Consider the following 144179-nt stretch of genomic DNA (forward strand, 5'->3'; position numbering starts at 1 on the left):
GGGAGAAAACTAGGACAGATTAGAGGGAGATGACTCTTCCGAGACCTTCGAGGAGGAAAGCATGAAATTGGCAGTTCACCCTGCTCACTATTAAACCTGTGTGGACAGTCCCCCACCCCCATGCTGTGCAGGCCCCGTGGAGGGCACGTAATACATGCTATCTGATTGAATCAGCTGGTTATAAAGTAGGTGTGGCCGGTCCATTTCACAGATGAGGAAACTGAGCTTCAGAGAGGCTGAGTTCCACCCTAAGCCCCTCAGCTGCCAGGATGAACATGTGGGGTTCAAGCCCATGTTTTTCTGCCTTCAAGCCCAGACTTTTCCACTACATAACACACTCTGCTAGGTTCAAAGAAGTAAGGACTTGAAGAGTCCTCTGCCTGCTGGCATTAGAAAAGAAAAAATCAATTATGGTCCTTTCCAGCTGCAAAAATATCTATCCCTCAAAGTGTGGAAACCTGGTTTTACATCGGCTCCATTTCCCCTGATACCTACCAGGCTGATCTTTCAGGAGCTCGATTCATCCAGAAAGTTAACCCATGTTTCTGATTATCATCCTCTTTACAACATCCCTGTGGGTGTCAAGTCGAATGAGAAGAAACCTTGAGAGAAAAAGGAAGAACAATGACTCCCGCCTTCTAGTTGAGAACCTGGGCTGCCCCCTCGGGTTGGGCGTGGGAAGCGACTCGGGGGCTGTGGAGAGAACCACGGGAAGATTTCAAAACAGAACTAATGCAGCCCAGGGGAGGCCACCTCAGAACAAACGCCCCTGGGAGGACTCCTCCCATCCAGCCTATGCAGACAGTGATGCAGATGGTCTTCTTCAGCCTGATTATGTGTGTGTGCTCCAATAAAATTTCATTTATGGACACCGAAATTTGAATTTCATTTCACTTTTTGCTGATTTTTTAAATTAATAGACAGTGATGCAGCCACGGTTACCATGTCAGAAGAGGCATCCACCAAAGTGCCGCAGTTGTGTATTTATGTGTGTGTGCTCCAATTAAATTTCATTTATGGACACCGAAATTTGAATTTCAGTTCCCTTTTTGCTGACTTAGGTTTACAGAAAAATTGAGCAGAGAGTACAGAGTTTCCATATATTCCCAACCACCCCACGGAGTTGCCCCTATTACTCACATCTTGTATTCCTGTGAAACATTCGTTACAACTGCTGAACCAATATGGATACATTAGTATTAATACACTTTGCATTAAGGCTCACTCTTGCTTACAGAGTCTATGGGCTCCGCCAACTGCATTATGACACACATCCACCATCACAAAACCACACAGAGTAGTTTCATTGCCCTAAAAATCCTGTGTGCTCTGCCTGTTCATCCTTTCCCACCCCAAGCCCTGACAACCACTGATCTTTTTACTGCCTCCAGGGTTTTGCTTTTTCCAGAATGTTACAGAGTTGGAATCACACAGTCTGCAACCCTTTCAGACTGGCTTCTTCCACTTAGCTATGTGCATTTAAGGTTCCTCCATGTCTTTTCATGACCTGAGAGATTTTTTTAATAGACTTTTTTCTTAAGAGCAGTGTTAGGATTACAGAAAAATAGATCAGAAAGTACAGAGAGTTCCCACAAACCCCCTCTCCCCACACATTCACAGTTTACAACTTGTATTAGTATGGTGTGTTTGTTGTAATTGATGAACCAATACTGATACATTATTATTAACTGAAGTCCACACTTTGACATTAGGGTTCACCAGGTTATGACAGATGTATATGGATGTGTGTCCATCATTAGCTCCTTTATTTTTATCACTGAGTAATCAATACTCCATGGTATGTTTTACCATAGTTTATCCATTCACTGATGAAGGACTTTTTGATTTGTTCCAATTTGGGGCAATTATGAATAAAAGTGCTAGAAATGTTTGTGTACATGTTTTTGTGTGGACCTAGTTTTCAATCCATTAGGAAAACACTTAGGAGCATGACTGCTGGATCATGTGGTGAAAACATGTTTCGCTTTGTAGAAATTGCAAACTGTCTCCAAAGCAGCTGTACCATTTTGCATCCCCACCAGCAACAAATGAGAGTTCCTGTTGGTCTACATCCTCGCCAGCACTTGGTGTTGTCCGTGTTTTAGATTCATCCATTCTAATGGTCTGGAGTGGTATCTCAGTGTTATTTTAAACCAAGTATATATTTTTTAAAAGCACAATGTTCAACTCCCTAAAGTAAAAAAGCAAGTTCTAATAAACTGCATAATAAACTGCCAGGATTTAGCCCATAATGGTCATTCTCAGAAATTCCAATCACACAAAAAGGCTACCTTGAGAGAGAGAAAAGAAATCTTTAAAACAATTAATTCCTATTGCTGAAGGCAAGGTTGGTATGACTTGGAACTTGAAATACACTGAGCTTGAAAAAGCCAAAGCAAAATTTGTCTGTTCATCGTTAATATACTAAGATGAACTTTCAAAGGCAGGAGGACACCCGAAGTTTAAAGATTAAAAAAAAAATGTCTTCTAGTGACCACTTGCCACATACAGGCATTTCCTCTGACATTCCTGGATTTGCTTTAACACAGTTCTCAGATTTAAACACTGTGCAGTCCTAAATTGCTTTGTACTATTTCTAAGACACCATAACTTGTGGAGAGGGAAGGGGAGGGAGGGCTGGGTTTTCCTTCTTCTATAGCTTGTCCAGATGTTCTCTAACACTTTTTATGGAAACTAGAGCACCAGAATAATGGGAAGAAAGATTTTACTGTATATTATTACACCTGCTATAGCTTGAATTTTCACAGTTAAAGATATTCTCTTATTATATTTATGTCAAAGCAGCATTTCACACCTGCATGTTGATATAATGGTTTTGATAAGTTCATTAACTCAACAAAGATTTGGGCAATAAAGTGCAAAAAAATTCTTGAAGAAAGAAGTAATTCAATTTCATATTTTTTTGCATCCACGTGAACTTGCCATATGAAACAACATAATCAAAAGTCACATAACACATCTACCTTGAAAAACTACTGGCACCTTAAATTTTTAAACAGCCCATTTTATGTTGCCATTCTTAATAGGCATGATATAACCCATATAAAACAAGTGCTTTATCCTCAACTCTGGATCTGCTGTTTATGGCAGCTCCTCAAAAGCCTTGGAAATAGTCCATGATGAGGTGGCAAAGATGCCTGAAAACTTTTCCAAACCAAATGGCAAAACATTTAAGAGAAGCATCAGAAAAGAATTTGCCAGGAATAAACCTAACATGTGGAATACCTTTTCTTTGCATTTTGAGGATGCATTTTTGGAGGATACATTCAAATACTTCTGTTTTTAACCACTGGCTACCTACAAGAACTGATGCTAGGTGTCCCCATATTTTATATGGCAACACCTCTAGTGTAAGAACCTTCAAGTAAAAGCTGAAACACCCACACTTCGGTAATGCTAAGAAAATTCTCCCCATTATTTTGCTGTCAACCTAAGCAGAGTGACTATGCATTCTGCTGAAAGCTTCTTTAAGGGGAGTTTTGGGGCTAGTAAAAGTAGAATATAGTCTAACTTATTTAAAATTTCCAGAGAGGGAATTTTGACCCAGAGCATATTTGATTACTATGCTGAATTGAGGTGTCTTTCCCAGGTCAACCACATACCCTCACTAATCATGTTGTGAAGTCTCCAGGACAGGATAGGTACAGATGTTTAACGTAATACAAGTAACTGGAAGATTTTTGTAATTCACTCGTTCCTTTTACACCCATAGCTTAATAAACATACTAATCCCATCCACACCAAAGATGGAAAATTTTCTAGCATATAGTTATGGGTTGAATTGTGTCCCTCCTTCCCAACAAAAACAAAACAAGATATATTGAAGCCCTAATACCCAGTACCTCAGAATGTGACTTATTTGGAACCAAGGTCTTTTCAGATGCAATAAGGTCACCTCACTGGAATCAACTGGTCAATGGAATAGGACGGGTCCCTAATCCAGTATGGCTGGAGTCCTTATAAGAGGGCGATGTGCAGACACAGGGAGAGCACATGACAACAGAGACAGATATTGGAGAGATTGAAAGATGCAGCTGAAAGCCAAGAAAGGCCAAGAATCAACACCACTACAAGAAGCTAGGAAAAGGGAAGGAAGAACTGTCCCCTACAGGCTTCAAAGGGAGCATGGTCCTGCCCACAGCTTTCAGACTTACAAATTTCAGACATCTGACCTCCAGATTTGTGAGACAATACATTTCTGTTGTTTTAAGCCACTCACCTTGTGGTAATTTGTGTGGCATCCTTACAAAACTAATGCACAGCATGATCAAGTGGGATTTCAGCATACACAAGACAACCAATGTGATACACCACATTAACAGAATCAAAGATAAAAATTATGTATTCATCTCAATAAATGCAGAAAAAAGCATTTGATAAAAACACAACAGGCTCACATGGTAAAACTCCTAGCAAACTGAGTACAGAAAGAACGTACCTCAACACAATAAAGGTCATATATGACAAACTCACAGCCAACATTATTCTCAATGGTGAAAGACTGAAAGCTTTTCCTGTAATGACAGAAGCAAGAAAAGGGTGCCCACCAACACCACTCCTATTCAACCTAGTACTGGAAGTCCTAGACAGAGCAATCAGGTAAGAAAAAGAAATAAGAGGTATCCAAGTAGGAAAGGAAGAAGTAAAAGTGACCTTGTTTGCAGATAACATGATCTTACATTTTAAAAATCTAAAGACTCCACCAAAAAAAAGTGCTAGAAGTAATCAGCTAATTCAGTAAAGTTGCAGGTTACAAAATCAACACATAGAAAACAGTTGTGAGGGACTTCCCTGGTGGCACAGTGGTTAAGAATCTGCCTGCCAATGCAGGGGACACAGGTTTGAGCCCTGGTCTGGGGAGATCCCACATGCCACAGAGCAGAGCAAGCCCATGCACCACAACTACTGAGCCTGCACTCTAGAGCCCATGAGCCACAACTACTGAGCCCACGTGCCACAGCTACTGAAGCCCACGCACCTAGAGTCCATGCTCTGCAACAACGTGCACCGCAACGAAGAGTAGCTCCCACTCACTACAACTAGAGAAAGCCCATGCGCAGCAATGAAGACCCAATGCAGCCAAAAATAAATAAATATATAAATTTATATTAAAAAAAGAAAACAGTTGCGATTCTACATACTAACAACAAAACACCTAAAAAAGAAATAAAGAAAACAATCCCATTCACAGTAGTATTAAAAACAATAAAATACTTAGTAATAAATTTAACCAAGGAGGTGAAAGATCTGTACACTGAAAACTATAAGACTGTGATAAAAGAAATTGAAAAAGACACAAATGGAAAGATATTCCATGTTCATGGTTTAGAATTAATATTGTTTAAATGTTCCTATTACCCAAAGCCATCTACAGAGTCAAAGCAATTCCTCTCAAAATTCCAATGATATTTTTCATGCAATATAAAAACTATCCTAAAATCTGTATGGAGCCACAAAAGACCCCCAAATGGCCAAAACAATTCTGGTAAAGCAGAACAAGGCTAGAGGCATCATACGTTCTGATTTCAAACTGTACTACAAAGCTGTAGTAATCAAAACAGCATGGTACTGGCATAAAAGTAGACACATAGACCAATGGAACAGAATTGGAAGCCCAGAAATAAACCCATGCATATACGGTCAACTAATACTTGACAAGACACCAAGTATACACAATGTGGAAAGGACAGTCTTGTCAATAAATGGCATTGGGAAAACTGGATAACCACATGCAGAAGAATGTGCACCACTCACAAAAATGAACCTGGAATGGATTAAGGACTTAAATTTAAGATATAAAACCACAAAACTTCTAGAAGAAAACAAAGAGGAAAAAGCTCCTTGTCATTGGTCTTGGCAGCAATTTCCTGGACATGACACCAAAAGCACAAGCAACAAAAGCAAAAATGAATAAGTGGGACTATATCAAACTAAAAAGCTTCTGCATATCAACAAAATGAAAAAGCAACCTACCAGATGGGAGAAAATATTTGCAAATCATAGATCTGATAAGGGCTTAATATCCAAAATATACAAAGAATTCATATAAATCAATAGCAAAAACCCAAACAACTCAATTAAAAAATCAGTGGAGGGCTTCCCTGGTGGTGCAGTGGTTAAGAATCTGCCTGCCAATGCAGGGGGCCCTGGTTCAAGCCCTGCTCCAGGAATATCCCACATGCCGTGGAGCAACTAAACCCGTGCACCACAACTACTGAGCTTGCGCTCTAGAGCCTACAAGCCACAACTACCAAGCCCGCATGCCACAACTACTGAAGACCAGGTGCCTAGAGCCCGTGCTCCGCAACAAAAGAAGCCACCGCAATGAGGAGCCTGTGCACCGCAATGAAGAGTAGCCCCTGCTCGCCACAACTAGAGAAAGTCCACGTGCAGCAACGAAGACCCAACACAGCCAAAATTAAACAAATAAATAAATAATTCTTTTTAAATCAGTGGACTAACTGATTTTCCAGAGAAGACATCCAAATGGCCAATAGTTATATGAAAAGGTGCTTGACATCACTAATCATTAGGGTAATGCAAAACCACAATGAGGTATTACCTCACACCAGTTAGAATCAAAAAGAACACAAATTACAAATGTTGGCGACGATGTGGAGAAAAGGGAACCCTAGTGCACTGTTGGTGGGAATGCAAGTTGGTACAGCCATTATGGAAACCAGTATGGTGGTTCCTCAAAAAAGTAAAAATAGAACTACCATATGATCCAGCAATCCTACTTCTGGGTATTTATCCAAAGGAGTTAAAAATCAGGATCTGCCAGAACCCCAGAGAAAATACCTCTGAAATCAGCACCACTTTGGCATAGTGTTGGGCCACTTCATAGAAAAGGGCTGACTTTTTTATATTCTATGTTTTTTTGAATCTGAAATGTATTGACAGGTCCATAAAAGCACATTGGTTTGTTATTTTTAATACAGCTGAACAACACAACATGTCTGGCCAAAATCGGCATTCACAGCAATTGAGGTTCACTGGTGCCATATATGCACAGCCAACAGCACTTCCCTAACTTTAGGCAGATCTTTATAACATCCTTCTAGAATTCTCTGTTCAACAAGAAGAGCAGGAGAGTCCTTCTTGGAGGTTTTATGAAGTTTTTTACCTTTATTACTTAATGCATCATTTTATACCACTTGGATATGGATGCTTTCGTAGGATAATCAGAATCCATGAGACAATGGTTTCAGACGTATCATTCATTAAAGAAAGCAATGACTTACATTGCATCATCTGTTTTCATTAAAACGTCTTAAAGAGGGATTCCCTGGTAGCGCAGTGGTTGAGAATCTGCCTGCCAATGCAGGGGGCACGGGTTCAAGCCCTGGTCTGGGAAGATCCCACATGCCGTGGAGCAACTGGGCCCATGAGCCACAACAACTGAGCCTGCGCATCTGGAGCCTGTGCTCCGCAACAAGAGAGGCCATGACGGTGAGAGGCCAGCGCACCGCAATGAAGAGCGGCCCCGGCTCGCCGCAACTAGAGAAAGCCCTCACACAGAAACGAAGACCCAACACAGCAAAAATTAATTAACTAATTAATTAAAACGTCTTAAGGAAATTGTTCTGCCTTAAAGGTTCTCTTTCTTGTTCATATGCAACCAAATCACCCCCTTCTTTTCCATGAGAAACCTTTTATTTTTCCAAGTTAAAGTTGGTGATTTTAATATTTAGTAATAGCCACAATCATTCTTTTTTATTTACCATATGCAGTTGGTAAGATTTTTATTTTACCATTTTTCTTTACATTTTATGATAATGTTCTCTTTTTTGTATGATAATGTCATAAGCCTTATTTTCCCTTCTGTTAGGTCTTGGTTATTCCCCCCAAAGGCTGATATTTTAAATGGAAACATTTAAAACTGAATGTTAGCAGAATGGTTATGTGGTCACATGCATATGTGGGAAAATAAGCCTACAGATAGTGTTAATATTATTCCTTGCAAATTAGGTCTAATGCAGCACATGCAGTAAGCAGCTTCCCTTCAGGGCTGAGCTAATTGTAAAACTGAGGCTAAAGTTTTAAAAAGGTAACAGGAGGGAAAGCAAATAACTAGGAATCAGTTTGTCAACTGCTGCTGCAGGGTTGACTTCTTAGCATCACCTGCATCTGACAAAGATAATGACAACTTAAGAATTATGCCCATGGTATGAGAGTCTAGTCTAAATTAACCTGACCAGTTTTTTTGTTGCTATTTGTTAACAAAGGTCCCAGACTGGTGTCTCTTGCAGACATTAGCTGATGTTGGCCCAAGGAATCAGTTAAACAGGTCCTTCAAGGTTATCTGGAGCCCAAGTGCAAGTTGAAAGAGACAGCTAGTTTAACTGAAGCCAGAGAATGGGGGTTACTGGGGGGATCAGTTTCAGGAAGGCAGGAAGTGGCAGTGAATCGAGCTTACTGGCTTGAGGAACAGCCTAAACTGTCAGTTCCTTGAGAGCAGGCACTGAGTAAGATTTCCCTTGTGTTTCCCACTTAATAACGCGTGCTGAAACCTTCTCTGTGCCTGAAATTCCCTCCCCCGTCTCTCAGCATCGCAGGGTCCACCCACCCTTCAGGCGTCAGCTCCAGTATCAGCTCCTAAGAGAGACCAACCCCGGCCAGGCCCTGCCCTAATGTCTACTGAGATGGCACGGCAGAGATGAGAGACTGACAAGGACAACCTGTAGGGGAGAAATGGACACGCCTTGCCCAGCGTGGCAGCCACGCCCCAATGAGGCCTACTTGACTTTGGGCTCAACCTGACCCCAGACCTACCCTTCTTCCCTCTGCGTTGTAAGACTCCTGCTCTCACATGGCTCATTGTTCTAATTACTCATGGTTCTCAGAAGCATCAAAACTGTTATCACAAAGTGAAGTAAAAGAAACTGGAGGAATTGGAAAGGGAATAATAAAGAAAAGAATAATAAAAGGGTACTTGGAAGTTATTATAATTGAATGAAATCTAAATGCACAAAAGACTGACCCACCTGGAATTCAAACAGTTTTAGGAGATCTTTGCAAGAAGTGATTATGTAAGTGGACAGAAAAGAGCAGGAATAGAGAGGAGGGGCCGCAGACTGCTACTCCCCCCGCTGAGAGATACAGTGAAAGAGCTGAGCTGGGCCTCTGTGAAGGTATTTTGTAAAGTCAATGCGTTATCATCACTTTTATAGACCACATTCAGATATAAAAGCACATACAAAGCCTTATGTAACTCCAAGGTCAGCTACAACCACCACATACATAATTTGACAAAGGCTTTTTTAAACTATAAATGCCTACTTTTGTGTTCTTTTCCTGAACTTTTATGGCTCACCAATAAAGGGATGTGTCATCATGATGTATTCTCTAATGAATCTGCCCTGTCTATTCAGGACTCTGAAAAGGGAAAATCGGGAGTGAGTGTAAATGTTTTCCTAGCCCTTATAAAAGTACAAAGTTAAAAAGGCCTGCTATCCTGTAATGGAAATATTCTACTTAATTGAAATCTCATTTTCAAATGACCCAACTGCAGAACAATCAACAATCACAGGCTTTATGTCCAAACGGGAGAGGAGAGGGGCACAGCTAACTTGCCCGTGGGTTAGAAGGGTTATATTTAAACAGTGAGGGCCAAACATATCTATACAATGGGCTCTGAGAAAAATATGCTGGGTATTTTTTTAATTGGGAATTTTGCTCCCAAATTTCCACAGAAAGCTTTTTCTTTTCTAATCTGATTATTCATTGCAGTTTGAGCCACTGCCAGGAAGAAGTCAGAGGATTGTAAAAATCTATGACATCACATCTGAAGCAACGTGACATACAGTCGGGGTCCCGGAGCCGCGCATCCCAGCATGAGCTGGGTAGGGGTGCAGGGGTCAGGAAGAGAGATGCACATAAGACACCAAGCTTGGGAGGTCCCCAAAGTGGGAGCAAGTATTGAGAACCACAATCACACCAAGTGTGGGCGACTGGAAGCCGGGTCAGTGATTTAACACTTCTGACAAAAAAAGTTTCCCACTCCTCCCAGACCCAGAAAGGCTGCTTTTCTTAATTAGGCCACAGACAACACGCAACTGCTTTGACCCCCTCCCTTTGCTGTGAACAGATGGCAAAATATTACAGTGTCCTGGATTTACAGGGATATATCCATTTGCATTATCTAGAAGTGATCTTTGGAACACTCAATTTTAAAAGAATAGTTCTTGAAACAACAAGGTCCTACTGTAGAGCCCAGGGAACTATATTCAATAGCCTGTGATAAACCACGATGGAAAAGAATATGAAAAAGAATGTATATATGTGTATACCTGACTCACTGTGCTGTACAGCAGAAATGAATACAACTTTGTAAAACAACTACACTTCAATAAAATTAATTTTTAAAAAAAGAACAGTTTTTGAAAACTGATATAACGAAAAGATGAGATGAAGGGGGATTAAAAGGTGAGAGTTTATAAAATTAGTTGCAACTTAGCATCATTTCAGTCTAATGAAATGCCTGAAAGCTTTAAGCTTTATTTTGTAATCTATAGGATATTCTCATACAATGAAAACAACTAAATGTACCAAGATTATTTTAAAAGTCTGCTTGTTTCCTTGTAAGAATCTTGAAGCTACTACATGTGAAAAACCCACGCACGACCAGCTGACTGCAGTGCCAGCAGTAACAGCATCACATCTTTATGCCTCTCCGGGTGCACTATAGGCAGTACTTTAGATCACCGTCATGGTAATTATCATTCCCATCGGAGGAAGTCACCCAGACAAGTGGCAAAGACAGCCAGTGAGGGAATCCGTCCCATAAACCGAGCACCCAACCCTGAACCCAGTACTTTTATTATCTACCACCTCACTAAGGTCAAGTTTTCTGAGGAAGAAAATTAATCTCCTTAAGAAAGGCAGTATTGCATGGTGGTTAAAAATATGGGCTTTGGAGGCAACAAACCTAAGTCCCAGGCCTTGCTCTGCCATATTCCAGCTGTGTGACTTTGGACCAGTAACCCATCTTCTCTGGGCTCGGTTTCACCATCTGTACAATGGACCTATGAGAGCCATTGTCATTATACACCAGTTTCTGGTCCCCCCCTCCACCGGCTCAACCTTCCCAGTGCACAGAAGGCTCGCCTCCTGGCCACCTGCAGCTGGATGGCGCTACATGACCAGTTCTGACCAATGAAATGTGAGCAGATATAGGCTCGTGCGGTCCAGGTGTGGAGAATGAAGAGCCCATGCACCCACGATGCCAAAGCCCCTCTGGTACCCAACCCTGGGCTGAGATGGCAGAGGCGTGTTGAGACCACGGAGTAATCTCACGTGGGGTTGTGACCGCAGCCCGACCCAACAGATCCTGGCTCAAGCATTCCTTGGGCCTCTTCTTGTGATGATCAAACGAAATGACAGAGGAAGTTCTTAACACAATGCCTTGTACAGTCACCAACCAATAAAAGCTGGCCCCCATCGATGTGACTGTACAGGGGCGAAACGTGAGAACTAGTATTCAATCTCAAGACACCTAATTTATAGTCCACTTATTCCCTCTACTAATGTTTACTGAGTCTCTACCATGTACCAGGCACTCTTCTGGGAGCTGAATATACCCCCCAAGAAATAAGCACATCGGGGTTTTTTTGGGGTTTTTTTTGCAGTACACGGGCCTCTCACCACTATGGTCTCTCCCGTTGCGGAGCACAGGCTCTGGATGCGCAGACTCAGCGGCCATGGCTCACGGGCCCAGCCGCTCCGCGGCATGTGGGATCTTCCCGGACTGGGACACGAACCCGCGTCCCCTGCATCGGCAGGCGGACTCTCAACCACTGCGCCACCAGGGAAGCCCCAATAAGCATATCTTTAAAAATCATCTAGAAACCCCTTTCTGAGGGAGTTTAGGTGCAACTTTTCATGAATATATACAGATATGTCCTAGTGACTTGGCAAAGAATGAAGCCCTGCCCTGGCAAAGCTCTGAGGTATTAGACCCAACAGGTCTCTTCCTAGAGAGACCACCTAGGAAGCTTCAAGGCCTCAACTTCCCCCAACGCCGCTGCCCCGCACAGAACTCACTGAGCCACACTGCCTGCTGAAGAGGACCTGATGGGAATGACTGAGGGTCCACAAGGATACAGCTCTGATTTCCTTCAAGGATATTCTAAGGAACAAACAGCTTGTTACATTAGCATCTCAGAGTGTATCCTACTGCACTTGCCAGGTATCAGCTCATTTTATGAAATATGTGAGCTGGATAGATAGATCCAGATAAATCTCCCAATATTTTAATCTTGTTTTCTCCTTGATTCTCAGAACTATACTTTTCTTTTTTTTTTTGCCATATGTGGGCCTCTCACTGTTGTGGCCTCTCCCGTTGCGGAGCACAGGCTCCGGATGCACAGGCTCAGTGGTCATGGCTCACGGGCCCAGCCGCTCCGCGGCATGTGGGATCTTCCCGGACTGGGGCACGAACCTGTGTCCCCTGCATCGGCAGGCAGACTCTCAACCACTGCGCCACCAGGGAAGCCCAAAACTATACTTTTCTTGAGTGGGAAATTCTCCAAAGACTCCCTGGAGTTCAGATGCTAGAATATTCCCGACTAAACATCCAACTGCTGCTGGACACGTTCTCAAAGTAAGAGCTTTGAGCTCCTGATACAGCCATGTTTTCATTTACTTAGAGAAAATGATTATATCTGATATACTTGCACTCAAAACTCAAAATTGGTCCCCCATGGCATCAACAAACAGCACTATTAACTGCAGGCAGACTCCTGTAGAATTTAACAGTGAGGCACTACTGCATTTCTCAGTAGTGATCAGTCACACTCAAATTTAATTTAAATTTCCAACAATTTTGCTTTAGAAGTTTTTGCATGAAATTTGGTCTTTGCCTGACTTGCCTGCTGTAAGTTCTATTAACCAAACTCGGCAGGGCCTTCCACTACTCTTGAATAATGCTACATTTGGAGGAAAAAAAAGATTATGAAACATCTAGCAAACACCTTCAATATTTCAGACAGTAAACTTAGGAGCTTAAGACTTAAAGGTTGGTTGTTTTTCCTTTCAGATTATCCAAAAGGCTGGATTCAATGCCTGAACAATCATATTTTCCAAGACACAGGAGACAAACCCTAAATTTGGTCCCAGCCGTGAGACTCAGGCTGCTCAAACCATGAAACCAGGTCTTACTGGTCCTCTGTCCCTTTCTTCGGCAACAATGGAAACTTCTGGAACAGAGGCAGAACTTATGTTATTATTCTAACTCATCTGTCTTAAGTCTTTCTTTCCCTGGGGTTTCCAGGTCTCTCAGGACATGGAATTTGCTCATGTTACCAATAACAGCGACCTGTTGACCCCGTCTGTCTCCTACCAACCATCTCACATCCTCAAGTCTCCTCCCAAGACCTTGCAAAAGTCTTCAAGCTCCTTCAGGACACCCGCAGCCTCCGCAGGGCTATTTCCTTGCCTGAGCTCCTAGACCCACACTCCTGTCCAATCCCCGGGGGCGTCTGAGCCTTCTCCAGTGATGTCATCCTTCAGTATCTGCAAGGGATTGGTTCTGGGACCCTCGTGGATACCAAAATCCAGGGATGCTCAAGTCCCTTATGTAAAATGATGTAGTATTTGCATATAACCTATACACATCCTCTCTTATACTTTAAATCATGTCCAGATTACTTCTAATACCTAATACAATGTAAACGCTATGTAAGTAGTTATAAATACAATGTAAATGCTATATAAATAGTTTCTGGCACACAGCAAATTCAAGTTTTGATGTTTGGAACTTTCTGGGACTTTTTTTTCTCAAATAGTTTCGATCTGCAGTTGGTTGATCCCTCAGATGCAGAACCCATGGGTATGGAAGGTCGACTGTAGATGGAAGTTAATTGGATCACATCAGGTTAACAAAATGCATTACTCTAGTTAAGAAGAAGTATATGAAATAGCACTGCTGGCAGGGTTTGGAGCATGGGGCAGACCTTGGGAGTCTGCTTGGAGCCCTGCAGACACGTCTGTGTGGACAGCTGCTGACCCCACCAGCCCTGCTTCAGGACACAGGTCATTAAAAAAAAGGTTCCTACAAGCAGACATGAGCCTTCAAAAAGAAGTACTTTACAAAAAATTTCACAACACTCAAGGCACTTTTTAAAATGTATAAAAACATTTTGAAAGGTAGGGAGAAAACGAAGAAAGAAACAAAACCTGTAGTCATTCACTCATATACTCAACTAAGATTACCTTAAATGCATTAAACAAACAAGCAAAAGCCTTCCGCCTACCTGTCTGTGTGCTGGTGGTTTGCTACAGATGCCCTCGGCAAACTTTATCTGTAAAGAGCAAGAGAGTAAATATTTTTGGCTTTGTGGGCCACAAAAGGTCTCTGTCAAATATTCTTCTTTGATTTTACAAGCTTTTTTTTTTTTTTTTTTTGCCATGCCATGCGGCATGCAGGATCTTAGTTCCCCAACCAGGGATTGAACCCGCGCCCCCTGCAGTGGAAGTGCAGAGTCTTAACCACTGGACCACAAGGGAGGCCCCTGATTTTACAAGCTTTTAAAAGTGTAAAAACCATGCCAGCTTGAGAGCCATGGGTGGGCAGCCTTTGGCCACCTTTAGCCATTTTCAGGCTGTAGTCACACAGTTCTGCCTTACACCATCTTTGGTGCTCAAACAGAGACGCATGATAACCATCTCTGAGATGATAAAGTTGTAGATTAAGCAAAGTACAGAAAAATGAGAAGCTTATGTTTAAAAGGAAAGTGCCTTTCTAGATAAGCACTAAAAGAGCTCAGTTCTGCCTAAATCATTTTTATTAGTTCTACATAATTCCAATTATAAATCCCAGGGCTGTTTGTGTTTCCTTTTGCTTTTCATTTTGTCTGTTTTTGCTCTAGGGTAGAAGTGGGGAGGTCAAGGGAGATAGAGGATAAAGAATTTGGCAAAATGATTCTTTGACTTTTTTTTTTTAATTAAAAGGTTAAAATAAGTAAATTCTGGAAAATAATTGTAAGAAGGAGAAATACAACCTCTCAAATAATAAAACATATTATAAATCTACAGTAATTAAAAGCATAATTTTAGACTAAAAATAGAGTGGCCATATGATCCTATAATTCCACTCCTGGGCATATATCCAGACAAAACTATAATTCAAATAAATACATGCACCCCTATGCTCACAGCAACACTATTCACAATAGCCAAGACATGGAAGCAACCTAAATGTCCATTGACAGAGGAATGGATAAAGAAGATGTGGTACATATATATAATGGAATACTACTCAGCCATAAAAAAAGAATGAAATAATGCCATTTGCAGCAACGTGGATGCAACTAGAGATTATCATACTAAGGGAAATAAGTCAGAAAGAGAAAGACAAATATCATATGATATCACTTATATGTGGAATCTAAAATATGACACAAATGAACTTATCCATGAAACAGAAACAGACTCACTGACAAAGAGAACAGACTTGTGGTTGCCAAGGGGGAGGGGGGTGGGAGAGGGATGGAGTGGGAATTTGGGATTAGCAGATGCAAACTATTACATAGAGAATGGATAAACAACAAGGTCCTACTGTATAGCACAGGGAACTATATTCAATATCCTGTGATAAACCGTAATGGAAAAGAATATGAAAAAGAATGTACATATATGTATAACTGAGTCACTATGTTATACAGCAGAAATTAATACAACTTTGCTATTCAAGTATACTTCAATAAAATAAATTTTTTAAGTATAATTTTTACTGTAAATAAGAAACAGATCAATAAAACAAAATGTCATAGAAACAGACTCTAAGAGATACAAAACATGAATACATGATTTAGTGCTGAAAAAATCTGTGGTGACACAATGGCTTATTCAACAAAATAACTGCTGGGTCAACTGATTACCTATTGGAGGAAATCAAGTTAGAAATATATACTCCAAAATAAATTCCAAGTAAATCACAACGTTTAAAAATTCCATTAGAGGAGCTGTGAAAAAAACAGTTAAATGTATTATCTCCTTTCTGTATGGGGAAAGACTTTCTAAAACTATGACAGAAATCACACGCACATAAAATATAAAATTGACTACTTAAACATTAAAATTAGTAAATTAAGGACTTCCCTGGTGGCGCAGTGGTTAAGAATCTGCCTGCCAATGCAGGGGACACGGGTTTGAGCCCTGGTCTGGGAAGATCCCACATGCAGCAGAGCAACTAAACCCGTGCACCGCAAATACTGAGCCTGTGAGCCACAACTACTGAAGCCCGCGGGCTGCAACAACAGAAGCCACCGCAGTGAGAAGCCCGTGAACCACAACAAAGAGTAGCCCCCGCTAGAAGCAACTAGAGAAAGCCCACGCGCAGCAACGAAGACCCAATGCAGCCAAAAATAAATAAAACTAGTAAATTAAATTAATAAATTTATTTTTACATAGTAAATTATATGTTCTACAATATATTATAAATTATATAGCAAGTTAACATTATAAATAAAAAATAATAAATTAAATGCATCTAAAATGTCAAAAAACTAAAAGCCAACAACTAATTAGGAAAATATTTTCAACAAATATAATGGAGAAAGGGTCCATAGCCTTAATACATAAAGATCCCTTATGAACTGTTAGGAATATTCTAGACTTCAACAGTTTAAAAAGTATTTTTTTAAAGAGTAGAAAAGTTTATATACAGATTTAAAATGTTTAACTTTGCTGGTAATCAAAGAAATGCAAATTGAAACACCATTAGTTTTTGCTTCTCAAATTAGCCAGGTCAGCACACAATGTCTGATGGGGGTAATGAGTCCAGGCTCCCACCCACTGCTGGCTGGATGGAAATTCACACTGGGAAATAATTTTGGTTTTTTTTACTGTTCGATTTTTTTTATTGAGGAGTAGTTGATTTACAATGTTGTGTTAATTTCTGCTGTACAGCAAAGTGATTTAGTTATATATACAATCTCTTTTTTAATATTCTTTTCCATTATGGTTTATCACAGGACACAGGGAATATAGTTCCCTGTGCTATACTGTACAGTAAGACCTTGTTGTTTATCCATCCCATATAAAATAGCTTATATCTGCTAACTCTGGGAAATAATTTGGCAAGCATTATACATCAAGTACCTTTAAAATGATCATATGTTTTGTCCTATTAATTTCACTTCGAAAAAACTCAATCTAAACAGAGCAGTCATAAATCTGGACAAAGCAGATGCACTAAAGTGTACATGGGAGCATTATTCATAAAATTAGGAACAATTTAAATGCCTACCACTGGGGAATGGTTAATAAGTGATGACATATACATACTATGAATATTATCTTGCCATTAAAATAGTGCTCATGAAGTTTTTAATGATGGAGAATTTATTATGATCTACTTTAAGTGAGAAAGGAGAATAAAAAATTGTGCATGTGTTGTGATCTCAGGTCTGATAAAACACACACACACACACACACAAGGACTGGAGCAAAATCCTGAAGTGGCCAAAAGAAAGTGAGAAAGTGAGATTATAGGTGGTTAATATTTTATTCTTTATATATCACTGCATTTTCTACATTTTCCCCAATTAATATATGTTAACTTCCTACTCACAAAATATACACTTTAAAGACTTTCCTCAACCCCTCAAGAAAAGATAGTAAGAAAGGCAATATTGATACTTACCAAGCCAAAACGTATTGGAAACCAGAATTACAAAACTAAAAAGTACCTCAGGCATCTAATCTAAAACTTTCACTGTAGGTTAAAACTCATTATAAGAATCTTATGGAACTGAGACATACCCTAAATTTATCAAGGTCTTACCCTAGCCTGCACTCAGCCCAATATTAATAATATTCCCATGGAAACATCAGCAGAATGTTTAGGCAAGACACGGGTCTAAGAGTTAAAAAGCCAGCACCGATAAAATGAAAGAATCCACGTAAAAATCCTTTAAGCATCAAAGTTTAATTCATTAAAAGGAAAATAATCAGTAACCTTGATTTTGATATTACTGATATTAGATGGTCAGGGCAACACGTGGTATTACTTTAGGCCTGCCCTCACAGTGCGGGAGGCTGGGAAACGGGATTCACCAGGTACTTGATTCTAACACAGTGAACAAGGGAAACGATGTACTGAGATTATTAATGAATCAAATAGGGAGCATGATGCAATAGTATTAATATACAAACTAAAACATCCTCTAATTAGGACACGGAGGCGCTAATCCAAAGGAAGATAACAAAAATTGTAGACAGCATTCAAGTACCAAGTTCATTTGGACAGAAAGGATGTACCGTGGTGGAAACAATGCAGGTTTTGGAGTCACACAGACAGGGCTGGAATCTCAGAGCATCCGCTGACAAGCTGTGTGCTCCTTGGCAAGATTCTTAACCTCTCAGAGCATCAGTTTCCTTGACCGTCAAGCACAGAGAGTAATGAACCTTGCAGGGTGGGTGTGAGGTTTGAGGTAATAGGTACCAGCCACCTGAATTGAAGCCCAGGTGCCCAGCCATGAATGGAACCCACTACCTACTCCATTAGGAAAGACCAGGGGCCACAGAGGCCACCCGTACCCGATGCTGGGGGTACTGCTTTCCGTTTCCTGGCCAACTTGTGGGCCCCAGGGAAAAGCCTTGCTTGGCGCTGGCAAGGGGGCAGGGGCGGGTAGGAAGGGAATGAGGGGCAGGCCCTGAGTGATTACACCGAGTCCAGGCGCTGACAGGCCCTGCTCCACCACAGCCCAACCCAGACTCCAGACAGCCTGGGACAGAACTGGGGCAAAAGGGACAGGAAAACAGCCAAAATAATCCCCAGGGAAGGAGCAAAATATAGTAAGCCTTATAATTAAAAGAAAAATAATAAGAAATAAATCAAGAATGAAAAAATCGACAAATCTCAATAAGCCTACTGAATACTTTAAAAGAGATGTTGATCACAAAGGAAGAAGAAAATTTCGCAGTGATGGGAAGAATTAATGAAGCCAAAAATCAATAGGAAGACAGAGAAAAATCCTGGAAATACAATGATGTGTAAAATAAGAATGCTGCCTGGTGTGCTTGAGGATCCTAAGGGAATTAGACATTGACCTTGCTAGGGGGCAGGGATGGGGAGGGAGAAGGAGAGAGAGAGAGCGAGACAAAGAGTGAGCGAGCTCCATTCATCACCACAAGCTGATGAAAGACCCTGAGTGCTACTGTTGATCACTGAAAAGTTGAAGGGCAATTCTGACAACCTGTCAATGAATTAAGGCCTCAGTTTTCAGAGAAGTAATAAAGATAATTAGAGGAGATACTGAAAACCATTAGCAACATTAAAATTACGGGTTGTGGGGCTTCCCTGGTGGCGCAGTGGTTGAGAGTCCGCCTACCGAGGCAGGGGACACGGGTTCGTGCCCCGGTCTGGGAAGATCCCACATGCTGCGGAGCGGCTGGGCCCATGAGCCATGGCCACTGGGCCTGCGCGTCCGGAGCCTGTGCTCCGCAACGGGAGAGGCCACAACAGTGAGAGGCCCGCGTACCGCAAAAAAAAAAAAAAAAATTACGGATTGTTGGACTAGGAGTAATAATGAGCCCCTATTTAGAAAAAACTTATTGTTTCAGACAAATGTGACAGCTCCTTACCTCAGTGTAGGCACTTCTCTTTTTAGATGGCAGGAGAGCACAGTGGATAAGGAAGTACCATATTCAGTGTGAAAAAGACCTGAGCATGAACCTCAGTTCTGTCCCCTTCTTAGTTTACACGTTAGTTTTTTTTTTTTTTTTACACGTTAGTTCATCTCTCCAAGCTTCAATATGTCATCTATCTCATTGGTGTTGGTGACAATTAACAATTAATTGACAAAAAGACTAGCACGTAGGAAGAGCCACATAAATGGTACGTACTGTGAAGTTTAACAGCATCTCTTGTGTTGAGCTGGATTCTCAAGAGGGGGGAAAAGACACGTTCCTCAAGTCAAGATCTTGTCGAGTCACTAAGAAGGGACGACAGCCATGCTGATGATGCTGATGATAACGCATCTGGTGTCCAACTCCTCGGGGAACACGTGTATTGTCCCCTTGGCCCCCCACAACAGGCAAGCATGGAGGGCTGTGATTCAGCCCACCACAAGTACATGGAGACCCCACTTGTCCATGGGCCAGTAAATCAGAGCAAACTTTCTGTGGCCCCGTGCGTGCCCCATAGGGGGCCTGAAAAACTACAGCAACCACGCGTGGGCATCACAGGCTGCCCTGAAGGTCATTTCCTGGATCTGCAACAGCAAGCGCATCCCCACCAGGTGGGGAGCGGTCAGCCGAAAGCCCACTGGGTACCACCTTGACGAGTTACGCCGTTCAACACTCTTCCCATCCAGCAGGTATTTCCTGAGCGATACCAGGGACTAGAAATGGCCACGCATTTACAAGCCTCTTGGGACATAACGTTATCATGTTTCTCCTCAGCTCACCTGAATATTCGAAAAGAACCTAGTGACCTGATTATCTGCTAAATGGATTAAAAATGTGTATTTCAGTGCTGATCATAATGCTTACCACAGACTAGTGTTATGTCCCAGGAGGGCAGTTATATTATGTACTCTGTGAAATTCAACGGCCGAATTATTTACAAAATGTAAAATAGATAAGAGGATTGCAAATATTTTGGATTGCTCAAAAATTACTAAGCGAAGGCCATACTTTTTGCCTACATCCTAAATAAAAGCTATACAGTCAGAACGGCTGACAGCAAGGGTTTGTATAATGAGATGTGTGAGGGACAGAAAGAGGCTCTCTATGTGCCAACCTCAGAAATGAAGGCACCTGGCAGAGCTGGGAAGCCGGGCGCTCCAAGGAGCCTTCAGAGGCCAGCACCACGCAAACTAGAACATGACGTACACTGTTGGAAACAATAAGGTATCTTGAATAAAGTATCTTGGAAAATGATGTGAATTTTCACAGCAGCAACCACATAACAACTGCTTTGTTTCAGTATCTCGAGAATAATTCAGGAATCAGTGAATATAATGAGTTTGTTTCAGGCTGTATGTCCCTCACCATACCACTATATCACTCCTTCAACATCTCAGAACAATTCTCTTCCCAAAAACCTGTTCCAAAAAATCCAGCAAACTTAATGAAATTTCCAAATACACATGGGTATTTTTATTACATATTCATGAACAAAACTGTATTTTTAAAACTTATTTTTAATTGAAGTATAGTTGATTTACAATGTTTGTTAGTTTCAGGTGTACAGCAAAGTGATTCCATTATACATATACATATATTCTTTTTCAGATTCTTTTCCCATATAGGTTATTACAGAATATTGAGTAGAGTTCCCTGTGCTATACAGTAGGTCCTTGTTGTTTATCTATCTTATATATAGTAGTGTGCAGTTAATCCCAGCCTCCTAATCTACACTCCCCACCTTTTCCCCTTTGGTAACCATAAATTTATTTTCTATGTCTGAGAGTCTGTTTCTGTTTTGCAAATAAGTTTGTGTCATTTTTTAAAGATTCTACATGTAAGTCATATCATATGATATTTGTCTCTCTCTCTCTCTGACTTAATATGATAATCTCTAGAATTTCAATTAACAAATTGAATGCAATATATTGAGTAATGATCATATAAACTTTAGAGCAGTAATTTTTATAGAACAGTCTGGCCTAATCTCTCTTTGAAAAAGCCACTGATAGAAATCATTTTCCTAGAATGATACAAAGATTTTCCTCCATAACAGACATCTCTGACTCTTATCATGAACAGACAGTTTTGCCAAACCATTCTGAACTCCAGACACTGAGACAGTGCAAAGAACTCCAAGCTCTCTGTGACGGGGGATGTCATCACCCAGATAAGGTCTCCACCCACTTCGAACTGTGCACGAGCTGATCCCGTGCCTTGCAGCCCCTCCCTCACGCTGCCTTTAAAACCCCTTTCTTGAAAGCCATTGGGGAGTTCGGGTCTTCTGAGCATGAGCTGCCCGTTCTCCTTGCTTGGTGCCCTGAAATAAACACTGTACTTTCCTTCACCACAACCCGGTGTCAGTAGATTGGCTTTACTGTGTGCCGGCAAGCGGACCCAAGTTTGGCTTGGTAACATTATGAAATTTTTCTGATGGAAACAATAAGGTATCTTGAATGAAGTATCTTGAAAAATGATGTGAATTTTCACAGCAGCAACCACATAACAAGCAGTATGGCTGCCTCCCAGGGACTGCAAACAAATCTGACTTCTCAAACCTCATGACTACGTGGAGGAAACAACCTCTGCTAAAAATCTGTCGTCAAGATCTAGCTCTCACATAGAACCTGCAGTGCAAATTCACAGTGCCTGGTGGCCCGGCAAACCTCAAGACAAAATTGTATTTTAGGGTGCTCCCAGGTTGGTGGGATCACCAAGAAATCTGATAGCAGCAAACAAATTCTCTGGAGGAACCCACCTTCAATCTAGACCTCAAAGAAGCCCCACATATAAGTTTTCAAAAAGACTGAATTCACACTTAAAAATCACAGATATACAGGAGGAAGAACCAGTGGAAACCACACATACAAAAAGATCAGCAAAGATTTCAAATATTAGAATTATCAAACACAAAACATAACACAATTATGTTTAAAGAAATAAAAGTAGCAACTGATAAGATGAATATGAAACAAGAAACTTAAAAAATAAGCAGGTTTTTTAAACTAAATAGAGCTTCTGGAAATAAAAGCATGTAAGATAAGTGACATTTAAAATGCAACAGATATATTTATTAGCAGACTAGACACGAATGAAGATACATCTTGAAGACAGAACTAAAGAAATTATTGAGAATGAAGCAGAGAAAGACAGATGGAAAACTGAAGGAGATATTAAAAGACATGAGGATGTTGAAGTTGTCTAACGAATCTAATCAGATTCCCATGAGAAAAGAGACTGGATCAGAGGCAGCAAATGAAGAGAATGGCCTAGAATTGATGAAAGACACCAATCCAAAGATTCAGAAGATCTAACAAATCCCAAACAAATTCATCGAAAGACCTCCTGACATATCACAGAGACACTAGAGAACACCAGAGACAAAAGGTCTTAAAAGCAGCCAGAATGAAAAGACAGATTACAGTTGTCTCTCAGTATCCAAGGAGGACTGGTTCCAGAACCACCCTGCAAATACCAAAATCCACGGATGCTCAAGTCCCTTACGTAAAATGGTGTAGTATTTGCATATAACCTATGCACATACTCCCGTATACTTTAAATCATTCCTAGATTACTTATAATACCTAATACAATGTAAAGGCTATGTAAATAGCTGTAAATACGATGTAGATACTATATAAATAGTTGCTGGCTTGTGACAAATTCAAGTTTTGCTTTTCAGAACTTTCTGGATTGTTTTTCAAATATTTTCAATCCAAAGTTGGTTGAATCATCAGATGTGGAATCCATAGATACGAAGGGCCAACTGTACCTTCAAAGGAACAACAACTAGCTGATTTCTCAAGAGCTACAATGCAAGTCAAAAATCAGTAGAATAATAATTTTAGTGTAATGACAGAAAATCAATGTCAGTCTAGCACCAGTACAGGTTGAGGAAGCAACTGAAGAACTAGAGCAAAAGAAATGTATCATGGAAAGAGTATTCTAGACAGAGGGGACAGAAAGTACAAAGTACAAAGGTCTGGAGATGGGCACATGATTGGAATGTTTGGAAAAAAGGCCAGTGTGATGGGGGCAGAGTAATTGAACAGGGCTGCCAGGAGATGAGGACAAAGGGGACACTGGGGGCACATTATATGGACCTATAAAGCTAATTTGAAGGATCTGAGCTTCTCCACTGGGAAAGTCAGTGGAGGGTCCAATTGACCACACTGGCTGAGCCCCATATTGTTGAGTATCCAGACATCGATCAGACAGCTTGATGCACAGAAGACTCAGACATCCAATGTGTGGTCCAAACAGCTGATTTTTAAGGCTCCTCTCAACCCTGAAATCTTATTCAGGCAGAACAATGATAGAGAAATTATGGTTTATTATTCAACCAATCATACTTTATTAAGATATATTTCAAGATGGGAACCACCAAGAAAAGTCAAGAGGAATTCCAAAATCCAAGCAAATTATCTGTGCAACCAGATTTTCAGCAGCCATGGTATTTAGCAAGCTTCAGCTCCTTCAAGGGAATTTTGAGGCTAAAAAGTAACACAGAGCGTTCACCTTCCAATCTGTAAACCTTGTGTTGAACAGGTCGGTGGGATGTAATAGTCAAAATCCAGTATCTGATGGCTAATTACATTTGTTGAAGTTGTGAATAACTAGCTTCATCTAAATGATGGAATCACTGATTCAGTTCTCACTGAGAAGGTAAAGCTTTTTCCAACTTGCATGTCTTTGTCTTAGGATGGTTTTGGCATTTTAATGCCCAGTGTACCTTTGGGGGACATATATATTCTGGGCAAGTTTATCAAGGCATCTCCCAGAAGAAGAGGGTGCAATGGTATTTCTTAAATTCATACTAAAAAGCAGAACTCTGTAACCCAAGCCCACTGTGTCCGTGTCTTCCATGATTTCCCATCTCTTTCTTTGACCCAATTATGTCATCATCCTTCAGGATGATGTCCTCCATACTCTCTGCATCAACCCCAAATGTGAATTCTCATCATCAATTCAAACCCTCCCACAAAGCCGACCACAAGTAATTGTGTGTTTCCAACAAAACTGAAGCCTCCTTGGGAGCAATTAGTCATATGAATCCCCCAGAACTTGTATCTCTGTACTGCTTCCAAAAGTGTTTATCTCTGTACTTCTTCCAAAAGGGTTTAAATTGAATCTGCCCAGAACCTATAAATTACCATGAAAGTGTTTTTCATCAGAATCAGATATCATCTTAAATTTTCATTTTCTTTTTTGCATAATAAGAGTATAGCACACATACCCTGTTAATTTCTACCTAGATTGTTACCTAAAGACTGGCTGATCATAAGTTTTGCTTAATATGTTACCTAGAACATTGTCTGCCGAGACCCCGAGCATCAGGGCAACCTGCTGCATGTCCCGCCAGCCACAAAGTACCCACCTCTTCTCCTGCCTGAAGAGACAGCAGCAAATTATGACAAAATAATAATGGCTGACATGTAGTGACTGCTCATCATATGCTAGACTCTGTCCTAAGTGCTTTCTAGGGAGTAATTCATTTACTACTTTAACAACATAAAGTAAGTACTACTATTGTTCCTGGCTTATAGATGGAGAAACTGAGGCAAAGATATGTTAAGTAACTTGCCCAGCCTCACAGCTAGGATGTGGCCAGACCTTGATGTAAACCTGGTAAGTCTGTTGGGCTCTGCAGGTAACATTTGTAACCACAATTTCATGTACACATGTATAAAGGGCACAGTGCACTATCCCCTACATCCTGCCACAGATCAGAGGAAGGAGGGAAAAAAAGAAGGGAGGAAGGAAGGAAGGGAGGGAGGGAGGGAGGGAGGGAGGGAAAAGATGAGAGGGTACAGCAGATTTCAGAGTGCAGTCTGGGGGTCAGACAGGCCTGAGTTACAGATCCGACTCTTTTAACCGTGTGACCTCCAGCCAATTACTCAATCTCCCTAAACCTTAATTTCCTCATCTGTAAACTGGGGATAATTATACCTTCTATCACTGCTGATGAGCGGGAGAAGCAGTGTTCAGCCCCATAATCTTTCTGTAACATGGTGCTGCCACACCCTCCAGAAGATTATAATGTTTCAAAACTGTGGGGAAGAGCAAAGCTTTCTGCTGCCAGCTGGTTGGGAGGCAACTGTACTGCCACCCAGAATCCCCTGGTCCCATTACATCCAAAAAGCCTGGGTTCTGAGTGAACCAGTGAGCCATCACACAGATACACTTCCCATCAAAGAAAGGCCATCCTTTTCCTTGTGAACAGCTCCATTAGCTAAGGGAGTGTTCTCAGAACCCACTTGCACATCACCCCCTATGTCAAAGGTGATGGCATCATAGCTGAGAATTACCAGCACCTGTCCAGAACAACCCACTCCCTCCTACACACAGCAAAACACAAGGTTCTTAAATACAGCATGCATCCCCAAAGGTTCCTAGACAGACGTCCTGCTAGGGGGGCGGGGCCTTTCAACCCTCCCACCCTGGATCTGCAAGAGCTCCCCCAGCAAAGGCCCTGGAACTGGCATGGCTCCGGTCAGACCACATGAAGATGACTCACCACCGGGGAGTACCTTGAGCTATCATCACCCAGCACAGGTCCTTGGCGGGATGCTGCAGAGACCTTTTATGGATTCACTATGCAGCAGCCAGCAAAGTTGTTTATTAAATGAAGGTTAAAAATCAAAATGAAAAGCTATCTAGAATCTGAAGTATGCACCAAACCAATATTGTCTGTGTGAAGGTTCTGGTTTCATGGCTTATACTTCTTTTTGAGACTTTTCAAATGTTCTGTAATACAGTATTATTATTGCTATAGAGATTTTTTTTTAAAGCAACACAGATAATATGTAGCCTGGATTGGAAGAGAGATAAGGATCTTCATTCCTGATCTATTTCATGACTGTCTGTGTTACTCTCCCTGTAAAAATAATGGGACAGACACTTAGAATATTCTGTTATTATGGGAGGGTCCGCTCTTCCCTTTTCATGAGCACTAAAGGGCAGGTATATCTTGACTTCTAACAGAAGTGCTGATGGATCTACCACCGACACACACAGTTATGGGTATCCCGCCACAGCCTCAATAAATTTCATGTGTGAACAGCATCTTTTCTTATGAGACTTACTTTGACCTAAGAGTGCCCTTTCATCCTAGTATGTCAAGATTTGGGGAACAAGCCCATATTCCACCTCAGCCATTCCCCTTCTTAATGTTCACTCTTCTGGATTCAGAGGTTAGATATCTTTAGATTCTCCCAACCAGCACTAACTCCTTTCCCACCCATCATTTAAAGCTGTCCCTCTGCATATTCACCAGCTCCTGCTCTTTATTGAAATTCAGTAACTAAAACAACTGCAACATAAATTTATGTTCCCAATACCCTCACTGATTTTAAAAATCAAAGTTAAAATGCTAAGGTGATGTTTCGGTTAAAAAAAGGTTTGCGTCGTCCAACCTAGGGGCAGGACAGGAATAAAGACACAGATGTAGAGAATGGACTTGAGGACACGGGGAGGGGGGAAGGGTAAGCTGGGACAAAGTGAGAGAGTGGCATGGACATATATACACTACCAAGTGTAAAACAGATAGCTAGTGGGAAGCAGCCGCATAGCACAGGGAGGTCAGCTCGGTGCTTTGTGACCACCTAGAGGGGTGGGATAGGGAGGGTGGGAGGGAGGGAGATGCAAGAGGGAGGGGATATGGGGAATATATACATACATATAGCTGATTCACTTTGTTATAAAGCAGAAACTAACACACCATTGTAAAGCAATTATACTCCAATAAAGATGTTAAAAAAAAGAGAGAGAGAGAGAAAGAAGTTAAACTTAAATAAAGAAGAAACCAGAGAAAGGATTATGGGAGAAATGCAGCTATGTTAATGATTATTTTTGACATGGGTAAACTTTTTTGTTTGTTTTTGATTACTTATTTAAATGTTACATATAGAGAAGTGCATAAATTACAAACATATAACTTGGTATAATTTCACAAAGTGAACACACCCATGCAACCATCATGGAGACTAGAAACCAAACATTACCTGCATCCCTGTAACTCTATCTTGTGCCTTCTTCCAGTCCCCAAGGGCAGCAGTTATCTTGCTCTGACACTATAGTTTAGTTTGCCTATTTTGAAACTTTAAATGAAGTAACACAGTGTATGCTTTTCTTAAATTTCTGGATGCTTTGTTTAATGTTATGATTGCGAGACTTATACACTGCTGCTTGTAGCTGTAGTTCTAGTTTGTTCTTTTTTTTTTTTTCTTTTGCTGTAAATATACGACACATTTATTATCAAATAAAAAGGTTTGCATCATCCAATAAGTGTATGCCATCTAAATAGTTAACAACCATATTACCAGTAAACAGATTTCCTCCTTACAAGAAAGCCTCCTATTATTCTATTTCCTCTTTCCTGATAGGAAACCTTTAAGTCCTGAAGTGGAACACAGCAGCTGGCCGCAAGCACGGAAAATCAGTCTGCTAGGAGGATGCTGAGGCTGCGGCGATAAACACATCAGAACAAGAGAGTTGTTGGTTTCACTCCTTTGGTGACAGGGGCCAAGCTGGTAACACCCTCATCTGGCTCTGTCGCCGCCAACTGCTGTGAGCCATGAGGAGACACAGCCCATCTGCTGTGGCCTCAGCAGAGCTGTCCTGGTCCCCCAACGCAGGGGGCCGCACTGTGCATCCAGCCGCTCTGAGCCTCCAGCTGCCCCCGGAGAGGAAACGCCTGTGCCTCAGCTCTCCCCCAACAGACACCCCCTGAAGGCAGAAACCCGGGCATCATCCGCTCACACAGTCAAGCACATCTTTAAGGGCAAAAGGGAAAGAAAAAACCTTCTAGTGCTACACACGCCTGGAACAGGATGCGAAGCACAGCGTTCAGGCCCCGTCTGTGTATCTACCGTGTTTCTCATCAATGACGATCGCTCTGCTTCTGCGATGCCTTGAATCCCCACCCCGGCCCCCGTACAGTTGGGAAAACACTTCCCATCAACATATTTCAAGACAACCACAGTCCTGACGATGGATTTTTCCATCTTCCGTGCCTTAGGGTCAGGTCTGCACTTACTGTATGTTTTTCATCTCCTACCATGGTTGAAGGCTAACATACTATGAAAACACTATGTGTTCTTTGGGTGATTATCTTCCTTTTAAAGCACTTCCCCAGCCCCAGAAAATCTAAAAGCCAAACATATTGAAAATCACTCACTGTAATGAAAGATTCCCAGAGCAAATCTTACATCTAAAACAACCAACGACAGAGCACCCCCAATCCGCCTTTCCTCCCAGGAAGAGGGGTCCCTCTAATGGGCCCCCTTCCAGACGGCGTGCATTCATGCTTTCGCGAGCTGGGAATAGACGGTCCTGGAGGCTGCAAAGAAGGCCTTATTCACATGCCAGGCATGCGTGGCCGGGATGGCAGTGCTTCCTTAAACCTCCATGGCTCAAAGCCTGGAGGAAGGTATAAAGAACGATTACTGACTGGGGGTGAGGGAGGGGAGTAGGGGACCGTGTACACATGTGTGAGACTTAAAGAGACGAGTGTATTACCTGAAACAACTTGGAGGAAACGTAATACTACGTTTCTCTGGGGCAAAAAGTGCCAATTCATTAAGAAGGAATATTAGGTATGAAGGCTGGTAAGAGCCAGGGAGATAATCCAGGCCCCCACCCTGCTTCGTCCAATTCTCTGTTGCTAATGTTTGAGTGACCCTGAACCCACCTTTAGATCTGGGTGTGAGCAGACAGCTGGCAATGTTAAGGCAACAGACAATGTCACTTTCTATACAAGACTAAAGAAGACAGGCTCCTCGTAACAGAGACTTTTCCAATTCCCAGCAGAGGGACCCGACCCCCCCGGAGAGGGCAGTCCACGGCCGGACGCCCCCCATCCCCAGGCCCTTGGGGTGCCCGTGCGGTGGCTCAGGCGAGGCCCTCAGAAACAGCAATTCTGCTCTCATTACCTCTTGGTATTGCTATACTCTCCCCAAATGTTCCTCAGCCTCACATTTTACACTGAAAACATTTTTCAAAGCTGTACATCGAGGAGTGGAATGAAGACGTTACTGGTTTTACAGGCTTGCTGAATAAAGAAATGGCATTTCTACTCAGCTTCAAGCTATCCTGATAGATAAATCTGGGACTTATAAAAATAAAAGAGAAACTTGTTTGCAAGAGTATTCCAGACTGAATTCTGTTATTGCGTTAGCCAAAAAAGTTCGTTTGGGTTTTTCCATAAGGTACTTGGCCAACACGATAAATACTGTGGTTCTTTCAGGCTTTTAACACAGTGTATAAAATAGTTACCAAATGTCTATTAATAGCCAGCTTGCCTCCTAAGATAATACACAGGAGCCAGAACTCAGAAGGAAGGACCAAGAAAAGGCAACTGTCTCAAAGGTCCTGAGGCTCCAAGTGGACTTTGGTGGAATAAATGCTCGTATTCACAGTCTGTGCTGAAATGTCTCCACACAGCGATGACTCACCAAGCCTCCTCCCGACGTGCAGCCCGGGGTGCCATGGGTCTCACCCCCCATCTCGCTGACGTGCAGCCTGGGGCAGAGCTGCAGTCCACCGAGGAGACTTCAATTGTGCCATCAGGACCAAGGTGGACGGTCGCCTCGGAAGACGTGATCCTGTGCCAATAACCTCCCAAAGGACGTGAATTTTCCCCAGAGTCAACACGTTGTGTAAGGGTGTGCGTTAGTTACACTGGGGATAACAGATAACTAAAAACATATTTTCCCGTCAAAGAGCACAGCTTCTATTCATTTCACCTTTAACATGGCAACGTCCAAGAGGCAACCCCTCCATCTCACCTCCCTGGATGAGGTCAAGGGCCCTCGTTCATCTAACCCCATCCCTGATGATGTGCCAGACTTCTTACCTCCATCTTTCTGGTCCAAGTTTCCTTTCTCTTTACAGTTCCCTCAGGACAGCTTTCACGTGGTTGGTCCATGTTTAGGTTATTTTAATTCCTTTTGGGGTCACTTCCTATTGTTTGTCTAGTTTAAATCCTGGCAACCTTAGAGATCATTCCCTACAGTGGTGTGAAACAGTAAGTAAAAGGAGGCAGTTCCATGTCCCCCTAAGACTCAAGGAATGAGGCAGACGTGCTGGACGCAGAGACCAGGACAACCCATCAGCGCCCCTCCCAGAGCCCCAGAGCCCACGTTACCAGCCTTCCCCAGTCAGACCACACAGTGTTAGTGCTGCTGGGGAATCAGAAGCATCCAACCCACCGGCCCCACTTTACAACTAAGGGACGGAGGCCCAGAGAAATGCAGTCACTTGCCCCAAGTCCCACGAAGAAAACACCACCTCTTTTACTTCCTTCTGTTCTAGTGTTAGCTACTTCACCCAAGGCATTTACTAACGTCTTCTCCTCCAAAGAAAATTTCTATTCTACCTTAGTACTTAAAACGTGAAGTGATCTCTTATATGTGGAATCTAAAAAAGAATACAAATGAACTTATTTACAAGACAGAAACAGACTCACAGACATAGAAAAACTTACCGTTACCAAGGGGGAAACAGTGGAGAGGGATAAAATAGAAGTTGGGGATTAACACATACATGCCACAATATATTAAACAGATAAACAACAAGGACCTACTGTATAGCACAGGGAACTATATTCAATATTGTAATAACCTATAATGGAAAAGAATCAGAAAAAATATATAAATATGTTTAACTGAATCATTTTGCTGTACACCTGAAACTAACACAATACTGTAAATTAACTATACTTCAATTTTTAAAAAACGTGATCTAAGTATCCCTTCACACAACAATGAAAGGAATAGGTCAGGACTCCCTATGAACAAGCAGGACCGAAGTTTGGACAGGTCGAGACCCTAAATCCAACACGACCACAAAACGACAGTCAGGAAACGGCATCTGCAACTCAAAACCTAATGTCTCTCCCTCCAATGAGGAGAACGTCCAGAAAGCAGAGATCGTTTGCTGCTTCGTGAGAGAGAATGTGAAATCATAGGCTGTAAATCACTCTAAGTTATACCAAAGAGAATGGAATGTAAGATTATACCAGGCACATATTTTCATTATGAGTATTAAATATTGGTAAGAAATTCAAAACCTTGAAAAAGCATTTGAAAAAAGTATTAAACTCTATGAAGATCATGAAATTGCCTTCAACTAAATATTTTAAAAGCAAACATAATTAAAGTACAGATTACCAACTCCTCTGAAGATAAGGATAGGATAGTTGAACAGAAGGAACTGTAAAAATTCAAATATGAGAAGAAGCTGGATTAAGAAAGTAAAATCCTGAGCAGCACACACCGTATCCTGTAACTTTTCCAACAGGAAAGAAAAAACTGGCTCCGAAGTGTAAAACACAGTCATCTCCACAGGGAAAAACAGTTTTGACAAGTATTTTTTTTCTATATTTTATTCAAAAATGCAAAAAAGGAAAAGTAAAAATCATACATAATCTCATCATTCTTTTAAAAGTATATAAAGTACGAAGTGACTATCTCCTCTCCCCAACTCCTCCAACCCCACCCTTGTCCCTGGAGCCACTTCAGGGATGCAGCTTGGGGCCAGATGCTCCTCAGCTTGTTTCTCTACACACAGAACCCTAGCTTCACACACACACACACACACACACACACACACACACACGCGCACGCGCGCATGTACACACAGCCCCAGCTCACACACACACACGTGTACACACAGCCCCAGCTCAGACACACACACACACACACACACACACACACACACAGCCCCAGCTCTGGTGCACACACACACACACGTGTACACACAGCCCCAGCTCAGACACACACACACACACACGTGTACACACAGCCCCAGCTCAGACGCACGCACACACAAACTTTACAAAAATAGGCAAACATTCCACATGAGTCTTCAATTCACTTTCTTTCTGAACATACTTCAGAATTTCAAAACTAAAAAAAAGTAAGTTGAATCTTTCTTTAAGTAAGACCAAAAAGAGGTAACTCATCACCTACTTGGTGAGTAAACTCAAATCCAAAGACTCCTAGCTATGTACTTCTAAACTGCAAATCTATTTTTTTTCTTTTATTCCTTTTCCCAAGTTTATTGAGAGATAATTCACATATAACATTGTGTAAGTTTAAGTTGTACAACATGATAATTTGATATATGTATATATATATATTGCAAAAGAATTACCACAATAATGTTACTTACTACATCCATCACCTCACAGCTCCTTTTCTTTGTGGTGAGAACTTTTTTTTTTAACATCTTTATTAGAGTATAATTGCTTTACAATGGTGTGTCAGTTTCTGCTTTATAACAAAGTGAATCAGTTATACATATGTCCCCATATCTCTTCCCTCTTGCATCTCCCTCCCTCCCACCCTCCCTATCCCACCCCTCTAGGTGGTCACAAAGCACAGAGCTGATCTCCCTGTGCTATGTGGCTGCTTCCCACTATCGATTTTACATTTGGTAGTGTATATATGTCCATGTCACTCTCTCACTTTGTCCCAGCTTACCCTTCCTCCTCCCCGTGTCCTTAAGTCCATTTTCTAGTAGGTCTGCATCTTTATTCCCATCTTGCCCCTAGGTTCTTCTGACTTTTTTTTTTTTTTTTAGATTCCATATATATGTGTTAGCATACGGTATTTGTTTTTCTCTTTCTGACTTACTCACTTTGTATGATAGACTCTAGGTCCACCCACCTCACTACAAATAACTCAGTTTCGTTCCTTTTTATGGCTGAGTAATATTCCATTGTATATATGTGACACATCTTCTTTATCCATTCATCTGTTGATGGACACTTAGGCTGCTTCCATGTCCTGGCTATTGTAAATAGAGCTGGCAGAAGACCTAAATAGACATTTCTCCAAAGAAGATATACAGATTGCCAACAAACACATGAAAGAATGCTCAACATCATTAATCATTAGAGAAGTGCAAATCAAAACTACAATGAGATATCATCTCACACCAGTCAGAATGGCCTTCATCAAAAAATCTACAAACAATAAATGCTGGAGAGGGTGTGGAGAAAAGGGAACCCTCTTGCACTGTTGGTGGGAATGTAAATTGATACAGCCACTATGGAGGTTCCTTAAAAAACTAAAAATAGAATTACCATATGACCCAGCAATCCGACTACTGGGCATATACCCTGAGAAAACCATAATTCAAAAATAGTCATGTAGCAAATCTATTTTTAAATGAGAAAATTATATAAATCATGTACGGTTAGGAATATACACTTTCAAAACCTTTTGAAATACTATGAAAAATAGTTTATGAATTTCCAGTGATCATGATTTGAATTCCTCCCCAAAATGTTTTTAAAAACTGTTACAGATGATCACTTATTGACTCCGAAACTAATTCTGCATAAAGCAATAGACAGAAATAGCATTAATATCAGAACACTCACTGCACATAGTGGTGTCAATCATATCGATAACTGTCACACGGTTTCTGATAAAGCATGCTTCTTAGAGACTAGGCACATGGAATCCATCCAAAAGTATTTTAATAATTTGGTATACAGCTTTGAGAAAATAATTTTTTTGGCTGTACCACACAGCTTGTGGGATCTTAGTTCCCCGACCAGGGATTGAACCCACGCCCTCAGCAGTGAAAGTGCGGAGTCCTGACCACTGGAACGCCAGGGAATTCCCTTGAGAAAATAATTTAACCATGTAAAATTTACCTCCATTTTCACAAAAGTAGTTGAGTAAACTTGCAAAGTCAAGCGCTAGTCCAATCCAGTAGCTGTGCAACCACAGAGGGAAAAAAACATGTTTCTGGAAGCAAACAACTTTCTCTTTGATTTTATGTCTGTTCACTTAATAAATTTCATTATGAGATGAAAGGCACTACCATAAATACGACAAATAGCAAAAGCACATGGTTCCTCTTCTATTTATCAAACCAAATGAAAACCGGAAACCTTTTCTTTCAAACCCCGTTTCTAATGTGGTCCCTTGGGAGGCTGAAAACAGAGCCTCCTACTCCAGCAGGAAGGGTCTCCCTGTGGTACCTGAATCCACCTGCCAGCTTCCTCTGCCAGCCCTCGCCTGCACATCCCTGCCCAGGAACCCACCATTCACCCGGTTCCTCCTCCCATCCCCTCTCAACTGTGTTACCTCCACCTGGAATCCTTTATTTCCCCATGTCTACGATCTCCCCCCTAACAAAAGTCATAATTCTGGGCCCATAATAATGCCCCTACTCCATGCAGGCGCACCTGTCCCCAGATCCCACACAATCTCTCCCTGCTTTAAGTGCCAACAGTATGTCTTTTCCCTTCGGCATCATTTATGCACTTAGAATCCCACCTCACAGGCTATTTTTCAGCTGACCTATACAATCCCCTTCATTGCTTACTGAATTACCTTATAAACAGTAGAATCTCAATAAACATTTACTGAATTGAATCATCAGTTATAGAATAAACTGCTTCCTAAAAATCAATCTGTAGTCCCTGAATAAAAACCACACAATTTTAACAGCGTAAGGTTACTGCAACCAAGTTACAGGGACTTTTCACTTTAGTTTATTAGCTTTTTAAATTATTCATAACAAACTGTCATTAACTATATATGTGCATACATACATTATGATGCCTTCTAAGGCACATGAGTCTCCGCCCCATTCTATTCTCATGCCGTGTCTGGAGGGTCGGAAAAGACACTTATTTTATATACGGGAAACCAAGGATCAACCAACAGTATGTGGTATCAACTTGGAGACCAGACTGTCTATGCCTTAGAGAAGGCAAGAGAAGTAGAAAATAGAAAACTTTTTCTCCAGCAGCCTGTCATTTGCTTGCAGAGAAAAGACAGCACAGAGACAAGCGTCCTGTATGTGCTTAGAGTATTTCTACGGTTGCTTCTTAAAGAGATTCCACGTGGCTCCCGACAATGGTAGCTCTGGCCTCTTTGGTTAATGTCGGTTGCAAATGAGGGTCTCCCAAAGGCCAGTGTGAGAGCCGTGAACTACGAATGGAGTTGAAATGGTGACCAGGAAAAATAGAACCTGTGAAGGAGAAAGCAGGGGGAGACGCAGAGGCAGCCCTGTGCATGGGGTGTGATGGGAAAAGGGGAAACGGAACAGCAGGGGCTTAAAACCCGACCACGGTGGTGCGCAGAAGCCAGGCCAGAGCCCAGGGGTCCTGAGATCCACGCAGACGATGCTTGCTACTCACAGCTAGAAGGCTCTGGTTCTGCCCCTTCAGTCATCCATTCAGCCATCCCCAGATAAACTAGGTAGGTCACACGAGGAATTCATTTGCAATAATATCTCTTTTAAGTTTTTTTCCCTCTACTTATAGAAGTAATCCAGGTTTATGACAGAAAATATGGAAAGTTCTGAAAAGTAAAAGGAAATAATAACAATCATCTTATTATAACCCCATTTCCTTCAACATTTATTCAACAATCACAATATTTATTAAGATCCACCATGTGCCAGACACATCAGAGAGCAAGATAGGAAAATATCCCTGCCCTCCTACAGCTTAAATCCTATCAGGAGAGAAAGACAATAAGCAGAAATGTGAAGAAGCAGGTTGTATAGGACGTTGGCAGGTGGTAAGCATGGAAAGGTCAAGAGCTGGGCAAGGTGGGCCCAGAGTACACCAGGCGGCCGGCCGCCCAGGGTGAAAACGACGGCTACCACGTTGAGATCATCCTGCTTTACAGGCTTCCTTGCCCACTTATCAGATGGTGGGTGTTTCCGCGTGCCATTACACATTCTTTTGCAAAATAATTTTTAATGACTGCAGAGAACTGCATCTCGCGAATGTACCGTAATTAATTTCACCATTCTGCTCTATGCAGCAATGAGATTTTCTTTCTTTAACTATCATAAATAATGCTTCTATTTCCTCGAGAAAAATGTAAAGAAGAGGAATTCCACAGGACAGAGGGTACTGCTGAGGCTCGTGGTACCCTGCCACTGCACAGGGCACAGCATCTTCAAGCCATACACTCAGACCCCTCGTCCTCTCTTTCCTTCAAGGTTCCTGCCACCCACACCTGACAACCTTTCCATCTATTCCCAGAAGAGCTCCGGCTTCTGCATTGCCCCACCAACAGCTGCTGTATATAAAGGAGAGGAACTCTCCCCTAGACGCCTACCTAGCGCCATGTCTGGTATGGAGCAGAGCATTCAATAAATACCTACTGGATTAATAAAGGCATAGAAAAATGAATGAGTACTCAAAAATCACTCTGGCTTTCAGACAGCCAGGAAGCTGCTTAGAAATTTCCCTCCCACTGAGGAGTGAGTCATATCTCAGACACATTCAGCACCTTCCTAACAGGGCTGTAAAGTATTTCCCGTAATGCCTTTCAGATATTGGAAATTGCCATACGACCTGGACAGCCAGGGAATACTATTAACCATCTAAATTAAACACTAAATAGCACACAGAGACTATGCAGAAAACATTGCCAATACCTCCCCTTTCTAGTTACTGAAAAATTACAATTACATACTACCTTACTCTTGAAACATAAATGAGAAGTATATCTTTTAATAGTTCATGAGCCACTATTCATCCTAAATGCCAACCATAGCATAATAAACTGCTACTCTCATCAAAAATAAACAACAAAAGACTTATACTATCACATAAAGAAAGAGGAAAAGCCTTAAAATGATGTGTATAAAAACTTGACAGGGCTTCCCTGGTGGCGCAGTGGTTGGGAGTCCGCCTGCCGATGCAGGGGACACGGGTTCGTGCCCCGGTCTGGGAGGATCCCACGTGCCGCGGAGCGGCTGGGCCCGTGAGCCATGGCCGCTGAGCCTGCGCGTCCGGAGCCTGTCCTCCGCGGCGGGAGAGGCCACAGCAGTGAGAGGCCCGCGTAACGCATAAAAAAAAGAAAAAAAAAACTTGACAAACAATTCAAAACAGACTCACAGACATAGAGAACATACTTGTGGTTGCCAAGGGGGAGACGGGGCTTGGGAGAGATGGATTCGAAGTTGGGGATTAGCAGATACAAACTATTATATAGAGAATGTATAAAGAACAAGGTCCTACTGTATAGCACAGGGAACTATGTTTAATATCCTGTAATAAACCATAATGGAAAAGAATATAAAAAAGAAAGTATATATATGTATAACTGAATCACTCTGCTGTACAGCAGAAATTAACACAACACTGTAAATCAACTATAGTCAAATAAAATTTTAAAAAATATAACTTGGCAAACAAGAAAATACAGAACTCAGAAAAGCAAGCAAAGAACAACAGCAGACATCAGTTCTTTTTCCCCTAAGCTGGTTCATTATGGGGCCATGTGACTGAGCAGTAACAGTCTCAATGTTGAGGGAACAGAAGACTCTGAGTTGTAAGTGCGATATTTCACTATGAGAAAAACATCCTTGAAATCCTCCTTCAAGTCCACTTTCAGAAGTTAGAAGTAAATCCAGAAAGCCATCTCAAAAGAGCTCCTAATTTATAATGTAGCCTTAGGAAAAATGAGAGGCAAATGTCCCCTTATACTCACCAGCAGTGAGAACACACACCCTGGGGTGACAACTTTCTGTGAATCACCCTCGTGGCCCTTCATCCACTTCACTGAAAATGGACTAGGAAGCAAAGAACAGAGGAGATATGGATTTCAGAGTCTTCTCTGGGTTTCTGGGTGTACGCATTTGAGCTCCATAACTACTGCACCATCACAACCCCCCGGCTGCGTCTCAGAGGTGCTGAACTCAATACAGGAGGGGAGGATTCTGGCCGCATCAGCAAGTGACTGTTTAAAGTTGCAGATAGGGGCTGCCTATCTGCATACGAGCTCTCAGTCTGTCATCATGTTCTTGGGACCTGGCCACAGCAGAACAAGATGCAGGATAATGAGGCCAAACTGGCTATGTGCAATGTGGCCAGGGCTGGCTTCCACACTGCTGTGTCCACCCCATCAGTCTTCAGATGCACTATGTATTCACATCTCTGATTCCAGTGGCTATCCTTAAAAAAATGGCCCAATGGGAACCAAGTACCCAGTCCAAGTGGGTAAGAGTCAAAATTCATTCATCTGCTTCCATCAGAGCACTGATGCTCTGCAGTCCATGGGTGGCCTTGTGATGCCAGCATCTTAGAACACATCACCATAACAACGTCTGCATCCTTCTCTTAATACAGTGTTTTTGGAAAAGATTGGAAAGTAACTCTACCAAATTCCTTTCTGTGAAGAAATACTCTGGCTACGTTGTTTGTCTTTTGGTTTGTTCATTCAACACATATTTCTTGACTATCAGTTTTGCAAGATGAAAAGAGCTATGGGGACAAACGGTGGTGATGACTGACCAGCATTACGAATGTGCTCAATACCACTGAACTGTACACTTCAAAATGGATAAGATGGTAAATTTTATGTTATATGTATTTCACCACAGTAAAGAAAAAGAAAAAAATGGGGGAAAAAAGCAAGCAGACTGTGGAAAGGAGTCAAAGTTGGAAAAGGGAACCCTGCAAAGGGTTATACCCCCCATTTCTCTCCCTCCCCTCGACCTTCCTTTGTCCCCAAGTGTGGACCCCTGTCACAGAGGTCCACAGTCTGATAAGTCACACGGAGGAAACCGTCTGTCTGGCTCTAGTGTGAGCGGGACCAAAGAGCAGAGACAGCTAGACAAGGGGGGTCCCCCGAATTCCACGTGTGAACCCATCCAAGCAACATATGTGTAGGACAGACTCAAAACAGAAAACAGAGACTTTGGAAAACTAAACTACATTGGAACCACCACTCAGAGAGGGTGAGACAGAACTTGTGTCCTAACCTAACCATGTCAACTACCTGCTAAAACAAAGAAACAGACAAAAAAACACCCTCCTGGATTACAACAGGACCCAGAGTTTACACACACAACATTCACAATGTTCAGGACCACACAAAATTACTCAGTGTACAAAGAACCAGGGAAATGTGACCTGTTCCCAAGGGAAAAGATGATCGGCAAATGGCGACCCAATTTGACCCAGATGTTAGCATTACCAAGCGAAAACTTTAAAGCAGCTACGAGAGCTGTGTTCCGTGAGGTAACCGCTCTTGAAATCAATGGAAAGTCAGGTGTTCCCCGCACAGAAACAGAAACAAGAGAAAAGAATCCAATGGAAATTACAGAACTGAAAGCCAGAAGACCTATAATCAAAAATTCATAGGGTCATCGCAATAGCAGAAGGGAGATGACAGAAGAAAAGTTTGTAAATTGAAGATCAACAGAAATTACCCAGTCTGAAGAACAGAGAGAACAAATATCGAACTAATAAACATACAGCATCATGAACCTGCGGGGCACTGTTAGAAGATCTGACACATGTTGTTGTCAAAGAAGGAGCAGATAATGAAAGTAAGACCAAAAATAAATATCTGAAGAAATAAAGTCAAGGAACTAGATGAGAACCTCTGTAAAGTAAGAGAAGAGGGGACCCCAAAACCGAGCCCAATGCTCAGACTCAAGAGGAAGAGAGACCATCAACACGAGGTAAAGGGGGGAAAAGACAGGACAGAGCTGGGAGGCTGGGCCCTGGGACCCAGGGAAGAAAACCAGAAAGTGAGGAGTTAAGGGTTGTATCAATGCTGTTGGTGGATCAAGTGTGACCAGGATTGGGAACCAACCATTGGACTAGACAATCAGAGTTATCAGTGACCTTGGTAAGACCTGTTTGGTAAGGTGATGGGGACAAAAGCCAAAATAATGAGGATGCAATGCAGGAAGGAAGAAAAGGGAGCGCAGATGATTCTTTTGAAAAGTCTTGCAGGAAAGGGGAGAAGGGTTCTACAGACAGAGTGGGTTCAAGAGAGTGTGTGTGTGTGTGTGTGTGTGTGTGTGTGTGTGTGTGTGTGTGTTTTAATATATTTATTTATTTATTTTTGGCTGTGTTGGGTCTTCGTTTCTGTGCACAGGCTTTCTCTAGTTGCGGCGAGCGGGGGCTACCTTTCACCGCAGTGCACGGGCTTCTCATTGTCGTGGCTTCTCTTGTTGTGGAGCATGGGCTCTAGACACGCAGGCTCAGTAGTTGTGGCTCACGGGCCCAGTTGCTCCGCGGCATGTGGGATCCTCCCAGACCAGGGCTCGAACCCTCGTCCCCTGCATTGGCAGGCAGATTCCCAACCACTGCGCCACCAGGGAAGCCCCAAGAGTGTGTTTTTTAAGATGGAAGATATTTCTGAATGCTGATGGGGCTGATCCAGCAAAGAGGGAAAAGTAATGACACAGAAGAGAAGGATCAACTTTAGAAGGACGTCCCTGAGTGAATGAGAGGGGATGGAACCCAGTACAAGGAGGACAGGCCTTAGAGAGGCACACGGGTAAGAGTGTGGGTGTTGCAGCAAGAAGGAATCAGGGTCTAAAAGTGCAGACGTGGTGGGTTGATAGTTTCAGCTGAAAGGACAGATTCACTGTCTCAAAGTGTTTCATCAGTGAAATAAGCAGCAAGATCTCCAGCTGATATTAAGGAAGGGTGGGAGATGTTGGAGGTTTGAGCAGCCAAAACGGTGTGAAAAAAGTCATTTTGGAGAGAGAGAGCATATCTGGACCAGGGAAAATCACAGTACAGAATTCAGCAGGGATGTAAGAAGGGTTCCTTTGTAGGGAAGGTTGAAAGTCACAGATGACTGGAATTTTCAAACTGTCTGAAAAACAACCCCACTAAATGCTTCCTCAGCCACATTATAAACCCTTCCCTAAGTCATTTCCTGGGGGACTAATCCCAAATGTTAGGCAATCACTTCAACCTTAACACCCAGCGTTCCGGGGCTCAGGCATGGCCAGGGGGTAGAAAGAGGTTTCTGCATATTTGCTTTGTGGCCTCAAGGAGACTGGCCGTTGGGAATGGACGTGAAACACTAACACATCACAACCTGATAAACGTCAGGAGAGAGAGAGGGAAACTCCAGACCGGGAACTCTTCAAATAACCAACAACAAAGCCAAAACTATCCTAGGAGGAGCTGCACAAAGGGTAGCTCAACTGAGAAAGTTCTGTCGCCTTTTGTCCTCATAGCTGAGCAGAAACTGCTAATGTCTGACATAATTGCAAAGCAAGCACCCAACAGGAAAGGTAAACAGGCTTGAAGAGTACCCCTCCACCCACAGATTATTAAGAAAAGGTCCAAGGCTAATGGTGAACAGGAAAAGGTCAAGAAAAATAAAAGCTGGAAGGACTCTGAGACAGCAGACAGGAATCAAAACCAGTTCCTGGAATGGAACAAATCAAAATCCTAACAACATAAAAAGGAAGAAATGCTGTACCTCTTGACCCACGAAGAAGAGCTCTCAGAATATGAAACAGATTCCTCTGGAGTGACAGGAAAGACCTTCAAATTCAGGAGGAGGCACCAGAAAGCACAGGAAACCCACTAAGGAGCAGATAGGAAGAGGCTCCCAGCAGTGACGGCACCCTTGGCTGCAGTGACCACAGGACAAGAAGAGAAAGCACACAGTCGGGGTCCTATTACTACAGGCAGGTGGTGCCAGGTCATCCCAATGTGTCACGATCCCTGTTTTATAGACGAGGAACAGCCTCACCATGTTACGCGATTGATACAAGAGGAAACAAATTTCACAAAGTTCGGAAAAACAGTAGTTATTATTCTACCTGCTAGAACTCTTAAAGGTAAGGAAATTCCAGATTGCCAGAAAGCCAGGAAAAACTTCCTGCAATTTAACTCCACGTGCAGATCAATGTCATTTTAAAGCAGGGACGGGACGAGGACACCAAGAATGTGGAGTGGATGAGCCTCGCGGCCACCTTTCAACTCTAAGAAGCTATGACTCTTGCTGCTTCTCTTCAAAGGTCCTCTCATTCTAACATAGTCACGAGTATGAAATCTGATGGGCACGCATGGAGCTGAGGGTCCTGGGTGCAAAGGGGGGTTCCCCTACACCCCCTCCCCACCCTGAGCTCCCTATCCCTGAACAGGTGCTATTACCCAAATCCCCCGGGAATCAAAACAGCACCCCTCCGTCCTGACAGGGGTGGGAGAGGGCAGCAAGGTGGGCTCCCAGTCCTGGCTCCAGACAAGGCTTTGTTGAGCTTTGTAGAAATCACTTCACACTCTCTGATCAAGGTTTCCTCGCCCGTAAGAACCAAGCAGATGGACTCAAATCACAGCCCTTCAGAGCTGAAAGGGCCCCCCATAACAGGTGAGATTGGATTGGGTGCACTTACTGATGTGAAAAGAGCATCTTTTACATCCAAAATTCTAAAAATAACAGCAGGGCTTCCCTGGTGGCGCAGTGGTTGAGAGTCCGCCTGCCGATGCAGGGGACACAGGTTTGTGCCCCGGTCCGGGAAGATCCCACAATAATGTTATTAGAATAGTTAGGTTTCCATGTCAACTGACCCAAGCCCAGTAACTTGCAGAATACCTGAATGCAGTGCCACCATAATAATGTCACCACTCACTGGGGTGCACGGGAAACTCTCCCACCTCCCCGCCAACCATCACTACCACTGTCACCGTCACCAAGCATCAGGGAGAAGGAAATTCTCAGGCATAAAAGGAACAGAAAATGAGAACAAAGTGGAAAGATGGGTACTGGGTGGGTGCCAGGGGCTGAGGCAAAAAGTGAGGACCAGACCAGCAGATCTGTAAGAGCAAAGGCAGGAGGAACCATTGTCCTGCTCCTCCACAGCCCGCCTACTGGCCCCTTTCATCACAGCAGACCCCCTTCCACCAACACCGAAGCCACATTCTAAGGGAGAACTGGGGACAGGGGCTGGGAAGGAGAGGGTCCAAGATGGCACCATGTCCACTGGGTCTGCATCAGAGGAGTCGTGAGTCTGTACGTGTATCGCCCACACCCAGAAGTCACAAAAGGGCATTTCTAATGTCACAGTTTGGCACGTCCCAGGGCTCACAGGCTTGGGGCACCTGGTCTCGTCCCCGCAGCACCTCGTCCGCTCCATCCACTCCTGCCATCTCCGTTCCCCGCCCCCGCTGTGCACTGTAAGCTGGGCAAGAGGCTGGGCACCAAGCCCAGAGGACCCCGCTCACAGCCCTCCAGCCGTGCCATGTCCACGAGGCAAGGCGCTCACAGGGCCCCCATCTTCCAGACCACACGAAGGTCCTGGGGCCGTCTCCCAAGGTCCGTTCTCCCAAGGGGGGACCACTCCACCATGTGCACAAGGAGGCTGTCTGCAGGAGAGCACACGGACAAGAGGGATATGAGGATTCTAACTTGAACCCGGCTGTCCAGGTCGTCATGAAGGTGTATTTATCAAGAGAGGAGGACAGGACTTGATTTACAGGGAGGTGACTGATGCCTCTGAGATCTGTGTTCAGACACACAGTACCTGAGCCTCCATCTGTGCTCCCGGCCCCGGCTCAGCCAATGTCGGGGGCGGGGCTGCCCCTCCTGCCCCACCCAGGCCACCGGGCAGTGTGCCCACGAGGTCAGATCAGGTTTGTAGTGAGCTGATCTCCTTTCTCAGGGCTCTTCTTAATTAGAAATAAAATGATTCCCAGTGCTCCCCCAACAGAAGGTTCCCCAAATTTCAATCCCACTGAGGACACTTCCCCTGCCACACACACACACACACACACACACAATCACAAAGATGACCTCTGTGGGCATCACAGCCCAGGGCTTGTTCCCCTGCAGTAGGACACTCGCCCACTCACTTACACGGGAGGTGCAAAGCCCACAGACTGTGTTGCTTCAACGTGAAACAACGTTCAAGGGTAACCCATCTACCCCACAGGTAAGTCATGGATGCGGGTCTCAGGTTACTCACCTCCGTGTCACTCAGCTGGGCCCCAGCAAAGCCTGAGCGCTGCCGCGGACCCCAGCTGCCCACCTCACATCCTGCTGCACAGGGAAGCGGTAACACCTGCTGCAGGGCCCCCACCCAACAGCAGGTGGCCCCCAGGTACACACAGTCTGGGGACTCCCTGCTACCTGCACTCACCCAGGGCTCGTCCAACAGGCAGAGCAGGCAGAAACAGGGGTCATCGACGTGCGTCATCAGACAGAACAGTCAGGGCAAGTGAGAAGCAGCCGTGTAGTATCAGGACCACGACCAAGTTCAATGTCAGCTCAGGATACGTGACCTGATCTGTGCTACAGCGGGATCTGTGTTGTGTGGGTCACACTTTGCCAGTCTCTCAGTGATTTCAAAAAATTCCACAAGTTCTGTGCATCCTAACCTTTGCCCTACTTTGCTCCATCACAATGGCTATGATCAGGAATCCTGCCCGATCAGGTCACCAGGATGAGGCCACCAGGCCCTGACCTCCTCTCACAGTACAGGGGCCAGTCATTATAGTGTTTCTGATGATTTTTTATTCATCAGAAACCACTCCAAAACTGGGTTTGATGAGGTGTCGAATTCTTCTGTAAAAAGCCTTTCTACATACCAACAACAGCCAGTTACAAAAGATTATGGGAGAGGGACATAAGATCCCCTTCAGAACAAAAATAAAAAATACTACCTAGAACTGGATATTAAAATTTTTCCAAAAAGACCACAAAAATAAAAAAAAAAACCCACACCAATCACAGAAAAAAGAAAATGGAATAAAGAGAAATATCACATTTCTGGAGAACATAATTTAATATCTTTAGAAATAATCTAAAATTAATCCAATCAAATCCCATCAGAATTTTTTTACTGGAGTTTGGCAAAAATGCTTCTGAACATCACTTGGAATAATAAAATATGTGAGAAGAGTCAAGAAACTTTTTTAAAAGAAAAGCTATTGAGGGGACAGGGCAAGACTCCACCCTCCGAATATAAAAATATATATACTAAAGTTCAACAGTTGAGGGAGTAATGGCCTAGAAATAAACAGGTGTATCAGTGAACAGAACAGAAAACCCAGAAACAGATCCAGGTATAAATAATAATTTAATATATGGTAAAAGTGGCATTTCAAATCACTGGGGCAGGGTGGATTAGTCAACAAATGGACTGAAGCACCTGGTGAAAACCTGGAAAAAATAATAAATTAGATCCTTACCCCTGAAACATTCACCAGATTAAACTAGATGTGACAAAGACAAAACATGAAACCATAAAATTCTGAGAAAATGCCAGCAAATACCTGTATCATCTTGGGGTGGGACAGGAACTGTTCCATCCCTGCTGGCTGACTCCCGGGGGCCCCAGGCTCGCAGCTCGGAAGAGGAGCCCCCTCCCCTGGCCACAGCCCTGGACCCAGGCTCTTCCCCTGCCCTGCTTCCCTCCCCTGGGCGGCCAATGAAGCGTAAGCAGCAGGACCCTCCCTCACAGTGGCCCCAGGGAGGGCAGAACAGCCACGTTCCAATCTGATCAAGAAGCCTTTTTAGTATAAGCTTTTCTGGCCAACTGCCCAAAGAGCCCAGAAGAAGAAAAGGGAGCTGAATTTCCAGAGCCCCGGTGATGTGTTGTGACTCCTCTTCTCGTTCTAAGTAAACATTCACTTTCGTATCTAACTCTGAATTCAAATTTTTATATTCTTTTTCTTAAAGAAAAACCGCATTGCACAAGCTTCAGTCCCTGAAAACCTGGACCCAGGGTGCCTCACACTTCCCTGCAGCACCGTGATCACAAGCACCTCGCTGCAGCAGGAGCACGGTTGGGAGGAGGTGCTTGATAAGAATTCATGAAGTAACTGCACGTTTATACCATGCAGTGTGCGGTTATGGTTAGAGCCCAGCCTTTGGAATCAGGCAGACTCCTCAGACGTTCAGTTCCTTTTCCTGTAAAATGGGGATTATAATAACTTGCCAGCTGGGAAGGCTGATGAGATCAGGTATGTAAAAACGCTAAGAACAGTACCTACTCTGTGGTGGTGAAATTTAACAGAAAGAAGGGCCAGAAAAACACATGTTAAGGTAGTCTGGCTTCTGAGCACACGCGTTTCCAGAACTGAAACGCTACTGTCCTATTATCTACTCCAGTCTGTGATTTTTACCCTTAGAAAGAAAAAGACTACCTAGAGGGAATACTCATTACTGTGTCCATTGCAAATGTAGATCATGAAGCAAAAAATCATTGCAATTTTTCAACTGCTGACACTTCCAGGCAATTTAGTCAAAAAAATGGAAAAGTGACTGAAGCAGACAGTATATGACCTACAGAGAAAAAAATCAGGTTTCTCATAAAACGTAATTACCCACAGTGGCCTACGGGACTACAAATAATTGGTTCCTTACATCTGTATAGCACTCTGCAGTTCACAATTTTTACCGTTTACAGAGCATTTTTACAAGAGTGATCAATCTCACAACTTCCCCTGAAGTAGGTGTTCATACCCCATTTTACAGATGACCACTTGACGCTCCGAGAAAAACAGCTCTCTGGCCAGGTCAGTGTTTGGTCCTGGGGCCCTCCGTGAGGGCTTCTAGACCCTCCCAGGTCTTCCTACGGGCTCTTCTGCTTCAGGGGGTGAGCTAGGAAGAGGTGGAGTTTGCTGGTGAGTTCTCTGAGGTGAGACTGAGGAGAAGAAGTTGTCACAAATTCCAGCGGAGGTCACCGGTGGGCCACGGCTTCCAGCAACGTGGGGTATTGATTCGTATTTATAATCTCTTTGGTCTATTGCAAAACAAAATGGCAGGCAAAGGGTCACGTCCTGAAGGGGAAGGAAAGAGGCCACCACAGCTGGTGAGCCGCCCCATAAACAATGCTTTTCTCCAGGCAGAATCCCTTTGTTCTACAGCAAAGACTTAGGGAGTGTCTATGGTGTGAGGCACGGTGCAGGATCCCTGCACTGAAAGAGGAAGTAAGTCATGTAGGTGGACAGGATGCCACATGACACTTGGCATAGGCTCCTTCCCTTCACCCTACAAACTCTCCCAGCCATGAAAAATGAAAAAATAGAAAAAGAAAAAGAAAAGGAAAGCTGTCCCGGCCCACATCACCATCTTCTTCAAACCTCGGCTAAGCACCGTGAGCGCACTGCCACACTTGCTGTCTGCATCGCCATTGTCATCCCATGGGTCCTGGTGGCCTCGCAGCCTGACTTCTGTCCCTTCCATCCCAACAGGATGGCCTCGCCCAGCTCACCTGGGCCCATGGCAATGCACACCTGAAGAACATTGCTCGGCAGTACCTGCTAGGCCCAGATTGAGTCCAGTCTGGCTGTGTGATCAGAGGAAGCCGGGCAGACTCTCCTGATCAATAAGCCATCAAAAGTCTTCCACTCGGTATTCACAATAGTCAAGACATGGAAGCAACCTAAATGTCCATCAACAGAGGAATGGACAAAGAAGATGTGGTACATGTTTACAATGGAATACTACTCAGCCATAAAGAAGAATGCAATAATGCCATTTGCAGCAACATGGATGGACCTAGAGATGATCATACTAAGTGAAGTAAGTCAGAAAGAGAAAGACAAATATATGGTATCATTTATACATGGAATCTAAAATACGACAGAAAAGAACTTATCTACGAAAGACAAACAGACCAGACTTGTGGTTGCCAAGGGGGAGGAGGCAGGTGGGGGAAGGAAGAATTGGGACTTTGGGGTGAGCAGATGCAAGCTATTATACACAGGGTGGATAAATGATAAGGTCCTACTGTAGAGCACAGAGAGCTATACTCAATATACTGTGATAAACAATAATAGAAAAGAATATGAAAAAAATATAGATAGGTATGACTGAACCACTTTGCTGTACATCAGAAATTAACACAACATTGCAAATCAACTATACTTCAATAAAAAAAATTTTTTTAAGTCTTCCATTTGGAAGCCACAGCTAAATGTTCACCAGAGGCTCCTGATAGGGGGTGGCCTTCCTCTTGTCAACAGGTACAGTCTGTGGTCCCCAACCCACAACGGAACACAGAAGTCATGCCCTGAGACTCCCAAGGTTGGCAGGAAGAGGACATCGCAGCTCACCACCTGGTTCCACCAGGATGATGGCTCCCAGAACCCAGCTCCCGTGGTACGAGAGAGCTCAGGCGCCCGCGGAGGGTCTCACAAGGAGAGGGACAAGTAGAGTCTTGGAAGAGGATTCTCCACCCCCTCCCCTCCCCCCTCCCATCCCCACCTCCCTCCTCTATCTCTCCCCTCCCCCTCCCATCCCCATCTCCCTCTTCCATCCCTCCCCTCCCCCTTCCCATCCCCATCTCCCTTCTCCATCCCTCCCCTCCCCCCATCCCCATCTCCCTCCTCCATCCCTCCCCTCCCCCTCCCATCCCCATCTCCCTCCTCCATCCCTCCCCTCCCCCCTCCCATCCCATCTCCCTCCTCCATCCCTCCCCTCCCTCCCCACTCCCATCCCCATCTCCCTCCTCCATCCCTCCCCTCCCCACTCCCATCCCCACCTCCCTCCTCCATCCCCTCCCCTCCCCCCTCCTTGAATGCATGACCAGCATGCCTTGCTTGGTGTGCAAGCCTCCCAGGGCAAGCTCTGCCCAAATCATCTGTTTGTGCGTAAATAATAAATGACTGTTGTTGTTTTGAGCTGCTATGTTTGAGGAAGGTTTGCTATGCGGCAATAAATAACATACACGGGACTGCAGAAAATTCTGCTTCTACTTAGAAATTCTAAATGAAAGATGGTGAGAATTTTCTATGTATTAAACACATTACATAAAGTACAATACTGTATTGTAGAGATAACTGGAAAACTGCATGTACAAACTTGTGAGAGTCTGAAGAAAACTGTGTTTTGAATAAAAGGTCACAAGCAGTTATTTTCTAATAGATTGCCTAATATTGATTAGCAATTAATACACGAATACTTTCGGAATTGATTTCTAAAGTAAGAGAAAATAAAATTTTCCATCTTTTCTTTCCAGAAGGCCACCATTAATTGCATTAATAGCCAAGTAAAGCTGTTTTAAACCTTTATCATCCAAATTAATTATCTACATTGTTATAAATTCATCCATTTTTCTAATCTAATCCAGGTCCTAGAACACTGATTTCTCTACTTTGGGTCTTAACTCGCTATTTCTGCACAGGAAACATGATGGAAGCTTCTGTGAATGTGATATACAGAACTATTACAAACAGCTCACATTTCTCCTAACTCAGAATTTGGTTACAGTTCCCCAAAATTAGAAAAGAGAAAACATATATAAAACAGCATTTTCCTTTATAAGCAAAGCCCACTTGTAATAAACTACATGAGATATTCAAATCTGCTTGAATAGAGCTGTTTAAAAATACATGGCTGGAATTCAGCATGCAGTTTGCAGGTGGAACAATAAAGACACTTGGAATTAATAATTCATACGTGATTTAAATCCGGCAGGGAAGGAGGTGGTGTGTCACGCACACTCTCACCCCCTTTATCCTTCATGCCCTATGTCTTCCCGTGGGCGGTTTTGCTCAGTGCCCGATTCGGGAAGTTTTGTATCCGAGATCAGGGATGAGAATTCACGACTCTGTGACTCTGTGAGGGTTACTGGGAATGGCCACAGCATCCATCCACGTGGGAGGCCGATTTTATTAAAAATATCCTCCTTTATTATGAAACAAAATGCCAGGCAACAGGCCACACCCCGAGGTAGAAGAAAAGAGGTCTGAGCGCGGTGGCGAATGTCCACACTGCAGGCTGTGGGACTGGGGCTGGGGGTTCCCAGTCCAGAGGTCAGCTGGTCATGCAGAGGGTCCCCCGACAAGGGCCGTGGAGTGGGGCTCCCAGGCCTCCCAGCCTCAGACAGCACAGCCAGCCTCAGTCAGCAGGGGCGTTTGTACCAAAAGTGAAAGTCCACTAACCAATCCAAACAGGACCCAGTGTTTTTAAAAATGTAACCCACGTAACCAACAAGGACGTACTATATAGCACAGGGAACTATACTCAACATTTTGTAATAACCTATAAGGGAAGAGAATCTGAAGGAGAATAGATATGTATAATGGAATCACTGTGCTGTACACCTGAAACTAACACAATATTGAAAGTCAACTGTACTTCAATTTAAAAAAAATGTAACTCATCAAATTCACTTTCACCACAGAATAAAATTTAAGAAAAAAACTCACTAGGGCTGTAAGACCAAACTACGAATGCCACAGGTGGCCACCGAGGGTGGCACCATCCAGTCCCGCAGCACCAAAGCCCTAACGATAGTCCAGGCCTGACCGTGGTCAAACCTGGGGACACCAGCAGCTGACACACACAAGGACCTCCCGCTACCGCCTCTCAGCCACATGGCCCTGAACTAGTGACGTGACCGCTCCCAGCCTCAGCTCTTCCACCGTAGGATGGACATAACAACACTACCCGTACTTGGTGAGGAACCGAGGCACTCGTGCTGTGGTTCTCAGAGGGCATCGGGACCAGCAGCGTCAGCATCATCTGGAAACCAGTGAGAAACACACATTCTGAGGCCCCACCCAGACCCGCTGAGTCAGAAACAGAGTGGGAGCCCGTTAGGTGGAGAAGCTGCCTGTATTTTAATAAGCCCTGTCGGTGATTCTGATTCACACTAAGGTCTGAGAACCGTGGCCCAGATGTTCTTTTTTTTTTTTTTTTAATTGAAGTACAGTTAATTTACAATGTGCTAGTTTTAAGTTAGTTTTACAGCAAAGGGATTCAGTTATACATATTTAAATACATTTTTTCAGATTTTTTTCCATTATAGGTTATTATAAGATATTGAGTAGAATTCCCTGTGCTGTACAGTAGGTCCTTGTTGTTTACCTATTTTATATGTAGTAGTGTGTATGTGCTCATCCCAAACTCCTAATTTCTGGCCCAGCTGTTCTTAAAGCACTTTGCACAGTGCCTGGTCTGTGTTAATAGTTCAATAAATGACAAGTATCACGGTTACAAAGAGCTGAACTCAGCTCACCTCATCCCTTCCCCAGAATGCAGGTGACACAAGGTTCTACTGACAGGTGTTCAATTTCTGTGACGAGGACAATGGGGATGCTGACAATGGTGACGGGATGATTAAAATGGCAACTGTTCTACCTAGAGCGGCTGGAAGGGGGACAGAGACTAGAAGACACCCTAGTTCACGGCTGGGAATTTATGTGACTAACTCAGAAAAGCGTTGGCTTTGCAGCCACCCAGGACAGAAAGGCATGAAAGGAGCCTTCTTCACAGAACTTTATTTTAGTTCTCACTGTCACAGAATTCTCCATCATTGATCCAGGGAGGTTTGGGGAGCCCTGGTTGAAGGCCAGCTACTGCGCCTTCATGCGGCGGTTGGAATCCTAAGAAGGCGTCACTGCCCGCACGCCTGGCTGAGCTCCCAGCAGGCTGGAGAAGCAGCGCTGTCTCCCACTGTGAGGGGCCCGATGCTCAGGCTCTGTCACCCTCGTGGAAGGCTTGCTCTGCTGCTCCTGCAGATGCACTGGGCAAGCACGGAACTTGCCAGGAGCGCGTCTCCCTCCAGCCCTGCCCCAGCCTTGGGCCTACTGCTGGTCACAGGCCTTCCCCTGGAAACCACCTTTTCCAGACTCACCTGTTGACTGGCTCCAGCTAGGGTGAGGTGCAAGGCTGGAGGACAGACGGGAGGAAGAGGCCAGAGTATGTCTTCTCTTTCCTCTCTCTGCTTTGCATGGTACCTCTAGCAGTGGCACCAGACAGACCTTCCCTCCATGGCCCCAGCTGCCTCTGTGAGCCTCCGTGGAGATCCAGCTCTTGGCCTCTGTTCCACCAGCCTCAGGGTGGCACTAGTTTCCTGCTATTGCCAATCTCTGGGTGACCACATCGCCCCCTATTCGGCTTTCAGGTCTTCCAAAGACCTATGTAGCTAAGTCCTTGCATTAAAGGGCTCCTATATGACTGCATGGGCCATGACTAATGTGGCCTCCTCTCACATCTTCAGCCTTGATCATGCCTTACCTGACACCTGTCCGACTGACTCAGCTCCCTAGCCAAGACTTTCCTCGGGACTATATTCTCCTGTGAGGAGTCCCTGTTCACACCTGGCTCTTCAGTTCTTATCTGTCTGTGATCATCCAGATTTGATACCAGCCTATGCAGCTGTGCCCTGACCAGAGCCCCAGCCCTGATCACTGAGACTGGATACCCACCTAACTCCAGTACCCTCGAGGACCAGCATGGGCCACCTGTCCCTCCTTGAACTCAGTAATTAAGTTAATACTCACACTGAGTTTCCCAATAAATATTTTACATTTTAAACTCTTTCCAGGAGCAACCATACACCATTAACTGATAGGTTAGTCAGGCAAAAGTAAATCTGTGACTTGAAATGACTGTCTAACTGGCCCCAAACTCACCTGATATTTTCACAACGTTCCACTTTCTTTTGGCTAGAAAGATACAGCAGATGTACAGACTAGAGTCAGAACACAGTGTTCCAGAAAATGAGGATGCATTTGGCAACTACCCACATAAGTGCAGTAAGTACAGTATTAGTGACTATCCTTGCTTGAGGCTTCTTGTTTTGTAAAGAGATCTGTCCCATTTCAAGTCTTGCGTTCCAAAAGAAATCACCGAATTATCCTTAATGGCCAAACTCTAAAAGCTCAACTCTCTTGATTAATTTCTCAAAAAGCTCAAAAGTGAAAAAAGCTAACCAAACAACTGCATGTGAGGAAGAACATGGTGGTGTTGATCTGGGATTGGAGCCAGGACTGGCAGACACAGTGACTTTCCTGGGCAGACAAGCACTATATTTATTCAAGTTGCACACTGCACTACAGCTTTTGGAAACATTCAGTTCATGTCTGTGAGAGCTTCTAGAATGGGAAAGGGTATGGGTTTCCTTAAATGTTAAGTAAACTACGAGAAGTGATCAACTACCTTAATATGTGCTTCTGAGCCCTTCTGTCCTTACTCAGCTATTCCCAGTTTGCCCGGAAGCTAATGCAGGCAGTTGTCTTAAGGGAAAGCACATTAATAAAAAGAAGAAAAAGAACAGGCACAGATTTACAGGTTATGTTCTAAATTGATCGACTGCACAAATGCACAAGGCCCCCAAGAGTTTATGCCATGCTGCCTGTGCAAAGACACGGGGGCACTGTGTCTGCAAAATAGCCACGGCCCCTCCCATTCGACAAGCCCGGGAGACCCCACCTGAGAGCCCCTGGGCCAACACAAGGCCCCCACCTCGCTGTATTTGGATGCCAAGAGCCTAGTATTTTAACATCACCTAACATTGTGAATGAGGATGTAAAATCCCAAGAAAATGTGTCTGTAGAAACATCAGTGTGAAATTCAGTGCTTTTTCAAAGTGCATTGTTACTGTTTTCCTAAAACCACTGCCTGAATTTCAGGTTTCTACAGATGTGGAAATCATTTAAATCATAATAGCTTAAGTTTACAAATAAGAACTTGGACTTTTATTATTTTTTCCCACCCAAGTTTCTGGATGATTTCATCCCTGAAAACTTACAAAAGGGAAAATTTTCAACTAGGAAATATGAGTGTGTGGGTCTTGTCCTGTCTTCATTCCACCACTGTCTAGTCATATGACCATGAGTATATTTCATAATCTCTCTCATCAACTTTCTTTCTTGTAAACAAGGTGGTTGGCCCCTTCTAGGCCTAAATGTTCTGATTAAAATGTACAATCGGCTCCAGAATAATAACCTAAAAAATGCAGGTTTTCATTCAAGGTAAATTTGAAGCATGATGAAATAAAAACACTGGCTCTTAGATTTCTAAAACTATTTTGGAGGCTACACTGCAGCTTGGGGCTGAGATGACAAATATAAGAGAAACAACAATAAAAAGATAAAGGAACGTGTGTGATTTAGAAAAGCTTCCAAAAGTTACTAAGGTTTCACATGATGTAATGCACATTTTTTTCAATTTGCACTCAAAAGCTTTTCCCTTCAGTACAGAAGAGTTTGTAATATTTCTAACTGACAGCATGTGAGGAAGAGAAAAATCAAATATTACACTACACGAGCTTTCATCCTGTCACAAAGCCATTAGAGTTAATGGAAAACGGTGGCATTGTTAAGTTTTATTTATAGTTTCTTCTTAATAAAATGAAAAATGAACAGAAAAACACTCTGAATAGAAATTTTTAAAGATATTAAAGATCGAAGACCAATAGCAAAAACATATATGTTGACATAGGCCTATAAATAGTCTTTTTTATGTATAGATACTAGGCTTGTGTATGGGTCCTGCGGAGTTGTCCTTTTCCCCACTGGCATCGTGAGTAATTAGATATCCTGCAGTCCCAGGTCACTGCCATCAGGAATTTGGTGACCTCATAATGTGAAAAAGATCGTGTCTTCAATTCAAACTGTATACAATCTGTCCTAAACACTACTGACTGACCCCCAGTATAACCAAGTGAAGCGTGATACCGCACACCGAATTGTCACCTGCTGTCAAACCAACAAACCAGGCACTATCCTAAATTAGGTCTAGGAGCAGGAGAGAGAAAGATCACATTTGTTTAGCGCTTACTGTCCAATGCTTCACAAACTGTATCCCATTTAGTCAGACAAATGTGTCCTAAACATTTCACATTTTTTAATCCCCGCTCCCATCATAATACATGACAACAATAACAGTAACACTGTTATTTAAATAGAACTTTGAGCAGGAGTCAGCAATAAAAGGCCAGAGATTATATATTTTAGGTGTTGCAGGCCAAGAGGCAAAATTGAGCACACAAATACCCTCAAATTTGATATTGACCAAATTCAGCAGTCACGCCAACTGAATGCAACACATCTACCAATAAGGAAGAACAGAAATCTTGGGAGGGATAACATTTCATCTAGTTGGCTTTTAGAGTTCATGTTCCCTATTAGCAGCTCTACCGCAAATATTCATCTGTAAATTCTTAGCTTGTAGGTAATGCAGACACAGGCTGCAGGCCAGATCTGCCGGTAGTTGGCTGACACCTGCTTTACACCTTACCCCAAGTGTTTTCATTAATCATTCATTCAACTAATTTTTAATATATTCCTTCAGGTATTCTTTCAAAAAATATTAGATGAGTATGTACCATGTGCCTCACTGGACCATGGGGATACAGAAGTTTTCGTCTTTTCTGGATATACACCCAGGAGTGGGATTGCTGGGTGGTATGGTAATTCTAATTTTCGTTTTATAGGGAACCTCCATATGGTTCTCCATAGTGGCTGCACCAATTTACATTCCCACCAAAAGTGCAGGAGGGTTCCCTTTTCTCCACACCCTCTCCAGCATTTATTATTTGTAGACTTTTTGAAGATGGCCATTCTGGCCCGTGTGAGGTGGTACCGCATTGTAGTTTTGATCTTCATTTCTCTAATAATTAGTGATGTTGAGCAGCTTTTCATGTGCCTGTTGGCCATCTGTGAATCTTCTTTAGAGAAATGTCTATTTAGGTCTTCTGCCCATTTTCTTGATATTGAGCTGTATAAGCTGTTTGTATAGTTTGGAAATTAAGCCCTTGCAGTCGTATCATTTGCAAATACTTTCTCCCATTCCATAGGCTGTCTTTTCGTTTTCTTTGCTCATGGTTTCCTTTGCTGTGCAAAAGTTTTTAAGTTTATCTAGGTCCCATTTGTTTATTTTTGTTTTTATTTCCATTACTCTAGGAAACAGATCCAAAAAATTACTGCCGTGATTTATGTCAAAGAGTGTTCTGCCTACGTTTTCCTCGAGGAGTTTTATAGTATCTGGTCTTAACATTTAGGTCTTTAATCCATTTTGAGTTTATTTTTGTACATGGTGTTAGAGAATGTTCTAATTTCCTTCTTTTTACATGTAGCTGTCCAGTTTTCCCAGGACCACTTATTAAAGAGACTGTCTTTTTTCTCCACTGTATTATATACTCTTGCCTCCTTTGTCATAGATTAATAAGTGCCTGGGTTTATTTCTGGGTTTTCTATCTTATTCCATTGATCTATGCATCTGTTTTTGTGCCAGTACCATACTGTTTTGATGACTGCAGCTTAATAGCATAGGCTGAAGTCAGGGGGCTGATTCCTCCAGCTCCGTTCTTCTTTCTCAAGATTGTTTGACTATTCGGGGTCTTTTGAGTTTCCACACAAATTTTAATTGTTTTTGTTCCAGTTCTGTGAAAAATGCCATTGATAATTTGATTGGAATTGCATTACCTGTAGACTGCCTTGGGTGGTATAGTCATTTTCACAATATTGATTTTTCCAATCCAGGAACATGGTATATCCCTATCCCTCCATCTGTGTGAGTCCTCTTTGATTTCTTTCATCAGTGTCTTATATTTTTCAGTACGTTTATTCTTAGGTATTTTATTCTTTCTGATGGGATGGTAAATGGGATTGTTTCCTTAATTTCTCTCTGATATTTCATTGTTAGTGTATGGAAATGCAACAGATTTCTGTATATCGAATTCATTGATGCAACTTTATCGAATTCATTGATGAGCTCTAGTAGTTTTCTGGTAGCGTCTTTAGGATTTTCTATGTATGGTACCATGTCATCTGCAAACTGGCAGTTTTACTTCTTCCTTTCCAATTTGGATTCCTTTTATTTCTTTTTCTTCTCTGATGGCTGTGGCTAGGGTCCCTGCACCCAGGACACAAGCACAACTAGGGGCTCCCTGCGTACGTGGAGAAGAGTGTACCAAATGCCATAATAGAGCTGTGTGTGAGTCAGGTGCAGGCAGGGCATCCCAGGAGGAAGTGGCCACCTCTGTCTGATGCAGCCAGCACTGCTCCAGTGGTTCAGAGCCCAAAGTCTACAGTGAGACTTCCTGTCCTCAGATCCCTGCTAACCACTAGCTAGCAGTGTAACCCTGAGCAAGACATTTAACCTCTCTGTGCCTCCATTTCCCAACTGTGAAATGACAGTGGTAATAATGGTGCTTACCCTACAGGTTGTTTCGAGCTCTCAGCAAATTAATTCACGCAGAGCATTTGAAGCAGTGACCGGCACACAGGAAGCACATGCAAGTGTTGGCTGCTCTCCTTATGACAGAGACAACTGGGATGGAGCTGAGTCTTAAATGATGACTGGGAATTTCTACCTCACCTCAAGGTAGAGACAGTCTTCCTGGCAGAAAACAACGCATGCAAACACACACCAGCATGTAAAGCAAGCCCAAGTGCTTTGCTGTAGCTCAGCAGTGAAGGGGTTTGAGAGGCAGGAGGTGAGGACAGCAAGGACAGAGGCAGAGGCTTGTGTGTGCCCTTCAGAGGGAAAAGATCTTGATCTTCAAGGGGGCGCGCGTTCTAGACAGCTGAGAGCAGCGGCGTCGGAGGGTCTAGCGGTGGAGTGGAGGACGCCAGGGAGAAGGCAAGGATGGGGACAAAGCGACAGGACGAGGACTAAGGCGACAGTGACAAGGAGAGATGACCACAGCCTGAAAAAGGAAAGTGGCACTGAGGACACAGAGGAGGGGAGGACTTGGGAGCCGTGCAGAAGCAGTTTCAGAAGCTCAGGGACCCTCAGCTGCATCTCACGAGGGAAAGGGACAAGGGGGAGTCCCAAGTGACAGCCAGCTCTCTGGCCTTGGTAAACGGTGGATGGTGGGACTGATGGCCTGACGGGAACTCAGGCTGAGTTAGAGGAACAGGCAGGGAGGGGTCCGGACACAATGGTAAACCAGGGTAAGCCCAGGGAAGGCCCGGCCATACCCTGCAAGGCAGCTAGGCCCGAAATCCCAGGGCTGCGCAGAAGCAGAACAGAAGAGCAAGCTTAACCGTCAGGAGGATCTAGAGGCTGGACCGAGGGCGCTGGGGTGGGAGCGGGGTGGCAGAGGATGAGCGGTCCCAGCGCTCCCGGAAAAGGCCCGAGGAGGGGGCGGTAAGGAGGAACCCGCCGCTCAGGAAGTGTGGTCTAACCTGGGCGGGGGGATGCGGAAGGAGGGAGGGAGACGCAAGAGGGAGGGCATGTGGGGATACATGTATACGTAGAGCTGATTCACTTTGTTATCCAGCAGAAGCTAACACACCATCGTAAAGCAATTGTACTCCAATAAAGATGTAAAATAAATAAATAAATAATAAAACAGATATTCCCTGGTCAAAAAAAAAAAAAAAAGAAAGAAAATGAGGTCTCGAAATACACATTCGAGGCTCATCGGAACATGTGCAGTGGGTGGTGCCCCGCCCCGAGAGGGTGAGGAGAATTAGGAGAAGGGGAGAAACAGGATGCTGAGAGAGAACTCTCCGGAGGACACAAGAAATCAGGGGGAAGCACTGTCCCAGGAGCCACGGGGGAAGGTCACAAAGGGGGCAGTAAACACGCTCAGATGCTGCAGAAGAGTCAGGGAGGATGAGGCCCCGCGCTCTCCCGACTTGGCGATTGGAAGAGTCACCGTGAGAGCTGAGGGCAGCAGAGCCGTTTGCAGGGAAGCTGGAACTTCAGGCGTGAAGAAAGCATGGAAAATCACAGGGTGGCAGCAAAAGGGAGGCTGCTGGGATCCCACTTCTGGGTGTTTATCCGAAGGAAATGAAAACAGGATCTTGAAGAGACATCTGCATCCTCAGGTTCCCAGCAGCGTTATTCACAGCAGCCAAGACGGGGATACAACCTAAGGGTCCGTCAGCGGATGAGCGGATAAGAATCTCAAGATCCATGATGTGTGTGGAGGCGATGGGACATCATTCAGCCGTGAGAAGGAAGGAAATCCTGCCATTTGACACAACATGGACAGACCGTGAAGGTGTCATGCTCAGAGAAAGAAGCCAAAGGCATTAGATACCTTATGTTCTCACTTACATGAAGAAATTTTAAAAGTCAAACTCAGAGAAACAGAGTGTAGAACGGTGGTCGCCAGGGCCTGAGGCAGGGGGCAGGGGGATGAGGAGATGTTGCTCAAAGGGCACAAACTCCCGGCTAGAAGATGAATAAATTCTGGGGATCTGGATCTAATGTACAGCACAGTGACTAAAACGGACTGTATTCTTTACTCCAAAGTTGTTAAGAGAGTAGATCTTAAATGTTATAACCACACACAAGAAAAGTGGTAATTTTTTATATAAATTTATTTATCTATTTATTTTTGGCTACATTGGGTCTTTGTTGTGTGCAGGCTTTCTCTAGTTGTGGCGAGCGGGGGCTACTCTTCATTGCAGTGCGCGGGCTTCTCATTGCAGTGGCTTCTCTTGTTGTGAACCACGGGCTCTAGGTGCGCAGGCTTCAGTAGTTGTGGCACGTGGGCTCAGCAGTTGTGGCTCGTGGGCTCTAGAGCACAGGCTCAGTAGTTGTGGCACAAGGGCTCAGTAGTTGTGGCTCACGGGCTCTAGAGAGCAGGCTCCATAGTTGTGGCGCACGGGCTTAGTTGCTCCACGGCATGTGGGATCTTCCCGGACCAGGGAACAAACCCATGTCCCCTGCATTGGCAGGCAGATTCCTAACCACTGCACCACCAGGGAGGCCCCAAAATGGTAATATTTGAGAGGATGGAGGTGTCAGCTAATCTTATTGTGGTAAATATCTTGCAATACGCAGGTGTATCAAATCATCACACTTGTATGCCTTAACCTTGCATGTGTTACATGTCAATAACATCCCAATAAAGCTGGGAAAACAACTTTAGGCTGTGGTGGAGAGTTAGGGAGAGGTAAGTATAAAAATCTAGTCCCCTGAGGTGCCCATGGTTATGCCTTTTTTTAAAAGATAAAGAAAATAAGACCCAGATATTTGTCTGAGGCCCATTGACTAGCAAGTGGGAAAGCTGGAATGCTGTTCCATGCCTTCTAGCTCCAAGACCAATGCCTTTTCCACTATAACGCTTTGGAAACATTGTGCTTTGGGTCAAGATGTGGGAGGAGATCTATAGCTAGGAACAAGAGGAATATTAACAAGAGTGTATTTTGTTAATGCTTTTAGCTTTTCCAGGGCAGTAAAATTAATACTTGAATGAGCATATAGCTTAGGGCTTTATCTCATCAACATCCATACAACCCCTCCATATGGGCATTTATATTGAGTGAAAACTGAAATTGAGGCTTTCGGGCTAAGTTACTCGCTCAAGAAGATATAAGAATTAAGCAAAGGAGCAGTGACTCAAAAGGAGGTTAATCTGGAGGCACTGCTGATACTGCTTGAAAACTTTGGTAGGTACCTCACTCCTATCAGGAATGGCCACTGTCAAAACCACAGAAAACAAGTGCTGGCGAGGATGCAGAGACCCTGGAACCCTTGTGCACCGCCGGGGGGAATGCAAAACGCTGCAGCCGCTCTGGGAAACAGTATGGCTGTTCCTCCAAAAATGAAAAATAGAATTACCACATGATCCAGCAATTCTCCTTCAGGGTATATACCCAAAAGAATTGAAAGCAGAGTCTCAAAGAAATATTTGTGCACTCATGCTCACAGCACCATTATTTGTAACAGCCTAAAGGTGGAAGCAACCCAAGTGTCCATCGACAAACAAACAGACCAACAAAATGTGGTGTATGCAAACCATGGAATATTATTCAGCCTCAATAAAGGAAGGAAAGTTCCACACATGCTGCACCACAGATGAACCCTGAAGACATTATTCCTAGTGCAGGAAGCCACTCACAAGTGGACATGTGCTAGATGATTCCAGTCATTCTGAGGGAACTGGAACAGTCAAAATCGTAGAGACAGAGTAGAAGGTTGGTTGTCAGGGGTTGGGGGGAGGGAATGAGGAGGTATTGTTTCACAGAGGTTCAACTGGGGAAGAAGAAGCTCTGCAGATGGATGGTGGTGATGGGTACACCACGTGAATGTGCTCAGTGCCACTGAACTGTACACTGAGAAATGGTGAAGTGGTAAATTCTATGTTATGTGTGTTTCACCACAACTGAAACAAAAAACTTGGGCACAAAGAGGGTAAGTTATTTTTTCAGTTATATACATCAGTTACTGCAGCTCTAAGCCTAGAGCTGAAACCTCCTACTTCTGAGCATTGATCTTACTAGATAGCGCTCATGGGCTTTCTTTCAGCTCTGACTCGGACTTGAGGTTATGCAGGTCCTTACAGCTCGTTGCCATGGTCCTTCTTTATGTGTAACTCTTGACTGATGTCTTTCTTACCTACAGAATCAGGCTGATTACCTTCCTTCTTTGCATCTCGTATATGTTTATCATGTTTTTACATTACTGTCAGCCTGACTATACATATAGAAACATGACAGACAGGATATGGACCAGATGACAAAGTCTTCCTCACCATTGGTCAGACAGCACCTGTTATGTGACCCACTGAGGGGATCTTAGGTATAAACTACGACTCCTCCCTATACCTATACTGACAATTAATTGAGCTGAAAACATCCTATGTTACCATCTCTTTCTGTAATTGCCTTTTCTTTCTTGAACAAACTTCTTAAAGGCAAAAACTTACAATATGCTAAAAACTTAATTGATTAGACTACCAGAAGCTCTCAATCTGGGAGAAGGCAATAAATTGCTACTGCAGAAACAGACAAAATTCTTTGAAGCCCTTGAGGTAGTTTTCCTGCAGTGAGGTCCCACTGTGGCAGAGACCTCTAGCTGCCCACAGAATATCCATCCTTCTCTTTTTTCTTAGTAACAGCAGAACATCTGTATTTTTGAGGGGAGCAAAGTGCCTGGAGGAAATTAGCTTTTCCAACATCCCCTGAAGACAGAGATGGCCAATAAGATATTAGTGGAAGCCCTCAGGTAGGGTTTCTAGGAAGGAATTTTAAAGAGAGCGTACTGAACCAGCAGGTACCCCTTTGACCTTCCACCCTTCATTCTTCTTCCTTCAGTGAGACAGACATGGTGGCTGGAGTGGCAGCAGCCATCTAGAGCCCGTGAAGGAGGGAGACCAAAAGAATCTCAGTTACCCTGACATCCTGAAGACATCAAAGCAGTGCCAGCAACTGTCTACCTGCAGTCTTCTGGTTTAGAAAGTAAACCCTTAGGAGTTCAAGATCGTGGCGGGGAGAGTGTCTGTTAACTCTCAGCCAAATGCAGTTCTTAAGGGGGAATACTTAGGATGCTGAAAAGATCCTATATCTCTGTGAAGTAAGACATTTAATTTGTTATAAATAAATGTTACAAATGATGACGACGACGACAACGACAACGACGATAACCTTTGTGAAGGTGGCAGGTACTGAGGCACGGCAAGGCTAAGTTGTTCACCTAAGGTCTCACAGATAATAAGTGGGAGGCTGCGCTTTGAATCCAGAGTCCATGCTTTAAACTACAAGACAGTAATATCACACGTGACAAACTAACATACACTGCACAAATAAACCTCCACAGATACACTAATCTTAAAGGAGCTTTGTTGATTCATCAAGGAAAATTCTCATTACATGTCATCCCTCAATTGCTCCTCTATTTGAGAAACTGTTTCCTGCAGGAACTGAGATAAGTCTCACAAGCCATTTGGCTGGTTTCATAGCTGTCTCACGTGCTACCTTAAACATAGCTTGGACCGTAACCACAGTCTCCTGACGGAAGTCCCTCCTCACCCCCTTCCAACACTGCAAGATTAACCTCCCGAAAGTGAGATTTGACCACATCACAGCCCTTCACACAAGCCTTCAGTGGATCCCCGCTGCCTGCATCTGCTCCCAGCCCCTCCCCTTCGCCCTCCACACCCTCCAGTGTCCCCTGCATTCACCTGGGGTTTTCCATGTTGGACCCTGGCTCATGCTGCCCGGTCCACCTGGATGCACGTCCTCTCCCATCCTCCCCCAGCTCCACGTGTCAGCACCAGACCTCACCCTCGAGATTGAAGTCAAATGGCTCGCGTGCCATGTTGTGGCTGCTTCTGGACAAGGGCTGAGCTGCCATGGAAGTGGTTTGGGAGGAAGAGCGCTGGGTTTCAGAGTCTCCCCTAAAGACAGCAAGGGTACCCCAGCCAGCAGCAGCCCCATCCAGACCAGGGCCAGGTCTGGACCCCTTCCTCCATCACCCTTCCCTGCTGTGCTTTCACTTCCCTCCTCCTGGGGGATCAAAATCAACACCATGGACAGCCTTCAAGCTAAAAATACTTCACAAAAGGGACACTGGTAACCCTCGGGACGTGTGAGAAAAGGGAAGGAGAGAGGCCCTGGGGAAGCTCTCCCGGGGCCAAGGGGTCCAGCCGACAGGAAGCTGCTGCCTCTCTGACCTACTGACCAAGATCATCCAAGTCAGGGAAATCCAGAAGGGAGCTCACCCAAGGCTGGTGCATCATAAGAAGGGCCTCACTTCTGAGACCCCCAGGTAACTGGAGGGCTGATCACTACTGACTGCACAGCACCTTGCACAGGAAAACCAAGTGCAGCCAACTACAAAGCATCCCCCCGGGGCTGCAGGTCTCACTCACTGACTGATACAAAGTTATCAGATCCAGTCACTCAAAACCACATATTCTAAACCAAGTCATGCACCATGACCGAGCCTAGAGCTACTCGGTGTGACTTGATTGCAGTTCTCCCCACCGCGAGTACTGCTACTGCTAGGGTCCTCCAGTCGCGGGAGGATGCGAGCTTCTCCCCCCTCTCCCAGAAGCCCCGTGTACACATACACCATGTGCGGGCATCTGGCTGTCGCACCCTCCCCAGCAGCCGGCAGCTCGTGAAGGCCGGGGAGGGCGGCACCAAGTCTGCTGTGCTTTTTCTTGCCCCAGTTAGACTAACACCCCACACTGCACTCGGGAGAGCTTTATAAGGTCTTGAATGAAGAATGCGAATGCTCCGAATTAGCTGCATTTTATGGTGAGTTAAGCGATTCAGCTGGTCACTCTCACACCTTCTCTCCTCCTCCCCTCCCGTCCCAACACCCCCCAGAAAACAAGACGCCAAGTGAACCTGGGGCCAAAGAGGAGAGAAAGAAAGTGCACCCGAGCCCCACACGCTTCTGGAACCCCCGTTACGCTGGGTTTAGGTGGATTTTTCCAAAGCACCACGAATGCTGGTTTTTAACTTAAAAATAGATGTCTAATCCCTCTCCATCCCCAATCACACACGGCCTGTACACAGTAAACCACAGCAGGGAGAAAGCTGTTTATACCCCCTCTTTCTTTGTCTGCCAGTACACCCCCCAACCCCTCCCCAATTTAATCTTTAACTCACCCAAATTAGGAGGAATTCTGTTTCTGGCCTTAACAGGCTTCACAAAAGGGCCAAGAGTGTGTGAACCAAAGCCCAGCTCAGCCATATGTGCGTTGTGGGGAGGGATCAGCGTTTCCTCAACATCCTCAAAGGAAACGTTACTTCCTAAAAGGAAAACTGTGGAGGGGCTGGTGGTCCCCTCGGGGCCGTCAGTCTGCTGCCACTCAGGCCGCCTGGAACGTGAACCCGGGCGCCAAAGGCACCACACGGGGCTTAGGGAGTGTCTGTTCCTCACCCGAAGCCCACCAGGCCCGCAGGAGATTCCTTCTTAGTCTCCAAGCTCGAGGGAAGGAGAGGGATCGCTGTCACAGGGATAATAAATGTCTGTGGGCCACACCCGAGGGCATCTGGAGGCTAAGGTCCCCCCAGGATGTGGTCCCCTGGGGGGGATGCCAAGCACAGGCCTCTGGCTTATCTTCACACTTCCCTCCACACCTTATCTGAGCAAAATCAACACCACAGACAGTCCTCAAGCTAAAATACATCACAAAAGGAAAACTCGTGACTCTCTGGGTCTGTGAGAAAGGGGGCCACAGACAGGCCCTGGGAAAGCTCTCCCAGCGCTGAGGGGTCCGCCCGACAGGAGGCTGCCCCCTCTCTGATCTGTTGACCACAGCCATCCAAGGCCGGGAAATCCGGAAGGCAGCTCAAGGTAAACGCAGCATGAGTTTCAACAGGATCTGAGAACACCAGCAGTGCCGGTGGAAACACTGGCGCTGAGGGCAGGAAATTCTTGTTTGGTTGACAGATCAAGCAGTTCTGTGTCCAAAAGGCACTGCACAATTATGCACAACCAACGACAACCTTTAAATCCCAATGAATAATGCTGGGACCCAGTAACACCACAGGTGCCAACCTACTTACCGATCATTTCCTATAAAGCTGCCCGATTTAAGATGAGGACGTACCTGTGGGTAGGTCAGCAGCAGGAACCACGCCCCTACCAGCACTACGATGAGTGACACAGCGCCACAGGTGGGGGTCCGTTTATTTAAAGAGTCATTGATCAAAAGTGGGAAGTACGGAGGTCATTCTGGAGAATCTGGCCTCTGTAACTTAGCATCTGAACAGGCACACGTCTGATAACTGTGCAGGGACAGCAGACGCCACCCAGGGTGGTACCGGGTGGGCCAGAGTGTAAAGTCACCCTCCTCAGGGGTCACATTCAAATTAAATCTATAGCAGGGACGAAGGTTTAACTGACATGCTCTTTAAAATCCACCCCAAACGGGCTTCCCTGGTGGCGCACTAGTTGAGAGTCCGCCTGCCAATGCAGGGGACACGGGCTTGTGCCCCGGTCCGGGAAGATCCCACATGCCGCGGAGCGGCTGGGCCCGTGAGCCATGGCCCCTGAGCCTGCGCGCCCAGGAGCCTGTGCTCCGCAACGGGAGAGGCCACAGCAGTGAGAGGCCCACGTACCGCAAAAAATAATAATAATAATAAAATCCACCCCAAACGGGCTTCCCTGGTGGCGCAGTGGTTGAGAGTCCGCCTGTCGATGCAGGGGACACGGGTTCTTGCCCCGGTCCGGGAAGATCCCACATGCCGCAGAGCAGCTGGGCCCGTGAGCCATGGCCGCTGAGCCTGCGTGTCCAGAGCCTGTGCTCCGCAATGGGAGAGGCCACAACAGTGAGAGGCCCGTGTACCGCTTAAAAAAAAAAAAATTCCACCCCAAAGCACTCTTTAAACTATATTAGACATAAACAACAAAACCACTCGGCAGCTCCATTCTGAGCGAGCACGAGGAACCAGGCAGAGACAGAGACAAAGATGGGGGCGGGGGAGGGAGGGAAGGGAATGGAACCTGAAAAGTGCGGTTTCATTTAGTTCTGAGGTCAAGGTAACCGATCACATTACCCTGTCTTATTTCTTATGGTTTAATGGTCGAACGATGTAATATTTCTACAGGCGAAGGAACATATGCAGCACACGCACCTAAGTTATGAAGCAAACCAGTAAATTCAGCACCCATGACGCACCACCCACAGAGCGGCACCCACCCTGTCACATCACGTGGAGGCCCCCTGCATTGGGAGGGCTGACTTTTTTTTTTTTTAATATTTATTGATTTGGCTGCATCGAGTCTTAGTGGCAGAACGCAGTATCTTTAGTCAAGGCGTGTGGGATCTAGTTCCTTGACCAGGGACTGAACTCGGGGCCCCGGCATTGGGAGCGCAGTCTTAGCCACTGGACAACCAGGGAAGTCCCCGGGTGACATATTTAATCTCTGTTAGTCAGGCACTTAGGAGCTGATGCACTGATTAGAGATGACTCCAGGCTTCAGGGTCTTTTCCTGGAACTCACAGTCAGCCATGATTAGGGTTCCCAGCAGCTCACTGAGAAGGGAGGCTTCCCTCAAAGCCAACCAGATGGAACAGAGCCAAGCCGCTCTAGGTCCTCACCTGCACCCAGAGAGGAGCCACAGGAAACTGTGAGCACAGAGTGGAGGGGCGGCCAGTGCCCACCAGTGCTGGAGGGGTCCGATGCCCTCTCTCACCCCCTCACAGTTCCCCAAATGGGCACCCATTCCAATCCTCTCATTTACCACGATGTGGACTCGACCACGTTATTTATTTATTAATTATTATTTTGGTCCCAATTAATTTTATTTGATATCTAAAATTTTTTCACTTTTATTTTATATTGGAGTCTAGTTGATTTACAATGTTGGGTTAGTTTAGGTGTACAGCAAAGTGATTCAGTTATACATATACGTGTATCTATTCTTTTTCAGATTCTTTTCCCATTTAGGTCATCACAGAGTATTAAGTAGGGTTCCCTGTGCTATACAGTAGGTCCTTGCAGATTATCTATTTTATATGTAGTAGTGTGTATATGTTAATCCCACACTCCCGATTTATTGGCCACGTCATTTACCTGCTCTGAGTCTGTTTCATCACCTGTCCGTAATCTTCCCTCCCCCAAGAAAAGGATCAGGTCAGAGTATATGAACGCTCCTTAGAGCCGATGATTATTGTATACATGCTTGTGTCTATATTTTCGTTTTTATTATTATTATTTGTTAGAATATACTGAGGGAAGACCAGGATACAGGCCCAGGACTGGGTTTCAGGGTACATTGCCCTATATTCTGATTAAATACAAAGAGACTGGTACATCTTTTCAGGAAAGAAGTTACCCTTCTTTAGGTCTTAGAAAAAGGACAAACTTATGTTCAGTGGCCCTTCAAGGCCTCCTGATATTAAAATTCATTCTCATTTAACAAATATTTCACACGTATATGTATCATGCCAGGCACCATGCCCGGCAAGGAACAGGGTGTAAACAAGAATTCAGGGTCCTGCCCTCAAGGGGTCCATTTTCTAATGGGGGCGGGGAGACAATAAGCAAGTGAACAAATTCACAGAGCATTTCGGATGGCTCCCATGTGAGGAAGGGAACAGAGAGGTGCCATGCTTTGGCCCAGCTAGTGAGGGGTGGTGGGGCGTTTAGAAAGGCTGGTCTAGGAAGGGCCATCGGAAGACGTACAGCAGGTGATCCTGGGCCGAGGAGGCACTTGGTGAGTCCAAGAGCCCGGGGATGTGACTGTCTGGGTGTGGCCTGGAGTCTCCAGGCTCCGCAGGTGTTTCTGATGCACGGCCTGAGTTAAGCACCACCCAGGTAAGCCTGTAAGTAGGCTCAGGACAGAGCCCTGGGGCACCAGGGGATTGCGGCCTTCCACTTCGGAACCTTTGCTCCAGAAGCATGGCCAGGTGAGGGGGCGTGTCCACAGCAGGTGTACAGGAGTAATTACTTCTTTCACTTTACAGCCTGGAGGGAGGCAAGACAGTGTGTGTGCAATATTTACTCCCTGGAGCCTTGACTTTTCCTCCTGAAGGAATACTTCTAGGAAAAACATTACAACTAAATCAGCATACTCTATATCCCTGGAAACTGCCCACTGCTTCTCATTTCAAGTGTTAAAAAAAATACCAAAAGAAGGCATAAATTCATTATGATTGTCTCTGGCATTCCATAAAATGAATGATTAGAAATTAACACAGCATGACTCTGTATGGGGAGTGGACAGGTTTTATAATCCACATGTCAAGAAATAATAAGCAGCGGAGCATCCGTGGCTGCAGGCACCCAGCTGACTTTATGGCCCATCGTAAAGCAGAAAAGTCATCCATACAAAGGATGGTTCCTATAAAAGAAGCTGATCATCACTGCAACCATTATATGCCCCGTGACAGGAAGCTCACCAAACTCACCACAGTGGCTTCCTCTGGGGAGGAGAAGGACAAAGAGTCCTTTCATCAGAAATATCTTACTTCTTTCATTTAAAACAATCTGAAGCAAACATCGCACAATAGTTATGAATTCTAGGGAGTGGTCCATGAGTGCTTATTGTATTTATACTTTATTAAAAAGAGAAAGAGAGAGAGAACATTTGAAGGGTAAAAAAATTCTTCATTTAACATTTCTTGCATAATGTGTTAAATTGGCTGAAACCGTATAATTATTTCTTACCATGACTGTTTGCCAGTTTCTGAGGCAGTGATCCAGAATTCATCATTACCACTTGTGCTCCTGTTATATTTATACACAAGGGCTAAGGAAAATCTGTTCAATGCTGTGCAGATTGTCTACTTCACACTCTTCTCTCTTATTCGATTGAATAGAAGAGGACCTTAAGTGCCTCTCTGCCATTCTTCCTAAAAGTACTGCAGACAGTCTCCATAATTTCCCAGGAAGACTGATCCTGACTCACCTCTTCCAGAGCCCTACCACTGACTTAGACATTTGGGTCAATCTTTACATATTCTTTTTTTCCCTTAATTTATGCTTTCAATATAAATCTGTTTCAGAGGGCAATACAACTTTAGGTTCTCACATGTCTTTACAGGATAATTCATGGTCTTGTGCTAAGTCAGGCCCAATAAAAAGCAAGAAATCATCAAAATGACAGTTGAGTAGTGCTGGGGCAGGCGCAGGAAATACAGAAACTGAAAGTTTTAGAATGGATATTTTCATCCTGAAATGTTTCTTAATCAATTGTACAGCAGTAGAAAACATTACCTTCCTGCAGGAAGGTGCAGTGGGGAGGAAGTAGAAAAAGAGACAAAGGAAGAGATTCTAACAAGTTCAACAATAAATTTTAACAGGATTCACATTGGTCGATCAAACCCTGTGAGTTGACTGGCAAGAAGTAATATATCCCAACACTGTGGTGTCAATTTAAAGGAACAACACAAATAAAACTTAAGCTTACAGAGAAGCTTTTACAGTATAAACTCCTAAATCAATATTATCATTACATCTAAAAATTAATATTTTTCACAAACTTACGGTTACCAAAGGGGATAGCAGGACTCAGGGGAGAGATAAATTAGGAGTTTGGGATTGACATCTACAAGCAAGTAATATATAGTAATATATAAAATAGGTAAACAGGGTACTTCCCTGGTGGCGCACCGGTTAAGAATCCACCTACCAATGCAGGGGACGCGGGTTCAAGCCCTGGTCCGGGAAGATCCCACATGCCGCGGAACAACTAAGCCCGTGCGCCACAACTACTAAGCCTGCGCTCTAGAGCCCAAGAGGCACAACTGAGCCCGCAAGGCACAACTACTGAAGCCCGTGTGCCTAGAGCCTGTGCTCTGCAACAAGAGAAGCTACCTCAATGAGGAGCCCGCATGGAAGAGTAGCCCCCGCTCACCACAACTAGAGAAAGCCCACGCGCAGCAACGAAGACCCAATGCAGCTAAAAAAACAAACAAATAAATAATAAATTAATTAATTAAATAAAATAGGTAAACAACAAGGACCTACTGTACAGTACAAGGATGTCAACATCTTGTAATACAAGTATTACAATACCTTGTAATAACCTATAATGTTAAAGAATCTGAACTAGATTTTTGTATATGTATGTAAAACTGAATCACTTCGTTGTACACCTGAAACTAACACAATATTGTAAATTAACTATATTTCATTTCTAAAAAATTTTTTTTTAAAAATTAATATTTTTCAGAGGTTTGGTTGCCAAATGTATCTTAGGCTATAAAAGAAAGAACAGCGGGGAGAAAAGCCCTAACAGGCCGCAGACTTCCACTGCTGAATTTTTAATTGGGACTTAGCATCTCACAACTGACCCAAGTGTCACCCAAACAATTTACTTCTACTGCAGGTTGCCACTGGCAAGCCCACACTGCCACTTCCCTCTTCTTTGCTGTGGTCCCCATGTTCTTCAAAACTAGATAAGCATAAACTACAGCATGTGGCATCTCCGACAGGCCCAGCAGTACTGGACTGGCCACTTTTCAAATATCATACTTCACTGAGTCTTCCCAGGAGCCCCAAAGGTGGTGTCACCTCTGTGTTGCAGGTGAGGAAGCTGCATATCCAATATGCAGAAATAGAATGGAGGCACAGATTGAGAAAATACAAAAAATGTTTAACAAAGATCTACAAGAACTAAAGAACAAACAAACAGAGATGAACAACACAATAACTGAAATAAAAAAATACACTAGAAGGAATCAATAACAGAATAACTGAGGCAGAAGAACGAATGAGTGAGCTGGAAGAAATGGTGGAAATAACTGCCGAGGAGCAGAATACAGAAAAAAGAATGAAGAGTATTGAAGACAATCTCAGAGACCTCTGGGACAACATTAAACGCACCAACATTCGAAGTATAGGGGTCCCAGAAGAAGAAGAGAAAAAGAAAGGGTCTAAGAAAACATTTGAAAAGACTATAGTAGAAAACTTCCCTAACATGGGAAAGGAAATAGTCACCCAAGTCCAGGAAGCATAGAGAGTCCCATACAGGATAAGCCCTAGGAAAAACACACCAAGACACATATTAATCAAACTAACAAAAATTAAATTCAAAGGAAAAATATTAAAAGCAGCAAGGGTAAAACAAAAAATAACATACAAAGGAATCCCGATAAGGTTATCAGCTGATTTTTCAGCAAAAACTCTGCAGGCCAGAAGGGAGTGGCAGGATATATTAAAGAGAAAAACACACAACCAAGATTACTCTACCCAGCAAGGATCTCATTCAGATTCAACAGAGAACTCAAAAGCATTTCAGACAAGCAAAAGCTAAGAGAATTCAGCACCACCAAACCAGCTTTACAGCAAATGCTAAAGAAGCTTCTCTAGGCGGAAACACAAGAGGAGGAAAAGACCCACAAAAACAGACCTAAAACAATTAAGAAAATGGTAATAGGAACAAACATATTGATAATAACCTTGAATGTAAATGGATTAAATGCCCCAACCAAAAGACACAGACTGGCTGAATGGATACAAAAACAAGACCCATATATATGCTGTCTACAAGAGGCCCACTTCAGACCTAGGGACACATACAGACTGAAAGTGGAGGGATGGAAAAAGATATTCCATGGAAATGGAAATCAAAAGAAAGCTGGAGCAGCAATACTCATATCAGATAAAATAGACTTTAAAATAAAGACTGCTACAAGAGATAAGGAGGGACACTACATAATGATGAAAGGATCAATCCAATAAGAAGATATAACAATTATAAATGTTTACCTCCACACAGGAACACCTTAATACCTAACACAAATGCTAACAACCATTAACAGGGAAATCAACGGAACACAATATTAGTAAGGGACTTTAACACCCCAATTACACCATTGGACAGATCATCCAAACAGAAAAAAAATAAGGAAACACAGGGTTTAAATGACACAGTAGACCAGATAGATTTAATTGATATTTATAGAACATTCCACCCAAAAGTGGCAGAATACACTTTCTTCTCAAGTGCACATGGAACATTCTCCAGGATAGATCACATCTTGGGTCACAAACCAAGCCTCAGAAAATTTAAGGAAACTGAAATCGTATCAAGCATCTTTCTGACCACAGTGCTATGAGCTTGGAAATGAATTACAGGAAAAAATCTTTAAAAAACACAAATACACGGAGGTTAAACAGTGTGCTACTAAATAACCAAGAGATCACAGAAGAAATCAAAGAAGAAACTTAAAAATGACAACGAAAACATGATGACGCAAAACCTATGGGATGCAGCAAAAGCAGTTCTAAGAGGGAAGTTCATAGCAATTCAATCTCACTTCAAGAAACAAGAAAAATCTCAAATAAACAATCTAACCCTACACTTAAAACAGCTAGAGAAAGAAGAACAAAGAAAATTCAGTCAGTAGAAGGAAAGAAATCATAAAGACCAAAGCAGAAATAAATGAAATAGAAACAAAGAAAACAATAGCAAAGATCAATAAAACTAAAAGCTAGTTCTTTGAGAAGATAAACAAAATTGATAAACCCTTAGCCAGACTCATCAAGAGAAAAAGGGAGAGGACACAAATTCATGAAATTAGAAATGAAAAAAGAGAAATCACAACTGACACTGCAGAAATACAAAACATTATAAGAGACTACTACAAACAACTATATGCCAATAAAATGGACAACCACGAAGAAATGGACAGATCCTTAGAAAGGTATAACCTTCCAAGACTGAACCAGGAATAATTAGAAAATATAAACAGACGGATCACAAGTAATGAAATTGAAACTGTGATTAAAAATCTTCCAACAAACAAAAGTCCAGGACCAGATGGCTTCACAGGTGAATTCTATCAATCATTTAGAGAAGAGCTAACATCCAACCTTCTCAAACTCTTCCAAATAATTGCAGAGGGAGAAACACTCCCAAATTCATTCTATGAAGCCACCATCACCCTGATACCAAAACCAGAAAAAGATATCACAAAAAAGAAAGTTATAGACAAATATCACTGATGAACATACATGCAAAAATCCTGAACAAAATACTAGCAAACAGAATCCAACAGCACATGAAAAGGATCATACACCATGATCAAGTGGCATTTATCCCAGGGATGCAAGGATTCTTCAATATACACAAATCAATCAATGTGATATACCATATTAATAAATTGAAGAAGGAAAACCGTATGATCATCTCAATAGGTGCAGGAAAAGCTTCTGACAAAATTCAACACCTATTTATGATAAAAACTCTCCAGAAAATGGGCATAGAGGAAACCTATCTCAACATAATAAAGGCCATATATGACAAACCCACAGCAAGCATCATACTCAATGGTGAAAAACTAAAAGCATTTCCACTAAGATCCGGAACAAGACAAGGATGTCCACTCTCGATAATCTTATTCAACATAGTTTTGGAAGTCTTAGCCACAGCAATCCGAGAAGAAAACGAAATAAAAGGAATACAAATTGGAAAAGAAGTAAAACTCTCACTGTTTGCCAATGACACAATACCATATATAGAAAATCCTAAAGATGCCCCCAGAAAACTACTAGAACTAATCAATGAATTTTGTAAGGTTGCAAGATACAAAATTAATGCACAGAAATCTCTGGCACTCCTACACACCAACAATGAAAAATCAGAAACAGAAATTAAGGAAACACTCCCATTTACCATTGCAACAGAAAGAATAAAATACCTAGGAATAAACCTGCCTAAGAGGCAAAAGACTTGTACTCAGAAAACTATAAAACACTAATGAAAGAAATCAAAGATGACATAAACAGATGGAGAAATATACCATGCTCTTGGATTGGAAGAATCAATATTGTGAAAATGACTATACTACCCAAAGCAATCTAGATTCAATGCAATCTCTATCAAACTACCAATGGCATTCCTCACAGAATTAGAACAAAAAATTTTACAACTCATATGGAAACACAAAAGACCCCCAATAGCCAAAGCAATCTTAAGAAAGAAAAACAGAGTTGAAGGAATCAGGCTCCCCAACTTCAAACTATACTACAAAACTACAGTAATCAAGACAGTATGGTACTGGCACAAAGACAGAAATATACATCAATGGTACAGGATAGAATGTCTGCAGAAAAACCCATGCACATATGGGCACCTAATTTACAACAAAGGAGGCCAGAACATACAATGGAGAAAAGACAGCCTCTTCAATAAATGTTGTTGGGAAAACTGGACAGCTACATGTAAAAGAATGAAATTAGAACATTACCTAACACCATACACAAAAATAAACTCCAAATGGATTAAACACTTAAATGTAAGACCAGACATATATAACTCCTAGAGGAAAACACAGGAAACACACTCTTTGGCATAAACCACAGCAAGATCTTTTTTGACCCACCTCCTAGAGTAACGGAAATAAAAACAGAAATTAAAAAATGGGACTTAAACTTAAAAGCCTTTGCACAGCAAAGGAAACCATAAACAAGACAAAAACACAACCCTCAGAATGGGAGAAAATATTTGCAAATGAAACAACAGACAAAGGATTAATCTCCAAAATATACAAATAGCTCATGGACCTCAATATCAAAAAAACAAACAATCCAGTTACAAAATGGGCAGAAGACCTAAATAGACATTTCATCAAGGAAGACATACAGATGGCCAAGAGGCACATGAAAAGATGCTCAACATCACTAATTATCAGGGAAATGCAAATCAAAACTACAATGAGGCATCACCTCACACTGGTCAAAATGGCCATTATCAAAAAAATCTAGAAACAATAAATGCTGGATTGGGTGTGGAGAAATGGGAACCCTCTTGCACTGTTGGTGGGAATGTGAATTGATACAACCACTATGGAAAACAGTATGGAGATTCCTTAAAAAACTAAAAATAGAACTACCATACGACCCAGCAATCCCACACTACTGGGCATATACCCTGATAAAACCATAATTCAAAAAGAGACGTGTACCCCAATGTTCACTGCAGCACTATTTACAATAGCCAGGACATGGAACCAACCTAAATGTCCATTGACAGATGAATGGATAAAGAAGATATGGCACACATATACAATGGAATATTACTCAGCCATAAAAAGAAACAAAATTGAGTTATTTATAGTGAGGTGAATGGACCTAGAGTCTGTCATACAGAGTGAAGTAAGTCAGAAAGAGAAAAACAAATACTGTATGCTAACACGTATATATGGAATCCAAAAAAAAAAACAAAAATGGTACTGATGAACCTAGCTGAAGGGCAGGAATAAAGAGGTAGACATAGAGAATGGACCTGAGGACCTGGAGTGGGAAGGGGAAGCTGGGGCAAAGTGATAGTAGCATCAACATATATGCACTACCGAATATAAAATAGTTAGCTAGTGGGAAGCAGCAGCATAGCACAGAGAGATCAGCTTGGTACTTTGTGATGACCTAGAGGGATGGGATAGGCAGGATGGGAGGGAGGCTCAAGAGGGAGGGGATATGGGGACATATGTATGCATATGGCTGATTCACTTTGTTGTACAACAGAAACTAACATAGTATTGTGAAACAATTATACTCCAATAAAGATCTATTTTTAAAAAGTAGCTGATGTTGCAAAAACTGGACAGCCACATGCAAAAAAACTAAACTAAACCACTATCCCACACCATGCACAAAAATCAACTCAAAATGGATTAAAGTCTTGAATGTAAGACCTGAAACTGTAAAATTCCTAGAAGAAAACATAGGCTGTACACACTCAGATGTGAGTCTTAAAAATATGTTTCTAGATATGTTTCCTCAGGTAAGAGAAACAAAAGCAAAAAGAAACAAATAGGACTACAGCAAACTAAAATGCTCCTGTACAGCAAAGGAAACCATCAACAAAGTGAAAGGACAACCTACCAAACAGCAGAGGATATCTGCAAATGCTATATCTGATAAGAGGTTAATATCTAAAATATGTAAAGAACTCATACAACTCAACAACAACAACAAAAAAAACAAACCCAAACAACCAGATTAAAAAATGGGCAGGGAACCAGAATAGACATTTTCCAAAGAAGACAAACAGATGGCCAACAAGCACCTGAAAAGATGTTCAACATCACTAATTATTAGGGAAAGGCACATCAAAACTGCAATGAGATATCACCTTGTGTCTGTTAGAATGGCTATTATCAAAAAGGCAAGAAATAACAAGTGTTGGCAAAGATGGAGAAAAAAAGAGAGCCCTAGTACACTGTTGGTGGGAATGTAAATTGGTGCAGTCACTATGTAAAATGGTACAGAGATTCCTCAAAAAATTAAGAGTGGAACTACCATACAGTCCAGCTATTCCACTTCTGAGTATTTATCCGAAGAATATGAAAACACTAATTCAAAGATTTATGCACCCCTATGTTCACAGCAGCATTATTTACAATAGCCAAGATATGGAAACAACCTAAGTGCCCATCAACAGATGAATGGATAAAGAGAATGTGGTATGCATACATATATACATACATCTATACAGTGTATACAATGTAACTTTGCCATCTGCAACAACATGGATGGAACTTGGGGTATCATGCTAAGTGAAATAAGTCAGATGGAGAAAGACAAATACTATATGATATCAGTCATATGTGGAATACAAAAAAAACAACAAACAAGTAAACAAAATAAAATAAATGAACAAGCGAAACCAAACAAAAAGAAACACGTAGATACAGAAAACAGAGTGGTGGTTACCAGAGGGTAAGTGGTGGGGGGGAGGGAAAAATAAGTAAAGGGGATCAACTGTATGGTGATACATGGAAACTAAATTTTTGGTGGTGAACACACTATAGGGTATACAGAAGCAGAAATATAATGTTGTACACATGAAGCATATACTGTCATAAACCAATGTTACCTCTATAAAAAAAATTATGAATTAGAAAACAAAAGGTGGGTCAGAAATACACAATACATTGCAACCACTTTTGTTTTGCACAATGTTCTTGCTCAGAGCAATTAAAAATAGGAAAAACTGAATTTTATTTTACCTTCATTTATTTTACCTTCACTTCCAGTGTTCTTCATTTCTTTGTATAGATCCAAGATTCCACCTGGTATCATAATCCTTCTGCCTAATGACCTTTCTTTAACATTTCTTGTAGAGTATGTAGGCTGGTAATGAATTTCCATAGTTATTATTTGAGAAAAAAATTTTTTGCTCTTTCATTTTTGAAATAGATTTTCACTAGGTGTAGAATCTGGGTTGATAGTTCTTTCCTAGCAATTTTTAAATGTCACTCCATTGTGTTCTAACTTGCATAGTTTCTGAAGCAGGGTCTGCTTAATTCTTAGTTTTATTCCTCCATAATGTGTCTTCTTTCCTCTGGCTGCCTTTAAGATCTTCTCTTCTTTTGTCCATAACTGCTTGATTGTGTGTTTTGTTTTGTCGTATTTAACCTGCCAGGTATTCTCTGAGCTTCCTGGATCTGTGATTCGCTGTCACTCATTTGGGGAATTATTCAGCCATTATTTCTTTTCTTTTTTTTTTTTAATTTTTGGCTGTGTTGGGTCTTCGTTGCTGCACACAGGCTTTCTCTAGTTGTGGCGAGCGGGGGCTACTCTTTGTTGCGGTGTACGGGCTTCTCATTGCAGTGGCTTCTCTTGTTGCAGAGCACAGGCTCTAGACGCGCGGGCTTCAGTAGTTGTGGCGTACAGGCTCTAGAGCGCAGGCTCAGTAGTTGTGGTGCACGGGCTTAGTTGCTCCGTGGCATGTTGGGATCATCCCGGCCCAGGGCTCAAACCCATGTCCCCTGCGTTGGCAGGTGGATTCTTAACCACTGCACCACCAGGGAAGTCCCCAGCCATTATTTCTTCAAATATTTTTTTCTTCCCCATTCTCTCTCACATCTCCTTCAGGCATTCCAATAAAGTAAATGTTAGACTGTCTGGTATTATCTCACAACTCTTAGATGTTCTGGTCTTGCTTTTATTTTTTTTTCCCTGTGTTTCAGTTTGGGTGGTTTCTATTAATCCATCTGCTCTTGCACATTTTCTATTAGAGCCTTTGGCCTATTTAATCACAGTTACTTTAAACTTCCTGTCAGACAGTTGCAACATCTGTGGCATGCCTAAGTCTGACTAATGATTGCTTTGTCTCCTGGGGTTTTTTCCTTGCCTTTTCATATGCTTAGTAATTTTTTACTTAAAAGTTGGACACCTTATGTAGGCACGCAGACTAACATAAATATTTTTTTTAATTCCTGGGAATGGGCACACCTTTCCTTCTGCTAGGCCTTAGTGTGAGTTTAAGCTAATCTAATCAGGAGCTGGGCTGGCTTTGAGGTCTCTTGTTGCCATGGTTACCCTAAGTGCCCCACCCTGTGTTAGACTCAAATGCCAGAGTCTGTTTTCCAATGACTACTGCACCCTCAGCCTTAAGTCCTCCCTCCGCAGCAGGCCTCAGAGGTCTGCCTCTTGCAAATTACTCGTTATTCCACACTTGTTAGCCTGGTGGTGGTGTGAGGGTGGAGGGCGTCCTCTGTTGTTCCAATTAAGCCTCCGTCTCAGGCAGGTCCTGTGTCCTTGGACCTCGAGGGGATGGCCTACTCAGTGACCCTGCTCTCTCCTGCATCCATTGTCCTGAATCCAGCTTGTAATCCTGCCCCTCCCTTGGGGGTTAAGATTTTCTTTCCTGTTTTCTTCCCGCAGCTACACTGAGATTTCAGCAGTACCCTAACCATGACAGTGTCTGTCATTCTTCTCCCAAAGTAAAGCTTTTGTCTGTGGCGGAGATACAGGAGAAGAGTTCAGGAGAAATTTCTTGCCCTTCCCACAGCAGCTTCTTCTCCTCCCCCCGGTTCTGCCCAATGAGAAAGATCTTCTATGGACTTTTTTTGTCTTTTCTGTGAGGGACTGGTGTGGTTCATGGAGAGAAGAACTTGCAAGGTGGTGCAGATTCCCCCATATTTGCACCCCCTGGGGCATCACGCACAGCCAGCCTTCTCCAATCTCCAGTCAGCCTTGCTGGACTCTTCTTACCTGTGTGCAGGTAAGTGAGTGCTGTGTCTCCTCTGTCCCTGCACGCTGGGTCTTGCACTTTCAGCATCCCGTGCGTTCAAGATCCGTTGTGAACTTTCTGTGTGTCCAGCTTTTAACCATTTCAAGGTTGGGAGTGAAGTTCTTTACAGGTCTTCCCACCCTTCTATACCTCCAACCAGACACTGAAATGCCTCTATGCCCTTTCATCCTCTTCCCTCCACCAAGAGCAAACTTCCTGCTTATCTCCAAACACCAAAATCCACCTCAAATATTACACACCCATCAAAACCGTTCCTCATTTCTCATAATCATAAGTCAGCTTCCCCCATGCTCCGCAGCACTGCACTTGGACCTCTCCTTTTGCGCTCAGCGTGAGCTGTCTGGGAGGCAGTATATTTCTAAATATGTTTTACCTCGTGTAACAGAACATCAGGTTTTCCCATGGTGTCAATTTGTCTTATTACTGTGTATGGTTATATATATTCTATATGTGCTTATCTTGTATCGTAAGCAAGATCATTTCTTCTTTGATAACACAGTACACACTTTTTCCTTTTTTTAAATTAGTATTTCTCTTTTACACCACCTTATACTCTCCTCCAACCTCCAAATACACAGGTTCACCTGGTCCTTTCCTGCTAACTGTAAATGACTAAGAGACAGCAGTATGGAATTGGCATAAAAAAGACACACATATCAATAGAACAGAGAGCCCAGAAATAAACTCATGCATATAATTTTTGACAAGGCACCAAGAACATACAATGGGGAATGGACAGTCTCTTCAATAAATGGTGTTGGGAAAACTGGACAGCCACATGCAAAAGAATAAAACTGGACCCTTTTCTTACACCACTCACAAATATCAACTCAAACAGATTAAGGACTAAAATGCAACACCTGAAACAATAAAACTCCTAGAAGAAAACATAGGCAGTAAGCTCGTGACAATAATGTTTTGGATCTGCCACCAAAAACACAGGCAACGAAAGCAAAAATAAACAAGTGAGACTACATCAAACTACAAGGTTTCTGTACAGCAGAGGAAACCATCAACAAAATTAAAAAGCAACCTGTGGGACTTCCCTGGGGGTGCAGTGGTTAAGAATCCGCCTGCCAATGCAGGGGACACGGGTTTGAGCCCTGGTCCAGGAAGGTCCCACGTGTCGCGGAGCAACTAAGCCCGTGCGCCACAACTACTGAACCTGTGCTCTAGAGCCCGCGAGCCACAACTACTGAAGCCTGCACGCCTAGAGCCTGTGCTCCGCAACAAGAGAAGCCACCACAATGAGAAGCCCTCGCGCTGCAAAGAAAAGGAGTAGCCCCCACTCGCCGCAACTAGAGAAAGCCCACACGCAGCAAGGAAGACCTAACGCAGCCAAAAATAAATTAATTAAATAATTTTTAAAAAGGCAACCTGCGGAATGGGAGAAAATATTTGCAAATCACGTATCTGATAAGGGGTTAATATCCAAAATATATAAGGAACTCTTATAACTCAATAGCCAAAAAAAAACACCTCATTTTAAAATGGGCAAAGGACCGAAATAGACATGTTTCCAAAGAAACCACGCAAATGGCCCACAGATATATGAAAAGATGTTCAACATCACTAATTATCAGGGAAATTTAAATGAAAACCACAATATCACCTCACGCCTGTTATTATCACACCTATTATCAAAAAGACAAGAGACAACAAATGTTGGCAAGGATCTGGGGAAAGGGAACGCTATTGGTAGTTATACAAATTGGAGTGGAAAAAATATGAAGATTCCTCAAAAAATTAAAAATGGAACTACCATATAATCCAGCAATCCTACATCTGGGTATGTATCCAAAGGAAATGATATTACTGTCTCAAAGAGATGTCTACACCCCCGTGTTCACTGTAGCATTATTCTCATGAGGCAAGATATGGAAACAACCTAAGTGTCCATCAATGGATGAGTGGATGAAGAAAATGTGAAACACACGCACATACAATGGAATATTATTCATCCATCCAAAAGAAGGAAGTAGAGTTGACCCTTGAAAAACGTGGGTCTGAACTGCATAGGTCCACTTATACTCAAATTGTTTTCAACAGGAAATACTATGGTACTACAGGATCCAAGGCTGGTTGAGTCTGTGGATGCAGAACTGTATCCTGAGGACCTGCGTACATGAGGAATGGAGCTGACTATGAATTATAAGCAGATCTTCAACTGCGTGGAGGGTCAGTGCCGCTAAGCCCCAGGCTGTTCAAGGGTGAACTGTACTGCCTTTTGCAACAACGTGGATGAACCCAGAGGACATTATGTGAATTGAGATAAGCCAGAGAGAAATAAATACTGTACAGTATCACATGTGAACTCTAAGAAAACCAACAAGACCCTTAAATTCATAGAAACAGTAGAATGTTTATTTCTGGGTGAGGGGGATTTTGGTCAAAAGGTACAATCTTCCAGTTATGAGATTAATGAAGTTCTGAGGATACAGCATGGGAACTATAGGTAATAATAGTGTATGATATATTTGAAATCTACTAAGAGAGTAAATCAGAAGTAGTCTCACCACAAAAAAAAAAACAAAAAAAGGTAACTCTGAAGTGGTAGATGTGTGAATTAACTTGACTGTGGTGATCATTTCACCACTTATATGAAATCTTCACACGGCACACTTTAAATTATACTACAATTTTATTTGTCAATCATTACCTCATCAAAGCTGGAGAAAGAAAAAAGAAAACTGCAGGAAGACAGTGAATTCCAAGAGTTAAACCCTCCAAACAGTCTTCCGGTGCTGGCGGGAGCAGCCACCCCAAATATCCCGTGTGCTTCAGGGTCTAGACCTTCACCCTCCCTCTTACCACAGAGCTTCCTGTCCACTATTAAAACCACTCACTTGGCAAGCGTTTGTTTGAGTCTTTTCTACGTGGCAGCATGTCTCTCAATGCTAGCTGCCTACCTTCTCCTTTATTCTTTACCATTAGAACCCCAATTTTGCTCCAGGCAGCAACATACCCTCCATAACAAAGCAGCTTCATTTCCCTGGCTCTCTTGCAGCTAAGGATGACCTACTTCTGGCCAGGGAGGTGTGGGCAGCAGAAAGCTGTCTTTTTCCTAAGAACAAGAGAAGCAAGGCTTTGTTTGGACTTCCCTGGTGGCGCAGTGGTTAAGAGTCCACCTGCCAGAAGCCACCGCAATGAGAAGCCCGTGCACTGCAACAAAGAGTAGCCCCACTCGCCGCAACTAGAGAAAAGCCGACGCGTGACAACGAAGACCCAACACAGCCCAAAATTAATTAATTTAAAAGAAAAGAAAAAGAATCCACCTGCCAATGCAGGGGACATGGGTTCGAGCCCTGGTCCTGGAAGATACCACATGCTGTGGAGCAACTAAGCCCGTGCACCACAACTACTGAGCCTGTGCTCTAGAGCCCACGAGCCACAATTACTGAGTCTGCGTGCCTAGAGCCCGTGCTCTGCAACAAGAGAAGCCACCGCAATCAGATGCCCGTGCACTGCAACGAAGAGTAGCCCCCGCTCACCGCAACTAGAGAAAGCCCATGCACAGCAATGAAGACCCAACACAGCCAAATAAATAAATAAAAATAAATAAAGTCATTTTGAAAAAAAGAGAAGCACACTCCGCTGGCCCACACCTTTTGACGTCGCCATTCACCCTTCTTATTACTGGGAAGGCCACGTAAGGACCATTTCTAGAGGTACAAGAGCCATTTCTAGACCGAAGAATGAGAGAAAAGCAGATCAGAAAGCTGAGGATAGGGATGCTGCACCATCGAGGGACCGGGCACCAGCCTGGACCACTACATCCTCTGCACGTCTTGCCGCACGAGAAAAATAAACCACCACATTTCAATCTAGAGGTTCAGATTTTCTACTACATGCAGCCAAACTCAGTCCCAAAGCGCTGGGGAAGAGGTGTGTCCTTGACAGTAAGGGAGATGAGTAAGGCCTGGTCCCAGCAGCCCTCGGACTGCGATAATCTATCAGGGGAGATGGAAACGCGGAGGAATACTCCTACCACCGGACGGAACGTGCCCAGCACATGGCCCACAGCTGGGGTGCTAAGGGAAGTTCAGAGACAGGAGAAGGGCTTCTAACTAAAAGCATTTAAACTGGGCCACTTCACTCTCAAATAGGACCTTTATCCCACCTGGAGCAACACTGTGCAATCCAAGAGAGTACATCTCTACCGGTGGACGGCACGGGTCGGAGCCTCTTGGCGGCGTTAAGGCGGTTCCCCTTCCACGGACGGACAGACACGGCTGAGGAGCGTGGCAGGGAACACGTCTAGGATTCCCTGACTCCACGCTCCCTTCCACCCGCCCACTTAAAGAGCCCCAGATATGCGTTCTCGGGGCCCCAAGTGGACCACCCTTCCTCCGTCCTCTCCAGATGATTCCGGGGCTGCTGGCTGGTGCCCAGGTACACTCCGGCAGAGCGGCTCCCTGGAGGAGTTTTTAGTCCCATGTTTCAAACCATCGCAGCAAAAGCCCTGATGAGGAATCTGCGCCTCAGCCTGCAGGGAAGGCGGCCCTGCAGCACTGTGACAACAGCCCTGTGACAACAGCCCTGTGCAGAGACCCTGAGGCTGTCTGAGCTCATCCGCCGGGCCAGGGCACCCAAGAAAACACGCCCAGGGGTTTGCAGCACTGTCTTCCCAGACGGCACGGGGCCTGGGCAATACGTGGGGGGTTGCCAGAAGCAGGATCCCAGCTGTGCGGCCAGCCCTCTCACCCTGCTGGAACTCGGCCACCCGCAAGTGTCCCCACTGGCTCCTCCATTCAAGGCTGGTGCCCACGACCTACACAAGGCTCTCTCCATGTCTTCCTCCCAGGCGCCCCCAGGGTCCTCGGCCACCGCAATCTCCACAACCCGCTGCTGCCACCAGAACACGGCTGGTCACCCACACACACACGCTCCCTGCCCTGACTCACCGAGTGCCAAATGGGGGGCACCACCCTCCATGCCCCCCGCCGCATCCACACGGGCCACACACAGCACTGCCCTGTGCCTTCAGCGTCTCCCACCACCCGACCCCGATGCTGTTCAGTGTTCACACCCTCTGTGATTTGGGGGGGGGTCTACTTTTTATATTGAAGTAGGGTTGATTTACAGTGCTGCATTAGTTTCTGGTGTACAGCAATGTGACTCCGTTTTGTATATATACACACACACACACACACATATATACTTTTTCAGATTATTTTCCACTATAGGTTATTACAGGATATTGAATATAGTTCCCTGTGCCGTACAGTAGGTCCTTGTTGTTGATTTTCTTTATTTTATATATAGTAGTGTGTATCTGCTAATCCCTTACTCCTAATTTATCCCTCCCCCCTTTCCCCTTTGGTAACCATACACTGGTTTTCTATGTCTGTGAGTCTGTTTTGTAAATGAGTTCATTTGTATCATTTCTTAGATCCTACATATAAGTGATATCATATGGTATTTGTCTTTCTCTGTCTGATTTACTTCGCTTAGTATGATCATCTCTAGGTCCATTCACATTGCTGCAAACAGTAATATTTCATTCTTTTTTATGGCTGAGTAATATTCCGTTGTATACATGTGCCACATCTTCTTTTTTTTTTTTGGGCCTCTCACTGTTGTGGCCTCTCCCGTTGCAGAGCACAGGCTCCAGACGCACAGGCTCAGTGGCCAAGGCTCACGGGCCCAGCCACACCGTGGCATGTGGGATCTTCCCGGACCGGGGCACGAACCCATGTCTCCTGCATCGGCAGGTGGACTCTCAACCACTGTACCACCAGGGAAGCCCACCACATCTTCTTTATCCATTCATCTGTTGATGGGCATTTAGGTTGCTTCTACATCGTGGCTATTGTAAATAGTGCTGCTATGAATATATGGGTGCATGTGTCTTTTCAAATTATAGTTTTGTCCCAATATACGCCCAGTAGTGGGATTTCTGGATCATATGGTAGTTCTATTTTTAGTTTTTTGAGGAACCTCCATACCGTTCTCCATAGTGGCTGCACCAATGTACATTCCCACCAACAGTGCAGGAGGTCACACCCTCACCATCTGTTTTGAAAAGTGCCACTGCCCGCTGGGACTCGGGCCAAGTTCACCAGACCAGGCCAGACAGAGGGCAGCGCGTGGACATAAATTCCACCTCACCCTCCAAAGCTGACACCTATCACTAACCCTCAGGGCCATCTTGCCCAGTCTACACCCTTTCTCGGGAGGCCCCCGGTCCTCCTTGTAAACACCACCCTGGAGACCATGTAACTGATCCTCAATGGAGACCCAACTACACACCCCAGAGCCCCAGCCAAGACCTCAAGTCCCCTGTCTCCACCCACCTCACTTCACACACAAAGAAGGATTCTGATTGAAGAAGCATGGAGAGCACTGTTTTCACTGTGAAATCAGTAACTACACAAATATTTTACCTAAAACACATAGACTGTAACAGTCAACACAATTCTATTTGCCACCTTAAAGGTTAAATTTGAAACGCCATTTCTTCTCACCATATCACATAGTCAAAAAATACCATGCATCACATTGGAAACACATCTACAGCTAACAAGCCGGACTACATATGCAAATTCATACAGGCTAATTGGCTTTGGCTGTTTCTTTTACATAAAGTCAACATTTTTATGGATCATTAAATGTCTCCCTTAGCATATTAATTTCAAAAGAAACATTAATAGCTATAAAAACAAATTCCCTGTTGCAATCAACGTAAAGATAGAAAACAGCTAACATGTTGCTACAGCCGAGTGTCTTAACATGCTGGTACCAACATGCTGGTACCAACGCTGAGTAAGTCCGCAACTCAAGCAAAAAATAAATTTTGTACTGAAGTCTTTTTTCTGTGATTTAAAGCTGACTGACCAATTCTGGTTTAAGTTCAGTATAAGCTATTTTGCTTACATTTCAAATGATTTAAAGTAATTATTTAATCATCTTTTTTTTCTATTTTTTCTCATTAGATGAGAAAAAGAACATAAAAACCAACAAGGCAGCAAGAGGCATCGGGTCGCGAGGCTACACTGCCTGCCCTGGGACGGCTCTTTCCCAGGAATCCACACTGCAGAGTATGGCACAGAGGAGCCCAATGGACATTCTCATAGAACAAACTCCTGTATACAAAAAAGATCACCAACAAAGACCTGTATAGCACAGGGGCCTGTATTCAATATCTTGTAATAACCTATAATAGAAAAGAATCTGAAAAGAATAGATATGTATGTATGTATATATACAACTGAATCACTTTGCCGTACACCTGAAACTTACACAACATTGTAAATCAACTACACTTCAATCAATAAATAAATAAAACGAAAAATAAGATGAAATAGTCTCATATAAATGAAGGAAGAAATGAGCTGTTTACAGCATCTCATGATGCCTTTAGCTAACTAAAGGAATACCAACAGCTAAAATTTCTTGTAAGCTCCCTATGTTGCAGGTACCCTTAAAACACAGGTAGTGTCTCCAATTTACAGAGAAGAAAACTGAGGCTCAGGAAGGTTATGAGCCCAAGGTCAAGTAGCTATTAGGTGACAGCCAAGATTCAAAGGCAGGTGTGGCCACAAACTCCCAACACCATCTGCGCCTCATTTCCCTGTCCCAGTGCCCACGAGCAGGGAAGTCTGCGGACGCGAGCGTGTGGCCACCAGACACGGTCTGGCCAGACGCCCCTCAGGGGGCCTCACAGCCCAGAGTCCCAGTGGAGCACTGGCCTTGCACACCCGGAAACCTGATTTAACTGGCAGGGGCCAAGTCATCACTCAGAGAGACTCAGGCTAACCTAGTCCCTGTGCTGGGCGTGATCAGAGCACCAGTTCCTCTTCTGTGATGGGAAATAACATCACAGGGACCAGCATATTCTCCTGAGTAGTAGGATCTGCTACACAGGAAGCCAAGTAATCATCAGAACGTTGCTGGGAAACCAGAACGAGGGCGGGTGCAGACATTTCATAAGTCTTTTCAGAGCAACTATTTGGATTTCACCGGCTACCACTGCCGGCCACCCACCTCAGTTCTGGGGACAAAGCGTAGAGAGGCAATTTCAATGTCTGTCTCAAGACTGTCCGTTTCAGTGTCTCCACCTGAGAGCCAGCCTCCTCCAGGTACATAGGCTAATATTCACTTAGTCAGGCTACCCTCAAACTGAAATTCTGGGAACCCTTCACCTCTTGAAAGCGATGCAGCAGTTGGGGCTCTGACCCAAAGACCCAGTGGATTGATATCAAAATTTAAGGTCAAAACTTATTTCCCTTATTTTCAAGTTCTTATATTTGGGAGAACTTTTGGTATAAGCCTAAAGAACTGAAAACAATATCATATGTGTGCTTAACGTTTTGAACATGCTGATAAAAGACAAGTGTGCCAAGAACAACAAAAAAAAATCTGGCCATCAGTACCATATTTAGCATTAAACATTATATATTGGCATTAAACACTATATATTCACATTAAACATTAGCACTAGGTATTAGCATCACATCAGTGGAAATGTCACATCACTTCCATTCTCTCCAGATATGAGGGACTATTCGGAAAAAGAATAACTGTTCATCTCAGACCTCAAGGATGGCTGACTGTGTCGGTTCTCAGGTTAGCAAGAGTAAAAAAAGGAAATGGAATCTATAAAACTAACCACTAACAAGGCAATGCTACTGGGATAAAAAGAGAAGATGAAGGCGGGGAAGGAAGGTAAGTGACAGGTTTATTTTCTGCTTCAGGGCACAGAGGTCATGGTTAGCTCCTCCCACACTATGTGACCTTCACTTTGGAAAAAGTGGCTCCTTTGTGAAGCTCATGGTTAAACATAATGATACCCCTTCACCATTTAATGGTACTGTACGTGAGAACATTCTATAAATGCCCTGGAAAACTCAGGTGGCTATATTATAATCTGTAAACTATCCTGGTCCCAAATTCAAATGAAAATCAAAATAGTCAGTTTGAAATAGAACTCTGACCAAAGAGTCTATCTTTCAAGGGTAGGAGACTTTCTTCTATCAGTAGAAGTAGTTTATTCTATTTTTATCACCAATTTTACCACCTTTTTTTAGGAGGGGGGGCTTCAAATATCCCATTTCTAAAACCCTAGGATTTTCTGGCTCTTGGGTATATTGGCGCCTGAGAGTGGGGTTTCTGCATGAACCCTCTGTGCTGGCTTCTCTGTTTCTGATCCCCTGGGCCAGGGTGACCCCGGGAAGCAGGGCCAACCCGGCAGCACGCTTGTGCCCACTTCCTGCAGCTGCTGTGACAAATTACCACCAACTTGGTGGCTTAAAACGTCTCAGATGTATTCTGTTACATCTGGAGTTCTGGAGGTCATAGGTCCAAAATGGGTCTCCCGGGGCTGCATCCTTCTGGAACACAGGGAGCCTCTCCGGGGAGAAGCATCTGTTCACCTCCCCAGTCTCCAGAAGCCGCCTTCACCCTGGCCCGCGATTCCGGCCTCCACTCCCGAGGCCAGCAATGGCTGCTTGCATTTTTCTCACATCAGGTCAATCTGGTTCTCTGTTCTCTTCCTCACATCTCCTTTCTGACTCTTTGAAGGCTTGTGATCACACTGGGCCCCCCAGATAGTCCAGAATAATCTCCCTGTCTTCAGGCCCCTAATCCCGATCACATCTGCAAAGCCCTTTCTGCCACGTGAGATACCACGGGTTCCAGGGATGAGGATGCGGGCATCTTTGGAGGCGACTATCCTGCCCACAACACCCTCAGCTCATGAACGAGGAGAGACGGGGGCGATGAAGCTGCAGGGAGTCCAAAGCAAGGCACCGACGTAAGCACACTCTGCCCAGACGTCCTGGGATCCACAGCCTTGAGGGCTGCCGGTGAGACACGGCACGTGCTCTGCGTGTCATGACCTTTCGGGGTTAGAGGACGGCAGTGGGTCAGGTGTGAGGCCCCACGCGCACCTGGTGCCCCAACACACCCTGCTTGCTCGAGGCGTCTGACCCGTGACCTCCACCCTTGTGTCAGCCTTGGCCGGTGCCTCCACCTACCCCTGACCCCGGCTATTTAACCTGACCCTGAACCCATCCTTACCCAGGAAGCTACGTCAGGCCAGGAATAAGCACAGGCTTCCTCGGGCAGTGTGGGTAACAGCTCATCCTCAGGTGAGCAGAGAATTCGAAGGCACTCGAGCCTCTCCAGTGCAGCCTACCCGCCAGAACAGTCAAAGTCGGGGGGTTCTGGACACACAGCTACCAGAATTGTTGCCCGCTGGCTGCCCAAGACCCTGGGGAGCATCCAACGTGGCTCTGAAAGCCAACTCGATAAATAAGAGCCTGTGACAATGCACCAATAGACCTGAATTTCTGCAAAGACCAGAAATTGATAATGTTGGCCAATAACCATGGCCAGTAATCACGGCCATATTACCCAGGGAAAGTCATGGGGCCTCGGATTTAGTAATAAGACACTGGCAATCCTGCCTGAATTGCCTAGATGTTAGAAAGCGTATACCTGGATATGCATATTTGGATTTAAAAAGGTATTGCAAGTAGTTACAAATTTTAAAATAAGTGAAAATTAAATTTTAATGCAAGTATATTCAGGACCTTTAATAAATGAAATAGCCTTGTGTTCCTAAAATGAGGCCTAATAAAGAAAATCATCTACTTAAGACACAAAAAATGTTAATTACCTTAATAAATATGAAACATCCATGCTATCTTGGTGAAATAGGAAAAACACTTATTTTTAGAATGGGTATAAAATTGTATGAACAATATAAATATTGAGTACGTAAAAATATATTAAGAGACAATGGAAGGAAAATACATCAAACGTTGGCAGAAATTTCCTCTAAATAGCCAAGTTTATCAGTTAGAGATCTTTAGCTGCGAACAACAGGGACCAGTTCTGACTAACTCAATCCAAAGAGTTTTACAACGATAATACTGGGAGCTCAGGGGATTGTGAGCTGGGAAGCCAAGCTAGTAAATAAGTGAGAAGTAAGGCGACTTCAAGAAAGTCCTCACCCAGGAATGCCACTCAGGTGCCACCATCAGGAATAAATGAGCCCTGGCATTTTTAATCTTTGTCACTCTCCTTAATCCTTGGGAAGGAACACCATTTGCCCAGCTTGGGTCACACACACCCCACCCCCCAGGGCAAGGGGAGGGAGAGGCCCCTGCTTTACAATCCCTCCAAACTCTACCCTGCAGGGAGAGATGTAATCCCCCCAGAGGAAATCAGAGAGCTTAATGGAAGGGGTGGGTGATACTTTAAAATAAAAAGTCTGCTTCAGTGGAATCAGAGTGATTTTTTTTCTTTTTTAAATACTTTCTTTACTTGCTGGATTTCTTATAATGATGATATGCTATTTTTATCAAGATAATTATGATCTTTTTTACGCACATGTGGACACTGCCGGTTGCCCACCAAAATCCGCTCTCCTCTTTTTCCTAAAACCATGGCTGGATTGCATGTCCCTTCCTTCCTTGCAGACAGGCGTGGCACCGTGCCCATGGCAGGTGAGACTAAGTTCTGTTCCATGGAAGGTGTACAGGGTATCACATGCTGCGCCTGGCGGACAAGGCCTCAGAGCTGAAGCAGACAGAGGGCAGGTGACCTCCTCTTCCTTCCCGTCCCCAGGGGCCGAATCTGAGCACAGCCACCACCCAGCCCCCATCACACAGGTGCCAACAGTGCCCTAAAGGTGACAGAGCACTGACTTGGAAGGAATAGGAACCTGAGATCACGAAGGACTCCCGGGAGCAAAACTGCCCTGCTCGCCTGGATGTCCCCTCAGACCACGTGAGAGGGAAATAAAACCTTCTTTTCCTTAAGCCGCTAAAATTATTGTTGGGTCTCTTTGTGGTAACCTCTCAGGCTTATCCTAACTGATACAACAGACGCAGGATGTCCCTACAAGGGGGACGGTAGTTCTAGGAGCTACGCTCTGAGAGGCCATGTCAAGGAGTGACTGAGCCACACTCAGGACAAACTTCCACCAGGACAAACTGCCAGGGCCTCAGGCAGGGCTCCCGCTCAGCAGAGGTGAGCGCAGTGAGCTGGTAAGACTTCAGAGCTTCAGTTCCCTTGTCCGTACAATGGAGCTAACGGGTGTGCCCACCTCTTTAGGCTGTTGCGAGGATTAAGGGTATTAGTCTGTGTAAAACATCACAGTGACTGCACAAAGGAATCACTGTTATATGTCTACATTATTTCAAAAGAAGTAGTCTCAATTTTACAGTCATATTTCAGCTATTTGATTTGGAAAAATATTAACACACCTATTAGCCCTAAAAATAAGAAGTGAGCAGGATGAAGGCTAGAACTGTAATAGGGAAGAAAAAATCTGACTCCATATTAGATCTGCTCCTTTTTCTTTAACCTTTGTGCCCTGCGGCCTGTGCTTAGTCATGCTGGCTCTGCATCTTCTGTAGAAGAATGTTGCCTGTAGCCTGAAATATACAGGAGAGCCCATTCTGAGGCTCTGACCTTTAAGAGTCCATTCATATAGAGATCGAAAGTTGCAGAACAGAGAATAACATTTGTTGGAGGTTTACAGGAACATCTTAACCTGAACTACACTGAGGGCTTCAAGAACAAAGGATTCCAACACCAAGAAGTTTGCAACAACTAACCATGCCCCTCCCTCACCTGGCCTTTAAAAGTGCTTTGCTGCAACCCTTGGATGAGTTCAGGGGGGTTTTGGGGGGGGTACAAGCCACCCATCTCCTTGCATGGCCCTGCAATAGACTTTTCTGCTCCAAAGTTTCAGTTTGTTTGGCCTCACTGTGGGCCGGGCACACAAACTTGCATTCAGTAACAGAATATGGAGCATTCTCCATGTGGGTAGCAGGAATTATTAGAACTATAGTAAGAATGAAGTTTAAGAAAGGCTTAAACTCAGTGGTGTGAGCTGAAGATAGAGTTTTATTCTAAATTCTTCTCTTTCAAGGTTCTGTGAGTTTAGGTCAGACTTTTCATCTTATTTGCATGGATCTGTTCTAATCTGAGCACACATGCACACACAGGCACGTACACTCACACATACACACACAGGCACCCTCCTTGATGCAGAGGCTCCACATTTCTGCCCACGACTTACGCAGCTGAGGATAAAGTACTATTCATTCAGTGAAGAGGCACGTTGCTGCCGCATAAAAAGGTGGCTTGTTAATTCATTTCTCAAGTTTTAATACTTTCTTACAAGTTCTACCCAAAACTCTGGAATGGTTTTAGGTGTGTATTACTGCACTGTGGAAAAAAAATTAACTCTTTCCTGGACCCTAGGAGACTTAATTCCCCTCTAGCCTGGGCCTTTCAAGAAGGTGAAAGAAAAGAGGACTAAATAAAATTATCCTTCAGGCAAGGAGCTATGAGTTTACAGATGTCATGTTACTGGCGAGTTTACCAAGGGAAAATTTTAACTGTTCCCTTTCTTTTTTAAGCTGAATATATTTACCCAAGGCAATTAACACAAATTTCCTCTCTGTCCTCTGACAAAATATCCCACAGATATTTCCATAACAGCATAAACCAGTTAAATTGGGCCTACCGGATTCAGCCCAGTGTGGTTGAGATGTACTACTGTTGCCAGGAAGGAAAGTCGTATCTTTTGAAAACTAACGCATGCACTCGGAAGCTCTGGGCATGTTAAGCCAAGGGAGAAAAATCACACAAAATAACGCATGGAGTCAAGAAGCAGGCTCAGCTCACTCTGATACTCAGGCATTCATGTGTGTGCTTGCCTACTTGCTTGTTACATGATTGGGTGCATGTTTCCAGCCAGGATTCACATGCAAACTGTACCCATCTTATCCAATTGCACTTCGTGTCTCTAAGGGGCAGCATTTAAGACCAATGGGTAGCAGCTGTAGAAAACACATGGAAAGCTTTCAAGTTGGGCCACCCAGATGCAGAATGGACCGTATCGTAAAGTGGTGAGTTTGCTGTCCCCAGAAGTATTCAAACACGGACTGGACAGCCCAGGTTGCTGTAGAGAAGCTTCAGTATCAGAGCGCTAGCTAGACTCCATAGAGATCTAGACTCGATAGAGATCTAGGTCAACTGAGAGAGCCCAGGACCTCACCGAGGCAAACCGGAGGCTATTGTTCCTTTCACTTCGATCTAACAATGTTTTTCTCCTGAACCGCCCAGGAGCAGAGGATCCAGCTCCAGGAGATACGGGGCACATACCTAGAATGTGACAAGACTTCCCTTCCCGGTCCTTGACCCCCCAGGGAAGGGTAATCCCCCTCACCCAGCACCTGGGGAGGGGGGATTCCGGGTTCCTCCTGGGGACACTCAGCAGCAGTGAGAAAGAAGGGTTGCAGCGTGTCCCACAGAGATGATCCCAGGCTCCTCCCTCAGGGAGGGACACATGCCGGACCACCCCAGCTCCCTGGAGGGAGCGCCGCTGAGCTCCCCCAGGAGAAACATGGACATGAACAGGACCAGGCCATCCCTGTGGCAGAGGGGGGACCACAGGGAAGGGTGGTGCAGGGGCAGCCCACCAGACTAGAGACCTCCTAGGTAAATCCTTCCAATCTTTCTGAAGGTGCCCACGAAGCAGATAGAGACCCCCACTCTGCAACCCCGACTCTCAGCTCCTCAGTGATAGAAAAGCAGAAAGCTCGTTCCTTGAGGAACGCAAGGCCAAAATCACAAGTCACCACACTCCCTTCTTTAGACTCTCAGTATCATCATCCCCAAATCCTAACCAACCAGAGGATTATGAAGGCAGAGACATGACGACTACTGGGAACGAGGCCAGGCTCCTGGCTCGGCCCTGGCTCCGGAGAGGGCCGAAGTGCAGCACCAAGAGAATTTGCACACTGGAGGCCCAAACAAGTTGTTAATACAGAAACTGCTTACGCTAGATGACTAAAAATGTTCTGCATTGGTAAATGTGTATTACGTCCATACTGAGAATGACAATGTTTAAGTGACTGCTATTCTGAATGGACTTTATCCAAAAAAAGGGGGCGGGGAATGAGCAAAAAAAGTAACGTGATAAGGTCATCTGTGTGGAGACACAGACACAGGTGTGGTCACCCGGCAGCTGTACCTCCAGGCCCAGCAAGTAACTACCAAGTGGGAGCAGCAGCCCATCTCGGGCCATCCTCTGACTGTACTCCTAGGGCAGTGTGCCCTTCAAGTTGCTGGTGCTTGCCAGTAACAAATGATTCTCGTGTTTTCCATTTTCTGATCATCTTGCAAACCAGACTCCAACTGCCACTGGCCAGAACTTCCTCACTAACCCCGAAAGGCTGCTCTCAGGCTGCACCACGCCTGGGATGACTGTGACCTGGCCTCCTGCATCCTTCAGCCAGCAGGACACGGTCTAAAGCTTGTGGGGTCTTTGAGCAGATACCCCGGGGAAGAGAAGTGGGAGAACTTGAGGAAGCAGCAGGGAATTGTAATAGGGAAGAACAAATCTGACTCCATATTGGACCTGTTTCTTTACTTTAACTCTGTATTTTGTTGCTTTTGCTACAAGAATGTTGCCTATTACCTGAAATATACAGGAAGCCCGTTCTCAAGGCTCTGACCTTTAAAGGTATAACACTTTTCCACTCACATAAGGATAAAAAGTTGCAAAACAGAGAATAACCTTTGCCTTGTTGGAGGTTTAAGGGAACATCCTGACCTTACCTACATGGACAAGCTGCAAGAACAAAGGACTCCAGCTCCAAGAAGTTTACAACAACTAACCACGCTCCTCCCCTTTCAGTATAAAAGAAGCCTGAGTTCCAAATTGGGTAAGATGGTTCTTCCGGACACTAGTCCACCATCTCCTCCGTCTGCTGGCTTTCCAAATACAGCTACTATTCCCTGTCCCAACACCTCGTCTCTCGATTTACTGGCTGTCGTGCAGTGAGCAGTACAAGCTTGGACTCAGTAGCAGAACTAACCTTGGCTGGGATCCCCACTGGGATTAGGGAGTATGGGGAAATGGAAGGGCTCCCTTAAAGAAAGGGCCTCATGAGTCCTCTAAAGATGGGTGTTTTGTGACACACCACCTTAAAACTTAAAGACCTGAGAACTTGCGATGCCACCTGTCCATAATGAAATTCCATCAGGCTAGCTAGAACATGGCACTTCAAAATAACAGTAATATCAGCTCCTAAAAGAGTTCCAGAGACGAATGGTGCTGATGGCTGACAACAATGTGAATATACTTAATGTCACTTACCTGTACACCTTTAAGTAACCATTTTTAAATGGCTAAGATGGTAAGTTTTATGTTATGTGTATTTTACCACAATAAAAAAAAGAAAAAGAAAAGCTCTTGCTTAGGCTTTAATTCCTGATCAACAAAGAGCAGATATTTACTTGTCAGCATCCTCTATAATTTTATGTTAAGAACTTCTTTTAAACTGTTGTCATGGTAAATCATTTAGAAAATAAATTAAAATGTTGAATCAAATAATAACCTAGTTGTCAGGCCATGCTGCAACTCTGTATTTGCCATTTCATCAGAGTGAAATCTGATTAAATTCATCAGTTTTTATCTCCATAATGCATTGATAGCACGCAGAAAACAAGAACATTTCCAAAAAAGTGTCATTCGCCAAACCCTTTCTTACAATCAATTCTAAATCTTCCAAGTTAAGAGAATTAAGTAGTGTAAGCCAAATGCTGCAATTCGGATCAATCTAGCTTTAATCAGATCTTCCTTGTTTTCTAGAAACTAGTGTGTTAAAAATGGCATATTTTGGGGGCTTCTCTGGTGGCGCAGTGGTTGAAAGTCCACCTGCTGATGCAGGGGACACGGGTTCGTGCCCCGGTCCGGGAGGATCCCACATGCCGCGGAGTCCGCTGAGCCTGCGCATCCAGAGCCTGTGCTCCGCAACGGGAGAGGCCACAACAGTGACAGGCCCGTGTACCACAAAAAAAAAAAAATGGCATGTTTTTAAATAAACTAACAAGGGCTAACTGTATTCCTCCTACTGTGTTTGACAGATATTAACATGTAAAATCTGCACTCAAAAACACTATTTTTAATTTCCTAAAATACAAAAGTTACAGTTTTTAACAGTATTTCTACAACAAAATACACCAATTTAAGATCCATAAGTATCCACTGTGGTTAACTCTATTTATCAGCTGCCATAGAACAGGTATCATATTAGTTGCCACGCTCCAGGCCCATCTCTTGAAAACCAGAACATGAACACAAAATGACTCTCCAGTAGCTGACCTTTCACTTAGATACTGAATTTCCCCAACCCTGAAATTAGAATAAAAACCAGCTGTGTCTTCATGTGACTTTTCCCTGGCACCAGCTCAATGCAGGGCATATAGCAGGGGCTCTATGAACATGTGTTAAATGAATAAATAATAACATCAAGTTTCAAGAGTTTACAATATACACCAAAAGTCAGAAGTATTCACAGACACCTTACTTTTGGCAAGAAGTCAAGTTGCAAAAAAGTTATATATGTGAATCTTTAAATGTTATGTCATTTCCAAATACACTACCTCGCTATATAAACTGCTATCTGTATTACCTTGTATCACTGCATGGATGAAGGAAAGTTTGGTGGTGTTTTTTTTTCTTTTTTTAAGAATGTAAGTAATTTCTATTTTATCTATTTTGTAACTTTGATGATACTGGGTTTATTGTTGTTCTTTATTTGTTCTTTTTAAAAAGTAGAACACATGGATATCTCAAATTCATTTGTAAGTATGAAAAGGATAAAATATAAATACCTAAAAACTGGAGAACCTGTAGTTTTAAACGATGATACTCCTTAACCAGCCATTTAGACTGACATGTTGGGGAATGGTATAGCACTGAAAGGATTTCTGAAGATTAATAACTTTTGTTGATAAAGAGTAAAACATATGGAAAGAAGAGGGGAGAAGAGGCAATAGTGACCTAAGAAAACCCATTGTTTTCTGTGTCTTTTGTCTGACACAGCAGCGGTTCATGTGGAAGGTATCCAGTAAATTCAGGTTAAATAAAAATACAATCATATCCATATATTCTAAATATACAATCTTATAAAGCACCCTAGTCAATTTGGAATAAGCTCCTTGTGGTATGTTACCATTACAACATCACATCCAAGGCCCGCACTCGATCAATGGTCAATGTGAAATTCTATTTAAGCATAAAATAGATTCCTTTATTTCCCACTTTGAAGACCTTTACTTTCCGTTAGTAAGAATAAATCAGTTCTCTGTTCAGGATAAGCCCCAAATCAAACTCCACTGTCTCAAGCTTTCTGATTTAGAAGTCAGCAGCTGTGTGACACATGAATGCGGATTATCGCTAACCTCCAAATTCCTAAAACAGGGTTACGGAGGCAATGCACCAGGCACTCTGTGTGCTGAGAGGTCTAGGTCTTTCTGCTGATAGGGGAACATCGAGGGCTAAAATACACCTGAAACACACCTCACACACGCTGACCTTTTGGAAATGAGATGCAAACAAAGAAAAAGATACTCCTTGAGATAATCAAGGAAACCTTTTTCTTCACTCATCAATATAGTTTAATCATATTTGCACATCATTAATCATTCTCTCTAATGGCTAATAATAATTCCTCTGTATGGAGGCACCATAATATCTTAACCTATTTCCCACTGAGTGATATTTAGGATCTTTTCTCTATAAATAAGGTTTTTGTTTTTGTTTGTTTGTTTTTGCAGTATGCGGGCCTCTCAATGTTGTGGCCTCTCCCGCTGTGGAGCACAGGCTCTGGACGCGCAGGCTCAGCGGCCATGACCCATGGGCGCAGCAGCTCCACGGCATGTGGGATCTTCCCAGACCGGGGCATGAACCCGTGTCCCCTGCATCGGCAGGCGGACTCTCAACCACTGCGCCACCAGGGAAGCCCTATAAATAAGGTTTTGATGAACATGCTTTTACACACCTTTGGATACTAGTCTGATCGCCATAGGATGAATAATTATAAGCAGACTTACTAGGTTAGAGTATGTATTTTTTTAATTGAGGTATAACTAACATAATATAATTAGTTTCAGATGTACAATGTAATGATACAATATTTGTACAAACTGCAAAACGATCGCCACACCAAGTCCAGTTAACATCCATCACCACAGGTAATTACAAAATGAGGAAAACTTAAATATGGCCTGGGTATCAGGCGATTTTTAAAGGATGATTATTAATATTTTAGGTGTGAAAACGGCATGGTGGTTTTATATAACAAAGACATTACTGAGTTGAAATAAATATAATATTCAAGAAGTATGTTTTCCCCCTGCTACCCAAGGGAAACTCTGGTAGGTCCCATAATTCTCTGGCCACTTGTAGGTAACAGAAAGTCCTAAAGTTACTTTAAGTCACGAAACACAACTGTGACTCCAAAAATAAAATGTCAGGTCAGTGTATTATCGACCCTTTAAGTAAGGCCAAAAAGAGTAAGAGACATTGGCTTCTGCATTTCCTCCCCTCCCCCTCCCCCCTTGCTGGCTGCGGCTACCCTCCCCTCCAGTGTTGGAACGTGGAGAAAGGCCACCTGACTGCTAGTGCCATGAAAAAGAAGTGGCACAGGCTGCTGGCTGCCTCCCAATATCCACTAGTCCCTTCCCCTTGACATAAACAAACCCAACTATAAGCTGGGCCCATGGCTACCCAGCAACAAGTTTATATTTCCAAGGCTTTCTTGAAGCTGGGCCTGACCCTGTGACTCGACTCTGGCTAACGGCATATAAGCAGAAATGTTGGGTGATGTATCTTGAAAGTATCCTTAAAAGGGAAAGAGCAGATCCTGCCTCTGTCTGCCTGAACCGTAACATGATGGCTGGAGCTGCAGCAGCCCCTCTGAGCAGAAGCACGAGGACCACAGTCATGGGCCTGGGCTGTGGGGCAGTGAACTAGGAGGCGTGATCTTGACATCTGTGTGGCGCTCCCATCCCATCCCTGAACTGCCTACTTCCCAACTGATCCTACGTAAGAGAGAAATCAACTTCTACTGTGTGTTACCACTGTTGTTTCTCTTACATGCAGGCAAACTTCCTCCTCACCAGCACAGACAGCTTTGCACTCTCCGGACCAGCCCATACTCAGGCCTGACTCTGACTCTCATGGGCGTTTTTGTGGATTCTCCAGGGGCTCCCCTCTGACCCCTGTGGTGTGGGCAATGCACCCAGACCCTGAAACTCACTCCACAAGCTCTCCACTGGCTGTGTCCTTGGGCAGGGGTCAAGTTCCAGGCTGGCTCTCCCTCCCTGCAGGGGACACACCTGGTCCAGGGGGAGCCCCCCTACAATGGCCCCAACAAACACGGCAGTGGGGGGGGAGGGCTGTCCCAGCTACTCTTCACTCTCCACACCCCCAAACGTCTCACCAGAGTCACAGCCAGCCCACCATGCACCCAGCTGAGGGGACACAGGGCTCGGGGTGTGTGGGCAGGACCTCCACCTCCATTTCCTCCGGGGGGAAGGGGCTGGTGCAGAGTCACAGCAGAAGATTCTCCAGATAGATGGGTGCTTCTTATACCCTCACAGTAAGGAGGATTTTCAAGAGCTGTGAGCCTCGTGTTCCGATACTGCCTCTGAAAATGCCCATCTTGGTCGTGCTCACACCTCATTTTTGTAACTGCTATCTAGTGCATCTGGAGGCTTTAGTCAAGTTTTCCAATTCAACAGCCTGTCACAAAAACCATAAATTATGTGGGGATGCACACTGGTGGTAAAACTCTAATAAAGCAAGGAGATGATTAACATGATATCTGGAGGAGCAGTTACCCCGCAGGTGGGGCAGGAGGAAGGAAGGAAATAAGACCCAGAAGTACATGGGAGGGGCTTCACAGGGAATGTTCTAGATGCTTACTGGATCGTTACTCGCTTTGTTATTTTAAGTCAAAAGGCACACACACGTTACATATACATACACTTATCATGACTTATGAATTTAAAAGGAAACAAAGAACAGACACAGCATAATCTCTAAACTCCATAGCAAAACAATCTGGAAAGAAGCCTGCACCTGACGACGAGGCTGTGAACTCAACACAAAGTGGAGGATGCTGGTCAGCGGTGACAGACTTCCTCGAAGGTGTGAGTGTCACCCTCGACTCCTGAGGCGGAGGTCAGTGACAGCACCCTGAGTGGATCTGATCCACTCAACCGTCTAGATGACAGATGAGGGGAAATAGTTCATAGCCGCTGTCTGGAACCCCAGAGCCACCTGCAGCGGAGAAAGTCACCAGGTCCTGCAAGCTGGAAAGGAATCTCGGCCATCGGCTCAGCCCCGTGGCCCCCCAGCCCTGGTCGGCTCTCCTATGCTGTGCCCACACTGTCCGCACAGAGGGACATTTGGTTAAGCCTTCCGAATTCTCTCTGCGTGACTTCTGTAATTGCCAAAGCGACGTTCTGATTATGATCTGGTTTCTAGGAGCTGGGTGACGGGTAAAGAAGGTGCCGATCACGTAGATTTTCCTGTTGCTGTTATTGAGGCACTGTCAGCTTCGTTACAATCAGTGAGGACAGCTGATACTGCTTGAGTGCTTATCTCACTTGATCTCACAATCATTTTAATCCCACTGAGAGGAAGCAGAGGAGAGAGATAAAGAGCAACAGGCTGCCAAGATCCAAACCTCAGCTCCAACCCTTAACAGCTGTGTAACCTGGAGCAATTCGCCGAACCTCTTTGGGCCTCAGTCTTCTCATCTGTAAAGTGGGAATGATGGTAGTACCTACCTCATAGGGTTGCTGTGAAGAGTACATGAGTCAGTGGTCCTGAAGCACTGAGACAGCAGCTGTCACATAGTAAGTACAATATAAATGTTTGCTACTATTCCCATTTTACAGACAAAACGCCTGAGGCTCAAGTAGTAAGGTAACTTGCCTAAATTCCATACACGGCAGCTAGTGCAACCCAAATATGTTAGGCCTCAGACCTCACGTGCTTAACCACCATGGTTCTTACCAAGCACCAAGCCAGTTATTTGTCAAGGTGAACTAACCCCTAACCCCTGTGCCCTGGAGTGTGTTGGTTGGATGACTTACTCGGTGCCTGACGATGCCACCGCAGGCTGGTAAAGGCCAGACTCTGGGCCTTCACAGCTGAGGTCGGCCAAGCAGCAGGCGCCCCTCCCTCGGATCATCATCCCAGGACAGCAGACAGCGGCCTCCCTACTGACACCCTGCTGAACTCAGAGATGCTCAGAGGCACACACTGGCTCTCAGTTTTCCATTTCTAGGAATATGCCAATGAGCAGATACAAAACGTAAGTTCTCCAACCCCGGACAGGTTCAGACTATACCCATTCTGCCTTGAGTTGGCTGTAAGGTAGCAAGCTTTCCTTCAAAACCTTTCTACTTGGATTGATCCCTTGATCATTACATAGTATCCTCTGTCTCTTAGTCTTTATTTTAAAGTCTATTTTATCTGACAGGAGTATTGCTACTCCAGGTTTCTTCCAATTTCCATTTGCCTGGAATACCTTTTTCCATCCTCTCACTTTGTCTGTATGTGTCCCTGGATCTGATGTGGGTCTGTTGTAGGCCGCATATATATGGGTCTTATTTTTTGTATCCATTCAGCCAGTCTATGTCTTTTGGTTTGAGCATTTAATCCATTTACATTTAAGGTAATTATTGATATGTATGTTCTTACTGCCATTTTGTTAGCTGTTTTGGATTTGTTTTTGCAGGTCTTTTTTCTTCCCCTCCTCTTGTGATTCGGTGACTATCTTGTGTTTGGATTGCTTTTCCTTTTTTGTGTGTGTATCTACTGTAGGTTTTTGGTTTGTGGTTCCCATGAGATTTTGACATAGCAGTCTATATTTACACAAGATTTGTTGATTTTGATCAACAAGATTTTAACTTGTTGATCTCTAAGTTTCAAATGCATTTCCAATATCGTGCATTTCTGCTCTCCTCACAGTTTCTGGTTTTGATATCATATTTGTGTGTGGATGATTTCCTACCTTTACTGTAGGTTTGCCTTTACTGGTGAGCTTTCCCATTCATAATTTTCTTATTTCTAGTCGTGGCCTTTTCTTTTCCATCTAGAGAAGTTCCTTTAGCATTTGTTGTAAAGCCGGTTTGGTGGTGCTGAATTCTCTTAGCTTTTGCTTCTTTACAAAATAGAAACAGACTCACACACTTCAAAAACAAACTTATGGTTACCAAAGGGGAAAGGTGGGGGGAGGGATAAATTAGGAGTTGAGGGTTAACATATACACACTACTATATATAAAACAGACTAACAACAAGGACCTACTGTGTCACACAGGGAGCTCTGCTCAATATCCTGTAATAACCTATGTGAGAAAAGTATCTGGAAAAGCGTGGATATATGTACATGTACATCTGAATCACTTTGCTGTACACCTGAAACTAACACAACATTGTAAATCAACTAGACTCCAGTATAAAATAAAAATTAAATTAAAAAAAACTTTCAAACTGATCCAGGCCCAGGTACACTGTACCTGTGAAGGGCCGGAAGGTGGGACCTGGCCCGAGGGTCACCATCAGGCCTGCAGACAAGTGCCGTAGAGCAGGACCCCTGCTAACACCTTGAGGAGCCACGTGCCTCCCTGCCTCAGCTTCCCCACTCGAGAAGCAGAAGCATTAGACCAGATGACCTGTGAGTTCCCTTCCATTCTCTGATCTTTACATCCGTATTTTAACTCAGAGCTAAATCTCATTTTGATTTGACTACATTCAAAAACAACCCAAAATAAACTCTCATTTTAAGGAGATACAGGCTGCTTTCTTTCCATAGTGCATAAAGGGCCAGTGATGCTACTGCTGTTTGCAGTTGTGAAGGGATGAAGGCGCTTTCAAAACCCTAACATGAGCTGCTGGGACCATGAGAGGGAAAAACCGATTCGCCCTGATAGCCACCCATTACATGAAACACGGCTTAAAAGCTTTTCTCCCTGAGAATAATAAGCAATAAACTGGGCCTAATCCTTATCTGGTTCATGCCCATCGGCCCCAGATTACACGTGTGCACATGCTCACAGCACACTGCAGCATTGTTTAGGAATGTAAATAATGAGGAAGTACCATGAACACTTCCAAAAAAGACAACGTTCATTACAATGATTGTCTCAAAATGATGTAGATAACTTATCAAAGATACTAGTCTGATTCACAGCCTTACTTCTGGCCTTATACTAATAAAATGCTTGCTAGGAAATCCATGATGCAAATTAATTTTTGCATTAGACTGCACAGAAGAAATAAGTTGAAAAAGTAAGTAATGGACCACCCCATGGACTTTCAGGTGATACTGGTTCGACATCTAAAATTATTCTTTTCATCAGCAGCATGTATAAAATGCAACTACTTACTGATGGGTTTTCTCTTCTTCCAAACAACATTGTAACTTGTATTTTTAGCCTTTAACACTATTTTAAGATTCTTTAATTTAGTCAAATTAGTTTCATCAGAAACATCTGTTCAGAAGACTGATTCATGAAAAACGCCAACTATAGATAATACATCACTCCACTCATTTTTAAAAGGTTTCATAATCTTTGTAGTAGGCCCCTTCTTAATGGCCCGACAGTGCTGAACCCTTCACCAAACGTTCCTGCACTATATTAGGTACACAGGCACTCTGATAGGAGGAAAAACAAACCACAAATGATCCAGGAAGCTGAGGTACGTCACAGGTAAGGAGCAGACTATTATTCTGATAATCCAGGCTTGCGCTGAGCGCTTTGCCTAATTAGACTTCACACAAGGGGGAATAAACGCTTTAATATTTAACAAGTATAATGGTGTAATCGATGTACACAAATCACCTGATAAGGAACATTGCTTATTAAAGAGAGAGACAGATGGCTACGGGAGAGGTATCATCACTAAATGTAAAATCTCACAGGCTCCCACCGTGAGCACCAGCGACACATCACCACTCCAACCCCAGTGACTCCATGCATTATTTAGTCCGTCCTCTCGCTCAGGAGCCGATAGGTACGCCCATGTCACAGATTTAAGAAAATCACTTGGTGGAAATAGATCACTTCTGCTGTTTCTCAAAGCATCTTAACCACTCTGACTGCTCTCAAAATCCCAGTGAGTCAAGATCTCCAGCATCGGGGCTTCCCTGGTGGCGCAATGGCTGAGAATCCGCCTGCCAATGCAGGGGACACAGGTTCGAGCTCTAGGCCGGGAAGATCCCACATGCTGCAGAGCAACTAAGCCCGTGTGCCACAACTACTGAGCCTGCACTCTAGAGCCCGCGAGCCACAACTACTGACCCTGTGTGCCACAACTACTGAAGCCCACGCGCCTAGAGCCTGTGCTCCATGAGAAGCCACCGCAATGAGAAGCCCGCGCACAGCAACAAAGACCCAATGCAGCCAAAAATAAATAAACAAAATAATTTTTTTTTAATTGTGTAAGATATGAGATGGGGCCAAGCCTCATTCTTTTAAAAAAAAAAAAGAAAGACCTCCAGCATCTCTCTTATAATCACATCAGTGTGATAATTAGTCCTCCTTTTGATAACCTTCAAGAACACTTAATGTGTTGGAAGCCTTCCTGACTCTGTTAGATCCAGCCAGCCTGCCATAAGATTATGAATGCATAATTTGCTTACAGGTAGCTTGGAAGAAAACACCAAGTAAGAAAACAGTATGTGGGGAAGAGAGTTGAAAACAGGCACGCTTATGAACAGCAAATGATACTAAAAGAGACTTTTCTTTTGGGGTGGGTAGTTTGTTTGGTTTCTCCAAGGTCAGCTTTACACTCAACTGCAGGGACCCTGGAAGGTAACATGCCCTGTTCATGAACACAGTTTCTCACCAACACTGCTGACTATTCAGTTGCTGTCTCTGTTCATTTCATGCGTATTTACAAAGAACCTACTGTGTCTACACACTGCACCTCGCTGCTTGCAGCGTATCCAACAATGGTGTGAGCTGTGGACCCCATGCTCCAGGTCTGCAGTCCTGTTCAAGAACGACACAAAAGCAACTGCAAGGCCGCAGCCACATCACGCTTGGTACCCGTGGAGGCGCCACGCTTGGGCACAGGAGCTGCAGCGGCAAACAGACTTTGTGCTAATGCTGGGACTCCCTGCCACGCCGTCTGCCCCTCCCAAGGCATTCCGTCTACCTGAACCTCAGTCCTTCCAGTATTTTTATATGGGTTTAAAAACAATTCCACAAATAAAGTGCTTTGGATACTGCTTAGTACCTAACAGATTTCTTCCTAAGCTTCTGCCACTTCTGCACTCCCAGGGAAAAAGATGGGCCTCAATTTAATTTAAAAGCCAATAATTCAATCTCTGGCTTAGCTGCAGTGATACCCATATCGACATCTTACTTCTCTTTCACATAAACAATTTAATTTTTGACTTGTGTCCATAAACAAACTCCTCCAGAACTATTCTTAGCAAGTGTTTCCAGAAAGATCATGGATTTGAAGTGCAGAGAAAAAAGAGTTTCAAATTTTAATCCAGATGAGACTGGGATCATTTGGAGTTAATTTGATTCATGAAGTTTATGGTCATCGTTTCCATTTCTGATGCTGTAAAATCAACAGGAAATTAAAACTAATCTCATTCACCCTGAAGTAGGCACTGAAAGCTTACATCTCCAGGGAAGATGTTCCACATGTCACTAAGCCATGGCTCAATAATATAGTCCCTTCTTTGTATTTCACTCTACTGAGAGCTCCTTGAGGTCAGAAACCCCTGTCTTTTCACCTGTGTATCTCTAGCACCAAGAACAGTGCTGGGCACATGGTAGGAGCTCCATAACCAGATTCTGAAAAACCTGAGAGCAGGCAATTGTTTAGGTGGCATCATTGTCGGGGCACCTAAAACTACCTGCCAGCTGGCGGTGGTACCCAAGGATGCTGCATGGCCCATCAAGAGCAGTGAGATGGAAACAAGGGACCTGGGCTCCATTCCTGATAATGCGTTCCCCTCAGTAGCTGGGCCATCTTAGATAAGGCACTTCACTTCTCTGGGCCTCTTTCTGTTCATCTGAAAAATACAGAGATAGTCCAAATGGTGCCTCTGTTCATTTCATGCGTATTTACAAAGAACCTACCGTGTCTACACACTGCACCTCGCTGCTTGCAAATGGTCTCAATGGTGCTATTATTTCTGCAAAATACTTATGTTGGTCCAACTGATCTCAGAAATAACATTATTTCTGTTGCTAAGCAGTGGTCCTCCTGTGACTTCTAACTCCAGCAAGTCACTGACAAGACCATTAAATGAACTCTACAAATCCTCCAGAATCCAAGTGTCCCCTTCAGATGCACGACTTTGCCATTTCAAAGATTTTTAGTTCATATAGATAAAAGAGATGAACATGGCTAGCTTTCGTCAAAGCTTCTCCATTCATTCTCTGACCCTCAATCCTAAGTGAGTAAGAGCTGCAGTAATACCTGTCCACTTCATACTGGTATGACATTTGCCCCCAAGATAATTAAACAGTCACTTACGGAGACCAGGGAAGAGAGTTTTAAAAAGCTGGTGCCTGCTGTGGGGGAAGATGGCGGAAGAGTAAGATGTGGAGATTACCTTCCTCCCCACAGATACACCAGAAATACTTCTACACGTGGAACAACTCCTACAGAACACCTACTGAACGCTGGCAGAAGACCTCAGACCTCCCAAAAGGCAAGAAACTCCCCACGTACCTGGGTAGGGCAAAAGAAAAAAGAATAAACACAGACAAAAGAATAGGGACGGGACCTGCACCAGTGGGAGGGAGCCGTGAAGGAAGAAAGGTTTCCACACACTAGAAGCCCCTTCGTGGGCGGAGACTGCGGGTGGCAGAGGGGGAAATCTTTGGAGCCACGGAGGAGAGCGCAGCCACAGGGATGTGGAGGGCAAAGCAGAGAGATTCCCGCACATAGGCTTGATGCCGACTGGCACTCACCAGCCCGAGAGTTGGAGCGCAGGGAGAGGACTGGGGTTGGCAGCGTGAACACAGCCTGCAGGGGGTTAGTGCACCATGGCTAGCCGGGAGGGAGTCCGGGGAAAAGTCTGGACCTGCCGAAGAGGCAAGAGACATTTTCTTCCCTCTTTGTTTCCTGGTGCGCGAGGAGAGGGGATTAAGAGCGCTGCCTAAAGAAGCTCCAGAGACGCGCGCGAACCACGGCTAACAGCGCGGAACCCAGAGATGGGCATGAGACGTTAAGGCTGCTGCTGCCGCCACCAAGAAGCCTGTGTGCGAGCACAGGTCACTCTCCACACCTCCCTTCCGGGGAGCCTGTGCAGCCCACCACTGCCAAGGTCCCGGGATCCAGGGACAACTTCCCCAGGAGAACGCACGGCACGCCTCAGGCTGGTGCAACGTCTTGCCGGCCTCTGCCGCCGCATGGCCACCCCGCACTCCATGCCCCTCCCTCCCCCCAACCTGAGTGAGCCAGAGCCCCCGAATCAGCGGCTCCTTTAACCCCGTCCTGTCTGAAAGAAGAATAGACGCTCTCTGGCGACCTACATGCAGAGGCAGGCCCAAATCCAAAGCTGAACCCCGGGAGCTGTGAGAACAAAGAAGAGAAAGGGATATCTCTCCCAGCAGCCTCAGAAGCAGCGGGTTAAAGCTCCACAATCAACTTGATGGAAACTGCATCTGTGGAATACATGAATAGACAACGAATCATCCCAAATTGAGGAGGTGGACTTTGAGAGCAAGATTTATTATTTTTCCTCTTTTCCTCTTTCTGTGAGTGTGTATGTGTATGCTTCTGTGTGAGATTTTGTCTGTATAGCTTTGCTTTCACCATTTATCCTAGGGTTCTATCCGTCTGTTTTTTTTTTTTATAAAAAATTTTTTTTCTTAATAATTATTTTTATTTTAATAACTTTATTTTCTTTTATCTTACTTTATTTTATTTTATCCTCTTTCTTTCCGTTCCTTCCTTCCTTCCTTCCTTTCTCTTTCTTTCTTTCTTTCTTTTCTTTCTACTTTTTCTCCCTTTTATTCTGAATCGTGTGGATGAAAGGCTCTTGGTGCTGCAGCCAGGAGTCAGTGCTGTGCCTCTGAGGTGGGAGGGCCAACTTCAGGACACTGGTCCAAAAGAGACCTCCCAGCTCCACATAATATCAAACAGTGAAAATCTCCCAGATATCTCCATTTCAAAATCAGCACCCAGCTTCACTCAACGACCAGCAAGCCACAGTGCTGGACAACCTATGCCAAACAACTAGTAATACAGGAACACAACCCCACCCATTAGCAGAGAGGCTGCCTAAAATCATAATAAGGCCACAGACACCCCAAAACACACCACCAGACGTGGACCTGCCCACCAGAAAGACAAGATCCAGCCTCATCCACCACAACACAGGCACTAGTCCCCTCCACCAGGAAGCCTACACAACCCACTGAACCAACCTTAGCCACTGGGGACAGACACCAAAAACAACGGGAACTACTAACCTGCAGCCTGCAAAAAGAAAACCCCAAACACAGTAAGATAAGCAAAATGAGAAGATAGAAAAACACACAGCAGATGAAGGAGCAAGATAAAAACCCACCAGACCTAACAAAGGAAGAGGAAATAGGCAATCTACCTGAAAAAGAATTCAGAATAATGATAGTAAAGATGATCCAAAATCTTGGAAATAGAATAGACAAAATGCAAGAAACATTTAACAAGGACCTAGAAGAACTAAAGATGAAACAAACAACAATGAACCACACAATAAATGAAATGAAAAATACTCTAGATGGGATCAATAGCAGAATAACTGAGGCAGAAGAACGGATAAGTGACCTGGAAGATAAAATAGTGAAAATAACTACTGCAGAGCAGAATAAAGAAAAAAGAATGACAGGAACTGAGGACAGTCTCAGAGACCTCTGGGACAACATTAAACACACCAACATTCGAATTATAGGGGTTCCAGAAGAAGAAGAAGAAAAGAAAGGGACTGAGAAAATATTTGAAGAGATTATAGTTGAAAACTTCCCTAATATGGGAAAGGAAATAGTTAATCAAGTCCAGGAAGCACAGAGAGTCCCATACAGGATAAATCCAAGGAGAAACACGCCAAGACACATATTAATCAAACTGTCAAAAATTAAATACAAAGAAAACATTAAAAGCAGCAAGGGAAAAATAACACACAAGGGATTCCCCCATAAGGTTAACAGCTGATCTCTCAGCAGAAACTCTGCAAGCCAGAAGGGACTGGCAGGACATATTTACAGTGATGAAGGAGAAAAACCTACAACCAAGATTACACTACCCAGCAAGGATCTCATTCAGATTTGATGGAGAAATTAACACCTTTACAGACAAGCAAAAGCTGAGAGAGTTCAGCACCACCAAACCAGCTTTATGACAAATGCTAAAGGATCTTCTCTAGACAAGAAACACAAGAGAAGGAAAAGACCTACAATAACAAACCCAAAACAATTAAGAAAATGGGAATAGGAACATACATATCGATAATTACCTTAAATGTAAATGGATTAAATGCTCCACCAAAAGACACAGACTGGCTGAATGGATACAAAAACAAGACCCATATATATGCTGTCTACAAGAGACCCACTTCAGACCCAGAGACACATACAGACTGAAAGTAAGGGGATGGAAAAAGATATTCCATGCAAATGGAAACCAAAAGAAAGCTGGAGTAGCAATTCTCATATCAGACAAAATAGACTTTAAAATAAAGACTATTAGAAGAGACAAAGACGGACACTACATAATGATCAAGGGATTGATCCAAGAAGATATAACAATTGTAAATATGTATGCACCCAACATAGGAGCCCCTCAATACATAAGGCAAATACTAACAGCCATAAAAGGGGAAATCGATAGTAACACATTCATAGTAGGTGACTTTAACACCCCACTTTCACCAATGGACAGATCATACAAAATGAAAATAAATAAGGAAACACAAACTTTAAATGATACATTAAACAACATGGACGGGCTTCCCTGGTGGCGCAGTGGTTGAGAGTCCGCCTGCCGATGCAGGGGACAAGGGTTCGTGCCCCGGTTTGGGAAGATCCCACATGCCGCAGAGCGGCTGGGCCCGTGAGCCATGGCCGCTGAGCCTGCGCGTCCGGAGCCTGTTGCTCCGCAACGGGAGAGGCCACAACAGCGGGAGGCCCGCGTACCGCAAAAAAAAAAACAAGATGGACTTAATTGATATTTATAGGACATTCCATTCAAAAACAACAGAATACACATTTTTCTCTAGTGCTCATGGAACATTCTCCAGGATAGATCATATCTTGGGTCACAAATCAAGCCTTGGTAAATTTAAGAAAATTGAAATTTTATCAAGTGTCTTTTCTGACCACAATGCTATGAGACTAGATATCAATTACAGGAAAAGATCTGTAAAAATTACAAACACATGGAGGCTAAACAATACACTACTTAATAATGAAGTGATCACTGAAGAAATCAAAGAGGAAATCAAAAAACACCTAGAAACAAATGACAGTGGAGACACGACGACCCAAAATCTATAGGATGCAGCAAAAGCAATTCTAAGCAGGAAGTTTATAGCAATACAATCCTACCTTAAGAAACAGGAAACATCTTGAATAAACAACTTAAACTTGCACCTAAAGCAATTAGAGAAAGAAGAACAAAAAACCCCAAAGTTAGCAGAAGGGAAGAAATCATAAAGATCAGATCAGGAATAAATGAAAAAGAAATGAAGGAAACGATAGCAAAGATCAATAAAACTAAAGATGGTTCTTTGAGAAGATAAACAAAATTGATAAACCATTAGCCAGACTCATCAAGAAAAAAAGGGAGAAGACTCAAATCAATAGAATTAGAAATGAAAAAGGAGAAGTAACAACGGACACTGCAGAGACACAAAAGATCATGAGAGATTACTACAAGCAACTCTATGCCAATAAAATGGACAACCTGGAAGAAATGGACACATTCTTAGAAATGCACAACCTGCCAAGACTGAATCAGGAAGAAATAGAAAACATGAACAGACCAATCGCAAGCACTGAAATTGAAACTGTGATTTAAAATCTTCCAACAAACAAAAGCCCAGGACCAGATGGCTTCACAGGCAAATTCTATCAAACATTTAGAGAAGAGCTAACACCTATCCTTCTCAAACTCTTCCAAAATATAGCAGAGGGAGGAACACTCCCAAACTCATTCTACGAGGCCACCATCACCCTGATACCAAAACCAGACAAGGATGTCACAAAGAAAGAAAAGTGCAGGCCAATATCACTGATGAACATAGATGCAAAAATCCTCAACAGAATACTAGCAATCAGAATCCAACAGCACATGAAAAGGATCATACACCATGATCAAGTGGGGTTTATTCCAGGAATGCAAGGATTCTTCAATATATGCAAATCAATCAATGTGATACACCATATTAACAAATTGAAGGAGAAAAACCATATGGTCATTTCAATAGATGCAGAGAAAGCTTTTGACACAATTCAACACCCATTTATGATAAAAACCCTCCAGAAAGTAGGCATAGAGGGAACTTTCCTCAACATAATAAAGGCCATATATGACAAACCTACAGCCAACATCGTCCCCAATGGTGAAAAACTGAAAGCATTTCCACTAAGATCAGGAACAAGACAAGGTTGCCCACTCTCACCACTCTTATTCAAATAGTTTTGGAAGTTTTAGCCACAGCAATCAGAGAATAAAAGGAAGCCAAATCAGAAAAGAAGTAAAGCTGTCACTGTTTGCAGATGACATGATACTATACATAGAGAATCCTAAAGATGCTACCAGAAAACCACTAGAGCTAATCAATGTATTTGGTAAAGTAGCAGGATACAAAATTAATGCACAGAAATCTCTGGTATTCCCATACACTAATGATGAAAAATCTGAAAGTGAAATCAAGATAACACTCCCATTTACCATTGCAACAAAAAGAATAAAATATCTACGAATAAACCTACCTAAGGAGACAAAAGACCTCTATGCAGAAAATTATAAGACACTGATGAAAGAAATTAATGATACAAATAGATGGAGAGATATACCATGTTCTTGGATTGGAAGAATCAACATTGTGAAAATGACTCTACTAACCAAAGCAATCTACAGATTCAATGCAATCCCTATCAAACTACCACTGGCATTTTTCACAGAACTAGAAAAAAAACTTCACAATTTGTATGGAAACACAAAAGACCCTGAATAGCCAAAGCAATCTTGAGAATGAAAAACGGAGCTGGAGGAAGCAGGCTCCCTGACTTCAGACTATACTACAAAGCTACAGTAATCAAGACAGTATGGTACTGGCACAAAAACAGAAATATAGCTCAATGGAACAGGATAGAAAGCCCAGAGATAAACCCACGTACATATAGTCACCTTATCTTTGATAAAGGAGGCAGGAATGTACAGTGGAGAAAGGACAGCCTCTTCAATAAATGGTGCTAGGAAAACTGGACAGGTACATGTAAAAGTATGAGATTAGATCACTCCCTAACACCATACACAAAAAGAAGCTCAAAATGGGTTAAAGAGTTAAATGTGAGGCCAGAAACTATCAAACTCGTAGAGGAAAACATAGACAGAACACCCTATATGACATAAATCACAGCAAGATCCTTTTTGAACCCCCTCCTAGAGAAATGGAAATAAAAACAAAAATTTTAAAATGGGACCTAATGAAACTTCAAAGCTTTTGCACAGCAAAGGAAACCATAAACAAGACCAAAAGACAACCCTCAGAATGGGAGAAAATATTTGCAAATGAAACAACTGACAAAGGATTAATCTCCAAGATTTACAAGCAGCTCATGTAGCTTAATAACAAAAAAACAACCCAATCCAAAACTGGGCAGAAGACCTAAATAAACATTTCTCCAAAGAACATATACAGACTGCCAACAAACACATGAAAGAATGCTCAACTTAATTAATCATTAGAGAAAAGCAAATCAAAACTACAATGAGGTATCATCTCACACCAGTCAGAATGGCCATCATCAAAAAATCTAGAAACAATAAATGCCGGAGAGGGTGTGGAGAAAAGGGAACACTCTTGCACTGCTGGTGGGTATGTGAATTGGTACAGCTACTATGGAGAACAGTATGGAGGTTCCTTAAAAAGCTACAAATAGAACTACCATATGACCCAGCAATCCCACTACTGGGCATATACCCTGAGAAAACCATAATTCAAAAAGAGTCATGTACCAAAACGTTCATTGCAGCTCTATTTACAATAGCCCGGAGATGGAAACAACCTAAGTGTCCATCGTCGGATGAATGGATAAAGAAGATGTGGCACATATATACAATGGAATATTACTCAGCCATAAAAAGAAACAAAATTGAGCTATTTGTAATGAGGTGGATGGACCGAGAGTTTGTCATACAGAGTGAAGTAAGTCAGATAGAAAAAGACAAATACCATATGCTAACACATATATGTGGAATTTAAGAAAAAAAAATTCATGAAGAACCTAGGGATAAGACAGGAATAAAGACACAGACCTACTAGAGAATGGACTTGAGGATATGGGAAGGGGGAAGGGTAAGCTGTGACAAAGTGAGAGAGTGGCATGGACATATATACACTACCAAACGTAAAATCTATAGCTAGTGGGAAGCAGCCGCATAGCACAGGGAGATCAGCTCGGTGCTTTGTGACCACCTAGAGGGGTGGGATAGGGAGAGTGGGAGGGAGGGAGATGCAAGAGGGAAGAGTAATGAGAACATACGTATATGTATAACTGATTCACTTTGTTATAAAGCAGAAACTAACACACCATTGTAAAGCAATTATACTCCAATAAAGATGTAAGAAAAAAAAAACAAAAAACTGATGCCTCCCACGTGCCTTCACTCCCGGAAGGGCCTTCCATACAACCCAAATAGTCACCTCCCCGTACTTTCAGGCGACCAGACGGGTCTAGTACCTGCATCTCCTCCTGTCTCCGGCCTCGTTTCCATCAGAACATGAGACACCCGCTCTGCATAAAGGGCGTGTTCTCACGGCCTCTGCACTCCACACTAATAACGGCTCAGGTACTGGTCCAGAGTCACTCTTGAAGGAAGAGAAAAAGGTAATTCCAGTGAAGCTGGATAAAATCTCCTGTATGCCCATGGATTTCCATGGAAAACACTCTGAGGATTTTTAATTACTTAAGTGAAAAATATCCTGTCTACAAAGAAAATCCGTTTTTTAGACAACCCAAGACCCAAGATGTTGAAACGGTCACTTGATCCAACAGAGGATCTAGCTTTATGCTCAGATTTTTGCTTCAGCCACCGTTTGGACTCATGAAGCCATCCACAGTCCATAAATTTCATTGCTTTGCATTCAAATGGCCCTTGAGTCTCAATGATTAGATTCCTACTTTAGGGATTAAGAACTTGCCCATGGCCACAGAGTGAGTCAGCTCGGGAATCCTTTCTCCACCAACCTAGTCTCCTTCTGCAGCAACATGTGTACACCATCTGGAGGAGAGATACAAACCAAACAAACAAACAAAACCCTCTTTACACACAGCTCTCTCGTTATTGTGGCCCAGAAATCTATGGGCCATGAATTCAGTGAAAAGACAAAAGGACCCTCCCCACCAAAGAACGTGCTTTAGGTATAAGAGCTTGCAGGTCAGAGCCACATCCAAAGAAATATCCCCCAAAACACAAGTCTCCTCCACTGGGTTCCCATTATGTATTAAGTACAAACGTACTTAAATAAATCTTATTTCTATGCAAATAAGACATCCAAAGGTACCCTGGGTATTTTGAGTTATTTATGTCGAGACCCAAGAAGTACTTATTTTCTATCCATCTGTATGTAGAGTAGATGGGAAATAAGCCAAGGACGGCAAGTATCCTTTGGGCAGCTCACTGAAATAGCCGAGGGACACTAAGAATTCCTTCTTTAACGGCAAGACCCCGTCACGGTCTTGCCCCTCTCAGCCTAAGACCATGAGCTACGTGAGGATACCGAGGGCAGTTTTCTGGGATCAGAGTCTACACCCAGACACCTTATCATAGGGACATATACACAGCATGTGTTCAAGACGTATCTGATTATAATCATCTAGAACTTAAGACATTAAAAACTATGCAAGAGTAGAATGAGAAGCGTCCAGGCCCAGGGCAAATGCAGATGCTCCTGATCCACACCTTCCCTTCCACCTTCCTTCCCGTGCGCCTATGTTTCCTTCCACCTTCCTTCCCGTGCACCTATGTTTCCCTTCCACCTTCCTTCCCGTGCGCCTATGTTTCCCTTCCACCTTCCTTCCCGTGCACCTGTGTTTCCCTTCCATCTTCCTTCCCGTGCACCTATGTTTCCCTTCCATCTTCCTTCCCGTGCACCTATGTTTCCCTTCCACCTTCCTTCCCGTGCGCCTATGTAATCACAACAGCTGATGCTACCAAGTATCCAAGCTAAGCCGTTCACATACATTCTCATGCTAGGCCGTTCACATACATTCTCTAAATCAATCGGCAAACTGCCCAGTACGATGGGCACTATTATCCCCACTTTACAGATGAGAAAACTGAGACCTAAAGAATTCAGTAACTTGTCCAGGATCACAGTTAAGAAAGGGTGGACCTGGGTGAACTGGCTCCACTGCCCAGGCCTGTCCCGGAGGTGACCAGACTGTCTCACTTATTAGAGCAATCAGCAAACATTCATTCCACTCAGCTCCCCAGGAACCAAAGGAACCAACCTGGAATCCATTTCAAGGGTTACTCTCCTTCCGACAAAGCTATCCTTCTGTCGCTTTTTTAAAGTCTGCTTGTTCATTTCATTTTAATACACTCTATTAATTCTATAAAATGGGCTTTTGAAAATTACAGTAGCTTACTTTAAACAAACTGTTCCCCGATTCAATACGTTTTTTAAATTTCTTGCATTTTTTTTAAACCCTTAATCAAGCTTCTCTTGCACCTGGGCAGGTTCTGTTTGCTTATTCACAGAAGGGCTGGTTTATGCCCATAAGCCAGCGCAGAATAAATGAGTCAGGGCCTCCTGCTCCCTGGCTGAGGCAGCCAGTCCCAGACCATAATGATTTTGTGAAGCCCACGCTCCATCCCTTCCACACACGGCATCTACCCCGGACACCAAACAAGGTGGCCCATTATCGTAAAACCACTAGGACCATCTCCCTGAAAACACCCCTGATCTCACAACACAGCCCACGCTCCAGAAAGGCCAGCAGGACTCTAAACAGCGCCCTGTGGACCGGGCTCCCGGCCTCACCAGGAACAGATCTGGGTGTGTTTAACCGAATCTCCAACTAGAATAAGTAAAGGCTTATTTTCCCATGATACCGGCTTCCCCTTGAAGATCTAGAGTGAAAACTGGCAACAACTAGTAATTTTGACTTAGCTGTTTGCTGGGAGAGGCTGCAGTGCTTCTGGAAAAACCCTGCAGTGGGAGGCCAGGGAGCTGGAAGTCTGTAACAAGCCCTGCAGCAATGGAGTAGGCAGTGCAGGAGGGCTGCAGGCCTCTCCCCACGCCTCAGCACCGCCCACCAGCGGCACATCTGAGCCACCTGACCCCCTCGGGTCCCCAGGGACAAGCTGCTCATGTTCTTGCCTCGCCCTCCACCCACATCCCAAACCCTTCCCACTCAGCCCGCCTCTAACTTCTTTTCTGGCCTGTTCCAATTTCCATGGGACCCGAGTTCCTGGCTACTCCCCCAGAAGACTCTCATCCCCACCCCCTGGGACCCATAGGCACCTATCCTGGGCTCCAAGCTGCCCTTGCTTCCTGGAATCCATCCTCCTCTGGGCCTTCTGGGTAACAAGCCAGTGTGACAGGAACGCTACACTGGCACCAGCTCACGTATCACCCAACCCCGCTGCCAGGTCTGTCCCAGCCCCGCAAGGGAGAACCAGAAAGGAACATTTGGAAGAATTCTATCTTGGAGTTTAAGTATCTTTATCTCTCCCAGCCCCTGTAATTGGTGGAAGTGGGAGAAGAGGAAGGGCACCGCTGTGGGTCAGTACCCACCACCTCCAGCGGCCTGACGGCTTCCCCATGCATCTCATTTAATTCGTGCAACAGCCTACCAAGTATTATTATTCCCCATTATGCACACGAGAAACTAAGCCTCAGAGATGTCCACTGATGGGGCCAGGACCCCCCGTCAGTGAGCAACAGAGCTGAGATTCAAACCCCAGCAGTGCCCACCCCGAAGGCCCAGAGCCTTCCTCTGCGCTGCAGGCTTCCACATCTTCGCCATCTCTCTGGTGTCTGGCAGGGTGACTCCAGAGAAGAGGTGAGTAAGAAATATTTGTTGAGTGAATGCATGAACGCTTGACGCCAGCCTTCACACCTTAATATTCTGCAACCACACGCTGGGTTTTATTCATATATTCTGCTTGTAACATGCCCGAGAAGTGCCTTGACAAGATGTTAACCGTTGTACAGAAATAAGTTGTACCACACTGTATTGTATTTCGAGCTACTAGGAAAAGCCACATATAAAAATCTATAAATAAAAAGTGCTGAAGCAGACCCACTGATAACAGTTCATTTGTCATCCTGCTCCGTCGTGTCTAGAAAAGGATACAAATACAAGAATCTAAGGGAAATCAATGTTTTCACATTTTGTTAACCCTCAGAAGTCGAAGACGCTTTCCAGGCTACCAACTCAAAGAGTATGGATGTTGGCAAAGACAGCACAGAGGTTCTGGAGCCGGGCAGACACGGACTCAAGGCTCAGGCCTGCCACCCACGAGTTGACCTCGGGCAGGTAACTGGCCTCTCTACACCCTGGTTTTCTCATCTGCAAAAATGCAGAGAATAATAGCGCGCATTTCCTAAGGTTGCTGTGCTGATTGAATGAACGACTCACTGCCCACATTTCGCAAAGCAGTTGCCACATGGTTAAGGGCTCTGTGTGAGCCGTTTCTGTCACATGAAGAGAAGAACTCTAATGGAAATGTAGCAAGAAATCTGAAATGAATGAATCACTTGCTTTTGCAAACATTATTGCAAACACTAAGTTCACCTGAATCCTCTGTTCCAGATTACTGTGCCTACCAGCATGGTCTACCCTGAAAGCAATGCTATCAGTAATGATAATAATAATAATAATAACCACCACCACCAGCAGCAGCAATGATACATCTCTCATCGATCATGTGCCCGGCACTGTTCTAACCACTTGTACAGGTGTAAGCCTCACAGACATTTGTGCGGACCACTATCCCACAAGAGTGCCCGACGGGAGGCAAGCAGGCTGAGGCCCACACTCTGCTTCCCACGCCGTGCACCCTGGCATGGATGCTTCACCTCAAAGGGGCCCCTGCTGGGCTGGCAGCCCTGTTCACAGAGGTTACCTGCCACATTAACTGAGTAAGTTTCTAAAGACAGGAGACAGAAGTAGAAGGTCACTCTTGAGAGTACCCAGCACCTAAGTCGAAAACCATCATCTTAGTAGTTTCGTTAACAGAGTAGATGAGGATAGCCCCAAAACACCAGTGAATAGCTCCTATCATCAAGTTGCAGGGCATGTGCTCACGTCCCTTGGGAAGGGAAAATAAGGGGACTGGGGGCCCAGCATAAACAGACAACTCCCATCTACCTCCTCCCTGCCTCCTGCTTCCCTCTTCCTCCATCAACTCAAATATCCCTTTGTGTGAAAAGGAAAGAGAGTAGCAGATTTGACCCCAGGATAACCAAATGTATGTTTTGCACTGTCCAAAAGCAACAACTAAAATGATCTATGCATCAAAGTACTATTTCACTAAGCCACAGGATCCAAACCTCTCTGCAAACTCCTGTACTGCTGTTTCTGTGCATGCAGGGCCCAAGCGCAAGTTCCTAAAAAATGACTCCCATGTAAAAACATGCAATTCCTCCCACCTGGGGCATCCATCATCTTGGTCAGCTCCAGGCTGCTGTCCAAACTCACATGCTTCGCCTTGCACGCAGCTCTACACCCATCACTGTGGCTGAGCCTCGGCCTCCCTCTGGAGGAAGTCGGGGAGGCAGGGAGATGCAGGGCCTTCACTGGAGGGATGTTTGAGGGCAGCGGCAGCGCTCTCCCAGTTTAAAGAAGCGTTCTTGTGCAAACAGGAGCTGTATAACTCTTTGACATGCTCAGAATCCTAAACATAACCCCCAGAAGTTAGCTAACTCATCGGGAAGTGATAAGAATTATCTACGACCTTCACACGGAAGTTCTCCTCTTCCCCAGTTCTTAGTAATGATCTAGACCTTGAAAGAAAGGCAGCAAAGATCAGACTGCCTGGTTTTCAAGTCCCACCACGTGATGTATATCCAGACAAAACTATAATTCAAAAAGATACATGCATCCCTATGTTCATAGCAGCACTATTCACAATAGCCAAGACATGGAAGCAACCTATCTGCCCATTGACAGATGAATGGATAAAGAAGATGTGGTGCATATATACAATGGAATACTACACAACCATTAAAAAAGAATGAAATAATGCCATTTGCAGCAACATGGATGGACCTAGAGATTATCATACTAAGTGAAGTCAGAATGAGAAAGATAAATACCATAGGATATCACTTACATGTGGAATCTAAAATATGACACAAATGAACCTATCTATGAAACAGAAACAGAATCACAGATAGAGACAACAGACTGGTGGTTGCCAAGGGGGAGAGGGCTGGGGGAGGGATGGAGTGGAAGGCTGCGGTTAGTAGATATAAGCTTTTACATAGAGAATGGATAAACAGCAAGGTCCTACTATATAGCAGAGAACTATATTCAATATCCTATGATAAACCATAATGGAAAAGAATATTAAAACAAAGAATATATATGGATATAGATACTGAATCACTTTGCTGTACAGCAGAAATTAACACAAGTAAATCAACAATAAATCAACAATACTTCAATAAAAAACACACTGAAAAGAAAAGTCCTGCCACGTGAAAATCGGAATCAGAAGTGTGATAACGTACTGAATTCAGAAGAAATCCCTCGGTAAGATTTGGGGCCTGCAATGTGCTGAACTCTTCTGTAATGGTAGTTAGTTTTGCTGTACCAGTTACTGGTATTTAGTTTGTCACTGTAATTAAATTTCACTGAAAACCTGAAAATACAATGTTCTCTTATTCACTCACAAACCATATGGCAATACTTTCAGTCATCGTGTTTGCTTACATACCTTGTCGGTATTTTTTTCTACCAAATAGCAAATTCCATCTGACAAATAAAAACATCAACACACCTTCAAGTTGTTCAGTAGTCTCAAGCCTGACTAACTTCATTCAAGCTATAATTTAGAAGTAAGAGGGCTTTTCAAAAACTCCCAGAAGAAAAATGCCTTTCAATGATACATCTTGGAATATAATAAAATATATATTTTTATGCGTGGAATTTCACATGGCCCCATTTTTAAAAAAGACAAGACACCAGCAGCTCCTACTGGCCAGATAAACTCCTTGAGAAACAAGTTATTAGTGCTCCAAGTACCAATTTAGGAAATAAAGCAATTTAAAACACATTAAAAGATAAAAATAAGCTCTACCAAAAACATAATCCCCTGAAAAATACTAGGGCAAAATCATATATTTGAATTTTTAGACAGTTTTTTTAAAGTCATATATTGGAATATGAGGATATGCAAAGCAAAAAGCCCGATTATTACAACTCCTTTAAATCTTTAAAGTTATTCTCAGATGGTACCGAATCTGTCATTTAAGACCACTTGCACATATTTTTAGGCCTTTGGTAATGCTTTTCACACAAGGTTGCCCTTTTCTAATAAAGTATTCCGTGTGGCGAACCCAGGAAGTTAAGTTCGCTACCTTACAGGACATAACAATGGCAAAGAATGACAGCCCGGGTGATACGCTATGCAGAAGAGGCCCCTAGTGGTGGAGCCGCTGCTCCGTTGGCTGCGTAAGCTTTTATAAGACTGCTTCATCACCAGGGCAAAATCGATAGGTAATCAAGTCTACCTGAGCTACCTTCTTTAATAACCTCTATTAGCCCTAATATACAGTAGGGCCATCACTTAGAATCCCAAGGTTCTTTCACTAGGAATAAAAAAAAACGTGAGGGGTTTCCCTGGTGGCACAGTGGGTGAGAGTCCGCCTGCTGATGCAGGGGACACGGGTTCATGCCCCGGTCTGGGAAGATCCCACATGCCGCGGAGCGGCTGGGCCCGTGAGCCATGGCCGCTGAGCCTGCGTGTCCAGAGCCTGTGCTCCGAAATGGCAGAGGCCACAACAGTGAGAGGCCCGCGTACGGCAAAAAAAAAAAAAAAAAAAAAAAAAACTGACCTGAAGAATAACTTCATTACATCCTGTCTTTCAAATCCCCCGTGCCCTGCCCGGCCTGAGCTGGCCTGGAGAGACAGGGTAAAAGCGAGAGCAGGCACCGTGCAGAGCTTCCTGTGCTTTCTTTCCAGTGTGACATTACACTGGGGACAGAGCTAGAACAACATGAAGACTGGGAAGTACAATGCGTTATCGTGCGACCTTGTGATGGATTCTTACCAACAGGAAAAACCTGAAGTATTGCCCACCTCCACCTCCAGAGCGTCAGCCCCTCACTTCCAAACACCCAGACAGGGCAGCATCTGAGGTTCTTCAATAAAGGGTGCTTGAAGGGATGGTTGGGAAGGAAGGCTGCACACAAGGAATTTTAAATTAAAAACAGCAACAGCGCTGAAACATGCCAGACCTGGGGGTTCCTAAAAGTCAAGGAAGACAAGAGACAACTTTTCCAGAGCACTTAGTGTGCTCTGGGCGCTGGGATAAGCCCCTAATTGTTACTTCCTTTTTCCCAACGTCTTCATAAGGTGAGGAATATTACTGGCATTTTACAAAGTCGAAACCAATGTTGTGAAAGAGTGACTTGCCCAAGGTCATACAGTTAATAAATGGGAGGCTGCCTGGAGCCCAGGAGTCTGGGACGGCAAAGCAAAAGTTCCCTTCGCTTTCATGTAATCTGGTGAATCCAAAAGCTTGAGATTTTGCTTTGAACCCCATTATGACAGTTTGCAAACTGGAGCACAAAGACGAACAGAATTAAAGCATTTCGCTGTATACTTTAGAGTACACATAGGATGGAAAGAACCATCACATATTTAAACCGTTACGGCCCATCTCTCCCTTTCCAGAAATTGACCCTCTCCGGGAGCACAACACACCGTCCCATGTCCTATTATGCACTATTACACGTGTCTGAGTCACTTTTTATGACTAAGGCTTTATGTTTTTTGCTTTATGCTTCTATATCTAAGTTTGGCTTTTCTGCTTCTAATTAGCAACATGACAGCACCGCGCAGGGCTGGTTAATGTTCACTGTTGCAAGTAACGCTACAACAATTACGAGTTTCTTGTATGAAAATGTTAAAATCCAACAAACCCGGTAGAATTGAATTTCCATTTCTAGTAAAAAGACGTGAAAGGACAGTTATTATCTTTATTATCTGGACCTCTCTAACGACATTTAAGTAAAAACCACTCCGAGGCTTTGAAATCAGAATAAAAGCGGAGTTGGCGGCGAAATAGCCACTCTATTATGTACGAGGGCTTCCCAAGGTTCGCTGTTTTGGCGTGCACGGCGCTGTTAGACCTTCTCCTCTCCCATCCCCTGGCTCATCGGTGAAAAGATAAATTCAAAGTCACCGACGGTGTGCAGGTGCAGGAAGCGCCGCGGAAACACCAACTTCGCGGCGTCTCCGTACAGCTCTCCTCCGCCGCCGCCCTTCACCCCGACCCCCAGACCGTGCCCTCGAGGGGGCCCCTCCGCTGACGGCGCACAGCACTTCCTCCCTGCATCCCGGATCGCAGCGACCCTCGGGCACGTGCGCCCCGGCCAGGGTCCCAGGCAGAGGGCACGCTGCCCACCTCCACCTGGGCGCGCCCCCCGCGCCCTCTCCATCCCAGCAAAGACGACTCTGTGCAGCCGCAGCTAAAGCAGTCACGCGAGCACGTGCAAAGGCTACTTTTTAGTCGGTGTTCAAGAAAGTCATCAAACAGCTGAAGGCCACCAGAGTCTGGTGAAGCCACAGCGACCCCGGCCAGCAGCGCCCGGGGCCCTCCCGGGAAGCCTCCCCCAGGACCCCGCGCGCCCACCTGCGGGCGCCGCGCCACCCCCTCCCCTCTCCTCCTCCTTGCCCCACCCTGCGGTGCGAACCCCTCCCCGCGGCACCGCCCCCCACGCCCGCGCGAGCCGCCCGTGGTGGAGGCGCGGGGCGCGAGGATGCCGCCCCGACGCTCACGCGGCGCCCACGCCCGGCCGGCCCGGGCCCGACTCACCGCGAGGCGCTGCCGGCCGGCTCCCGCCGCTCCCGCCGCCGCCGGCTCCTCCTGCGCGGCGCCGCGGGCTCGGCTCCACCTCCCGCTCGGGCGGCCGCGGAGCCTCCGGGGACCCGGGGGCGGGGAGCGCGGGACCGCGGCCGAGCCCCGCGCCGGGTGGGGGCCGCGAGCCGCGGGGCGCGGGGCGGGGGTCCCTCGGGCCCGAGCGGGCGCCCTGGCCTGAGCCGCTCCCCCTGCAGCGGGCGCCCCCGAGCCCACCCCGCAGGTGGCGGCTCGGCGCGCTCCTGAGACCCGGCGAAGTTGAGGGAGGGGCGAGGACGCGGTGGCGGTGGGGCCCCAGCAGGGGGCGTTGGAGTCCACTCGGCAATTGTGGCCCTTCCTCTTTCTGGACTGAGACCCCCGCCCGACCCCCTTCCCCCAGCCGCCCTGTCCCCTTGCCTGCTCTCAGCTGCCCTCCCCGCCCTGGGCCGACTGACTTACCCAAACTTTGCACATGGCACTACGGAGAATTAATCCCGCAGTCGCTGTGTTTGCGGCCCGAGTGGGTTATATCCCTTCACTAGAGATCTGTTACAGGGAAGGTCAGAAAGCCCGTGAGCTCCGCGACCCCACAGCCGTGGGGAAGTGATGTCTGCAGGGAGCCCTGACGGCCACTGGGAGGCCGAGAAGGGAGGTCGGAGCGGGGCGGGGGAAGCAGGATGGAAAGCAGGCAGCCGGGGTGTTGAGTAATAAAGCGCCTCCCCGCGCGCACACACACACACACACACACACACACACACACACCCCACAGAGAGAGAGCCCCTCGGGGCCACAAGTGCCCTTGACTTGCAAGTGCTCCAGCGCTCCTTTGCGGGAGGGGGAGGTATTTTGAACGCCAATTCTCGGTATAATGAAGGAGACGGGAGGCAACAGTGTCCGCCTGGAGGAGGCCGTCTCTCCACGCAGCTTGCAGAGGCGCCCACGGCTGAGGCAGGGCAGGACCAGAGCTGAGACCAGTCCTCCGGCGCCTGGTACTCCTTCTACTGCTCGGCCAGCAGAATGCCCAGGGTCCCCATCCCAGAGATTTGGGGACACAGACTGTATGTGGGCACAGGCTGGTAAGTCCTGGAGTCAAGCACCTACTGACCCGCAAGAAGCACTCCAGAAGCCAGCATCCCAGCAGCAAGCCTGCTTCTACGGCAACTCCCCAGACCACCCCAGGCCATCCTTCTTCCAAGGATGCCCCGGGACCTCAGTGGCTCTGTCCGCGCCCCGACTCCCCTGAGTGAGTTACTCACCTTGTGAGGAGGTCCCCACAGCAACTCAACTGTGATTTGGGAAAGAGGGGAGAAGCAGGTGTTTGCCAAATGGGTGAAAAATACAGGTTCAATGTACTGCCCCCAGAATGTTGCAAGGTAATGGAGGTGGTACCTAAATGGCTAACGCGGCATCCACATACATGTAGGTGCGAGTGATTGGTCAAGCCTCCTCCATACATGATCGTAGGACAGTCCACTGTGCAGGTGCAGGGACCACATAGAGGCTGGGTTACTGGTGAGTCGTGTAAAGATTAGAGCCAGTACAATCAGGCACTCTGGGTAACCAAGTAACCTCTTCAGAGGTTGTCCCCAAGACATTCCCCACCCCCACGCAGTAATAGGTGGGTTGCTAAAGCATTGATTTTCTTGCCTCTGTTGAGGTATCTCCCATCTCTCTGTTCAGTAATGTCTCCAGAATCTCTGTATAATAGGGTTCAAGCAACGAATCTGGTTTGGAGGATGGGCCAAGGACTTGAGTAGGGGTTGATGTGCTGGCACACCGGGCGACCTAGAGGTCACGTGCACTGGCTTCGGGGAGGCGGGGGAGGCACCTACCCCTGTGGCTGCGATTGTCTCTTTTCCCATCATCTAGAAGGAAAAGGGAGATCACGTCAGGATTAATCACATTAGCTCCAGGGCTTGTAACACACCTGTCAAGTTACGTGAAGAAATTTTACCACCTTTCTCAGGATACGAATAGATCAGCACAGCAGCGTAGGTATCCATACGTTTCACAGCGGTTCACATCAATATGTATCGAGTCATGAAGCCAGTGCTAGCTAAGGGCTTGGTGGCTCCAGGTACATCTTCACAATAATTGGTACAATAATGAGAAAATAAGAGAGTTGAAAAATGATAAAACTACAAAACTGATAGCATAATGTGAGAAAACGTACCTTTTGTGGGTGTGCTACCCAGAAAGAAAGTAGATATTCTTTCAATTATTATTTAGTAGATACTATTTTGATGACATGAATTATCTTTGGGGAGGGCCACTTTTGGGGGTGGAGGCACTATTACGAGGCAGTGTCAGTCATCCTTAGTGTCCACCGTTAACAGAAACAGAACAGGGGAAAGACCAACCAGCTCCCCTCTGCAGCTCCCGCTCTGTGATGGACGATGCCAAACAGAATTGGGACAGTGAAACCAGTAGAAGGATGGGTTCCCTTAGACTTTCTTAGTTTTCTACATGGGTTTTAGGTTTTAGCTGTTGTGCTCTTATGTAAATGTTTTTCATAAACATAGTGATTTAGGAATCAGAATATGTTATTTGAATTTCCAAGCACAGTATAAAGGTGCTGCCACCTTCACATGGTCCTGGTAATGTGGTAACAGTACAGAAATATGCACAAAGTTCTGGAAATAAGTAAGATCATGATGCCAGAATGATCTTATCCTCTTGGGGGGAGGGGGGAACTAGTCCATATAAAAATATACTGTAAAACAAAAAAAAATATGTAAAGTGTCAAACTTTTACACTTATAAAATACAAAATATGTGTACTATAATATGTAATTTTTTAATAACCTTTTTCAGATATACACTGCATAGATATTAAACTTTAAGCACAAAAATATTTCACACAGTTCAAAGTCAGACTTCTCAACCTCACCTAGATCCTTGAGAACCTTGACCCAGAGCCGTCCAGGAACCCAGGGAGCATTTATGAAGCTCATTCATTAAAACCCAATTACTGGGCTTCCCTGGTGGCGCAGTGGTTGAGAGCCCGCCTGCCGATGCAGGGGACACGGGTTCGTGCCCCAGTCCTGGAAGATCCCATATGCCACGGAGCGGCTGGGCCCGTGAGCCATGGCCGCTGAGCCTGCGCGTCCGGAGCCTGTGCTCCGCAGCAGGAGAGGCCACAGCAATGAGAGCCCCGTGTATCTCACACACACACACACACACACACACACACACACACACACACAAAAACAACTCAATTACTGCTTTACTTTCTAAGGGATGCAGCCAGGCAGTCACTCAAGTGTGTTGACTCTTTCTTTAAAGAGCTCTAATAATCAGGGTTATCTGATTTCTTAGATCACAGCAACTGTGCTGTGGAGTCAGAGGGACTCATGCGGTGGGCGAGGTCTGCCGTGCTCAGGCGTGAGGACTCGTGGGCTGGAGCTGCTCGAAGACGTGTCACTGAGATCGAGTCTAATTATAGTCCAGAGCATCTACTTCAGAAATCTCGCAAATATGCAATGTATTTCCAAATAGGTTTCCATTTAAACTGACGAAAATAAACAATGTGTGACCTAAAAAGGCAAGCTTTGTTTTTCTAGACCAAAAGCCACCCCAGTTGAAGGCCTCCTTCCATAAGCCCTGTAACTCAGACATAGTGCAGCTGACTTAAAATGTGTTGATTGAATAAGGGATGCTATTAACTTCGTCTAGATGTTTTGCATTAACATCTTTTAGTATACACATCAAAATCAATGAGTTGGTTGGTATTATTTTCAATCCTACACTCTCCGTTCTTTGCGCTGTTTCTCCCGAGTCATTCCAGGAGCAGGACAAGAAGACATACTCCCATCTTTGTGCCCCTACCAAGCGCTCTTCTCCAAGCAACAGGCAGCGGGAGCAGTTCCGCGGGCACGTTCCATCAAGAGGATCACTGAGACCTCACACAGAAGCATCTAGCACACCAAGCGCCTCGCAGGGCAATGCCGCCGTTCTGCTTCTGTGCACCCAGCATACCCACGAGAAAAGAAGAGTGTTACAGAGGGAACCACAGGGGGAGAAAAAAAAACAGCACGGCAGCACCGTAGACTAATCCACATCTGGTCTGCATCTGCCTGACATAAAATCCCGAGGTCTAAACACAGATCAGCTCAAGACAGTGCCTTTTACTTTGACGGTAGGTGCACTAATTCACCCTTATACAGCTCTAGCTCACCCAGGCCTGTCTTCTTGGAAACCAGGAATACTGGTTTGTAAACATTTCCCTTGGGTACCTCAAGTCTCTAAGGTGTACAGAAAAGGGGTATGTAACTTTCACCCCAGCTTTAATTTTTTAACTCTGATAGATAGATTATTTTAAATTATTATTATCTCTTTCCAAGCATTATTAGTATCTTTTTTTAAAAAAAAAGATCATTTATCATTTAAGTCAATATCATTTAAGTCAGTCCTGTCTGACTTCCAGACCTCACTCTGGGCCCTGTCACTGCTATAAATACATGTTATGGTGAGATCTCCATTAATAAAAGAATATGTTTCAATAACACACGTTACTGTAAGAATCTTTATTACTGACAGTAGAAATAGGATGTATAAGATGTACTCAAGGATGTTAGAACAGGAAAGCTACTGTATAAAATATTAACACTCAACAGGGAAAGTGGCTTGAAGATCAGAAAGGCAAGGATAGTAATAATCAATAGGTCCAAGGATAATTAATCCTAAAGGAGAAGCAACAAGTAAAACGCCCACTGAGAAATTAAAAAGACACAGAAAGGCAAAGGTGATGCAGGAAACAAGCATTGCCAATTTTAGAAACAAGTGTATTTCCTTTCCTTTTTTCATACATATCTAAAACCTGGGCACACAAGGGATTCATTGTGTATAACCACACACATGCATTTGCGGGGGAGCTTTTCAAACTCAAAGATGCCAGCATTGCCTCTCTTGCTATATGAGACACGTTTGGCTTCTTTGTAAACACAACCAAAATGTTTTAGGAAAATCACTATTCATCCAATACCAGTAAGTTAGGCAGTTCATGTGTACCAGGCACTGTTGAAACTACAAAAATGACTAAGCACAGCCCTTAACCTCAAGGAACCTAAAATCTAGTAGGAAAGACTGAACACAGTATTATACGAATCCAAAGGAGAAAAGAGAGAGACACCTGAGGTGTCCATGGACTGCTCCGTGTTAGAAGCGGCTTTCCCGCTACGTCTTGAGAGATGAGTAGGCTTTTGACGGGCAGAGAAAATAGGAGGGTGGCCCCAAGAAGCAATGCCTGACCTGTGAGGCAGGGATGGGAAGGGCTGCACACATCCTAAAAAGGTGCCAGAACACAGGGGACGTTTAGAGAGAGAGGTAAGAGTCCAGAAGTGCCCTGAGTCTAGACTATGGGGACTTTGAATGGCAGATAAGGAATTTATGATATAGATTTTCATGAGTGGGGAATTGTATGTGTGGGCCATCAGTAATAGTTGCCGAATCACAGCCTTCCTTGCTGGAGGAGCTCTTAGCTGTTCAGAGCGCATCCCCCAGTGGCCCCCACCATGAGGCCCTAAGAGGGAGGTCAACACGCCCCCAGCTCTTAGGAGGGAGGGATGAATTGTGGTTGGTTTTAGCCAAGAGGAAAATCAGTGTGAAAAATGACTGCGCTTACGATATCTGTGGGACCCAAGGGCAGATCTGTTTTTCCGTTAGAACTAGAGAGCTGGGGACTTCCCTGGTGGTCCAATGGTTAAGACTCTGCACTTCCACTGCAGGAGGTGGGCGTGGGTTCGATCCCTGGTGGGGGACTAAGATCCCCCATGCTGTGCGGCACCACCAAGAAAAGAAAAACAGAACTAGAGAGCTGGAGCTCAGGGTAGGCCGGAGCCAGGGATATGGACAGAATGGGGAGTCTTCCACGTATGAAATATGACCATTTAAATGAGGATGAAAGTGTATAAAATGAAAGAAGGTGGTGTCTGAGAGCACAATCCCAGGGGACATTAGAATTAATGGAACAAGAAAAGAGGCTCTATGAAGGAAACTGGAAGGTGTGAGAAAGACAGGAACCAGGTGTCTTAGGAGCCAGAGAGCTTCACGGGGTGAGGGACGGGTATACAGACGTGAAGTTCCGTAGCATCTACGGGGTTTGTCCAGAAGCCACTTTAGTTGTAGATGAGCCATTATCATCACTTCAAAAACCCAACAGAAAAGGTATGTATATCTACAATGGGACAGCACCAGCTAACTAAGCACAAAAATATCCCTGTTTTTTTTTTGTTTGTTTTTTTTTTTCGGTACACGGGCCTCTCACTGTTGTGGCCTCTGCCATTTTGGAGCACAGGCTCCAGACACACAGGCTCAGCGGCCATGACTCACAGGCCCAGCCGCTCTGCGGCATGTGGGATCTTCCCGGACTGGGGCACGAACCCGTGTCCCCTGCATCGGCAGGCGGACTCTCAACCACTGCGCCACCAGGGAAGCCCTCTCTGTTTTTTTTACTAGAATCATCTGAAATCACTGTGGTTACACTGACATTTCACAATGGACCCAAGCTGATTTGCTGCTGATGGCATCCCAGGACTTTCTGGGATGTGGATGGTGACCCTGTCACTGTGCACAGAGGGTCCAGCAAGCCATCAATTTTGGCCTAGAAACTTAAGTGCCTGTATGTTTACTCATCCTGATTGTTTTTTAGCATCACAACCATAACAGTAATTCAAGCCACAAGGTAAATTTATTCTATCCCTTTGATAATAGTGAATCTTCAGTTAAAATCTGGATGAATCAGAGATGAAATAGAAAAATAATGTGACTCCAAATTGAAAAAGTCATTTTTGTTACAGGCTCTCAAGACCTTGAATCTAAAGACCCAGCTGTGTCCAAGCCCTGAATTTGTCCTAAACTGTTCGGATCCGCAGCCCCGCTGTGGAGCAGGGGCTGTCTCTGGTCTCTCTGCCCTCAGTCTGTATCCACCGTGAGCATCACCACGGGCAGCAGCCTCTCCCCTTTCCGGAGGTCTGAGTTCTCTGAGAACAACCTCTGCTTTCAAGCCTGTCAGTCTGACCCAGGCCCTGATCCCTTCCCGGTTGTTTTGTTTATTCGTTTGTTTGTTTTTTCCAATTTCACTTCCTCCACCTGCAGTACGACTCCCAAATCAAAAGCTGCTCCAACCTTGATAACCCAAGCAAACTCAGCTTTGACCTCTGCCCTCGAAAAACAGGACCACCTCTGCACCCAAACTCCTGCAGTCCAATCCACACTCCCTTAAATGTACAGCAGCATCACTCGGACCAAAGTCTGCTGTGTCCCTCTGGGCACTCTGGGTGGGGCTGCTAGCCAGCTCTCAGGAGGGCCAGCCCTTCTATCTGCTTAGTTCAAATAATAATAATAATGATATCACTAGTATTATTATTATCATTGTTAAGATTTTGGCTTTTACCATGTTGCAGGCACTGCTCTAAGCCATAAATACACTTATATACTTGCCACACCTGATGAGGAAACAGGCTTAAAGAGGGTATATAGCTTTCCCAAGATCATATAGCTGGTAAGCCATGGAACCAGGATTCACACCCAGACCAGTTTCCTTTCCCCATGGACACACCTCTGGGGGCTCGGGTCTTAGCCTGATACTGTAACAGTTTAGGTAACTAATAAAATCTTTCAAAACATCATGTCTGCAGGGCAAAAATTATAAAATAGTTTCTTTGTAGTGGAAAAGTTGGGGACCAGCAATCTCTCCAGTGCCCTCTTTGAGAACAAGGTGAATCCAGAACTGGGATCTAGCCCACCTGACTTGCATTCCAACACATTCTTCTCATAGTCTAAGTGTACATGGTCAGAGCTTTTAGGAAGTGTGGCCAAGTATTACAATGAGAAGTTAAACAAGATTTCAATTAATGGAGCTGGTTTTTCCATCATTTCCTTTATTCTTTGGTCACATGATGCCACGTTTTGTATTCCAGTTGAGGTGACAATCAACATCATTTATGTATTTTCAATTTATTAAGCCAACAACTAGAGTCATACTAACAGTGTTTACCTAACGAAATAGAGAAGGCTTTTTGGTTTTTTTCCTGCTCACAGAACAAATACTTCTCGTTCCTAATTTTTTTTTAACCAGCATCTTGGAAGACGACCAGTCCCAAGATCTATAAACAGTGCTTCCCTCCAGATAGAGCTTTTATGTTGATTGGACGGAAAGATAGCCTGCTCTCTCACTGAGAAACAGCTTTTTGAAGACTTTTACATAACTTCCACCGTGTATTTGAGAATAATGCCCAGGAAAAGGGGGAACATATTACTTATTGCTATACATACAGTTCTATTTTTTTCTAGAGTAATATGGTGTTACAAATAAAATGGGAAAAGAAATAACAATACCACATTGCAGCTGAATATCATCAGAAGGGAACTGGGCACTGGTCCATTGACTTTCGGCAGTTTGCACATGTGGCCTCTTTCCTGGGGCATCTCTGTAAAGCTCAGGCAGGCTCGTCCGCTCTTCCAGTCCTGCCTCTGAGCAACCCATTCTGAGAAAAACTAGGGGAAAAAACCTGCATTTTGAAGTGCTTAAGAAGCCGTCACACTTACACGAGAAAGTGTTCCTTAGTCAGAGTTCCCTGTGGCCATCTCCTTGCAGAAGCCCTGATGCTGCCCTGAATTTCTAGGTACAATTAACTGGAGGTGAGCTGTGACTGTGCTATTTTATATGGGGTTTTGCAAAATCTATTTATATCATAACTGCATACCTAGTCTTAGCTTTCAGGTTGTCTTTCTTCAAGGGGGCCCTTCAGAGCCAGATAAACTGAGAGGCCAGCCAGGGAGCTTCTTGGAGTAACAATCTATAAAAGGAGACTAGCATATCACTGAAATGAATCAGAGCTACAGCCCCTGTTAGCCTGAGTGAAACAGAATCACTGCTCTGGAAATAGATGACATTCTGGAGTGGGAAAATAAACACACCACACACACACACGTACACACACACACACCTATCTCTGTTGAGTATGTTGTCAATGTATATGTGCTAAATGGTAATTAGTTGCCTTCAGCTAAAATTCTGAAATCAAATAATGTATAGCATAATGTTTACGGAAGTGAGTTACGATCCAAAATTTTAAACCTTTTAATATACCGCCTAAGATGTTGTCTGGTTCAGAAAAATCACAGAAGGAAAGGGAAGGGCAAATAAGAACTACAGAAAAATGGAAAATAAATTCAAACAAATGTATCATCAGCCATGGAAGTGAATTAAATGAGCAACTCTAACCCCATGCAACGTTCATTACTATAAACTAGTTTCTTCCCACTCCCACTAACTCAAGGCTACATAATTATTTAAAGCATATGCATTGCTGTGTAATTGCATTCCTGGCTTGCTTAGGGTGCTCACATGAAAATCTTGAGCCAATGTCAGAAACCACCCATGCTTTTTTCACTACAAAAAAAGGGAAACAAGTGGCCTGTGTCACTTTGAAAAACAGTGTGGCAGTTTCCTGAAAGGTTGCACACGTATCAACCATGTGATCCAGCCATTTCATTCCTAGATATTTACCCCAAAGAAAAATAAATGTATGTCCAAAGATTTACGCACAGATGTTCATAGCAATGTTATTTGTAATAGGCAAAAATGGAAACAGCCCAAAAGTCCATCAACGTTGAATGAATACAGAAATTGTGTTGAATCCATACAATGGAATACTACTCACAATAAAAAGGAACAAACTATTTAGACACCAACATGGATGACACTCAGAACAGTTATGCTGAGTGAACGAAGCCAGACCAAAAAGAGCACATTCTGTACGAAAATGCAAAAGGACCTATAGTGACATAAAGCAGGTCAGTGGTGCCTGGGTGTGCGGTGGGCAGGAGGGGTAGAAGGGAAGGATCATAAAGGGCATGAGAGAACTCGTGGGTGATGGATATGTTCACAGTCTTGATTAATGATCTGACTTTTTGTTCAACGGCTAAAACAGTGATTCTCCAAATTCAGGAGGCATAAGAATACCTGAGATGCTCATTTGAAAAGCAGACTCCTGAGTTTCACACAGAGGTGTGCTAGAAAATGTTGATCAACTAGCCCTCCCGAAAAACAAAAAAGAAAACAGTGTAGCATTCTATACATACCTAAGTATATTATATATCTTGCTGATAAAAAGGATGTGTAGTACATAATTTACAATTAATGATACGACAATGTTTTTTTTTTACGACAATGTTTTTATTGTAAATTTCATACAGCTAATTGATTCCCACTGAAATGCTTTTTTTTTTTTTGCCAAACTCTTTCATCTATAGCCAACCTGTGGTCGTGACTGATGACTAAGTGTGGTTCTGACATGAATGTGGGTTGATATTTTTCGTTTATATTAATGAGTAAAGCAAAAGTGAAACATCAATTATTAATGATGTGAGAGACTTCTTTGCTGAACTGTAATTGTTTTTTGAATACTGGAAGAATATTTTCTCATGCTTTGTACTATTCAAAATGTAATAGCCATGACACACTTTTAAGTTTAATCTGCATTATTAACATTTTCTCCATTACTCTCTTAAGTCTAGATAATCAACAAAACCATAAACTAAGCCTGGTTTGTATTTGCCAAGCCCCACCTGGCCGATTTCAAGCCACCACTGAGCATGCAGCTGGGAATTGACACCCAACAGCACACTGTGACACAGTATTTCCATCAGCCAGACACAGCCGGCCTCGAGAGCATAGATCATAGTAGAGGGTAGTAAAGCCCAAGAAGTGATGAGTTTTGAATATTTGTTAACTTTGTTTTTAATATACTGTATTTAACTGTAAGCATATATAATTTAATTTTTAATGACTTTTAGTACTTGATTCATAAGATTCCTTAAAATTTAATAGTTGGCTCTCAAGAACCAGTATAAGTTGGCTCCAGCAAACCTCAAGGAATTAGGTTCTCTGGGGTCGGGGGTCAGGGATTCACATTTTTAATATCTCTCAAGATGATTCCAATGTAAGATACTGGTAGAGAATCTAATTGCAGGTTTTTTTTTAATCTCTGTAGCTGGAAAGTAGGTAATCTTCAGAGGAAACAAGTTTTATGGGAAAAGAATATAAGCTTAAGTATTAAGAGCACTAAGGGGGGCTTCCCTGGTGGCGCAGTGGTTGAGAGTCCGCCTGCCAATGCAGGGGACACGGGTTTCGTGCCCTGGTCTGGGAGGATCCCACATGCCGCGGAGCGGCTGGGCCCGTGAGCCATGGCCGCTGAGCCTGCGCGTCCGGAGCCTGTGCTCCACAACGGGAGAGGCCACAACAGTGAGAGGCCCACGTATCACAAAAACAAACAAAAAAAACACACACTAAGGTTCTAACTCCGGTTCCGCCACTAGTTACATGGTTTTGGACAAATCACTAACCCTCTTAGTTTCCTAATCTAATAAGGAGGGAGTGGGACTAACAAAGAATTAATAGATGTAATTTTTAAAGGATTTACTTACATACTGAAGTATTTATGGATTTAATGAAGTGGCATCTATGGTTTGCTTTAAAATGCTTCGGGAAACAAAGAAAAAAGTTGGCCTGGGCGGTAGGTAAAGTAAGATTGGCACACTGTTTTGGCAATGAGAATATGGGAATTTATTACAATATTCTCTCTACTTTCGAGTATGTTTGAAATTTTTTGTAATAAAAATTCCTTGGAAAGCCACCAATAACCTTCCAGGATCCCTTCTATCTTTAAAAATAATGTTTCACATCATCTTTGAGTTTCTAAACTCTTTAACAAGACAGGAGTTAGGAATTAGCATCTACTATACATTTGATGCTTAGGAATTGAATCTCTTCTAAGTCTCAGAGCAAGTCAGTGGCTGGTCTGCCTTCCAGGCTTCGAAGCCCCTATGGCTGTCTCAGTTACACCAAGAGCCGGGGTGCTGCTGTCTCATCGTCACATCTAATGGGAACATGGCGATGGGAAAGAGGGTGGAATGGGTTTGCTGACTCAGATCTTCCAGGTCACGTTTCAATATGTTATTCAAAATACATCCCACTTCTAATTACATGCAAGATCTGGGGCAAATATTACCACAGGCAATCAAAAAGCCAGTCACAGAGAATCCTCTAAGCAGGTTCCGGGCTGTTGAGAAACTACCTGTACAACGTCCATTCCCACTGATCCTTCCAGAACGAAAGGGTGGACTCACACAAGTCAACAAAGCATTTTCCTTGTTTCAGCCAGGATGGCACCTGGTACAGAATTTAGCAAATAGTAAACATTCAATAAATGTATTTGGTGGAATCTAGGTATTTTTAGCTATTTCTGCTAAATGGTAGTAGGCAACATTTAGAACTTTTATATTTTAGATTAATTTAGTAACTTTTGATTCATCCAATTATTAATAAATTGTTATATCAATGATGCTACTGAAATTTTTCAGTGTGGGAATCTTTAAGCCCTTCTTGTATAAATTTCATATAATACAATTAACTCTAAAAGCATCAGTAAAAGACAAATTATTAGATTAGAATAATAATTTTAAAAGCAAGACTCAATTATATTCTGTGTACAAGAACTGACTTTATTTTTTTATTAATTAATGTTTATTGGAGTATAGTTGCTTTACAATGTTGTGTTAGCTTCTACTGCACAGCAAAATGAATCAATCATACATATACATGTATCCTTTCCCTTTTGGATTTCCCTTCCACTTAGGACACCACAGTGCATTAAGTAAAGCTCCCTGTGCCATGCAGTATGTTCCTACCAGTTGTCTATTTTATACATAGTATCAGTAGTGTATGTGTGTCAATCCCAATCTCCCAGTTCTTCCCACCCCATCCCTTTCCTCCTTGGTATACATACATTTGAAGAACCAACTTTAAATATAAAGACACAAGATAGGTTTTAGGTAAAAGGGTGGGAAAATATATACCATGTAAACTCTAACCAAAAGAAACCTGGAGCAGCTATGTAAATATCAGACAAAGTAGGCTTCAGAACAAGGAATATTACCCTGAATGTAGAGGACATTACACAGCGATAAAGGGGTCAACTGCAAGAAGACAGCAATACTAAATGCGTGTGTGCTTAGCAACAGAGATCCAAAGTACATGAAGCAAAACTTGTAGGGCTGAAGGTGATATAGCAAAATCCACAATACTTGAACTCACCACAAGGTGTGAGAGCTAAACCTCAGAGTCTCACATTTCTCTGGGTCTTCTGACGGGACCATCAGGTGCACACCAGAGGATAAAACAAATTCTTCCTAAAGAAAGCATCCTGGATTTAGGCCCTCAGAATTCCAACTGATTAAAATCAACCAAACCTGAACTCACAATGCAAGCTCACCAAACATGTAAGGAAGTAAGCCACCATGACCAAAAGTCGAGAAACAAGGAACAATAAACTTGGAACTCTAAGAACTTGAATACTGAAGTTACCAGTTACAGAATACAAAATAAGCATGAATGAAGAGGGGGGGAAATGTGTAAAAGAGTGATAAGGAAGCAACAAAACATAACATGAGCCAACAATTTTTTAAAAGAACCAGATCTTTAAAATATATTAATTGACACTCTCAATGTATGGGTAAAAAGGCAGATTAGGTGTAGTTGAGAGATAATTAGCAAACTTGGAGAGAGATTAGAAAAACAGCACAGATTGCTGCAAAGAGAGACAGGAAAGTAAATAATGTGCCCTGCACATGGTGGGGGGCAGGGGATGAATGACAGTGAATCTAATTCTAGACACTGTTTGTGAAACTGAAGACCATGCAAGAGAAAAAGAAGATCTTGAACGCTATGGTTGCCGTATTGTTTATTGTCCAAACGGGGACACTTTTTTGGCATCAATGAGGGCATTCTTCATCGCTGTCCTAAGGCAGCAGTCTTAAACTGGGCTGTCTGGGCAAATGCAGAGGCAAGGTCATCCTGTTAAAGCAGCCAGTGAGACAAGATGACCTCCTCAGAATGACAATTAGACTGACGGCTGACTTCTCACCAGTAGCAACGGAAGCCAGGGAACTGCCAAGAAACACTTTAAAAATGCCGAGAGCAAACTACTGTGGATCTCGAATTATGACTCAGAAAGACTATGTTTCAAGAATCAAGTTGAAATAAAGACATTTTCAGATGGAAAATAAGTTTTTGTTTCCAGTGCATCTCCACTAAAAAAACTCATAAAAGAACCTCAGAGGGGAAGAAAAACAAAAACAAAACCTGCTTCAGGAACAAAGTGTGAGATGTAAGGAGGAATGAATGAACAAAAAAACAATGAAACTGATAAGTGTGTGTGTGTGTGCATGCATGTGTGTGTGCCTAAAGCAGATATTATCTGCATAAAATAATAATATCTAAATGGGTTTTTTAGAAAGATGAAATGCTGGACAATAACAGCATATAAATTGGGAAAGAGTGATCACAAGCATATGTTCTAAAGCTCTTTTATGACCCTGGGAGAGAAAAAATGCTGATTAACATTAAATTAAATAGGTATGGTAACATACTAAGGGTAACCACTAAGATAAAAGAAATAAAGTATATGACTTCCAAACCAGTGGAAGAGGTAAAATGGGATAAGAAGAAAATTCAATTTAAAAAAAGAAAGAACAATAACTAACAGGTCTGAGAATACTGAGTGTTGGCAAGGCTGTGGAATCATGAGAATGTTGACATGCTTTGGAGAAGTATTGGGCACCATCCTCAAGTGAGATACGTTTCCTCTACAAGCCAGCAGTTTTGCTCCAGTAAAAAAACTCACATACATGTGTATAGGAGCAAGAGAGTTTTTAACAACACTGCTCATAACGTTAAAGATTAGAAACAACCATATATATATACAGAGAGAGAGAGTACACATATATTATATATATATTACATATATATGTACTTGCTAGGGCTGTCATAAACAGATATCAATGGGTGGCTTAAACAACAAAATTTATTGTCTTACAGTTTTGGAGGCTAGAAGTCAGAGGTCAGGTTTGGTTTCTCCCGAGGCCTCTTTCTTCTTGGCTTGTGGATGGCTACCTTCTTGCTGTGTCCTTACATGGTCTCTCCTCAGTTCATGTATATCCCTAGCGTCTTTTTTTTTAATTTTCAATATTTATTTATTTTGGCTGCTCTGCCTTAGTTGCGGCATGCGAGATCTTCGTTGCAGCATGTGGAATCTTTAATTGCAGCACGCGGACTTCTTAGTTGCGGCATGCATGCGGGATCTAGTTCCCCCACCAGGGATCGAACCCAGGCCCCCGCACTGGGAGCATGGAGTCTTACCCACTGGACCGCCAGGGAATTTCCCCTAGTGTCTTTTTGTGTGTCTAAATTTCTTCTTCTTATAAGGATACCAGTCAAATTGGATTAGGGCCCATCCTAAGGGCTTCATTTTAACTTAATCACCACTTTAAGGACCTGATCACCAAATCCAGTCACATTCTGAAGTACTGGGGGTTAGGCCTTCAGCATATGAGTTTGGGGAAACACAATTCAGCCCATAGCAAACCCAAATGTTTATCACTAAGAGAATAGGTAAATTTTGGAATAATTACTCAAGTATTATACAGCAGTACCATGGATGAATTACAAGGACATGTGAGAAAATGGATAATGTTGAATGTCAAAAGCAACTCACAAAGGACGACCTCCATTACGATACCATTTTTACACAGGAAAAGGACAGCAAGATTAAAAAGTGTATAATTTAGGGATGCATGTCACTATTTTTAAAAGGCAAAGGAATGATAAAGATAAAATTCAAGATGGTGAATTCTTCTTGGGAACTTAGGAGGAGCCTACAATATGGATGATGTTCTAACTCATAAGTTGGGTGGTGGGTTTGTGGGTATTCATTCAATGCATCATTACTTGTATCATCCTGTATATAATATTCACATATAATATAGCGAGCCAGCGCCGTGTATTGAGCAGCATCTCCAGCCTTTACCACTAGATGTCAGTAGCGCACCCCAACCACCACCCCCAGTCAGGACAAGAAAATGGCTCCAGACATTGCCAAAGGTCCCTTGGGCCAAAATCCCTCCTTGTTCAGAACCACTGTTCTAGAGCATTCCTGATGCAAAGGACAGATACACCACACTGGAAATAACTTTTTCATCCCATACTCCACTGTCCTATCTTGCCAAATAAATCCCTTTTGCTTCTTAATATAAGATCTTACTTAGCCACCAAAACAATGTTGACCACAGTATCACATTGAAATACTAGGGATAACTGAATTTGATTTTTTTTTTTTAATGTTTCACCTCACAAAAGAGCTGTGGATGTAAGTGAAAAGAAGGCACCTGAATTTCTCTGTGTTGCCCTGGTAGCCAACTTCAAACTTTAGTTTTCTATAGCTGTGGACAAATCCATGCTCTGACTTAAACTTTCCCAATCATGTCACAGGACTGTACAATACTATGCAGAAACTTTTCTTTCTACTTTTTCATAAAACTCTTTACATATTTAAAATAAGTCCATTTCTCAGAAATGAAATTATTGGCTCAAGGTTATGAATAGCTTTAGAGCTCTTGAATATGTTTAGCAAATCACCTTACCAAAGGGTTGTACCAATTTGTACCATCACCTCTCGTTTGAAATAATACCATTGACTAGAGAACTCTACTAGAACAGTGAGACTTTTTCCATGCCCCTGGAGGCTTTTGGCTTTCTCAGATCTTTTGAATGGTTTCCAATTTCTAGAAACTTAATTCTAGAAACCTAATTTCTAGAAGGAAATTTCTTCAATGTGGTGAAGACAATACACAAAACACCCCCAAATAACATCACACTCAATAATGAAAGACTGAAAGCTTGTCCCCCAATAAGGAATAAGACAAGCATGCCCACTTTTGCCACATCTATTTAAAATAGTTCTAGAAGGCCTCACCAGAGCAATTAGACAAGAAAAAGAAATAAAAGGCATCTAAATTGGAAGGAAGAAGTAAGATTATCTGTTGGCAGGTGACATGATCTTCTATGTAGAAAACTCTAAAGATTACACACACACACACACACAAACCTGTTAGAACAAATAAGTGTATTCAACAAAGTTGTAGAATACAAAATCAACACACAAAAATCAGTTTACTTTCTATACACCCGCAATGAACAATCCGAAAAGGAAATTTTAAAGTTTCATATACAATGCATCAAAAAGAATAAACACTTAGGAATACATATAACTAAGGAGGCAAAAGATTTGTATACTGAAACTATAAAACATTCCTGAAAGAAATTAAAGAAACATAAATAAATAGAAAGACAGCCTGTGTTACTGGAATGGAAAGTCTAATATTTTTAAGATGACGATACTATCTAGAGTGATCTACAGATTCAGTGTAATCCCTACCAAACTCCCAATAATGTTTTTTGCAAAAATAGAAAAATCCAACTTAAAATCTGAATGGAATCTCAACAGACCCCAAATAGCCAAAACAATCTTTAAGAAAAGAACAAAGTTGGAAGTTCTCACACTTTCTGGTTTTGAAACTTAACTACAAAACATTGGTAACCAAAACGGTGGGGTATTGGCATAAGGACAGACATATAAACCAACGGAATAGAACATAGAGTCCCCCCAGAAAAACTCTCACGTGTACGGTCAATTGATTTTTGACAAGGGTGCAAAGACCATGCAATGAGGAAAGAATGTGTTTTTTTTTTAATATATAAATTTATTTATTTTATTTATTTATTTTTGGCTGCGTTGGGTCTTTGTTGCTGCGCACAGGCTTCCTCTAGTTGTGGCAAGCAGGGGCTACTCTTCGTTGCAGTGTGTGGGTTTCTCACTGCAGTGGCTTCTCTTGTTGCAGAGCACAGGCTCTAGGTGTGCAGGCTTCAGTAGTTGTGTCACGCAGGCTCAGTAGTTGTGGCTCGCAGGCTCTAGAGCGCAGGCTCAGTAGTTGTGGCGCATGGGCTTAGTCACTCCGCAGCATGTGGGATCTTCCCGGACCAGAGCTCAAACCCATGTCCCCTGCATTGACAGGTGGGTTCTTAACCACTGTGCCACCAGGGAAGTCCAAGAATGGCTTTTTAAACAAATGGTGCTGGGAAAACTGGATATTCTCATACCACACACAAAAGTTAAATCAGAAGTTAACCAATCAATCAAAGGACTAAACTTAAGAGATAAAACTATAAAACTTTTAGAAGAAAACATAGGAGAAAATCTTCCTGACTTTAAATCTGATGATAATTTTTTGCATATGACATCAAAAGCACAGGCAACATAAAAAATAACTGGATTTCATCAAATTTTAAGAGTTTGTACATCGAAGGACACAACTGAAAGTAAAAAGACAACCTACATATTGGGAGAAAATACTTGCAAATCATATATCTGATAAGAGATTAATATCAAGAATATGTAAAGAACCCCTACAACTCAACAACAACAAACAAACAACTCAATTCACAAATGGGCAAAGGACTTGAACAGACATTTCTCCAAGGAAGATCTACAGTGGCCAATAAACACATGACAAAGTGCTCAACATCATTAGTCATTAGGGAAATGCAAACCAAAATCACAATGTCTTATCACTTCACACCTGATAGGAAGACTATTATTTTTTTAAAAAAGGAAAATAGCAAGTATTGGCCATGATATGGAAAAATTGGAACTCTTGTGCATTGTGGTGGGAATTTCAAATGGTGAAGATGTGACGGAAAACATTTTAGCAGTTCCTCAAAAAGTTAAACATAGAATTATCATATGATATAGCAAATCCACTTCTAGGCATTTCCTAAAAGAATTGAAATCAGAGACTCAAAGAGATACAGATACCTGTACACCCAATGTTCATTGCAGCATTATTCATAATAGCCAAAGGCAGAAACACCTTTTGTGGCGATCAACAGATAAATGGGTAAACGAAATTGTGGTCTACACATACAATTGTATGTTATTCAGCCAGAAAAGAATGAAATTATGATATATGTTACTGCATGGATGAACCTTGAAAACATTATGCTAAGTGAAATAAGTCAGACACCAAAGGGCAGATATTTTACGATTCCACTTATATGAGATTCATAGAATAGGAAAATTCAGAGACAGAAAATAAAACAGAAGTTACCAAGGACTGGGAGAAGGGGGAGGGAGGTACCCATTACTGTTTTTTTTGTTTTTGTGCAGTATGCAGGCCTCTCACTGTTGTGGCCTCTCCCGTTGCAGACCACAGTCTCCGGACACGCAGGCTCAGTGGCCATGGCTCATGGGCCCAGCCACTCCGCGGCATGTGGGATCTTCCCGGACCGGGGCACGAACCCGTGTCACCTGAATCAGCAGGCGGACTCTCAACCACTGCACCACCAGGGAATCCTCCCATTACTGTTTAATGTTTGGGATAACGAAAAAGTTCTGCAAATGGATATAGTAATGGTTACAGAACGTCATGAATATACTTAATGCCACTGAATTGAACATTTAAAATGATTAAAATGGCAAATTGTATATTGTGTATATTTCCACAATAAAAAAATAGAATGAACGGATAGTTTGAGATGTCAGCTGCCCAGTTAGGAAAAGTCAAAATCAAGGTGAAACATTAAAATCAAGTTTTTAATTGATCAACTAAAATTTGAAAATCTACTCATCAATAGTTCAGCTGACTATAGTTAAAGCCTGGTCTTACATGATTTTGCTAGATACTCCATCACACCACATTCTTTTAAAAACTTTAGATGGCAAAATTTAGGCATGTACCAATTTTTAAAAGAAAAAGATGTGGTTCTTAATTAGGCAACAAGAGAACCTAACTCTCATACTTAAAAAGAGGCATTTACGAAAATAAGAGGAAAAAGAACGTACACCTTTCTTTAATCATAGCACTTAGTCAGGCATATGAAACAGACTCCAAGCAAGTCCTTAGTTTCTTCATCCATAAAATGGGGTTAGCATTACCTGCTCTGCACCACTGTCTCTCACCCCGCCCCCCACCCCATCACTAAAATGTAATCACCTGGGCAGAACTCAGGCTCTAAAGTGAAAACAAGAAAATGGATAATCTTAAACATTAATCCATGTTTAATATTCTTCTTCAAAGATATAGAGTACTTTTATTTTAATGAGGCAAATTCCAGAGGGGGTGGGATTTTCCCCACAGATGCACACATAAATTTTTCTGTGTTTTGTGTGAAAAGAAATGTAGTCTTATTGAAGTATAACACATATTTATGTAACTCTTTTTAAAAATAACCTTAAATGACACACAAGTCAATAGAACAGGAAACACCAGGAAGAGATCCTCTTATACTTCAAAATTTAAAACGTGGCAATGGAGGCTAAATCACCGGGGAAGACCAGGGTTATGCAGGCCATGGTTTGGGGACACCTGGCACACAATTTGGGGGGATAATTCCATTTAGATCATCATCTCATAATATATACACAAAATTAATTTCTTGAAAAACCAAATGACATTTCAAACATTGCCTTAGAATATACACCAAAATAAAACCATAACAAAAACTAGTAGAAAAAAGAACTTAGTGTTTATTGAGCCTTTAAATGTAAAGGCCTTTCTATGCTGAAAAGAATTTTTTTAAAAAAAGCACAAAGGAAAGGCTCAGCAAATTTGACTGCAACAACAAGGTCTAAGTTAAAGGCTAACAAACAAAATGTATATGTAAACATATATTTCTAGCAAGTACAAATGACAAAGGGGAATATCTTTGCTTCATAAAGAACGATTATCAAACTCTTTTCCCTCCCCCACACCATGGCGAAAGAAAAAAGCTTAATGCCGAAACCTTAGCGGAAGTTCTGAGTGGTAACTGCCAGCCAGCCCTAGAGGAGTGAAATGAAGCAGGTGCGGTGAAGTGGAGGAGTATCTGTTTTTAGGTGCATTCTATATTGTTTTAAAATTACGATAAGT

This window comes from Phocoena phocoena, chromosome 21, assembly GCF_963924675.1.
Source record: "Phocoena phocoena chromosome 21, mPhoPho1.1, whole genome shotgun sequence".
In the NCBI taxonomy this organism is placed as follows: Eukaryota; Metazoa; Chordata; class Mammalia; order Artiodactyla; family Phocoenidae; genus Phocoena; species Phocoena phocoena.